The sequence below is a fragment of the Pelobates fuscus genome, chromosome 5 (assembly GCF_036172605.1).
Source record: "Pelobates fuscus isolate aPelFus1 chromosome 5, aPelFus1.pri, whole genome shotgun sequence".
Classification (NCBI taxonomy): domain Eukaryota; kingdom Metazoa; phylum Chordata; class Amphibia; order Anura; family Pelobatidae; genus Pelobates; species Pelobates fuscus.
The window spans coordinates 366,350,498-366,494,676 of record NC_086321.1 but is presented as its reverse complement, the minus strand read 5'-3'; the positions used below and the strand labels follow the sequence as shown (position 1 = coordinate 366,494,676).

The 144,179-nt window shown below is 41.1% G+C and overlaps 2 protein-coding genes across 2 annotated transcripts; one reads left to right on the top strand and one right to left on the bottom strand.

Annotated features, from left to right (window-relative positions):
• The first annotated feature begins 37,815 nt into the window (after window positions 1–37,815).
• On the top strand, window positions 37,816–123,077 carry ABCC3 (ATP binding cassette subfamily C member 3). Its single transcript, XM_063456079.1, has 31 exons — window positions 37,816–38,123; window positions 79,165–79,341; window positions 79,918–80,043; window positions 81,204–81,341; window positions 81,710–81,835; window positions 82,567–82,628; window positions 83,398–83,526; window positions 84,552–84,770; window positions 85,556–85,733; window positions 86,969–87,130; window positions 87,860–87,952; window positions 88,908–89,111; window positions 90,390–90,536; window positions 92,081–92,168; window positions 92,649–92,715; window positions 93,877–94,003; window positions 94,910–95,086; window positions 96,264–96,431; window positions 98,809–98,992; window positions 99,488–99,590; window positions 100,231–100,381; window positions 102,153–102,360; window positions 104,056–104,366; window positions 104,647–104,846; window positions 110,184–110,310; window positions 112,002–112,103; window positions 113,165–113,311; window positions 113,772–113,930; window positions 117,870–118,036; window positions 118,585–118,779; window positions 122,854–123,077. Exons 1-31 carry the CDS (start codon window positions 38,079–38,081, stop codon window positions 122,960–122,962), a joined length of 4,596 nt encoding a protein of 1,531 aa, XP_063312149.1. The 5' UTR covers window positions 37,816–38,078; the 3' UTR covers window positions 122,963–123,077.
• Window positions 123,078–123,563: 486 nt separating this feature from the next.
• Window positions 123,564–130,060, bottom strand: WFIKKN2 (WAP, follistatin/kazal, immunoglobulin, kunitz and netrin domain containing 2). Its single transcript, XM_063456078.1, has 2 exons — window positions 129,769–130,060; window positions 123,564–126,288 (listed from the first exon to the last, which is right to left on the bottom strand). Exons 1-2 carry the CDS (start codon window positions 129,964–129,966, stop codon window positions 124,783–124,785), a joined length of 1,704 nt encoding a protein of 567 aa, XP_063312148.1. The 5' UTR covers window positions 129,967–130,060; the 3' UTR covers window positions 123,564–124,782.
• Window positions 130,061–144,179: the final 14,119 nt, after the last annotated feature.

Sequence of the window (144,179 nt, the reverse complement as noted above, 5' to 3'; positions counted from 1 at the left end):
TTCTGACAACAGTACGAGTTGTTTTTTCTAAACTTAAACCTCAGTATTTGGGTTTAATTGCCGTGTTGGCACTTTAAGAAAAAAAAAGTTGGCATGTATTGCGGTTTGGGCACTCGGGCTCAAAAAGGTTCGCCATCACTGCTCTATGAGAAGACTTTGATTGGGCTGCTTGATGGCTGTTGTGATGTCAGACATTGGAGTGCTCTGCAGTGCCAGGATCTTTGCCCAACACTGGCATCAGGGCCAACGCTACCATTAGGCAAATAAGGCGTTTGCCTGAGGCAATGGCTTCTGGGGGGCACCCACCGGGAGGTTTCCTAGTGGGCTTCCCTGCTGCTGTCTGGGGATGCAGTGCTGGGCGAGCGGCTCTTTAGCCAGCCTTGGCGGAGCCATTCAGCTGCTGGGCTCCTCTCTGCAGCCCATTACCTGCTCGGGGAGTGAGGTATGCAGTAACCCCAGCACCCGAGCAGAGCACTGTGCTTCCTGCAGACAGGGGAAGCCGGGACATGACTTGGTATCTGGGCTGCCCCCTGCCTGTGAACATCGGAAGCATTCTGAGGGGAACAGGAAGCAGCCTGTACTCACAGTGCATGGCTCTCCGGCTTCCCTTACCAGGGACAACAGCAGCTACCTGCAGGCTGGACCTCTCTCATTCATTCACAGCACTTATGAATGGTCTATCTGAAGGTAAGTGGAACTGATTAGGAGAGAGACAGAGAGAGAGAGAGAGAGTCTCACCAAGTTTCCTCTTCCAAATTCCATGAAATCTGTGAACATCTCCAAGAAATGAGATTTTGACTTGCTGGCGTCGTCACATGCTATGTGCAATCATTCGTTTTACCGGCTACTATCATTATTTAAACATTGTGAAGCTTTGCTAAGATGTCCCACCTCTCACAGTGAAAGGCAACAAACAAACAATGGCTGCTAAATGTAAAAAAAAAAATGATGAAATTAATGTTACAATTATTTATGTAAAGTAACCTGGTAGCATTACCTTAAAAGTGCTCGCCCAAAAAAAACAGTGGTACTTTCCTCTATGGTCATCACAAGGAAACGCAGAACAACTTCCTATTAAATGGCTAAAAAGTACCTAACACTCCATAATGTCATTTACCTTGAACTGCTCATTCAAAAAGAATGTTCTCCCCAATACATACTATGAAACAGAATGAGAAGACACTGTGCAGCTATCCCACCCAGACAGGATATTGTGAGAAACGGGGTCAGCAGGTGACTCTTCCCAACAGTAATTCAATCCTGTATGGACTGACGCCACGCCATTACCCACAATCCTTTGTTGTAAATGACATCACATTCACCTGACAGACTGAATGCTTTACATCACATTGCCTCTACATTCTGAAGAATTGTAAGAATAACTGAAGTACTGAAGATTTTTTCTTACGAAAATGCATGGCTCTCTCTTCAATGTTAAATAGAACCCTAAAGCACCCTCTGGATAAATGGAATAGGAAAATGTGCTTTAAGGGATAATAATTAAGTTAGATTTTTTTTTACCTTTGGCCTGGGGGGGGCTATTGTCTTAATTCCTTGGAGGTGATAGGCCTGCTCCCTATTGGCTGTAACCCCTGCTCCTTTGTGGCCCAGTGTGGCTTTCTGCCTCTCTCCACACACAGCGAAAAAATACTGGCATTTGTATTGCCGGTATTGTTGCAATACTGGTACTGGCCAGGCATCCTCAAATACCAGCTGTGCCGGTAAAATAACGGGCAGATGGCAATCCTATGTGGCTGTAATCATGACCCTGCTCCCTGGTGGCCCAGCAACACCAGGGCAAGAAATACAGGGAGATAGGCAGGCTGAACAACCTGTCACTACAGCTGAGTTGGATCCCGTAAAACAAAAGTCACTTAATTCCTAAATGGCAGATAATTGAGCAGTGAGACTGCAGGGGCATGATATATATACACCAAAACTGCTTACGCTAAAGTTGTTTTAATGCCTGTAGTATCCCTTTAAAAAAGAAAAAAAACGATACAATACCGCTTTTTGTTATTTTGTATGTTTTTTTTCTTCCATAGTAATCAATGAAAACACAACAACCTAAATACATCTACCAACCATCCAGCATTTCAAGAAGCTTCCTGTGATATCACACATTATTTTCAAAAGTTGTAGTGATTTTAAAAGAAAAAAATAATCAGTGAGTCTACCTCCGCCTTGAACTCTTTAAAAAAACAACAACAAAAAACCACACACACACTGCATTTAAAAAAAAAAATAATCTCCAAATCTCACAAACACTGGGTAACCAATGGACGCCCTGAAGTGCAGAGGGTGTTTGTTGTCAAGATGTGCATGAATCGGCAAGTTATCTAATTCTACTTGGAGCATGCTACCACAGAATTTCTATTCAATCTCCGACTCCAGGTGCAGATTGTAAAGGAACATTCTTTTGTGGCATGTATTAACAAAGAATAGCTTGTGTTTATGTTTTGCATAAATACAGAGCGGTCGCCATCCAAACAAGAGAATTACCGCTTTTAATCAACATTTTAGGCAAATGTCTCATGTAGTACATAATCTGCTATGTTATTCGCAATTTGAATTTTGCTTTACATTTTTTGGGGGGGGGAGGTTTTGTCTGTGAGATTTCATGCAAATATGTAATAAATATTATATGAGAGGAAAAAAAGTTATTAAGTAAACCCAGTAAAAAATATGAGAATATGCCAGTGGAACTGCAGAGAAAAACATTTCTAACAATAATGTGGCGTTTGGTTGAAAACTGTGCTGTGTGGCTAACTCATTTAAAGGGACACTGTAGTCTATATAACCATTTCATCTTATTGAATTGGTTATTGTACCTGGAGTCCCCTGGCACTGTCCCTCAATTCAGAGTTAAACCATTTCAGAGCAGTTTAACACTAAACAATGCTCCTTGGACACCCACAGTCCGGCCCCTTTTGAAGGTGTGGCTAAGGTAGCGATTACACACTTCCTTGTAGCCATACCCTTCGTACCATCTATTTGATAGGCTAAAAGCAGTCAGCCGACACTCTGAGCCAATCACAGCTGCCTATTGCTGGTCAGGCTAATACTGTTGGGGACTCTCATTTAGAATCAAAACATCAAAACATTAAAAACGGTTTAATGTTAAATGAAATGACAGAACCAGGGAACCCCAGACAAATGAGATGAAGCAGGTACAGTCAGGGCCGGTGCAAGGATTTTTGGGTACATAGGCGAAGATGTATTTCCCCCCCCCCCCCCCCAAAAAAATAACATCTTCACCTGTGTGCCTCTTAACCAGCCCCTCTCCCCGTCCATTATTGGTCCCCTCCCTTCCCTGTCCCTTAGTGTTCTTCTAACCTCTCCCCTCTTTTCCCTGTCCCTTAGTGTTCTTCTAACCTCTCCCCTCTTTTCCCTGTCCCTTGGTGTTTCTCTCCCCTCCCCTCCTTGTCCCTTGGTGCACCCCGCACCCCCTTAGTGGTCACACTCCCCTTCCTGGCGTGACTCCTACCTCTCTTGTAGCGTTGCCGAGTGGAGGATATCCCCTACAGGAGCTTCAATTTTCTGTACCTGGCCGGACTGACAGGGAGTGCTCTCTCAGTGAGCACCTCCGGTCAGTCTGGCCGGGTACAGGAAACAGAAGCTCCTGTACTGCGCTCCGCCACGCTACACTCAGTGGTTTATACACACTGACAGTCACACAGACTCAGTGACAAACACACAGACTCACTGATCTGACACACACTCATTCATTGACACACACACACTGACACTTATTGACAGACACACTGATAGTCACTCACAGACACACAGACAGTCACCCACAGACACACAGTCACTCAGACACACAGTCAGTCAATCGCAGACAGTCACTCACAGACAAACAGTCACTCACAGACACACAGTCACTCACAGACACACAGTCACTCACAGACACACACACACACTCACACAGACACACATACACTCACACACAGTCACTCACACACAGTCACTCACACTCAGTCACTCACACACAGTCACTCACAGACAGTCACTCACACACACAGACACTCACACACACACTGACATACATACACTCACACACAATCACTCACAGACACACTCACACAGACACTTACTAATTATTTTATAAATAAACATTTTCCACCCAGCGTCCGTACCTGGAGAGCTGGTGTGGATGAGGAATCATTCCCTGGGGTCCAGTGGGGCTGCTGGGCGGCGTGCGGCAGTGCTGTGATCAGACGCGGCGAGGGAGCCCTAATCTCACCGCTCTGCTCCCTTGCGCGCTGTCTGCTGATGCCGCGGGAGCCGGAATATGACGTCATATTCCGGCTCCCGCGGCATCAGCAGACAGCGCGCGAGGGAGCAGAGCAGAGAGGTTAGAGCTCCCTAGCCGCGTCTGATCACACCACTGCCGCGCCGGGGGTCCAGAAGGTGGCCTGGCAGGAGGGAGAGCTTCCCTCCTGCCGGTCACTGAAATCTTGCGCCCCCGGAGCGGGTGCGCCCTAAGGCAGCCGCCTGTGCCGCCTTATGGATGCGCCAGCCCTGGGTACAGTGCCTACAGTGTCCCTTTAAGGGTAGCTCCAAGCACCGTAACCACTTCAGTAATTTGAAGTGGTCATGGTGCGTGGAGTCTGTTTGTGCAGCTCTTCATAGCAAAACCCTGCACGTGCAGAGTTAAACCCTTTGCTGCCGGAGGTGTAATCATTAGCCAGCTTGGAACAAGATTTGGGGGCTGGATAATGTGAACTCTGTGTGACAGGCATTTAATTGTGGCACTCACCCTCCATGCCACTCATGTCCTCTCCTCAGCCAAACCTTCTCCTACATCCCTTCTACTGCAGCAAGGGGACTGATGCCAACGGAGCAGAATTGGACTTGATCTCGACCAAGAGAATACTTGAACTCAACGCTGGAGAGGAGGTACGTTTTAGGTTTTAGTAGTTTTTTTGTTTTTTTTTAAGTTGGGATGGGGTAAGGGTCCAGGATAGGAGGGGTTACTCTAACCAAAAGCAGTGATTTATGAATATAAACACAAATATTAAAGGGATACTCTAAGTACTATAACCACTGCAGTGCACTGTAGTGGCTATGGTGCAAGGAGTTCCCTGGCTCTGTCCCATGGTAAGCTTCTGGTCGACACTGATTTGATAAAGTGGAAGTTTCTACTTTTAGCGTTCGCATACCAATATTGGACAATATTGTTTAGCTGAGGAGTGTCCAAACCTTTTCTAATGGTTATTTCCTACAAGAGGCAATACTACATATATGTGTATGTGTTCTGATAACATTCCCTTCTGTGTAAATATAGCACTGATCATACTAATATCATTATAGGGTGTTGATTTCATGTACAAAGGGAAAATAACAGTCTCAGAGGCAATGTAATAAGTGCAGTGGTTTTTCCAGGTGTCTGAAACTGCAGATCTCCTCGGGGGAGGGTTTAGAATCTGGAATGTAAGCTACTACTTCACCATTGGACAGTAAGATCCTACAGGTTTACAAAGTAACTGATCCTTTCTAGAAGTTGCATACTCTATTGTATTCAAATAAACTGTTGGAGCCTTGTTAGCTTTAAAATACAGAATTTAGATTCAGGGAGAATCATAACTCTGTAGTACATTCTAAAAAGCAAATCATGGGAATCTACAATTCCCTATGGGAATCTAAAATCATGGGCTATAATGTATTTAATTCATTTACATTAAATCGCCCGTGAACTCCAAATGAGGGTAAATGGGCAGATTGTCAGTGTCTCAGTGTGAGCCGATTCCGAGGGTCTAGGGCAGGCATAGGCAACCTTTGGCACTCCAGATGTTTTGGACTACAACTCCCATGATGCTTTGCTAGCATTATGGGTGTAAGAGCATTATGGGGTATGTAGTTCACAACATCTGGAGTGCCGGAAGTTGCCTATCCCTGGTCTAGGGTAAATAGGCAGGTTCTCGAACTTTCTGTGTGAAAAAATAGATTCTGACCGTGAAAGGGCAGATTTTCCATGTTTTTAAGTGAATGAACAGACTCTCAGGGTTTCAGGTTAAGAAAATCACAACTCTCTCAGCAGCAAATTTACCAATCTAACAATAGACGTGTACCTTTTATTCATTAAACCGTGATGTGCGGCTAGTTGAAAACGGAACTGCAAAATGGCGGTTCATGTAGCCCAGCAATGACTATAGCGAAATTGGGGGAAGCAAATTGCAGTTTGGCTTTGATGACCTAAATTTGCAATCTGGTTTTCAATTCCCTGTAATTCACAGTTTAGATAATAAACCCTGGCTGGAAATAAACACAATCAACACACGCAAATAATTGTATCTAATGTAAACTGTGTTAATGAACATCAGGAAAGAAAACAGGAATTTGGAAAAGACTCCTGACAGATTTTCAACTCTAAATAACCAGCACAATTCTGTGGGGAGTATTTGTTTTTCTAAAGTCTAAACTTTTTCTTTTCCTGTCTTCCATTACTGTGAAACGTGACGAGACTTACTGCGTCCCCTGATACTAGCCGGGACTCTGCGGTATTCCTTAATGGGGAGAGAGGGTTTAAATGCAAACAGGCCTTATTTACATGAAAAATAATCCAAAGTTATTTTTTAACCCTTACACTGTTCATGCCAATACACTGCTGATGGTTCATAGCACAATACTGAAAACCAGAGAGAAATAAACTAACTCTAATTTTACCCCAACTGCACGCACCGTTAGGGTAAACAAAAAACTACTTAACTTTGTTCCCGAGCAACAAAAACAACCAAACTGGGGTTTTTAGGCCCCTTGAAACCAGGAGGAATGTCTTGGGAAAATAGGGGGCCTTTGTTAGCGTCACAGACAACAGGCTCCATGTAATGCCTCATCCATTCACCTGCTGGTACTATGAGACTTGATTGTAGTTAAAATGATGTACAAGAATGGGTCATCAAGCCCTAGGCCCAGAAAAACGCCCCAATAAAATAAATACAATAGACTAAAAGCGTCAATACCCCATCTTTTACTAGTGTACGGCCAGGAGTCTCAAATCCCCCTGACCACCTACAGCAGGGTTCAAAATTTCAAGTCCTACACTACTAGCCAGGTCTAAAAGTTGTCACTAAGCCTGTAGAGTCATTATTATTATTATTATGTTATTTATATAGCGCCATCAAATTCCACAGCGCTTTACAATGGGTGGACAAACAGACATGTAGTTGTAACCAGACAAGTTGGACACACAGAAACAGAGGGGTTGAGGGCCCTGCTCAATGAGCTTACATGCTAGAGGGAGTGGGGTAAAATGACACAAAAAGGTAAGGATAGTATTAGACTAGCGACAGTTGCAGAAGAGGAATCAGTCGGGAGCTATTAACAGTTCAATTGATACGCTTTTATGAAGGAGTGGGTTTTTAATGATTTTTTGGAGGAGTGGAGGAACAGTACAGTGCAGCCCTCGAGAAATTTTGAAGACGAGCATCAGAGGTGGGAGTACGGACAGAAGATAGACGTAAGTCTTCAGCAGATTGTAAGGGCCTAGACGGGACATACTTGTGTATAAGGGAGGATAGATAGGTGGGAGGAGCATTATCTAGAGATTTGAAAGCAAGAACCAGAATTTTAAATTGAGCTCTATATCTTATAGGAAGCCAATGTAGGGACTGACAGAAGGGTGAGGCGTGGGAGGTGCGGGCGGACAGGAAGATGAGCCTCACCCCCGCATTCATTATGGACTGTAACGGCGCAAGTTGGGAGCACGTAAGACCACTGAGAAGCGGATTACAGTAGTCAAGGCGAGAAAGGACAGTGGAATGGACCAGCACCTTAGTTGCATCAGGCGTTAAGTAGGGGCAGATGCACGCAATGTTTTTGAGATGGAAATGGCAGGATTTCGCGATAGACTGAACTTGAGGCTTGAAGGAGAGGTTGGAGTCAAAGAGAACACCTAGGCAGCGAGCCTGCGTGGTGGAGCTAATGGTAGCACCGTTGACTTGGAGGGAGACCAGGAAAGGCCAGAATTTCAGTTTTTTTAAGTTTAGTTTAAGGAAGTCATTGGCTCACTCACCAGGTGTGAATTTTTACACAGCGATGGCTGGTGGGCAAATACAAATTTTGAGCAATGACCAGAAGGATAACACTGTCTGACCTGAGTGTCAGAGAATATAGCGATTACAGCTATTTGGAGTGCTAGCATTACGGGTTTTGTTCAAGGCTCTGTAACGTGTGAGTTACATAGCTCGGAGCAGAATGCTATTGTGTAAGAGTTTGTATTTATATGACCAGGAGATGAAGTGGTTTGGGTGACTATAGTGTCCCTTTAAATGGCTCTAACTGCAATTTACTATTAAATGAAAAACCCCAGTGACTTCTGGTCAAGTAGATAAGAAAATAAAAGTTAACTTGAAAATTGTTTAAAGAGAGAGTTTTCTGATATTATAAAAAAAATATTTTACATAATTTATTTTTGCATGTAAATGCAGAAATAGTAATAATCGAAATATACATTAGTGTACTTTTAAATATATAAAAAGCAGAACTCTCGTATATCATCATATTTTCCTTTTCTTTGCACAACCTGATGCCCAACTAAAGGCTATCTGTGGTTAGTGCAATTGTCTTTTAAATGTTGTAAATGTAAATGTCAGTCTGCATGTTTGTCCTTCTATTATATGCATTTAGATATTTCTATTTTGCCATCACACTCACACAGCATACAAATCATAAATCACTATTTTGCTGGAGAAAAACAACAAAATATTAAAATGGTATTAAGAGAAAAATAGATATTGTGATATGATATAGATTAAACAACCACCTCTACTGAAGTTCTGTTTTAAGACTATTTATAAAAATTGCCAACGCGTTTTGTAAATTGAAAACACACTCCTATAACAACAAAACAAGTTCAGATCGACCGTAACAGAAAAGATACATTTAAGCTGCAGTTTTATCAGAGAGGAAGCAGACACCAGCAATGAGTTTAGTTAGCTGGCAAGAATAAAAATGCAGTAAAAAAAAAACATAAAGAATTTAAGGCTGGCGTTCCCAGAATACTCCCAATCCGACAAATCATCCATGTATCAGATTTCAAGGTAAAGTACGAAATTCCAATCAGACAAGTGGAGATATTTAGGATATTTAAGATACCTAATCTTTACTGGAATTAACTTTGTCTGTGATATATTATGTTTTTCTTTTGGAATTAAAAAAAAGTGTTTAATGGGGCAGCGTTTATAAAATCTTATCAAAAGCATTTTACTTGTATCCTCAAATCTCTTTTGTTTTAGTTTAAAAAATATGTATAGGTATCTCCTTTCAGATTTTTTTACACATTTTCATTTTACCATTTGTTACATTCACAAAATGTAAAAATTAATTTAAAAAAATAAAAAGTTGATATTGTGTAAAATTATAATGTACTGCCAAGGGTACTGAATTGCATCCTTCAAATCACGTGCAATCCAAATGCCGTTGTTTTGCCTTATCCCTCTTTTTCCTTACTTATATATATATGTACTGACCATGGTCATATCACCTAAATGACCATTCTCAGTACATATATATAAGTAAGGAAAACGAAAAAACAGGGACACTTTGCCCAGTAAGGGACACTTATCTCCAGAGAGACTCCCTCTTCAAATCCATAAAGTATCCTGTTCTGTGGAAGTATGTTCAGATGATGGTTTATTTTAAGCCTGGATCATTCTAATAGTCTAGTGATAGGTTCTATGCGTTTCGCCTCTGTGTGACTTTCTCAAGAACTGTTGAGCTCTGTTGGTAGCAGTATGTATAGTATTGTGTGTGTGTACAGTATATGTAGCAGCATCCCCTCTCCTTCTAGAAGATTGGTGTGTTCATTCTGAGGGTGTGGGTTGTAACGGAGCTCCCTGTAACCCGGCTGGTTACCTTTTGCCAAAGGACCGCTTCCTAGCTAGAACAGGGGACAAACCTCAGCACTCCTGCCCCCAGTCTCCGTAACTTGACTGGGTCCTGGAACCACTCCGTCCTCGAGCCAAATGGGGAACTCTCTCTATCCACTCCCAGGTACTGGACGAAACTCAGTCCTGGAATCTCTAGTCCTTACAAGGACTTTCCCTGTTGAGTCCTCCACTCCCAGGAACAAGCTGGAGTAGTGATTAGCCTTTCCCCTCCCAGTAACCAGACGACACATAGTTCTGGGAGTACACGCTGGAATGCTTTTAATCTTGCCAGATGACCTGCTTTTATACATTTATGGACACAATCAAGCACACCCATGACACTCCCACACAAAACAGGATATTCCCTCCCCTGCGAGATAATTGAGTCAGGAACTGTACAAACTCAATTATCTCCAAGTACAGAAAAACATAGGATATGTTGATGTCCCACCGCCCCTTCTTCTGCCCACCCTGGTTCCTTCTAACTATATAGCATGCTCTTCCAGCTGTTTGGAACCACAGCCAATCAATAATAAAGCTGCAACGTTATGGTATTTATAGGAAATCTTCTTAAATCAGAATATTTTCACTCTTATGGTATATTGGTGAAGATCTGAGTCTCGTCTCTTTAGTGTAGTCTTCAGTCTCACCACTAAGACTTTGTATGAGTGACCCTTAGAGCAATGTATTTCTTCTTGCCGAATTCATGCTCACTCAGATATCACCATTCTAGGGCAGTAGCCTTACTTTAAACCTTACCCCCACCCTCTTTTGGCATCAAGTTAATATTAGTTACATTTCCATAGGGATGGGTGTGTTTCGCTTTCTCTAAATTAGTCCAATTAGCTGAGATTAGATGTGTCTATAGATTGTAGGGAATGGTAAATATCCCTAGTAAGACAAAACGAAAATATAGAGAAAAACAAGAAAAATATAGTAAACAGAATTCTATAAGTTTACATAGAAATGTTTGAACTAAAATGTCCTACTTTGCATGAAACCCAATGATTTGACCTCCGCATTCCATGTACTTCCTGTGATGGTCCGTTATTGACTGTCATTTGTAGTAAACATTTATATATATTCTTAGTTTGATGTGGTTTTTGAGTTCTGCGGTCTGTCATTATTGGCATGTGGTTTCTTGTCTCTCTATTCATTTGTTTTTGGGTGTTAGGCAGGCAACTGAGTGATTGTGACATTATCTAGTGTCTGCCTAATGTCATCTATCATTTTTGTTTCACACTTCTATTGCTTATATTATGCTATGTTACACAGTGTTTATTTTTATTTAAGTACAAGCAGCAGTACAGAGAGAAAAGATTACGAAATATAGTACCAAAGTTACATGTAACACGCGCTACCCCACTGTAGTTTAACTATTTTCAAGGAGGAAGGTATTATACCCCCGCCCCCCCTCCCCCCCCCCAAAAAAAAATACGATAAGAGATAAAGAGAAGAGATAGCTGTAGGGCAAAGGACTGGTAGGAGGTGAGAGAGCAGCTCTAGGGGAGAGAGTTATTGGGCAGACCAGATGGGCCGAATGGTTCTTATCTGCTGTCACATTCTATGTTTCTATGAGAGGCAACACAGTTAAATCAAAGCCTCTTAGAGGCACCCAGACCTGTAAACTCTTTCCATAATGTGCAGTTAATTTATCCATGAGTAAGTTATCTTATTTTATGAAGGACAACATTGAGTGGGGGAGCCTCATCTTTCAACCATTCATGGGAGCTAAAACCATAGAGAGGTTATTAGAGCACAAACACACAGGGATCGTCTCCACCCAAAATGGCAACACCTTAGGACATGTCCACCATATATGGTGGTAGGTTCCTCTGCACCCACACAGTCTCCAACAGACATCAGATTCCGTTTTTTCTTGTGTGAAATAATTTAACTGGCGTAGTGTAACAGTGGATGGTAAAAGTGTCTTAAAGGATTGCTCCTGCGCGGTAACACAAATGGGGTACTTGGAATTAGCCTCCCAGATTTCTTACCATCTTTTCAATGTATTAAAAAGCAAGGCATTTAAAAAAAAAAACCTCAAAGACCACTAAAGTAATTGAAGTGGTCTGCGTGCAGTGGTCCTGTCAATTTAACTATTCAAGGTAAAATATTGCCATTTTGCACGTAAGCCACCATAGGAAAGCATTGATTCGATGCTTTGCGATCGGGAAGCTTGGATGCGCATACGGCAAAAGGTAAGTAAAAACGTTTATCTTATTATTTTTATGGTACGCGGTGGTGGTGGGGGACGACGACAATTTAACTAGACACAAGGACAATAGAGTATTAGTAATACAGATTAGTATTCCTAACACTCTAGCCTTCCTTTAAAAAAAAGATACAGTTAGGTCTGGAAATATTTAGACACTGAGACAATTTTCATAATTTTGGCTCTGCACGCCACCAGCAAACGCTGGGTTTCCTTCTTTGTGATGCTTTGCCAGGCCTTTACTGCAGCTGTCTTCAGTTGTTGTTTGTTCGTGGGTCTTACTTCCTTAAGTTTTGTCTTCAGCAAGTGAAATGCATGCTTGATCGGGTTGAAATAAGGTGATTGACTCGGCCATTGCAGAATTTTCCACTTCCTGGGTTGTCATTGCCCATCTGTAAAGTGAAGCGCTGACCAATAAACTTTGCTGTCCACCCATTGTACAGAGCTACCAAACTATCTGGCGCTATATAAATAATAAAAAAAAAATCATAATTATGTGGTATCATGAGCCATTCCAAGCCTTCTCTATACTTTTTTCTTCCCATACATAATTCTGGTACGGATGATGTTGGTTTAATTTGTCCAAAGAATGCTGTTCCAGAACTGGGCTAGCTTTTTTTTTTTTTTGGCAAAGTCTAATCTGTCCTTTCTATCTTTGAGGCCTTTGTATGGTTTGCACCTTGTCTTCTCTTTAAGGTAGACTTGAATAGTGATATACCTATCTCCTGGAGAGTGTTCCTCCCTTGACTGGATGTTGTTAAGGGATTTTTCTTTACCATGTAAAGGATCCTACGATTATCCACCACTGGTGTCTTCAGTGGATGTCCAGGTCTTTTTGTGTTGCACTGTGTGACAGTGCTTTTTTTTTTTTTTTTTTTTTGAGTGCACAAAACTCTACTCCCAATGTCACTGCTTCCTGGATTTATTTTTGCGGCCTTAGGGTAGCCTGTTAGACTTGCATTGAGAGCTTGTTTTAACTCATGTTGTGGGTTCGCAGCAAAATCTTCCAAAGGCGAATGCCACCCCTTGAAGCAACTGCAGACCTTTTACCTGCTTAATTGATGAAGAAATAATTAAGGAATAGCCCGCAGCTGTCCATGAAACAGCTTTTGAGTCAATTGTCCAATTACTTTTGGCCCCTTGAAAAAGAGGGGGCTAAATATTAAAGAGCTGTAATTCCTAAACCCTCCCTCTAATTTGGACGTAAATACCCTCAAATTAAGGCTGAGAGGCTGCACTTTCAAACCCATATTCATTATTTTACTGTAACTTTAGAAAGTACTTAAGTTCATATCTTGTATTGTTTTAATATTCTAAATATTTTGAATTTTTTTGAGGGAGTTAGCTTCTTCAAAATGAATTGCCATGCCTGCTATTCGCCTGCTATTCGCATGCCTGCTATTCGCCTGCTATTCGCCCTGCAGTTAAAAAATAAAAAATGTAAAAATGAATTTTAAAAAAGCCTAGTACAGTCATACCGCATAATAAATCATAATACGCAGTTCGGCTTCAATGAAGACATGCAGATTGATGTTAGCCAAAAACCTTTACTGGAGAAAATCAAGACCTCCTCTTTGGCCATCCTTCGCAAATTATTTGAAATAAATTATAGCTTCTGAGAGCCCATCCATTGTTCTTTAACAAATGCACTTTATACGATATGCCAAAGCTGATATGTTCCAGAAGTATTTTACAAAGAAAAAAGGACTGTACGTTTTACTGCACGCTTTCCATACAATACCAGCCAAAATAATCATTACTGAAGAGACTGTAGACTCGGAGAGAGACAAAAATATCTAAATGCAAAGCATTCAGGCTGGGTAAAGTGAATATCCGAGGCTCGCCACAAAAACATGCACTTCCAACCTTAAAACCACATGGAAATGATTAGTGATAAAGTGGTTTTATATACAGACATTGGAAATTCTGAAAATCTGTGAGAATTGAACATCACTGCAGAATTTAATAGCGGCATATAATAATAAGAATTAAAAGTAATACACACACACACACACACACAGGCCTTAATACTGGCCAACTGGCAAAAAAAATATTCAATTAAAGGGACACTCCAAATACTAATAGTATTAAAGGAACATAGCAGGCACCAAAACAACTTAATCAAAATGACGTTTTTATGGTGTTAAAAAAAATCCAAGCACATTCTTACCATCAGGGGTTAAACCATTTTTGGACATTTTAACCCCAAAGTTTCCTCTAGTGCCGCTCTCAGCATAGCCCAGACAGCATCCAGCATCTGAAATGTCCGATTCAGGAAGCTCGGAGAGCTGCTGGGCAGGGGCGCTGCTGATTGGCTGAGAGCGGTAGGCTGAAGCTCTCACCCAATCCGTATCTCTCCATTCAAAACTTGAAAAGAAACTTACAATTTTCAACCAGTTTTGTGAATAGGGAGTTACGGATTGGCTGAGAGCATCAGCTGACCGTCTAAGCCAATCAGCGGCACCCCTGGCCCTACACTCAAAGTTTACCTCCATATCTTGCAACATTTTAATGAGTATGTTGAAGAAATGTCAGCACGGTTAGGTCGTTGTCCCTTTGGTACTAGTACCTGTGCTGACTCCTTGAAGCTGAAAGACTCGGCCGAATCCTCCTAGATGCCAGTGGTCACAGCCTCTCATCTCACAAAGTGAACATACCATACAAATACTTGTATGGATAATGAGGAAGTGAAACTTACTAATTAGAATGCCACAAACTGAGGGACTTGCCTTTGTGTACTGTAGTTTATTCCACCATTTATCCATTTATGTATCTAGTTTTATATCACACTGCTTGCTTTGAAACAATGTGACAAAATCCGCAGCGTCCATGAACATGATGAATACAATAAAATGCATTATTTATAAACCTTCAGTTTCTTTCAAATTTAAAATGTGAAAGATTTCAAACATATGTAGTTACACTTAACCGCATTCCTTGTGTCAGAAATTACGGTAATCTGATGTAGGCCCATTCTACTTGGATGAGATTCTGTAAGCCTATCCGATCCATGAAATAGCAATAATAAAAACAAAATATATTTTTTTATTAAAAGTGAATAAAGGAGACACTTAAAGTGAAATTGTCACTTCGGAGCTACATAGAGAGAGAATCTTTTTGAAAATCTCAAGTAGAATGAGTTAGAATCTCAATGACATTCCAAAGTATGTAAAGGCCTACTTTGCTCATGTAAGCTCTATTTATTTTTTTTTGGGGGGGGGGGGGGAGGGGGGGAAGGGGGCAAAATTTGGCCTTTGGCGGAACTTCCACTACCATATGCATTGTAAGCAAAGGCTAATAGGAAAAGGCATTACAGCGTACACACTAGAATGTTATATAAGTATTCCTCTTCTCCTAATCCTTCTCTAGCCTTCACCATGCAAGTGAAATTTCCCTTAGTAACAAATGCAAAGACCTCAACAAGTGAACATGCCACTTTAATAATACATGTAAAGCACCATAACTACTACAACACACATGTTATTTTCAAACTGTCAGTATTACATTTAACGCTTTGCAAAAATCATCCTAGACCAGCGGTTTGCAAACTAGTCTTCAAGGTCCATTTATATTCCATGATTTAGGCAATTCTCAAGTCTGTTTCAATTAGGATAGACAAGACCTAGATTGTTGGTGTCATGAAGACTGCATTGAGTCATAACCAAATATACTGTCACAGATGGAGGACTGAATATCTGAACACTGAGGTCTAAACTGTACATGAACTGCTAGAACGTGGCTTAAGACAGATAGAATGCACATGTGGATAGCTTCTTCTCAGTTTTAGCATGGGGGGGTGACACGGTAAGTTATGACATCAATACTCTGGATTACACTGTCATTAACTTGCCCGGACATGGGGACACAGACAATGGAAGACTAGGGGACACTGGGAGAGATGGGGACACTGAGACACTAGCTGGGAGGCATGGGGACACTGAGACACTTGGGGACACTGTGAGACATGGGGGCACGTGTGGACATAGACATGGGGACACTGAAAAATTTGGGGGCACTGGGAGACATGGGGATACTGAGACACTAGGAACACTGGCTGGGAGACATATGGACACTGCAAGACATGGGGACCCTGGGACACTAGGGACACTGGCTGTGAGACATGGGGACACAGAGACTAGGGATACTGAGAGACATGGGGACACATACACTGGGAGACTAGGGGACACTGGGAGCCGTGGGGACCCTTTGACACTAGGGACATTGGGACACTGGGAGACATGGGGACACTGAAAAATTTTGGGACACTGGGAGACATGGGGACACTGAGACACTGGCTGGGAGACATGTGGACACTGGGAGACATGGGGACAATGAGACTCAAGGGACACAGAGACATGAGGACACAGACACTGGGAGACTAGGGGACACTGGGAGCCGTGGGGACACTGAGACACTAGGGACATTGGCTGGGAGACATGGGGACACTGGGAGACATGGAGACACTGTGTCCCTAGTGTTTCCATGTCCTAAAGTGTCTCCCAATGTCCCTATGTCTCACAGTGTCCCCTAGTGCCTCAGTGTCCCCAAGTGTCTCAGTGTCCCCATGTTTCCCTGATGCCTTTCCACCCCATCAGTTCCCCCCCATCCTTCACTTCCCTGAGCTGTAGTCTGTCTGCAAACTGGGAGCTGCTGTCTGAACTCTCTGTGCTGTGTAGCTGCTCCCCGGCGGATCAGTGAGTAGAGAGAGGCAGGGAGGGATATGCTGTAACTTCCTATCCCTGCCTCTCTCCACACACAGTGACCCCTACTGGATGGTGCTGGTATTGCAGAGTAATCTCCATTTATACTGAGAAAAATATCTGCATTTGTATTGCCCGTAATACTGCAATACCGGCACGGCCAGGCAGCCCCAAATACTGGCTGTGCTTGTAAAATAACAGTCAGGTGCCAAACCCAAGAGTAGTTTTTTTAAATGGGCCTATTCCATGGGCCTGGGCCTGGGCCTGGGCCTGGAGCTGCAGCTCCATCAGCTCCTATGTTAATCCGGCCCTGCATGAGCAACTCACAAAGATGGTATCTAAATAAATGGTTTATAGTCACATTACTGAACACTGTATGAAGTGTGCCAACTCTAAAAACACTTACTCTATGGCATTTGGTATTAGTAATGCATGAGCGATAGATTATTTGAAGGAATTTAACATATTGTTATTATTTAGTTTAAACATAGAGACAGGAGAGGCAGTGTCTGGATAAAACATTTCCTCCGCGGGCATTTTATACAGAAATCTCAAGTAGCCCCGGAGCCTAAATCGCCACTCACTTAGGAGCAAAGCATACACACTAGCTGTTTATTAATACAACTCGAGAGTTCATTTCTAGACTAATGGAGCCTTGGAATTTGTTATTCATGTGTTCAGTTTGGTTTAGATTTGGATTCTGGACAAAAACAAAACATTTCTTTCCCTTTTTTGCTTACAAAACTGCTCAAATTATGAGTGACACTACTAATAGGGCAGATTTCAGCTTTATTTATTTTTTCCCTTTTGTAAAGTTGGGGGGAATAATATCTTACGCAATATTGATTGACATGTTAACGGCTGCCGGAGAACCATTAATGATGTCAGATTTTCTTGAGGAAATGTTCCTTATTCTTAAGTTACTCTGCCCTTCTATACCAGGTATATGAGCAGCAAGCCCTGATTGATAGCTGTAGCTGTCATGTTGTGGTGTCTAGCGTATGTGCTAAGTTGTCTTCTGGGTCCCTCCAAGGCTGCTGCAGACATCTGCCGGAGACTTTCACTGTTCTATTCTACAGTTCTTTGACCTCATGACAATTATTTCCCACAGGAGGTAAATACTATGCATAGGTTAGTGGCTAAATAACCCCAAAAAACAAAATAAAAAACATGAACTTGAACTCCAAAACCGACCTCTGCAAAGTTGAAGTTGCTGATTGAGTCAAGTATTCTACTCTACATTTGTAAATTTGTAGTTAGAGCTCTCTGTTGCTCGGTAATTTACAGACTATTCTACAAAGTACTAACAGATTCTTTGGTAATACATAACACACCTAATAAAAAACATGCACCTCCCTCGAATCCTTATAGAGTGTAAGCTCACATGAGCAGTGCTTTCGTCACCTCTAAATATCCTCTCTCTATAATTTTAAAGAGGAATTTGTTGCTATTTCCAATAAAATGTATGATCTCTATGACCACAACTACGAAACATTCCAGATGTTTGTGAACTACAATCCTTTTATTTTCAGACAGACTTTAGGCTACAGTTATCTGGCTGGGTTCATGGGAAGTCTACTTTACGAACATCTTAAGTACTATGGTTAAGTCTGACCTGTTTGAACTAGCCGGTCTTTTTAAAACTGTATTCCTAACACTATAGTGTCCTTCTGCATCGGCGGTTGCCTCCACCTTCCAAGCCATGAAAGTGTTAAATACCTTTTAAACACTTACCTGATGCGAGAGGTCAGGCTCCTCCTCCTCCGACATCAGCAAAATGGAAATTCGAATGCACATGTCTGGCGAGCCATTGGGTCTTTCCCTTAGGAAAGCATTCACTCAATGTTTTCCTATGAGGTTTGCAAGACACCGGTGTAGCGGAGCCCTAGTCCTAGCAGGGACATCCTCTTCGCTGGATCACCCAAGAGTAAAATCAGGAACAAGAAAACACCAAGTACAGGGCTTTTCTTCCCAATATCTTCTGTGCCTGAGATAATTGCGTGAGAAAAAAACTATAAATCAATTATCTCTCAGGTACAGAAGAATCTACAATATTTAAAAACATCCAAAAATACATTTTAATAACTTCAGTAAAGTTCGGGAAGTTGGATGAGCAGCGTTACCAGTTTTTCTGGCGTTTGCGGGGTCACATATCCAAAATTAGTTCCACACCATCGACGACCGTGTACCGCTGCCCTCGTTCGGGAGACAAAATGGTCACCAATTGTTTGAACACGTGCGTTCAGTTACATGAACGGCGGCCTCACAGGGAAAGCACTTGAACTAATAACCAACTTGTAGTTGACAGCCGGGGGTGGTCGGAGATTATGAAAGTGCGAACAAGGGGCAACACAGCTAGGGGGTTCGGTAAACTAACTGGGCATACGGACAGCCGAACAAAATGGGAAATAAAAGTATATTGGAGTTCTCCACTCTGCTACAACCATATTGCGTGAGGACATCCAGCATCGTTTTATGGAGTTAACCTCCATGAAAATGCAGGAAGCATCACTAGAGGCAGTCTTAACCCTGCAATATAAACAGTGCAGTTTCTCTGAAACTGCAGTATATAAGATTACAAAGCTAAGGAGACATGGACAGTGCACCCAGACTACTTCAATGAGATGAGGTGGTATGGGTGCCTATAGCATTCCCTAAACCAGGGTTTGGCAACCTTCGGCACTCCAGATGTTATGGACTACATCCCCCATAATGCTCTTACATCCATAATGCCGACAAAGCATCATGGGAGGTGTAGTCCAAAACATCTGGAGTGCCGAAGGTTGCCTAAGCCTGCCTAAACAATGGCTTTGAATATATATAAAACATGAGCATGATTGTGACTTATCATTCTCACGTTACAGTTCTGCGTGTAGAGCAGATAGCACTAGAACAATTCAGAATTGTACAGCGCTAATGCCATTTTCATATACTCGCTCTTTTGCAACTTGTTTTTCTATATCAAAAAAATAAGGCATGTCTTGTTCACAGGTGACCAGTACAAGTTATTCTTGGGTTGGATTTGTTTTTGTTTTTTTTAAATATTTCTGTCCCTTTTCTCATCATAAAATTGGTCGGTTTTAGCTTACTTTTTGCATTGAAACCCAACTGCAACCCAACAAAACATACAGTGTACTCTGATTGTTAAAGACCACCTCACAGTACCAGGACCACCCAAATAGGCCATTACAAGGCATAGCAGGCAGCTTAAACCTGGAATAATCACAGGAAAACATGTCACTTTTGGACCATTTTTAGAACTCTTTTATAAATATCACCGGATTACAGACCAAAAATAAGGGAGAGTTTTCAGGTCACTTGGATAAACCTCTCCCACTGTGTCAGACAAACATTGTAAACCTATGGATGTGAACAGATGCAAAGCCAGTTTGATTAATCCTGATTCATCCATCTGTTATTTAATTAAAAAAAATCCATTGTGATGAACTGAGCCTCGTCACATTTCTTGGAGGGGCCTGTTGGCCAGCCTCTTACGAAAATATACCTTGCCCAATGCACTTTAAAAGGCTCAATTCAGGTGATTTATGTACTTTTGTATTCCAGAAAGAGAGACCAACCGTCAGCCCTGATTCTCTGGTTTTGGGCATGGGACCACGCATTAGAGATCCCCAGTACTGCAGGCCTGGGACCAGATATCACCCGTCTGGTCGCTGTAGAATGGGAACTGGAGCAGGAGTATTAGTACCTAAGGGAAGCAGTTCAGCACCAGGCAGTGTTACCAGGAATTGAGACAGTCAGTTTGACTCCCCAGCGGCAGTATGGGTTAAAGGGAGAAGAGACATTTATGTACTTTTGTACTCCAGAACGAGAGACCGACCATCAGCCCTGATTCTCTAGAACTGTTTTGGGCATGGGAACATGCATGCGGTCGGTCAAATTATGACTTCCAGGAAATTCCTGAACCCCTGAACCGATCTGGGTTATTTTTGAATATGTTGTTCACCCAGATTGGGGCTATCAGGGGATGTAACTTTTTTTTAATTTTGTGTGTTTAGATGTATTTTGGGGGTTTTGTAAAAATATTTATTTTAGGTGCCTGGAGATAATTAAGTTTAATACAGTGCTGACTCAATTATCTCCTAGACACAGGGGAGGGATTTTCCTATTTTGTATGGGAGTGTCCTGGACCTGAGGGTCAATGTAATCGTGTGTATGTCTGCACTGTAGTCTACTCTCAGGTCCAGAGGGGAGTGCCCCTTGCATGGGGACCTGCATATAAGGCCAGTTGGCCTGAATAAAATCATTCCTGTTGTACCCTTCATCTAGTTAAGGCTAATGTGTGGGTATGTGTCTGCTTACTGGGAGAAATTACTGAATGCTGCATTGCCTTCTGGAGAACGGCTGCATCAACACCCGAACTGCGCGCTATAATCACTCAGCCCTTAGCAGTTCGGGAGAAACCGGAAACGAACGGGTATCTGACATACCGGCGTTCTTAACACCCATATTCCAGCTTTTTCATAAATCAAAAGTAGAATTATTTACATAATGGATATAAGGTCTGAAAGCAAGTCTAATAAACAGTAATATTAGGTATTTCAATCCAACAGCTTAAAAAACAACAGCATGTACTGCATATGTATATAATTAGCACTTGAACTGTAGATGGCGCTGTGCAGTTCAGAGTACTGTTTATATATGCTTATGAACTTGTTGGTACTCACAGGAAGGAAGTTCTTTGTTTCTTCTCTTGCTCTTTGTCTCTCTTCCTAAAGTAAAGTCTAATATGCTACTTCACAATCTGCCAGTGTCTCTTTTTGATGACCAACACTAAACACAGCCATGATCAAGAGCAAACACTGGGCGAGTTTTATTCCACAGCACAAAATGCTCCCTCTCCATTACTGCTGCCAATCAGCATGTAATTTCGGCCCAGTCCCCAACCCATAACTGCATGTTGGGAGGAGCGCTCTAAGCCACAGCATGGAGCAATGGTGGGGAATGTTGTTGAGTCTGAGTGACCAATCTTCTGTGGAGACAATAAAAGAGATGTGTCGGTGTCCGTCCCTATTTCCATTCCTTTTGTATTTCAATCCAACATTCACTTTTGATTTATCCTTGCCTATTATCCTTATTTCAGTTTGTCTTCATCTGCCCTCCTGCTTTCCATTCTACATTACAGTCTCCCCAATCATATCCACGTCCTACTTAAATGTTTTCTCTCCTCTATTATCAGCTAATTTTTTCCACCATCATTTTAGCTCTACGTACTACAATGAACTCCACACTCTGCAAATTCTAATTCACTCCCTCCTTATTTGCTTGGCTTCCATTTAATTCCCACCCCAAATATCAACTGCTATGTGTCTCCACTTGGCATCATTACCTTGTCACCCTATCAAGGTCCCTACCTCGATATCAGCTGTCATTACCTCCTCCACATCTGCTTCTTGTCCATTACAGAGCACCTCTCCTATCACCTACTATTTCAATTCTTCTTCATTTTTTCTCCCAGTACATAATTGTATCTTTCCATAGCATTGTTGTAAGGTTCCCCTTTTCCAGCTTCCATTAAGGGTTCCTCTAAATGCAAGAGATGGTATACATGAAATAGGTTTACCATCTCACTGTCAAACGATGTATTTGCAAACCACTGACTGTGATTTTTTTTTGACTGTATCATATTGTTGTGAGTTCCAATGAGCTACAACTGTAAGGTCACCAGTAGCCGCAGGCCATTCATGTTTCATACAATATCTAGATTACTCGGTATTGCTTTTGCTGACTCAGATGTAGTCTGTAACATACAATCTGCTCAGTTAACGCTGAGCAAGAGGTTTGTTTGGGCTTGTTCCACTCTGTTGCCTTTTGATTATTTAAAACGTCTTTTGTGAGAGATAAAAGTCACCTGTTTAACAGTACAAAAAGCGTCAGGAATGTTCTATTTATTTCTGTATAATGTGTGATTCTAATGCAAAACCGGTGCCAAAAAAATCTCCATGCTTAGCGTCATTTTCCTTTCCTAGCTATTATCCCACCCCAGCACAATTAAGGAGCTCCTTCCCTCTCAGGCGTTAGAGAAGGAATACACATAAGTAGTCCTCTTCAATATAGGGTTATTTACTAAACTCCAAATTAAACCAAATTAACTCCGATTGGCAACATTAAAGGGACACTATAGTCACCAGAACAACTACAGCTTATTGTAGTTGTTCTGGTAAATATATAATATGTCCCTGTAGGCTATTTAACGTAAACACTACCTTTTCAGAGACACTCGTGCGACATCGCTGAACACAAATATGAGTGTTATAGAGCTTTAAAACATAACTATGATGATATCATCAGTGAAAATGCAGTTTTTGTGTGAAAAATGCAAAAAACAAATATGAATGCCAACTTTGGCCTTGGGTTGTCTACTTTTGCAAATGGTATGCCGTGAAGGTGGTAATCCTCATTACTGGACTGCCATAAGGTCTCATAGGCAACATAGGGCCAACAAACCAACCTGGCAAATATCAATGTGTAAAAACTGGAATGGTCGAGTTCTTTATTTGACCCTGTAACTTTCCAATACCCCATAAAACCTGTACATGGGGGAATTGTACTTGTGAGATATCACAACATACAAATATGCGTATTTATTGCAGTAAAAGCTAACAGTATTATGATATTCGCAGTTAAAATTTCTGAATTTCTCACACATTTTTAGATTTTATTCATATTAAAATGTTTTCCATATATACATATTTGATGTGAAATTAAAGCCCTATTTATCTTTAACAAAATGATATATAATGAGTTTTGGTGCACTTAATATGAAAGAGGTAAATTATGGTTGAACAGTCATAGCTGAAATTCTAGGTTTTGTTTTGGTTCCAAACTTGGACAATTGCCTCCGTCCTTAAAGGGTTAAACTTATGTCAGCACTACGATATATATGTCCTGGCCTGATGTCCTTAATTCAGCCCCTCTACTTTTAGGTGAGAGAATAGTACTGTGGTCCAGGAGGATAGCCCCCACCAATCTAATACAGGCAGGAGTACATAGAATATAAATTATGTTAGACAGATTGTTAGCACATGTATAAATTAAGCTTGTTGTTAAATTAGGTTGTGGTGAAATGGGTACTCCCTTTGCACTGTCGGGCTGCCCAGGAGTGATAGAGATCTCAGCGTAGAGCCTGATGAAGACTTTAGATTAAGACGTAACTAGAAATCACTCGGCTTTGGTGCATAAATTGCCCTGGGGCTCTCCCATTTGTCTTATCCCCTCTCTCCCCCCACCCCATTCCAAGTGTCTCATACCCTCCCACCCCACACCCTTTCCATGTGTCTTATCCCGCCCACCAGACCCTCCTTGTGAATCATTACCACTCCACCCCGCCCCTCCATGTGACTCTCCCCCCCAGCCCCTCCATGTGACTCTCCCCCCAGCCCCTCCATTTGTCCGCTTGCCACGCAACATACAGTGGCAGGAGGGGAGCAGCACAGCGTTCCCCTCTTACCTGTCACCCAGCAACCGCAGGCTTCAGGCCGGTGTGGAAGTGCACTGGCCTTAAAGTTTTGACAGTCCACGCTGGGGTCACCAGGAGTGACGGGCCCGGTTGCAGCTGCGACCCCTGTGACAGGTTCTTCACTGCTTTAGGTAAGTATATATTTTAATCTACACATTCAGGGTAGTTCTTGAAAACACATACAGGGTTATTTACTAGTCAGAATTTCGAAGGGAACTCAATGTGAATTACAAATTCGCCAAATTGGCAAATTTCTCCTAGTCAGCTATGCACCCAGTTCAATTATGCTTCCAGTTGGCCTTAAATTTGAAATTGACCTTGAATTCACTTTGAATTCTCACATTAGTAAATAACCTTGAATGTGTAGATTAAACTGGGTGACAGGTTGAGCATGTTGAGAATAATCGCCAATGTAGTATTAGCCAGATCTGATCTATCCTGTGACATCGGACCACCTGTGTGTGTAAATATCCAGGTACAATGAGCAATGCTAATCTTTTCCTAGATCAGAAAACTGGCTTTTTACCACAAAAGGCTGTTTCATGCATCGCCTAATCAAACACTTATCTCACTCCACTGACTTTACAGTATGACTCATTTTTAGCATTCTGCTTTCTAAGAAGCCTGCAGAATATAGGTTAACTCTTTGCACCATTGTCTGGCTGTTCGGTTATCCTAGTCTTACTGGGTATTTATGCTAAAATACACACCCCATTATCTTCCGCCAATATTTAGCTGGGCAGAGGGTTGGCCACGGGCATGACAAATGCCGTAGAGCGTACGTAGTATGATGCTCAATTCTGACTCTCAGAAACCCTTAAGAACTCTGAGAGTTCCCCTCAAAATCCAATCTTTAAAGGTGGTCTTGTTAGATAAATAGGAAACTTGTCAACCCTGGAGACAGAGATTCCTCACGACTTAACCCCCTCTCAACACTCATATATGTGTCATAAGAATATTATGTAATATTCAAGCACAGTTTATTGGCAAAGCTTAGGGTCATCAATTTTTTTGCTCTGTGAATAAACTATTGGGTCTCTTCTCCGACCCTCACACTCCTTAAAAACTATATATTACATCAGTTTTGAATTTATGGGGGGGGGGAAGGGTGACGTAAACTCTTGGCCAAACACCCCACTATAAAAACGCTTGGATTCCTCAGCAGTTAAAAATCTATTTTTTAGCTACACTTGCCTTTAAAGCTTTGCTGGAAAAACTCTAGGAAAAATGTTAAAACTCCTTCAAATAGTCATGAGATAAATGAATTGAAGCATTTCCCCTTTTTCGCGTTGCTCAGCCAAGTTTGCATTGGCCTCATCTCCGACAGAGTTACTTTTTACCATGAAAAGTCAGTATGCGAACTAACAACTTTATTTTACTTGGAACCGACATGGTCAGTGAGGAGATCATTTGCTGGCACAGTACTTTATATATAAAGGAATATTATTGTAAGTAAAACTGAAAGTCTTACATGCACAGTATTTAAAATGTTCAATTTATACACACAAACGTATATATTTATACATACATGGGCATCGACCTCATGGACTAAAGAATAAAACAAAATTCAATTGATCTATGGCTGTTTTGTTTTTTTTCCATTATACCAGGAATTATGGAAGCTTAGCAAGATAAAGTGCAAATTTTGTAAAATATGCCCGCTTTATTCAGCCCTAAAATTCAAGTTAATTATCATGTTATGAATACATGCATCCCTCTGTGACTGTTACCATTATATGTTTGGAGGATTCTATTCGATGACACGATCTCACTTCTAACTAAATACTTTTTTTTTGTTCATTACTGTGTCTCAAAATGCCCTAGATTTTACTTCTAAAAGATATTTAGCCCAATAGTAAGCGATATACTTACCAGGTATATTAGTGCAAAAAAAAAATTAATAAATATATGAGTTTCCTTTCTGGTGAATTTTCACAATACAACTGATGACGTTTAAAATCTGAAACAGTACTGCTAAGGTGCTTTCCAATGGCTCATTAATAAAAAAAATTGTTGGAACAGCCATAATTTTAATTGTTAAAAAAAATTCCAGCCATATTAAGCACAACGGCACAATAAGAATTCTGGGTAGGGCCATAGTACAGTAGTTTTGTAGGTGAAAAGTCTCAAATTATCTCACAGTAATTGGATGCTTTTTTTGCAAGCACTAGACGGAAGAGTAAAGCACAATGTTCAAATATCACTTTCCACATTAGTTTGTAAAATTAAGGTACCTTCTCACTGTACCTTCTAAAGACCCGCGTTTAGTACTCTCGTTTACCTAGTAGATTCATCAATGGAGAGCCATTCAAGTAAGTGTATCTCTATAAAACCTTTCTTCCCAAACACCTGAAGAGCTCACAAGCGATAGTCCGCTTTAACCAGGGAACAAATGGCCAGGTCTGGTCTCTTCCACAGAAAAGGCTCTCAGAGGAAGGAACAAGCATTGCAAGCACGTTTCCTTTCCAACTTTCCGAGGAAAGGTCAGGGTTTTTTGTTTTGTTTTGTTTTTGTAAACTGTATTTCACTCACGAAAGAGGAAAAAAAACATATTGCACTAAAATGCCCTGGTTAATATGTGAGTTGGGAAAACACTAATGGCCTTCGTCAACCGGATTTAATAATGCGTGTTAAATGGTTTATTTGCTTAAAGTAAAACTTCAAGCAACAAAACCACTACAGCGGGATGTAGTGGTTATGGTGCCCGGAGTGCCCTATTACCCTTTGCGAATGGTTTCACAACTTACCTGGGTTCATTCAAGCATCACTCGCCGCCTCTTCTGCTACAGGAAGCTGCCACACTGAGTTAAGCCTGATATTGGAGGACTTTGCTCACTGGCTAAGAGTACTAACCAGACACTCTCAGCCCATGAGCCTGCCATGCCCTAGTTCAGTGGAGCTCACAGAAGCTCCTAGCAGGAGCTTAAGTCTTCAGAAGAGGCAGTAAATCATAGAGGTGTTGGGGCAATCCTGGCACCATAGTGACTATAGCGGCCTGTAATGATTGTGGTATTTTGAGTGTTTATGATCAATTTTGGCGAATGGATTGGCAAATTCAGAAACAAAACACAAAAGCGAAAAAAAAATTAAAGGAAGCCTTAACTGCTTGATTTGGCTTCACGTTGTCCACAATTCACTGCTTTGTGATTAACGCCACTTCCTCAAATTTAGAATAACTAAAAGTTAGCTAAAGTAATGCTATATTTATTTAAAAAGAAAGTCTTTATATTTAATTTTAATTTGCATTCTTTATTAGACAACGTGCATAAAAGTGTGTAAATGTGGTAACTCTTGCAGTGCTCTACATATGATACAAGCATGTACCACAGCATGTACCACACTCAGGGCTGCCATCAGAAATTTTGGGGCCCCTGACAAAGCACAAGGTCTGGGCCCCCCCCCCCTCCCTCCCGGGCTCGCCCACGCCCTACCTAGTTCGCTGACAATGATGCAGGACTGAATGTGGTGTGTATGGTGGAAGTAAATTAGAATGTGTGTAATGGATGTAGTGTTTGTGTGTATTAGATACTGTTTGTGCAGTGAATGCAGAGTGTGTGTTTGTGTAGCGGATGCAGTGTGTATAGTGAACATAGAGTGTGTTTGAGTAGTGGATGTAGTGTGTGTTTGTGTAGTGGATGTAGTGTTTGTATGTACTATATGAAATGTGTTTAGTGGATGCAGTGTCTGTAGTGGATGTAGTGTGTGTATTAGACGCAGCGTCTGTGTACAGTGAATGCAGAGTGTTTCAATTTATGGTGGATGTAGTGTGTGTACAGAGTGTGTGTTAGTGAATAATAAATGCAGAGTGTGTGTTAGGGTGTAATAAATGCAGAGTGTGTGTTAGGGTGTAGTGAATGCAGAGTGTGTCAGTGTAATGAATGTAGTGTGTGTAAATTTGTAGTGAATGCAGTGTGTGTTAATGTGTAGCGGATGCAGAGCGTGTGTTAATGTGTAGCGGATGCAGAGTGTGTGTTAGTGTAGTGAATGCAGAGTGTTAATGTGTAGTGAATGCAGAGAGTGTGTTAGTGTGTAGCGGATGCAGAGTGTGTGTTAGTGTAGTGAATGCAGAGTGTGTCAGTATAGTGGATGCAGTGAGTGTGTTAGTGTGTAGTGTATGCAGAGTGCATGTTGTATTAGTGAATGCAGTGTGTGTATTGTATTAGTGTATGCAGTGTGTGTTGTGTCAGTGTTTGCAGAGTGTGTCTTGTGTCAGTGTATGCAGAGTGTGTTGTGTCAGTGTATGCAGAGTGTGTTGTGTCAGTGTATGCAGAGTGTGTTGTGTTAGTGTATGCAGTGTGTGTGTGCAGGGCCGTCTTTAATAACGACTGGACCCGCTTGCTTGGGCCCCCTGGGCCCTGCCGCCGTCGCCCCTCACTCCCTGGTATGCAATCACGGCATCCATCCCAATGCAGTGGCGGCATTAAATAGAATTAATTTTATTGGGACACCCAATTGCAAGATTGGACTAAAGGTAGAACCCCATCTGTCGTGCAACTCTAACAATGCTTTGACAGGTGGGGCTCTACCAATTTCCCATGCTTGCAGGGTTGTATTTAGCACTGTTTTGTGTGTTTGAATGTAAGCATGTGTTTGTATGAAGTATGTTTGTGTTAATGTGTTTGTATGTGGTACTGGAGTTTGAATGAAAGTGTGCATTTATGTGTAGTGTTTGTTTTTGAATGTAGGAGTGTGCTTGTATGAAGAGTTGAAGTTTGAATGGAGGGGTGTATTTGTATATAAAGCTGCGGCTCAGATGCACAGGTACATACTCTGACACACAAGCAGATACACAGATACATACACTGACTACATACAGATAAGCAGGCACATACACTGACAGACATACTGACACACAGGTACATATATTGACACACACAGACACATACACTGGTAGACGTACTGACAGACACACACAGGCTTATATACAGACATACTGACACACACACTGATCAACATACTGACACACATACACTGACAGAAATACTGACACCCACACACAGGCACATACACTGACCGAGATACTGACACACACACACACACAGACACACTGACACCCATATACACTGAGAAATACTGACACACATCCAGGCACATATACTGACACACACACAGACACATACAGAGACTGACACATGCATGCACATGCACTGACAGACATACTGACACACACACACACACACACTGACAGACACACTGACACCCATATACACTGAGAAATACTGACACACACAGACACATACAGAGACTGACACATGCATGCACATGCACTGACAGACATACTGACACACACACACACACACACACACACACACTGACAGACACACTGACACCCATATACACTGAGAAATACTGACACACATCCAGGCACATATACTGACACACACAGACACATACAGAGACTGACACATGCATGCACATGCACTGACAGACATACTGACACACACACAGACATACTGACACACACACAGACATACTGACACACACACAAATATTTTGACACACAGACAGACCTACTGACACACACAGATATATTGACACACAGACACACAGACAAACAGACATACTGACACACAGACAAACAGACATACTGACACACAGACAAACAGACATATACAGACACACAGACAGATATATTGACACACAGACAAACACATGTAAAATGTACATTTTTAAACCCACCCTCCAGTTTCCTACCTTTTGCTGGAGGGTGGATTCTATGGGGTTCCAGTGTGGTGCCTGAGGATGATGGGAGTGAGGATCCCCCATCCTCACTCCCTCCCAGCCGGCTGCCGGAAAGCAAGGGGCCCGGTCGTGGGGGGAAAGAGCGCCCGACCGGGCCCCTGCTGATACAAGCCCTCCGGGTGGCCCTAAGTGCATGGGCCACCCGGTGGGACTCAGAGGACGGGGGGAAATTTTTTACATCATTTTAAAAAAAAAAAAAAAATCTAATTACATGTTTCTCCCCCCTCCCTGCTTACCTTGTCCAGGGAGGGGGAGATTCCATGATCCCTGGTGGTCCGGTGGGGGGGCCCCCGGCTCCCCTTTACCGCAGAGGGGGCCCAGGCAGCACATAGCTTCTCTTCTCTCCTCTGTTCCAATAACTCTCGCGAGACCCGCGGAGCGTTGCCATGGCAACCGGGTCTCGCGAGAGTTATTACAAGAGAGGAGAAGCTGTGTGCTGCCTGGGCCCCCTCTGCGGTAACAGGGAGCCGGGGGCCCGCGGCTGCACACATAGATAGCGATATTCGCTATCTATGTGTGCAGGGAGGGAAAGTGGGGCCCGTGACAACCGTCATGGTTGTCACCCCCTGATGGCGGCCCTGACCACACTTTTACAGCACATGTGCCTGTGAACAAAATTTCTGTTAGGTGCCTGAGGCATCATAGGATTGCGAAGACATTGCAATGCTGAGGTGACCTTTTTTTTTTTTTTACTTACCTCCGCTGTGTTATCAGCCAGTAAACAAAGCAATAGTGTTTAATGGGGTGAAGGAACAAGGAACGGTCCATGTGGCGGGACAGGTGCTTGTTCATGAACTGCTATGTGTTATTCCCCATGTTTCCCCTGTGTTGTGTTATATTTCCGTGTTCTACCTCCTCCCCGTTCAGGAGAGCCAATACGAATGAGTTCCGTTCACCACGAAACCTCATTTAGAATGTTGTCTTAGAACGTTCACACTTTGTAACGAGGTGTTAAAACCACAAACCGCAAGGGAGGCCTCGGTGCGTGCCGACCCAGGGTGGCGGCCTGTTTGTTAGATGAACGCCATCTAGGGGGCGCATTCATGGATTGGTACCCACCTCGTTCGTTTCCCAAACGAGGACCTCCCCAGTGCCCCTTGGAATGTTCACACCAATCAATTAGAACGTTGGCAACTTGCAACATAAGTGTGAAACCAGAAGGGAAGTAATTAATGAGCACGTCCCTGGGTGGCCGCCGTTTGTATAGACGAACGTCAGCCAGGGGGAGCATTCGTGTCCCGAAAGGAGACACACTTCCATTGCCTGGTTTCACCCAGGGACCCCAGGAGTGGAGGCGGTTACCATTCTGGGAGTCCCTGAGATTGGTGGGGACACTCTCTTGGGAACAATGGGAACAATTAACCCATTCCGGCAGTAAATCAAATCAGTGGAACATATAGAAAACGGGTGCAAAGTCCCATTATTTGGAAGAATGGTTCTAAATATAAGATATATATATATATATATATATATATATATATAGTCCAGCAAGTATTGTCACGATAAGGCAAATAGTTACTTCTTGTGAAATGATAGTTCCTCATGCTCTCACCCCAGGAAGAGATATTGAAGAATTTACTGGGGTTAGAAACACTAAGATAAGTAAAAACACACAAAACTCCACAAAGGTTGTGGAGGGTGTCATCATCTCTCTATTATGCTTTGGGCAAGCATTGAATGAGGCCGATCTGGCCGTGCCAAAACAAAGCAAGCAATGTAAAAAGTTTGATAAGAGATAAAGGGTAATATCTTTGATTGCATAAGGAGATACATCCATACAACTGGAGCACCCCGGCTAAAAGAGTAAGCATCAAATGTTATAGAGACTCTGGCATTCAATGCACTGCAACAGCTTCAAAAAAGGACTGTCATGGTTTAGCAAGCTAGCATGGGAAGGTAGAGGACACCGCACATGTGTATGTAGAATATAGATAAACACAGACACTTGCTTTGCCACCAGATGGCACCAAACACACTTTACCGAAGGGAAGCATTAAATTCAAACATGGTGACTCCATCGCTTAGGGCAACCCTACAAATCCCCAGGTGAATTTCAGAAGTAGAGCAATTATTTTGGCTAAACAAAAGCTTATACCCGGTACTGTGAATATTTACTGAGTGCAGGGAATAGATGATACTGCACTGACCTCTACTACTCATGGAGAAAACAGACCAGACCACTGGTATATGCCCCATGACAACAACCTAAAGAATGGTTACAATTCTTTTTCTTGTTCTTTTAAATGCCTTTTCTTCTGTTTCCTCATGTTCTACAAAATACTCCCAGGGATCCATTTCCACTACAAGCCTTCTTGGGTAGTGGCCTAGGTACTAGAGTGTGCTCCGACCTGGTCTGGAGTCCCAAGATGCCTCACCAGAAGGCCCTAATAGTAACAACCCCAGTATAATACGGTACCCACAGACATTCCAGACGTTATTGTAATTTGGGGACAATGCAGGCTGGACAGGCTCATTTGCTGTGCTCCTAAAAGGGCCTACATATCTTGGCCACCATGGTGAACAATGTGATACCACCTCCAGAACTGCTACAAGGGGACAGGGAGCATATCGCTAGTATCTTCAGAAGGTGCAGACCACAGTTATCAATCCCTCATGGTCCAGCAATCAGTAATGAGTCAGAGCACATCCGTCGGTATCCCAGACTGCACTCTGACTCACTGACTGCTCGGACTGGTAGGGAACAATTACTGTGGTCTGCACCCATCAGAGGTGCAGACCACATGTTCCCCCATTTAACCACCAGGGGCTTTAACCCCCAATGGACCACCAGGAACCATAGCCACCCCCTGCTAAACATCACAAAAATCAAACACATTACACACAGCCCGCAAACATAGCTGGCAAACATCACACACACTAAACACAGCCAGCAATCACACACCTTGCACATTTTACACACAGCTAGTGCACATCAAGCAATCATTACACCGAGCTGCCGAACAACACACACATGGGAGGATGGTAGAGAGCGAGACACTCATGGTTATTTGCTAAACTCTGAATTTTCACAAATTAGAATTAAATGGTAAAACTGATCCAAATGGTGGTCACTATAGCGGAGTTAAAGAATTTTACCAGATCAACTTTTTTTGTCTCGTTTTTTTCATTTTGATTTAATTTGCGAAAAAATTCTGAGTTAAGTGAATAAGCCTGTCAATGGTCAGGGCTCCAGGTAGGTTCCACAACCTAAAATTAACCAGTGTGTCAGGACAAATAGTTTTTCTTTAATTCAATACCCCTGAATATGCATGACAACAACTATGATCCTAACTGTGCACTGAACGTGATTATTAAAGTCAGTCAGATTGTAGGAGACCAAGTACTCATTCAAGCAGCTGTTACATTTTAAAAGCCAACTGATAATGCACTTTCCATCTGACACCCAACCAATACAGAGAAGCAGAATAGGTGTCTTGTGGTGAGAGTGTTTGATTGGTTATTGACCTGGCCACATCATTTCAAACCTTTTACAGACACTATCGTTCCTTTTTTGGAATCCCTGTAGAGACTGAATTGTTGTAGTCTAGACGGCATGAAATGTAAAAGTGTGCATGTATTATTACTGCACATTTTACATCATTCTTACTAACAAAACGCCAGAGCTTTCATTTTTCCAAGCAGAATTAGTCATTGTATTTAGCAAATAGTTTGATACTATATTATTCTAGAACTAACAAAAACAGATAAAGTTTGGGAAGGTAAAGGGACACTATAGTCACCAGAACCACTACAGCTTAATGTAGGGGTTCTAGTGTTTATATCCTGTCCCTGCAGTCTTAGCTGTCTCATTAGTCATTGCTGTCTAGTAACACCACTAGTGGCAGTCACACAGACAGCCACTAGAGATGCTTCTTGTGTCAGTGCTGCACTGCACAGTGTACAGCACCTACATTTAGTGTCTCCACGCTCTGCATGGAGACGCTGAACGCTCTCCGTAGAGATGCATTGACTCAATGCATCTCTACGAGGAGATGCTGATTGGGCAGCGCAGTGTTTTGCCGAGAGTGATCATCTCAGCCATGGAGGCGGGGTCAGCCGCAGTGGGACCAGCGTGGTGGTGAAGAAAAAGTAAGTACAATAATTCCTGACACTGTAGTGTTCCTTTAAATATTTCCCTGGAAGGTCTGACAATCAGTTAGTAGGCCACTATGATATTGCAAAAGAAGTAACTTGTATCACTAAGCCGAATGCAATATTATTTATATGCAACACTGTTTAGAAGCAATGTAGTAACATGTAACCATGTCAGTGTTTGCCATCGTAGCAGTTGTTTGGGTTTTGTTTTTTATTATTATTATTATTATTATTATTATTATTGCCATTTATATAGCGCCAACAGATTCCGTAGCGTTTTTTTTTTTTTTTAAATTCTTTATTTTATTTTGCTTGCGGAAAAACAAATAGGCATGCAATGCCACAACAGCAGTTGCCCGCCAGTCAATTCAACATTTATAAACATGTGTTAGGCATACAGTAGTGGTGCACATTTTATATTATAAGAAACAATGGGTTCAAGAGAAGTCTCTGTGTCAGCTATAAAGTAATATAGGGTTGGAATTGAGACATATTGACACTGCTGATTTAAGGATTATAAGCTTAAGTGGGACATTTCCTGTAGTATAGATTATACAGAGACTTTAATCAGGCTAGTAGTATGGATCGTGCTAGGTACATGCGTTAAGTATTCAAGGGAGAAAAACACAGTGCTAGTGCTGGCTCGTAGATGGAGGAGTTGTGTTCTAGGTCTTGGTTGTATAGACAGCATAATGTAAAAAAAAAAACCAACAAAAAAACAAAACAAAAAAACACTAGAGTAAAATTATATAGGCTTAATCAGGCAGCTGACACCATCTCTATGTGCCCGTGTAGACTATGGTTGGGGTCAGTTGGCAAAGTGATATCATATGTATGCATGACAAGTACATAAGCTGATAAACGTATGCTGAACAATTTACATGAGCTAGTGTCTGCTGAGTGAATATCACGGTAAAAAATGTGATGGCCAGTAGATAAGTTCATGAGCGTCAGGGCTCGTGCCACAAATAGAAAAAAGAGAACGCTTAGGACACTTAGAAAGTACATCATTCTGACATTAATTAGCGTTACTTTAGCGTCAATTATTGCCGGGTCGTCCCTTGGTGTAGCAGGTTGTCGGTATCCGGTAAGCAAGCTGTTCCTTGCTCGGGGATTTTTCACCCTACTCCCTGTTTGGGCATTGCATCAAAGCAGCTAATAAGTCCTCCAGGGGGAGGTCTGTATTGTCTCGTGTATGAGGTACCCCTTGGCTCACCAGTCGCTGCTCGATGTCCTGTAAGTGGTTGCTTCCATCCTCTTAGAGTTGTGGTCACCCGTGGAGGTATATTGTGCCCAGGTGCTGTTCCCAGTTGGGACAGTGATTTAGGGCGTTTGTTGGCTTAGTGTCTCATGTACTCTTGCTCGGCGCACGGTTGTTAGCCGGTCAGGCGTGCTGTGCTCTGGTATGCTGCTGGGGCTTTGGGTTTGTCCGGCGTTCTCCTTGCCGCTTGTGTGGGTGCAGGACCGTGCGCCAGGGTTGGCGCGGTCTGCCTCTCGCCTAGTCACTTGCCGGTGCTTGTGTGGACGGATGCCCGCCTGGAATACCTGTAGTGGGGTACCATAGTGGCGTCTGCGGGTCGTCGGTCGGATCCACCAGGCCACCGCCCGTGCCGCTTGAAGGTTGGGCATACCCCTGCTGCACTGCAGTTCGTAGAAGGCTGAACATAGCCGGTCGAGGGCCTCTAGGGAGGAAGGCTGTGTATGGTTGCTCGTGGCTCCCCTCTGTGAGCTGCGACGGGCGGCCATCTTGGACGCGCTCCACCTGACTCGTGTTTCTTTCGATTTTGTGTACCTGCTCGATCGTTGTCGTTTGTCCGCTTCCTTCCGTGCACGTCTGTTCGCCTCGGCGGTCAGACTCCGCCCCCCTGCACCAGTTTGATGTTATTTTTCCTTCCCCCAGCTTTCTCAAGCAGCACCTGGGGGCTGGGAGGGATCTGCTGGGCCAGGCTCCAGTCCTCACTATCCTTCCATGCTGTGAGAGCTCCATGTGAGAGGAGTCCGTAGCGCTTTTTAATATATACGGTATGTTTTTAATATTAGGCTGTACCACTCTGCCAGATGTTCTAATTATTTAAATTTGTGTTCTTTGTCTTTAATTACAGCATATTCTCTGTCAACCGCTAAGAAACCCTTATATCACTAATAATATGAAACCTGATGGTAATCAGCAATGCTTCCATAGAGAAATATTGGGGGAGATTTAACAAAGAGGAAAAAAAAATAAAAAATGGTTCTGAAAGTCAAGCACTCACCATGGAAACCAGCAGTGTCACCATGATATCCCTTTCGTTATTAATGCACCATGACAACTTTGCATCACTTTAAAAAAAAAAAAAATTATAAATGACATGATTCTTACAAGTTGTTTTTTTCTTTCATATTTCAAAGCCTTTTACATAAGAAATAGGAGCCGAGGCAACCTGGACAAGTGTCCCTTCCGACCAACAGATACTCAGGGCAAGCCCTGAAAGTGGTCTCTGGTCAGCAATAACCCAGGCATTCTGGGAATGTGACTCCTCACTTGCCGGTAACAGTCTAGGAACCCCTCAAACAAAATGTCTCCTGCTCACAAATAAGCAAACAGGAACCTCAGGAAGGTGAACCTTGTTTGCCAATAAAAGCCCCAGGAAAGTGGCCCCTGCTGGCTTATTAGTGGGGAAAGTGGCCCCTGCTCACCAATACACACCCAAGTATCCCAGTAAAGTGGCCCCCGTTCACCATTACTTTTCACTTTCTTTGAAGAGTTTCAAGGTATTTGGCAAGCAAAGGCTACTTTTGGGGTTGCCTAATTGGCTATTGGAGAGAAAGTGCTACTCTTCCAGTTTGCCTGAATATTAGTTGGAGAAATTTTGTTTTAAAGGTCAAATAACTATTTGCCTGGGCATTTGCCTGAAATAACTATTTGCCTATCAAAATGAAAAAAATATATCATTTAGTTTTTTTTTATATATATATATATATTTATCATAACTGCAAAATCAAAATCAAGGTAAACTAACTTTTCAAGAGCCCGGTGCTCTCAGTCGCAAGGCATTAGTTTGTTAGTACTTACTGAAACCTAAGAAAGCCTCCTGTTTGAGTCGAAACGTTGGCTGTTCAACTTCAATAAAGCCTGCAATTCGGGAGAGAGCCTGTGTGTGCTCGGATACTTTTCTTTTTTGTCTTCAGTTTAGCCTTTTGTGATTCTATTGAGTGAATGCAGTGCAAAAGGCCCCAGATTATATATTAAAAATTGATTCTCCCTAAAAGGTCATTAACCTAAAATAAGATGTATTCTTTTTTCCCCTATCTACCTACGGTGACAGATCCGGGCAGGAGAAAACGCAGCTGTGTTTGAATAATTACTTTCTAAGCACTGATGAATCAAGCAATCCATCTGCTGAACATTGTAAAATTCACGTTCCACCGACCATCTGCTCCACGGATGATCCGTGCTCTGCTTACGCCACTTTTATTTATTTTTTTTATTTGTTAACAGCACCATGTACTATGGAAAGAAACCTTGGATTCTGCAAAACAAGATATAGATACACCTTTAAAACAAGCCTTGCTTTCGCCGATACACAGTGTACAGTCCGTGCAGGACGCCGGGCTGTTGACATCTCAGCAAGAGGTTGGTGTCTTTAATACAAACCAGGAAATGGTGAAAAAAAATGACGTAGTCGTGAGATATACCACTCCTTTAAAAAAAAAATAATAAACACACACACACACACTTACACACACACACACGCATACAACTCTAGGGAGTCCTGCCTCTTAGGAAAAGGGTTTGCAAAAGTCATGACAAAAAAAAAAGAAACATAAACACACCCACTACAGCCACAGAATTCGATGTAATTTGCTGCAAGAAGTCTTTCATCAGAGCTGCCGGCTGAGGCAGGAAGGCTTGGAACACTGAAAGCCTGTTACAACTGAGGCTTGCCTGTCTCTTCACAGAGAGCTTTTAATACATTACCCCTGGAGCGCTGAGCGACATGGATACATTCTGTGGATCTGGAAGGCTGGGCTCTAAATTCTGGGTAAGTGCCGTTTAACTCTGTGTGCTAAGCCTAAGAGCTTGCACTCTGCTGTCATTCACAATCTCTGTTCCTGTGCGTCCAAGTCGTCTTGTTGCAAATACATGGCTGTCAGTCCACCTATTGTACAGCGCTACGGAATTTGTTGGCGCTTTATAAATAATAATAATTTAAGTTTGGAGAGGCTGGCATGAAAACTCGGAAAGAGAAAATAGCGATATGAAATTATCTAAGGACACCAGACAGGATACACAGCCAAGTACATCCTGATGTACAGATGTTTTTTTTTTTTTTTTTTTTACACAACTGGACGTTATATTACAGCTCTTTTAACAGTCTGACTGCCAGGGTACTGTGCGAACCCTTCACAGCATACTGAAGCACTCACACTAGTTCCCACGCTTCAATTCATTGGACACCTTAGCCTTAGTTAAGTTTCTTTTTGTTTTAATAATAATACGAAGACAATAGTGTAAGCAAGCAATCGAATTGCAATTTTATTCTCCTTTTGAGTCTGCAGCTTGTCCCAGAGCTTGCAATCTAATATGCATACTTATCAAAACATTGGTCGGCATATATATTTAATATAATATTTGCCCAAATATCAGAAGGTTTTCAGTAGAGCGATACTTCCTCTATACGTGACAATGCTTAGATAAACATGAATTATAAAGGCACACTACACTAAATTGAAGTAAATCCTAGCATGTAGCATTAAATGAGCTCTATGGAAAGGTATGTTTTATATATAAGCACACACACACTTATATACAAATATACCTGCAATAATTATATATATTATTGTGTACGTATACACACATAAACAATGCAGAAGTGGATACGAATACATGAGAGAGAGATTAGATTGATAGACAGACAGATAGACAGGCAGAAAATGGCAATAATACTAATATATTCACGCTGTGAGGTCAGACCCACCAGAGTAGGTTTACAATGCGGCAGTGGCAAGCTAACAGTTATATCAATTAATTATGTGAATTAAGTCGTCATTCAATTATTTTTATAAGAGTGGCATTTTTGGTCATTGAGCTTGCTATGTACAGTGTCCTGATTCTCATATATACATTACATATGATGTCAGGTAATTGTAGCATCACCAGCTGACAACGTTCCATTCTATGCTTGTACAATTGCTCATGCATGCACGCAAATATGAAATAAAAAATAAATTAAAAAACAGATTGGATAGATAAAATGTTACAGCGGTTTGGAACACGAGACACCCTGTGCTGCATGTTCAATAGCAATACAGGTTAACCTACTTTTAATTGTTGAAAGAACATGCCTTTTGCAGACACCCAAAGCTCTGCCCTAAACGTTCCCCTGCTTGCACGTGAAACCTGTTACCATCAGCTACAAGTCCATACAGGAAGCTGGAAGTGGCTGACATTGCCTAATGACAGATTGGGAATTTATGTGTAGGACTCACTTCCAAAAGCCGTATTTGTACAGATTGGCTTTGCTTTCTGTAGTTTTTTTTCTCCCTTACTGCGTACACAGATGGCAATTATAAATATTATTTTCAACCAGTAAGTGAACATTTGGCCATTTAGTCTTTTTGTATATTCTCCTACTTTCCGGCTCGTAGTGTTATGTGCATCACGTGATCATCTATGGAATTTATACGATAGGAGCCTCATCTGTCCATATGTTAAGATTAAATGGAATTTGGAAATAGCCCCCTATCATCCAGCTGTAATCATGTTTAACGCCTTCGGTTAACAAAAATACTTAAAAATATATATATATATATATATATATATATATATATATATATCTGCCATAGAGCCTATGATAATATCTCAGAATTCTACAATTACGGGTAGAATCTCTTGCCAAATAGTTTTAAAAAAAAACGGAAGATGGTGTAAGTTTTGAATCTCTGTAAATATCCGAACAACTAATTGTAGAATATTTTAGAAATGGCTGTATTAGATAATTATTATGGGCAGGGCCAGATTAAGAGCCCAGTGGGCCTGGTGCTGACAATTATGATGGGGCCTAATTACCGAATGTTATCGACCAAAAACACTAAAACAGTCATACCTCCCAAGCGTCATGTATCTGATGGAGATGGTGTTGGAGGGAAACTCAAAGGATGCAGCTATAAGAAAACACATACTCTATGCTAATCTCTCTCTAATTTATGCTTTCATCTTTCAAGTAAATCCATACCCCCTAACAGCAGTGTCCAGTAAAGCAGGCAGTCAATGGGCGGGGTAAAAGGGTGGGGCACTGACGCGAAGCACGTGACCAGAACTGCCAAAAGGGGTGATCATGCCCAAAAAGGGGGCATGTCTGTCCAAAGAATTGGAAGGCCAGCCTGGCATCTGTGTCCCTATGTATCACAGTGTCAGTGTCCCCATGTTGCCCAGTCCCCTAGTCTCCCAGTGTCTCAGTGTCCTAATTTCTCCCCGTGTCCCCATGTCTCAGTGTTTCCCTTTTCACTAGGATACTAGGGGACACTGAGAGACATGTGGACACAGTGAGACATGTGGACACTGAGACACCAGGGGACACTGAGACACTTGGAGGAACTGGTGGATAGAGACATGGGGACACTGGGAGACACTGGGAGACATGGGGACACAGACACTAGGGACACAGAGACATGGGGACACAGGCACTGGGAGACATGGGGACACAGACAATGGAAGACTAGGGGACACTGGGAGAGATGGGGACATTGAGACACTAGCTGGGAGGCATGGGGACACTGAGACACTTGGGGACACTGTGAGACATGGGGGCACTTGTGGACATAGACATGGGGACACTGGGAGACATAGGGACACTGAAAAATTTGGGGGCACTTGGAGACATGGGGATACTGAGACACTAGGAACACTGGCTGGGAGACATATGGACACTGCAAGACATGGGGACCCTGGGACACTAGGGACACTGGCTTTGAGACATGGGGACACAGAGACTAGGGACACTGAGAGACATGGGGACACATACACTGGGAGACTAGGGGACACTGGGAGCCGTGGGGACCCTTTGACACTAGGGACATTGGGACACTGGGAGACATGGGGACACTGACAAATTTTGGGACACTGGGAGACATGGGGACACTGAGACACTGGCTGGGAGACATGTGGACACTGGGAGACATGGGGACAATGAGACTCTAGGGACACAGAGACATGGGGACACAGACACTGGGAGACTAGGGGACACTGGGAGCCGTGGGGACACTGAGACACTAGGGACATTGGCTGGGAGACATGGGGACACTGGTAGACATGGAGACACTGTGTCCCTAGTGTTTCCATGTCCCAATGTGTCTCCCAATGCCCCTATGTCTCACAGTGTCCCCTAGTGTCTCAGTGTCCCCAAGTGTCTCAGTGTCCCCAAGTGTCTCAGTGTCCCCATGTTTCCCTGATGCCTTTCCACCCCATCAGTTCCCCCCCATCCTTCACTTCCCTGAGCTGTAGTCTGTCTGCAAACTGGGAGCTGCTGTCTGAACTCTCTGTGCTGTGTAGCTGCTCCCCGGCGGATCAGTGAGTAGAGAGAGGCAGGGAGGGATATGCTGTAACTTCCTAACCCCTGTTTTTTTGTTTTTTTTTTAAATGAGCCTATTCCATGGGCCTGGAGCTGCAGCTCCGTCAGCCCCTATGTTAATCCGGCCCTGATTATGGGAGAAATTTCTTTAGAGCAGGGGTCCCCAAAAGGTAGATCCCCAGATATTGTAAAACGACAACTTGATGCTTTGTCATTCTAAAGGCATGCAAAGCATCATGGGAGTTGTAGTTCTACATCCGGGGATCTGCCACTTGGGCAACTCTGCTTTAGAGTATGCAGCAATTTCATATTTTTCTTGTATCCTAATAAAGCATCAATATATTCAGCAATGACACACCAAAAACACTGAATATTTCACATAAATTACATACATTTCATTTGCCACGTACCCAAACGTACAAAGCGACATCATGACTATTACAAAAATATGTCATTAAAGGCAGATAGTGTATGATTAATATGGCTATACTGATGATTTTGGTAATTAATTAAAGTCACAATTAGTAGTTAATAATTTACAATTATTCATTTCACAGGATATGTCAAAGATTCTAGCATTGACTACTATGTAACCACTGCAAGGAACTCATTATGAACTCATTATGTAATTCTACGAAATCCCTGCATTGTGCCAGTTCTTATTTGTTAATTTATTTTGCTTTAAACTCTCCCTTTAAGCCCTGTGAGTACCATGTGTGTGCCAAATGAATAAATAGAACGCTTGGTACTCAAAAGTTTGGCAAGAATGTTTGCAAGCCCACCCACCTCCCATCAAATACTCTAACCAAAACACACAGAGTGGCGTATTCACAAAACAGGTAATTGTAACAAATTGAAAAATGAATAGAAAATTAGATGGTGTGGAGATATTCCACAACTCGTTGAAACAATACAGTTTTTTTAATTGACTAAAATATAGTAATTAGTTAGTAACCACCCCCCATCCCCCTCCAACTACCCCAGTGGGTGTTTTTTTTTTTTTACTAAATAATAGACCAGAAAGTGCTGATCATGGTTTAATAACATGACCAATGGCGTGATTCAGAAGGTGACCTATCTACTATACTTATGTGACCTTTAAACTATAGACCCACGTGATATGCGTTTACCATATTTTTATTTCTTTTTGCAATCAAAGATTTAAAGGGACTCACTATGCTGGAGACAACCCCTCTTTTTTTATTCTGGAGATGATGAACAAAAAAAAATACAAAAAATACAAAAAACACAAAGATATATTTTTGAAAGTCCCTCAGTTGCTGAAATAAATTACAGATTTTGCAGTGAGGTCTGCAGAGACCAGGAAGTGGCCAAGATCACTTAGCCAATCCTGGAAGCACTTTATTATCCCATCATCTACTTATACGCAGCACGTGTTTATAACGCCTTCCAGCAATATTTCAATATTTTGTCATGTCATGTTGTGCCAACTATCATCTTTTTTATAGACATGGTAAAAAATAAGCTGCATCAATTGCTGTAAATTCAGAAATTTCATTTCCAAAACATCTCCAATTTAAGAACACAAAACAAATCATTAAAATGTCTATTTACATATAAACATCAATGTGTTAGAAGTAAAGTGCGTAATGTCACGGACTCTAAGAACCTCTGCAATGGATATTCAGACACAGACTGGTGGCTCTGAGCTAACATAGGAAAGAAAAGCAGCTCTATGATTGGCTCGCTAGTGCCAGCTGCTTCCTGATTGCAGGAATCTATAGAGTAGGACAAGGGTAGTCAACGTTTGCACTCCGGATGGACTACATCTCCCATGTTCTTACAGCCATAATGCCGGCAACGCATTGGGGGACATTTAGTCAAACAACATCTCAGTAGAAGGAACAGAACATAGAGAAAACAGAGACACTTGTTTTATATGTATTTTTATTTTAAATATTTTTTTTTCTATTTTAGAAATAGATGCTTTTTGCTATTAATGAATGAGCTATAATAATGACATTCATTTCCTTGCATGCTAATACCACGATTCTCTAAACTTTTTTTATGCTAGGCATAGGCAACCTTCGGCACTCCAGATGTTTTGGACTACACCTCCCATGATGCTTTGCCAGCGTAATGAGTGTAAGAGCATTATGGGGAATGTGGACCACAACATCTGGAGTGCCGAAAGTTGCCTATCCCTGTACTATCCCAATGAAGACTAAAATAGGGTAATAAACATAATGAGCTTTGGTGTAGAATTGTGTTTAAATTTTCCCAGCAAGTAATGATACTGATACTGTAGCTTTAATTATCAGCGTAGTTAGGCAAAGCAAGTAGAACAGATTCAATTGAAGCAAGAGTTAATACTGATACTGTAGCTTTAAATGTCAGCGTGGTTAGATGAAGCAAGCAGAAGTAGTTTGCCATTTCAAGAAAGCAATTAGTTAGTCCATGAAAAATGACTGCTTCCTGGGAGTAACAATGAGGCAAGTTTGCAGGAAGGATTGTTAGTTGTAGCAATAGAAAGTAAGACAGACTTGCGTGTCGGTGAAATCCGAATTAGCACTGAAGATTCTACTTAGCTTTTGATGAGAGTAGTTCCAGCTTGCGTTTAGCTTGTCGCTAAGCTGGGGAGGTTCCTGAGCATGGAAGGGTGGTCCGTGATACAATCCAAGGTCGTGGTGAGAGGAGAGGGAGTCAGCGATATCCAGTCCGGGTCGGGTACACGTGTAAAGAGAGCGAAGAACTTCAGCCGGGTATGTGATTGCAATAACCAAAAGAGTGAGCGCTAGAGTCCCATACAGACAATATGGCAGCGTTTCAAAATACAGTGCACAACAAAATGTGTGAAAAGCACAATAATAGTTACCAAAAAAAAACGCGCTAAATCGATCTGTAAACATAAAAAACACACATAATAGTGCAGACCATCTAGTAATAATAATATGAGAAATGGGAGTGATAGGAGAAAAACTCACATGTCCCAGAGCCCTATCACCCCTGGCTCTGGGTTTGTAAGGCTCTTTGGAAGAGGGGATATCCCCACACTGCAGGATCTTCCACAGAATGTATCAGCTGGTAATTTCGTTTTGCTGTGTGTAGGAAAAAGAAGGGCAGGACCTCCAATTGAATAATATCACAATTCAATTTATTTGTACAAAAGAAGTTGAAAACCCTTACTTGGGATGTGGTGGGTATAAACTCGCAGAGTCACCCACATAAAAGCATAAGACAAATATCCGAAAAACGCTTCCTGGTTGCAGTCCGGTCACGTGATCGCTTCCGGGTCCGCCCTCCAATGACGTCCGTGTGACGCGTTTCGCCCGCCTCCACAGGCTTCTTCCGACGACGTCAGGGGGTTCCAGTCTTCCTTTTGAGTTCACAGTGCCGCCCTTCTCTTGCTCCTATTGGCTGGGGGGCGTGGTTCCACACGATCTGTTGCTATCACTGTTCACTCCATATTCAATTACACACATATGGAATTCATTCTATTAAGTTAAACTTAACCCCTTGCAACAGCCAATTGGCTGCATCCTAACACACATTAAAAACGAAAATCAAAAATCCCCAAACTACTTTATTTCACAATTCCTACTCTGAGCAGTGATATTTCAAATGCAAACATGGGACATATCCAGATTATTCAGATTAATAGTTCTAAAGAAGTTTTTTCCAAGAGACATCTTCTGATTGTATTATATTCTATACTTAAAGGTATATACAGTGAAAAGTTGGTACCAATTCCTAAAGATTAAAATTAATGAAGAGAGAAGACATAGACTTTTTACAATATTATCCATAGAGATTAATGAAGGGAGAGGACATGAACTTATACAATATCGTCTCTACCAGATAGAATCAATGTTCATATTTAAAGACACTCTATTCATATATTAAATCCAAAATTAAAAAATATAATTATGTACATAATAAAATAAAATAAAAAAAAAAAAAAAAAAAAAAAAAAAGGGATAGAGATGCCTGTCAAGTGAAGGACAAGAAAACATAGAGAATTATTTGCAAAAAATGACAAATTATTTACAAAAAATGACAAACTTCAAATTCTCCGTTTAGACCTCTAGGGAACAGCGATTTTAATTTAAACACCCACCTCATTTCTTGTTTTGACAATTTATTGCCTAGATTCTCACCCCTCCAATTTCTACTAACTCTTTCTATCCCAATAAATTGTAATTTAGTGACATCTCCCTGATGTTTGTGAATGAAGTGGGAGGACAGGGGATGTTCCTTGAAACCTCTTCTTATATTGCGCACATGCTCCTCAATGCGAATATGCACTTGTCGGGTAGTTTTACCGACATAGTGCATATTGCACGGGCAAGTGAGGACGTAGATACAGTTAGTGGTGTGGCAAGTGATCAATTGTTTTACACTGTACGTTTGTTGTGTGTTTCCTCCTACCAATTCTCTTTTGACACATTTAGGGGCTCCCGTGGTCCTGCACGCCAGGCAGTATCCACATTGGAAAAAACCAACCTCTTGATTTAAAAAATTCTTATTTTGGTTTTCTTGTTTAAAGCTGCTCTTCACTAGGTGGCTCTTAATACTGGGCACCCCCCTATAGATGATCCTTGGTTTTTTTGGGACTATATTTTCCAACAGGGGGTCTTCCTTTAAAATAAACCAGTATTTTTGGATTATGTTGTTCAAATCCCTATTCTTCCCTGAATAGTCGAAGATCAAAGGGACTTCGTCACTCTTGATATTCTTTTTATTTTTGATCCTCTTACTTGACTTATCCAGTAGCTTTTTCCTCTCTATTTTTCCCACCTCCTTATGGGCCTTATCCAATAAAGTCCTGGGGTACTGTTTAACTGCAAATTGTTCTACCAGCTTATTGATTTGGATCTCACAGGTTTCCTCATTGGTGCAATTCCTTTTTAGCCTTAACATCTGTCCTTTGGGAATGTTATCCAACCACGGACCATAGTGACAGCTGTCATAAAATATGAAGCTGTTCACGTCCACCTTCTTGAAGAAGGTTTCTGTCTGTATTTGGTGATTGGAAACAAAAATATGTAAGTCCAAGAAATTGACCTGGCTATCACTATGATCCATAGTAAGCTGGATTCCCCATGAATTGGAGTTTAGATGTACCAAGAATGCAGTTAATTCCTCCACAGAGCCTCTCCATATCCAAAACAGATCGTCGATGTAACGGCGATAGGTGACCAGGTTCTGCACCCAGCCATGGTCACTATAAATATAGGACTCCTCCCAAAACGACATAAAGAGGTTCGCATAGCTGGGTGCGAACCTAGTCCCCATCGCCGTCCCAAGGATCTGTAAATAAAAAGAGTCTAGAAAGTGGAAATAATTGTTAGTCAGTATAAGATGGATGCCTTCTAGAATGAATGCTTGTTGGTCCACAGATAAACTAGAGGTGGACAAGAAGAATTTAACAGCCTCCATGCCCCTAGAATGCGGAATGATCGAGTAGAGTGATGACACATCCGCCGTTACGAGGATGTCCCCATCCATCCACTCGACCCCTTCCAATATTTGGAGAACTTGACTAGTATCTCTCAGATAGGCCTTTGTTTCCTTAACTAAGGGTTGCAGACATAAGTCTATGTATTCCGACAGGGGTGCTGACACTGAACCAATCCCAGAGATGATGGGCCTCCCTGGTGGTCTAGTTTCGTGTTTATGAATCTTTGGTAGAAAATAGTATACAGGTATCTTGGGGTAGGTGACAACCAAATATTCATACTCTGTTTGAGAGATGACCTCTGATGATAAACCCTTATTCAAGAAGCTTAAAAACAGATCCTTCTTCTCATTAGTAGGGTCACCTTTTAGTTTCTCGTATGTGACGCCATCGTTCAATTGTCTCAATGATTCCTCTATATAATATTCCCTATCCATAAGGACAATGCCACCCCCCTTGTCGGCCGGTTTAATGATCACCTCTTTATTTTCTCTCAAGTCAGCCAGAGCCTGTTGTTCTTCCTTACTTAGATTCATTCTGTTCTTATTAATTCTTTTTATGCGTTCCACCTCCCGCATTACCAACTCCTCAAAAGCATCCATCGATTTCGTCTTACAACTTTTCGGAAAGAAGGTGGATTTCTTTTTAAGTGAGGTGAGATTATGCCCTTTAAATTCACCTACCCCAAGATACCTGTATACTATTTTCTACCAAAGATTCATAAACACGAAACTAGACCACCAGGGAGGCCCATCATCTCTGGGATTGGTTCAGTGTCAGCACCCCTGTCGGAATACATAGACTTATGTCTGCAACCCTTAGTTAAGGAAACAAAGGCCTATCTGAGAGATACTAGTCAAGTTCTCCAAATATTGGAAGGGGTCGAGTGGATGGATGGGGACATCCTCGTAACGGCGGATGTGTCATCACTCTACTCGATCATTCCGCATTCTAGGGGCATGGAGGCTGTTAAATTCTTCTTGTCCACCTCTAGTTTATCTGTGGACCAACAAGCATTCATTCTAGAAGGCATCCATCTTATACTGACTAACAATTATTTCCACTTTCTAGACTCTTTTTATTTACAGATCCTTGGGACGGCGATGGGGACTAGGTTCGCACCCAGCTATGCGAACCTCTTTATGTCGTTTTGGGAGGAGTCCTATATTTATAGTGACCATGGCTGGGTGCAGAACCTGGTCACCTATCGCCGTTACATCGACGATCTGTTTTGGATATGGAGAGGCTCTGTGGAGGAATTAACTGCATTCTTGGTACATCTAAACTCCAATTCATGGGGAATCCAGCTTACTATGGATCATAGTGATAGCCAGGTCAATTTCTTGGACTTACATATTTTTGTTTCCAATCACCAAATACAGACAGAAACCTTCTTCAAGAAGGTGGACGTGAACAGCTTCATATTTTATGACAGCTGTCACTATGGTCCGTGGTTGGATAACATTCCCAAAGGACAGATGTTAAGGCTAAAAAGGAATTGCACCAATGAGGAAACCTGTGAGATCCAAATCAATAAGCTGGTAGAACAATTTGCAGTTAAACAGTACCCCAGGACTTTATTGGATAAGGCCCATAAGGAGGTGGGAAAAATAGAGAGGAAAAAGCTACTGGATAAGTCAAGTAAGAGGATCAAAAATAAAAAGAATATCAAGAGTGACGAAGTCCCTTTGATCTTCGACTATTCAGGGAAGAATAGGGATTTGAACAACATAATCCAAAAATACTGGTTTATTTTAAAGGAAGACCCCCTGTTGGAAAATATAGTCCCAAAAAAACCAAGGATCATCTATAGGGGGGTGCCCAGTATTAAGAGCCACCTAGTGAAGAGCAGCTTTAAACAAGAAAACCAAAATAAGAATTTTTTAAATCAAGAGGTTGGTTTTTTCCAATGTGGATACTGCCTGGCGTGCAGGACCACGGGAGCCCCTAAATGTGTCAAAAGAGAATTGGTAGGAGGAAACACACAACAAACGTACAGTGTAAAACAATTGATCACTTGCCACACCACTAACTGTATCTACGTCCTCACTTGCCCGTGCAATATGCACTATGTCGGTAAAACTACCCGACAAGTGCATATTCGCATTGAGGAGCATGTGCGCAATATAAGAAGAGGTTTCAAGGAACATCCCCTGTCCTCCCACTTCATTCACAAACATCAGGGAGATGTCACTAAATTACAATTTATTGGGATAGAAAGAGTTAGTAGAAATTGGAGGGGTGAGAATCTAGACAATAAATTGTCAAAACAAGAAATGAGGTGGGTGTTTAAATTAAAATCGCTGTTCCCTAGAGGTCTAAACGGAGAATTTGAAGTTTGTCATTTTTTGTAAATAATTTGTCATTTTTTGCAAATAATTCTCTATGTTTTCTTGTCCTTCACTTGACAGGCATCTCTATCCCTTTTTTTTTTTTTTTTTTTTTTTTTTTATTTTATTTTATTATGTACATAATTATATTTTTTAATTTTGGATTTAATATATGAATAGAGTGTCTTTAAATATGAACATTGATTCTATCTGGTAGAGACGATATTGTATAAGTTCATGTCCTCTCCCTTCATTAATCTCTATGGATAATATTGTAAAAAGTCTATGTCTTCTCTCTTCATTAATTTTAATCTTTAGGAATTGGTACCAACTTTTCACTGTATATACCTTTAAGTATAGAATATAATACAATCAGAAGATGTCTCTTGGAAAAAACTTCTTTAGAACTATTAATCTGAATAATCTGGATATGTCCCATGTTTGCATTTGAAATATCACTGCTCAGAGTAGGAATTGTGAAATAAAGTAGTTTGGGGATTTTTGATTTTCGTTTTTAATGTGTGTTAGGATGCAGCCAATTGGCTGTTGCAAGGGGTTAAGTTTAACTTAATAGAATGAATTCCATATGTGTGTAATTGAATATGGAGTGAACAGTGATAGCAACAGATCGTGTGGAACCACGCCCCCCAGCCAATAGGAGCAAGAGAAGGGCGGCACTGTGAACTCAAAAGGAAGACTGGAACCCCCTGACGTCGTCGGAAGAAGCCTGTGGAGGCGGGCGAAACGCGTCACACGGACGTCATTGGAGGGCGGACCCGGAAGCGATCACGTGACCGGACTGCAACCAGGAAGCGTTTTTCGGATATTTGTCTTATGCTTTTATGTGGGTGACTCTGCGAGTTTATACCCACCACATCCCAAGTAAGGGTTTTCAACTTCTTTTGTACAAATAAATTGAATTGTGATATTATTCAATTGGAGGTCCTGCCCTTCTTTTTCCTACACACAGCAAAACGAAATTACCAGCTGATACATTCTGTGGAAGATCCTGCAGTGTGGGGATATCCCCTCTTCCAAAGAGCCTTACAAACCCAGAGCCAGGGGTGATAGGGCTCTGGGACATGTGAGTTTTTCTCCTATCACTCCCATTTCTCATATTATTATTACTAGATGGTCTGCACTATTATGTGTGTTTTTTATGTTTACAGATCGATTTAGCGCGTTTTTTTTGGTAACTATTACTGGGTATGTGATTGCAGTCGTAACCTTTTTCAATAATCCAGCAATTTAGATCTGGCGCGGTCTCCCTAAGTAGCGCGGGATGACCGCGTCAGAGAAAGTGGGCAAGGCTCCGGAAGTGTCAGGGTATCGGTGATACCATCAATTAAGCTATGACAGCTAGGAATACATGTTTGCATTTCCAACACCATGCATTTCCATCAAGCTGTTTGACAAGCTACACATATTAATAGTGTTCACTGGACAAAAAGAAACAAAAAAAATTCAAAAGTTAAAAAATTATAATTAGAAGATAAATGACCATTCATCTGTAAAACTGAAAATAAGTCCTTAGGAGGTTTTCTAAGAATTAAAAAAAAAAAAAGACCCTTTTAGGCCTGTTACTCAATCCTTCACTAGAATTTTAAGAAAACTCGGGGAGAAGTGAAAGTTGCCTTATCAGCGAAATCTTATTAAACAGAAATTTGAAAATGGACATTACAAAAAGGCCAGCTGCAGTCACAGCAAAATATTCGGGTGATTATTAAACACTAAACACAGATTTGTGGTGATAGCGAACTGATTTGAGCATTTAAATCAAGGCCCCCCCCCAAAATGAAAATAAAATGAACGTTAAAAAGAATCTGTAATTCCTCAAAAAAATTATCATTTTTATTTCTCTGCTATATTAGCTTTAAAGGGACATTCCAGACAGGTGTAACCATTTATTTTAATGCATTATATAGATATTATACTAAACAATACATTCAAATAATAATTAAAGTAACGGCTCACATTTGGAGCATCTCTAGCCGTGATCTCTTATCAAACCACAAAGAACCTCAGCCAAAACGATAACATGATTGAGTCTATGTCTGTGCCAAAAGCAGTGCTTTATCTACAGAAAGAGGGTTTCTTTGGGTTGAAAATAATGATAAAAAAACAGAAATACCATATGCATAATGCTCCCAAATTGTGCTAAAATAGATGTTTAATTGTATACATGGAAACACTGACAAATACAAGTCCAAGGGTGAAATATTCCTTTAATCATGCTCTAGAGTTGAGCATTCCTCTGGGGTCCCCAGAAAAAGTACAACGATGGAGGAACAAGATCCCTACAAAATCAGGACTGTCCCATCAGATTCAGGACTGTCGACGAGTATGTACTTAATTGACCTCACAAAGCTCGTCCTCGGGCTTGTGTTAAAGGTCACACAGGTCAATCTTTTTGACTGAATGATCTTATCTTATAAAAGGACTTGTCGTGGTTTTTTTTCTGCAACATTTTTACGAACTGTATATATGTTGCATTAAAAGTTACCCACGGAGTATTGTTAAATTTAAGTTATTTAAAGCCAAAGTTACAGTTCCTTCTTGAAGAGGAACTGTGACCTCAGATTGTTTCACAACCCGGCGGCTAATAATAACATGGCTGAAGGACATGTATATTCCCCCCCAAATAATGCCTTTTTCACACGCTAGCTTTTATTTTCCTCTTTTATTACACTACACATCATGTACCAGGCTGTCATGGCACAGCCTGGCATACAATGCAAATCTCCCAAGCACTTGCAACATTGTAGGAAGAATTCCAGGAGAGCATGGCATCACTCTGCTTGTAAGAAAGACACTACAAAATAATAAAAGACCCAAGGAATATATTCAAAATCCCCATGGGAAGATATCATTACGGTTGATCTATGTACAATGTACTTCTTGTTGCAAAGCTTTGGAACATAGCACAATCACTAGAACCTGCCATGTTTCTAATAGAGGGTTAACTGACTGCCCATGCAGTGTTATATTAGAAAATGACTGATTTGAAGAGGAACTGGCACTTCTATAAATCCTCTTACTAACACCTCTTGTCTGTAAACCATCCATCTGGGAAGATTTTCGGCCTCACCTGCTTTGTACTATAGTTCAAAGCGGAGTAAGTGCTATTGTCAACAAATCGTGGCAATTGTCGCGCATGCACTATGTAGCCCAAATCTCTCAAGTCAAAATTAAAGTTTATATATTTTACCTTTTATTTCTTTTTAATGGGAGTTTTTCTGTAGGGAAGACTTTAATCTAGGCCTTGTAATTCCAATTTACTTTCTCTACTGTAAGGAAAGCGGCACTTAAGAAGTTCCCTTCACTTACAACTTTGAAGATAGATAAGGCTCCTATCTTAAGAAAACTGGGGACTTCTGTTGGAAAAGCTAATTATTAACACTTCTTTACTGTTCCTACTCACTTACTGAGAAACGACAGCGCTAATAAAAGTTAAACAGCGAAATCAAAAGCAGGACTTTCTCGTCTGTACCAAATGCCACAATCTGTTTCTTCTACATGACTGTCCCAGGTGGCCGTCATTGCAGATGTCACTTCCTTTACCTTAGTAAATTAGCAGGTACATTGTCACAGTAGGCAGATAAACAATACATGGCTGGAGATTTCTACTGAGCCATAAAAAATAAATGTGATCTTTATTGCATGAGAGATACAATAGACAATGACATCATAGACAATGACATCATAGTCACGACATCACAGAACACAACAAGCAACAAACTGAGGCCATGCTTGCTCAGAGACAACCCAGCTGCTGTGACCTTGTACATGAAATATTAATAAAAAATTAGGGTTCACACATCATAGAGACGGCTCAGTGCAAATTAATAAAGAGCCCCGTTCCGTCACTCAAGCGGCTGTGGTGGCCAATTCTGCCTTCAATGTATTTGTTTGTAGCGTCGTAGTGTTCTTTTATACCACTGCAGTGTTCAATAGTTCATTTACCACTGCCACGTAGGTGAAATAATCTAAACATCATCTTTTTGACTTTATATGTTATACACCTTGTTTACTGATTTTGTTTTCTATTGCTACTGAGCTGTACCCCGTGGTGGTATTTTGATACTGTTTGGCATTCTCTCACCCCATTACCTGCAACTTTCTCTAGCGAGATTTATTGTTTTGTCTCTTGTTAAATATTAAAAAAAAAAACATCTGTGCAGTTTTATGACAGTTACCAATGACCTCACATCAGTGCATTGTCAAACATACTCTTGTAGACTGTCCCTATATATCTGTCTGTAACAGATAGCGCTACCAAAAATAAAGTATGTAAAAAAATGTTTTGTTTTTTTTTAAATAATAATCTAAACATATTGAGAAAGGTGCTAATTAACAAAATAAAATTAAGTCTAGTGATTACCAGGCATAGGCAACCTTCGGCACTCCAGATATTTTGGACTACACCTCCCATGATGCTTTGCCAGCATTATGGGTGTAAGAGCATTATAGGGGACAGTGGCGGATCCAGAACCTGATCTTGGGAGGGGCACTTGTAGAGTATTTAAAGAAATAATCTAGGCACAATAACCACTACAGCTCAGTGTAGTAGTTATGGCGCCAGTAGTGCCAGGATCCCATCCCAGAGTAAGTAGTCAAACGGTTTAAGAACAGTTTGACAACTTACCTGGGGTCTGCTGGGATATTGGGCATAGGAGCAGTGGTATGTGTTAGGGGTGAAGTGTGTGTGAAAGGTGCAGTGTGTGTGTGAGTGGTGAAGTGCGAGTGTGTGAGGGCGGCAGTGTATGTCAGGGTTGCAGTGTGTGTGTTAGGGGGCAGTGTATGTGTGGGGCAGTGTGTGTGTGTGAGGGTGGCAGTGTGTGTGAGAGTTGCAGTGTGTGTGTTTGGGGCGGTGTGTGTATGGGGGGCAGTGTTTGTGGGGCAGTGTGTGTAGTGTGTGTATGGGGGCAGTGTTTGTGGGGCAGTGTGTGCAGTGTGTGTATGGGGGAAGTGTTTGTGGGGCAGTGTGTGTAGTGTGTGTATGGGGGCAGTGTTTGTGGGGCAATGTGTGTAGTGTGTATATGGGGGGCAGTGTTTGTAGTGTGTGTATGGGGGCCAGTGTTTGTAGTGCAGCGTGTGTTTGGGGGCAGTGTTTGGGGGCCAGTGTGTGTAGTGTGTGTATGGGGACCAGTGTTTGTAGTGTGTGTATGGGGGCCAGTGTTTCTGGGGCAGTGTGTGTAGTGTGTGTATATGGGCAGTGTGTGTAGTGTGTATGGGGGTAGTGTGTGTATGGGGCAGTGTTTGTGGGGCAGTGTGTGTAGTGTGTGTATGGGGGCAGTGTGTGTAGTGTGTGTATGGGGGGAGTGTTTGTGGGGCAGTGTGTGTAGTGTGTATATGGGGGGCAGTGTTTGTGGGGCAGTGTGCGTATGGGGGCAGTGTTTGTGGGCCAGTGTGTGTAGTGTGTGTATGAGGGCAGTGTTTGTGGGGCAGTGTATGTTTGTGGGGCAGTGTGTGTAGTGTGTGTATGGAGGCCAGTGTTTGTGGGGCAGTGTGCGTATGGGGGCAGTGTTTGTGGGCCAGTGTGTGTAGTGTGTGTATGAGGGCAGTGTTTGTGGGGCAGTGTGTGTAGTGTATGTTTGTGGGGCAGTGTGTGTAGTGTGTGTATGGGGGGCAGTGATTGTAGTGTGTGTATGGGGGGCCAGTGTTTCTGGGGCAGTGTGTGGTAGTGTGTGTATGGGGAGCAGTGTGTGTATGGGGGGCAGTGTGTGTATGGGGGGCAGTGTGTGTAGTGTGTGTATGAGGGGCAGTGTGTGTATAGGGGGCAGTGTGTGTAGTGTGTGTATGGGGGGCAGTGTGTGTATGGGGGGCAGTGTGTGTATGGGGGGCAGTGTGTGTAGTGTGTGTATGAATTGCCCCGTTGCCCCCCCCCCCCCCCCCCTGGATCCGCCACTGATGGGGGATGTAGATCACAGCATCTGGAGTGCCGAAGGTTGCCTATCCCGGGACTAAACCCTTGATTACTTGCAGGGTTATTTACTAAAGAATTCAAAGTGAATTTCAATTTTAAGGCCAGAGTTGACAAATTTAAAGAATTGCTGGTTTTAGAGAAATGTCATTCCATTTGAACTATTATGACTTTAAAATTACAATTTACTTTGAATTCTCCCTTTAGTGATTAACCCAGTAGGAATGCAGGTGACAGTGCAGGTACATTTTAAAGCAACGTCTTCTTGTATTTCTGTTTTTGGCATTTTGCAGGACTTAGGTGTGGTGCAGCGTTAGATTACATTCGCTGTGTAAACACTTGTGCATTCCTCTTTCCAGGAGGAGGAGTCTTTCTTGCATTGCGCCTGGAATGAACTCATGTAATCTTAGCCTTCACAGACAAATCTCTACGCCCCCGCACGCCTTTTACCATGTTTACTATTTAAAGGAACAGTAAACCTTAAAAATGCTCCTAGACCATAAAATGCTAATTTAGCATGACACGCAGGTATGAAGCCTGATGGACCAGGATGTGATGTCAGCAAAAAAAAAAGCCATATAAGAGGTTAAAACTTGATTTTTAAATGGATGTGCATATGTAGACAACTTCGAGGGAGCTACAGTGCAATTATAGGTTATGTAAACTGGTTTAAAAGTCATCACGCCTAAACCATAAAAATGTATATTCCCTGTTTTAACAAAGAGACTGACTTCTCCCATTTAACCTGAGACGTGCCAAGGCAAAATGTATTTACGGTGTGTTTCAGTAACTTTTTTTTCTCTAAAAATTGCCTTGATTGCCAGGCTGGTATTAATGGTACTTTGGACGTTTCATGATAACGTCCCTAGGGGGTTCTGTTGATTTATGGAGTAATGGGGAACTTAACACATGAGACTTTCTGGTCACAATGCAACATCCTTCCTTTGTTTCTTTAAACAATCTTGATAAACTTTCTCTTAAAACAAGCTTATGTCACTGAGCTAATCTCACAATGACACAGCAATTCCCTAAAAGTTCACTGTGTGAATGAAACCTGTTCTCCGGTTAGCATGTAGGCCACAATTAACCTTTTTCAGGGCGGCAGTCATGTGCCGAGGTTTTGGCATTCAATTGGTTCTGCAAATTTGTGGGTTTAGTCGCTCGTTTTCAAATCGCAGTGAAACAAAATCTCAAAATAGTTCTTTCCTTGTTTCTAGCCCTAAAACCTTCTCACCAACATTATTTTCTGCCTGAAGGAGTCACGTCTAGCAATTGACGGAAAATGTAAAATAAATCATATTAAGCAATACCCTTAGGGGGCAAATAAGTGTTTCCTACTGATCGTTGTAAAATATCTGTCAAAAAGCCTGTATTTGGCTCATATCACTCTACTTACGATGAGTGTGGGAAAGATACTGATATTAGGAGACAGGCTATATTATAGATAGGTCAGTCAATGCCCACTTTATTATATAAGAAACTATTGATACATACCAATAACAACCCTGCCTACTACAAAAAAAGTCAACTAAAAGCCAAACCATGAACTAACCAAATTAAAGGAAAATATCTTTTTAAATTATTTTTTTTTAAATATTACATTATTATAGTGTGTATAATCTTGTAACAGACGCATGTAAGTGTTTCTCCTGGCTTGTCCGGTAAGGTCTTTAAGGCTACTTGACCATAACCACCACTTATCTGTCTAAGAGCATGCAATTAAAGGAGAGCTAATGCATGCTCGTTAAGTCTTGACAGCATGCGCGAGAGACAGACATCTCAAAAACACGCCCTGAGCCACTTTCATGAATTTAAACTGCACCTTATATTAGGACAGTTAAGAAGTTCTTGTAACCGATGAAGGGGTAAAGGAACATTTCACAGAACTAGTTAGTAGATAAAACCTCAAAGAAAACATGCGTGTATTTTTTTTATCCATGTTTTCTTTGGGGTTATATGGGAAAAAAAACAGTTGGCGATAGCACTTCAAACTCCCGAACATTCGAAGTGGCCGCCATTCGACATTCGAACACGTGGTGGTGGCCATCTTGTTCGCGTGGACCAAAACTGCAAATAGACTTCAGGGGGACTTAGCCGCGAATGCCCTGGAACTATTTTTGGCATGAAAACCTTGTAGTTCCCGGTCGGTCCTCCAGCGGCACTTAGCCGCGATTCTATGGAACTGTTTTGGGCATGGGACCATGCCTGCGCCTGGGCAAAACTATGACTTCCATAAAATTTCTGAACCCCTCATCCGATCTGGGTGATTTTTGGATATGTTGTTCACCCAGATCAGGGCTATCATTGATATGTTGTGTTTTGGGTTACTTATGAGAATTTTTGTAAAAATTTGTGTTTTTTTTGCCTGGAGATAATTGGGTTAATATGGTATCTGACTCAAGTATCTCACAGGCAGAGGGGAGGGATTGTATGCTTGTTATGAGAGTGTCGTACATTTAATTACTGTTTTTATTGGTTTGTTAACTTGTGTCCCTGTGCCCAACAAGGTCCACGTGGGTGTCACCCTTGTTGGGAAACTTGCATAAAAGGCCAGTGTGGCTCCATTAAAATTGAGTTCCTGCTTAACACTCAACACGTAGCTTGGTCTCGTGATTAAAGGGGAACTGCTATATTCACACTGGGGATTGCTATACTCCTTATACTCCCTTGGGTTCTAATCACTAGCTCTTCTAAGAGCTGTTCCTGCTACGCTCTCTGAAGTAGGAGAGGTCTTTCCCACACGGTCCTGGATATCCAAGGTTGGTCCAGGGTGGGAGAAAGACGGCAAGATCCCAACTAGGCTACGCCGGTTGTGGAGTCTGCGGTGCTTGTGGTGTTCGGTGTGGTGCTTATGGTCCTCAGCGTCATCTAGGAAGCGTCTGTTGGCGGAGGTGCCCAGTCTGGGTGCCAGGTGATCCGTCACAGTGCAAACTCATTACACAATTAGAATTAGACTTGCAAACAAATTATTTTGATTTGGCACGAACAAATCAAATTCCTTTTAGTCTTTGCCCAAACAAATCGATCTGTGAATAAGACTCCACAGATAAATCAGGATGTAAAATGTAAATAAAGGCTGGCACCACGGACCTATTGGCACAATAACAACTTTGTTTAAATTAAGTTGTTATGGTGGCCAGAATGCTCATGTAATACATTAAAGGGAAATAAAATTTAAAAAAATACATGAAAAAAACAAAACCTTTGATATTAAATCTAAAAGAACTTGAGAAATGTCGAACCATTTGACAAAGTGTGCATGCGCAAAAGTGCTGTATGAAGTCTTAGGATGGGGGGGTTCCATTTTTAAAAAAATGTTTATTTAACTATATAATTCATTTTATTAACCCAGCAAAGGAAAGACTTTTTTTAAAAAAGATATTTCAGCAAACTCCATAAAATATTGGAAATACAAAGTGAATGAAATTGAAATGGTAAAACAGATTAAAAAGTAATGATAGTTTTTACCTAAAATAGTCTCCTTTCCTCATTTCATATGATATTCTGCAGGTTTATTTAGAAATGTCTCTGTTATTTTGTATTACGGTTCTCTACAGAATTACCCGCTCTCACTTTATGAAGGCTCATATCTAGTCTGGCCAATTTCCTTCCGACTTTAATTTAATGTCACTCACAGAAATATTCAGCTGGGGGCCGGTGGGATTCCAGCCGCCAGAGTCTCTGTCAGGACTTGGCTTCAAGGCATCAAAGCTAAGTGTTGTGGAATGTGCTGGATGATGTAAATAAACCGTATTTCAATGAACCAATGTTCAAGCATATCCCATGTCATCTGGTTAGACTGCTTTACCCATGGAAGCTATGGGTAAGATAAGAAAAGCTACCAAGCGGGGGACAAAACGGCTTCCTCTTGGAATAATAGGGGAATAGACTTTCAGGGGATCCTATAATGGGAATCATCACACAAATTAATTAACTAAATTTTCATCAACACGTATGCCCTGTTTAACAAAAGGCTCTAAATACATTTTATTATTATTATTATTATTTTTTATTTATATAGCGCCATCAGATTCCATAGCGCTGTACACTCAGTCTAGACCTCCCTCTGTTCTTAAAGATGCCTTGTTATCGATAAATAACCACTAGACAGGATGCTTGCACACCCTATCACTGCATCTCTGCACTGTAGCTCCCAAATGTCCCACTTTTGGAGTGACAGTCCCTGTTTTGTACCAAATCTATCTTCTCTATCCATGAGCCCATTCTAATGAAACCTGGATAATTTGGTTAGCAATAAAACTCACTATAATGTATCTACCGGTAATCTAGTATAAACATTTTTTGTCAATTAGTCTGTGTAAATACCGTAAGATAGTCTCAGTTTGTTCTAAATTGCAATAATTTATGGAAAAAAAAAATTAAAATGGTCCAGAACAGCCCCCAAACCAGGCCACACACACCCTTAAATGAAAGTGTCCTGCTTTGTTCATATTAAATGTTGGTAAACTGCACAGTGAGTGAATAAAAGGCGCCTAACAGATTTTAAAAAAAATTGTAAATATCTTTTAAAAAAACTGCAGCAGCCACACACTCACAATACAAAAACTACTTGCATAAGGTGCGCTGTGCCTTTAAAAGACACACTCCCCAAAACCCAAAGCCCACGTACCCAAGGACAAAGGCTGAGTACCAAGAAATATCACCCAGAGCTTCTTACCGCCATGGGTATTAAAGGTACAGGACAGTCCAGACTGTGCTAAAATTTGTGTCTTCCGCAGACAAGGACCAGTTTCTAGCGGATATTTCAGCATGTTCTGATTGTAATATCCAATGTAACCTCTGTAAATGTTTGCCAGGTACATGTTAACTGGGCGGAAGTAACAGGTTATTTTTTAGTAAGCTATTCATTTTAACACAGGATGTATTTTATCAGGGAACGCACAGAAATGCAAAGGGCAGCTTTATCACCGGTGGCAATCCGTAAATTATTATATCACCGTACAACAAAACAGTTAAAGGGACACTATAGTCACCAGAACAACTACAGCTTATTGAATTTGTTCTGGTGAGTAGAATCATTCCCTTCAGGCTTTTTGCTGTAAACACTGTCTTTTCAGAGAAAATGCAGTGTTTACATTACAGCCTAGTGATAACTTCTCTGGCCACTCCTTAGATGGCTGTTAGAGATCCTTCCTGGGTCATGGCTGCCTAAAATGCATCCAAACATTCAGTGTCTCCTCCCTCTGCATGCAGACACTGAACTTTCCTCATAGAGATTCATTGATTCAATTCATCTCTATGAGGAGATGCTGATTGGCCAGGGCTGTGTTTGAATCATGCTGGCTCTGCCCCTGATCTACCTCCTTGTCAGTCCTAGCCAATCCTATGGGGAAGCATTGTGACTGGATCAGGCCACCACTTCTGATGATGTCAGCAGACTGCTTGCTTTTCTGAGACAAACAGCATGCAGAGTTACAGCTTCAGGCTTGAATACAATAAGATTTTGCTATATTTATGGAGGCATGAGGGGCCCAGGGGGGCTAGATGGTGGTTTTACATGTTTGTGTTGCTGACCCTATAGTGATCATTTAATAGGAAATATGTCTGGAAAAAATTAGTATGTTTTTAGTTTTATTCTAAATTATATATTCCGCTACATTAATAGCGATCGGTAGATCATTGAAAGCTCATTTCATAGGTTATGGTGGAAAAAGGTCCTATTGTCACCAGCAATTTGCAAAAATCACTGCAGAAATGAGGAGTAAGTTTCACATCCTCTTTGGCTGTCAAAAATCTGTCCAAGTTATAAATTCAGCATGTGTATACTATGTAAGCCCATGGAAAGGAAGTCCTCCCCACAGTCGAGGCCACAAGGGACCTTCTGCATTTCAGTTTTGTGAACAGGACGGTACACAAACTGATAGACAACTGGATTCAGGATTTGAACAGTTCCATCAGATAGAATGTAGTGAATTGCTGGCGGGGGAGAGGAAATAAATTAAATATCCTATAAACTGCTTCTAAATAGAAGTTTATGGGATAAGATCATCACCCACAGACCAGAATAAGAATGACTGGTGTCGTGTCTGTCTGGTCTGGAAGGGGATTGTCTTTTGCTGCAATTTCCTGGGCAAGTGCAGCAGCTGCAGGAATTTTAAAAAGTATCTTGTTTTCTATTTATGAAAGGTCACTTCAAGCGATATGACCAAGTCAGTGATTTGAAGTGGTCATAGTGTTTGAATTCTGTATGTGCAACGTTTCGCTATGAGTTTAAACGCACTGCTAATGGAGGTGTAACTTCAACTGAGGTAACGTCATTGGGGTGTCATCGGCCTGACTAATGTCAATTCTGTGCAATTTGTCAGCCATTGGCAGACAGGGGTTAGGTGACACTCTCAGCCAATGAATTTCGATGGTGCATCACCAGACCAACAGGGAGCCTTGCAAGTTGCAAGTACAACAGGCTTCAGTCGTTATGATGATTGGAGTAACCCTTTACATTTTAAGTTATTCATTTTTTTTTTTATAAATTCTCTGTATATTTCCTTTGTCAGGGAATAAGCCCCAACCCCGGGTAATATGTTGATGTGATAATGCCCACAGAGGTACACTGGCCAGGGCTTCTTTTGGTCCCATTTTAATGACATTCAATGATACAATGAGACTAAATTATGTATAAAAATCCAGCTGGTTTGGCAACTAGTGCTGAACCAATGACAGAATTATGCGCAACATACACAATAAATTATAATATGCAAGATTTCAGATCCCTGCCATTATAAAAAACAAACAAAAAAAAAAACGATGGGAAACTCTTTGCACCGTCACCCTAGTCTCCGTCACCCCGTCGTCACCATAATGCATCTTGGTGTTTCTCTTTAAATACATACAAGATTGCAATGTTCATTTCCATAGCTTGATATTTACAGCGGATCGATTTGGAGCTAAAAGCAAAAGCATTGACTATAATGAATTTTAAATCCCATCTTGCATTCCTCTATCCTGCATAAAATTGCTTAAGAAAGCAACATGTGGATAATTATGTCACTATTATTACAATTAGGTATTTTCCCTTTGGAGGGGGAGCAGCTGTTAAACACATTATCATGTCCGCAGACTGCTGATCCATAATTATGAATAAAAATAGATTTAATGGCCAGGAATTCCCCTTTTGTGGCTTAACAATGGATAAGTTACAGTGTTTCACTGCTGATCGTTCTTGCATTCCGTGGGATTGGTTTGAAGAATCAATCTTGCGAAAAAGTTACGCAAAACTGATATTCATGAATTGGTACTTGTGCTTTAGCGATATCGAGAAGACTGGGGGGAAAACCCAGGGCACCGTGGCACACAAGTAAGTATCACACCATCTGCATTGGGAAAAGAGCAAGGGGGCTCCTGGCACCATGACTGCAACAGTGGGCTGTAGTGGTTATAGTGATTACTGCAAGGCTGGGGAAAATGTAGGTCTCCATGTGGTGTAGAACAACAGCAGCCATGATGCTTTGCAAGTCTTTAGAATGTTGCAGTACTAGAACGTCTGGAAATCTACCATTTGTCCACCCCTGGTTTAGAGTGTCCCTTTAAACACAATTAATGGCTAGCTATGGTTGTGCTATTGATAGTCTTTAATTCCCCATAAGCTTTTCGTTTTTCCAGAGAAGTGACAGTCCCATCTTAAAAAATATGGCTTCCTAATCTGCTGGCGTCCCCAGTGGAACTCAGAAAGCTAGACCCATGAAAGCAATTTTTATTTTCCGTGCAACCCACCCCTGCCACCATCTTTTTTTAACAACATAGAGGTGGAGACGGATGTGGACAATGTCCCATAACCAAAATACCAGATATCATGTTCATGTATGAAACGAATGCAGAAGTGAGCTGTGCCACATGACATGACAATTATTCTGTTCACTAGTTGTTTCCCATGGTCTGTTTGCTTCCTCCCTCGATTTTCTGTATGTTTGCACTGTCTTCTCTTCTTCTTGTATTTCTAAAATTCTAATAATAATTTCAGTCAATAAATAATTCAAATATAACTGTGATTGTCAAGATGTCATCAGCACCCAAACCTTGCAACAGTGCTCTGTTCCTGAGAGGTCAGAAATCCCAGATAGCCTGGTACCCCATTGTTCCCCTCTGGATCCCCCATTTGAGCAGATCATGAGTCTAATCTGCTTTGGCCTCGAGGGCGCAAGCACAGATGGTACAACACTATTCTAGAGATACAGAGTGATCAGATGTGACACTGTATTTCTTCATTCATAGGGTGACATTAAGAGTATTGTGAGGTGCAGGGAGCTCATTCAAACCACTAACACTCAAGTACAAGCAGAGGTTAACAAAAAGCTCCAGTCTTTGGGACTCAGGACTAGACTGTGTGCTCCACAACCCCCATTCTTAAGAGAGTGACCATCAATTATTCTTTAACCCACCACTTTGCCAAGTTGGAACTGCAGGGATTGCTACAGGTTGTATGAAGGAAAGTCATGTTGGTTACAAGATCTGGGCTAAAGTCCAACATTCTACCAGCGGGAGACAATGCAAAGGATAATTTGATTCAATGTTTATTTTTGAGGAAGATAAAAAGAGAAATAGCAGCGCTCATAAGTAATAATTAAATTGTACCTGCCAAGCACTGCCTCATTATCCCACATAAAACTCCACGTGTTGAATCAACTCTATTAGTGATCTAGAGATGGCCTGGCTTGGCACGTTAGAGGCTTCTGAACTGCACCTGCCATGGCGCTCAGCCTGCTGAGACCTCAGCAATGTCAAGGTTGCACATTACTGTACGAGTTAGTGCAACACAAATAAATTCCATATGTATCAAGATATTATGAATGATACATGTGTGGCTCGGTGTCCCATACCTTGTACTGAGAAGACGTTTCCCAGCATGCATGGGGGTTGCTCATCATGAATGCTTGTTCATAGTGTATTGTTATATTCTTAATCTCACGCTATCAGCTTCATGTTTACAAAATGTTTTAGAGGTGTTCCAAATACTCAGAAAATGAGCAAACACAACTGCAAAACTAACTTTGAAAACCATGGCCTCGATTTAATATTTTTGGATATGCTTTCCAATTGATTTAATGTACGTTTGGATAAACTTTTTTTTTTTAAAGATTTTTACAAATTATGCAAATATAAAATATATCATATACATTAAAAAAAATCAATATCTCGAAAAAAAATTTTTTTCCAAAAGGTTTATCCAAAAATATAGAATTGAGGCCTATGTTCTTAGTGTGAGGACAGCTTGTCTGGTGTGTGATATCACAGGCACTTGTGACCACATGCCAATGAAAGACAGGGTGATATGAGAGAAGCGGACTGAGGGTACGAGAGAAAGTGATGATGATGGCAGCAAAAATTCTGAAGAAAAAGGAAGCTAAGGTTTCCGTGGTATTTATTTTAATTTTTTTAATGCGTGCTGGACAAATCAGGATGCAAACCTGGTTGGGGTGAGGCTTGCCTATCTCCAAATAAAGGAGCTATATTGGGCAAAAGCATATATTTGAGGAATAAGGTGCTGGATTATGACTTAATGATATTAACATATAATTAAAGGGACACTCCACTGCCCAAACCCCCCAAAAATAAAGAAAAATCACTAATTTTTTTTGTCACTTAGGATATAACTAAAAACATCTTTATGTTAAACATCATGTCTGCAGCCTTTGCAAGCCCTCCCTCTCTATCCCCGCCCAGACTTTCTGTAGCCATCCAATCACAGACTTCCCAATGCAGCTCAATGAGAAGTCTTTGCAAGGCAGGTGCTCTGGTCAATTCTTGCCTCTTGAGTTTATCTCCACCAAGCTAATCAAACCAGGATCTGATTGACAGCCAAAGGGTGTAACAATGTCAATTTAAATTTCCATTTTTATCAAAATATGCTCTTTTTGTTTACAAAGATAAAAAGGACACACTCTTCACATATAAAGCATTTCAGAGAACTGCTTAAGGGGTCCAGAGTGTCCCTTTAAGGATTGTGTCAAATGCCCATACTCAAGCTGAGAAAACTGTATTTAAAAGATACTGGACATTTTTTTCCCTTTTTGTTAATCTTCAATAACATTGTATCTATGCAGTTCCAAGCACCTTTATACATATACAGACAAACTGCTAACACCTCTAAACTGTCGCTATGTCATAAAATGCCAGACAGGTGTACCTTAACGGCTGCAATGATTTAACAATGGGGGAAGACAGGATTTCACCTTCTATTGATATATGAAAACGTTTTCCTTTTCTCAGATAACAAAGCTGCTTTAAAAGAAAGAAAGGTATTGTTCGAATTTTCACGTGCTCTAGCAGTTGAAATTCCTGCAAATATCAAACAGAATTCAATAAAGTTACCAGAAGGATGATAACCTCTCAAACTCAGTAATAGAACTGTGCAGCATTAAAACACATAGTTTGTGGTTAAAAGGGATTTACAGCAGAACTAGGCAACAGGACTACAACATTACTAGGCTCAGCTCAAGGTATTAAAAGAAAATTGTCATAACGTTTTATAACTTAAAATAAATGATGGCATTTAATATAACCTCTGTGTGTTATATTGTAATGCACAAATAAGACGACTTTTATTGAGTGCCTTTATTGACTTAAATTTGAAGGATCACTATAGGCACCCAGACAACTCCAGCTCAATGAAGTGGTCTGGGTGCCAGGTCCCTCTAGTTTTAACCCTGCAGCTAAAGGGTTAAAACCCTGCCATGTTTACACTGAGGGTTAATCCAGCCTCTAGTGGCTGTCTCACATGTCGCACATGCGCATTCGGCGCTGTAGTCGGCAGGAAGAGGAGAGGTCACCAGCTCTGGTGGAGCCCGGCGCTGGATTAAGGTAAGTGGCTGAAGGGGTTTTAACACCTTCAGCCCAGCGGGAGGGGGACCCTGAGGGTGGGGGACCTAATAACCCTACAGTGCCAGGAAAACGAGTTTATTTTCCTAGCACTATAGTGGTCCTTTAATATACTCTGCAGTGAGGGATACTAGACTGCAGTAACTGGATACTGTGTGTCTCGTTGAGTGACACAAATATTACATTGTCTCAGCTCACATTTTCTCTAATGGTTGAATTTTGATGACTCGAGAGAAATCAGATTAAATCAGAATTAATCACTTAACTTTTTATAGTGAGAGTTGATTACTCCCCCTCCTTGTGTCTTTCATGACTCGGGGCATTGGTCTCTGATCAATATAGCATTTTTTCAGTTTTTTTTTCCTTTTCTTTTTACTGTTTGAGAGGTCTTTTAAGAATTTAAATTTAAGTGATATTTTTATCAGGGAGTTAAGCCCTTTCCATGTTGAAGCTTGAATTTTTTGGTAGTCATTTTTGATCGCTGGTAACCCGCAAGAACAAACTGTACATCCGATATTTATTATTTAATTTTTTTTGTCCAAGGTTATGGTGAACTTTTTAATAGATTATACAATAAAAACTCTGCGATGAAAGGGTTACGTTCTCCATGTATCTGTTCGCTGAGAACATGTTGTACTCTATTAATGAGTTGAAAATTCACTCCGTTGCTTAAATTTCACTTTGTATACAGAAATCACCGAGGCTTCTTTGCTTCACATAAATCAGTAAATTATACGTGTGATTTAAAAGCATATTATATTCATTTTATTTTAGTACTGTATATACATGTGTGTATACATATACAATAATAAATAAATAGAATATATATATATATATATATATAGTGACTAGTAATGTATTAATAACCGGTAGGTAAGCTGTATAGCTGTTGGACATCTCCAAACCGTTATTAGTTTGTTTAAACAGCTGCTCATCCCCATTGCAGATCCTGCACAATATAATTTGTCCTTGTAGCCGTTGGTCTTTTTAGTGTTGACAGATGTCTCATCAATAAATTACTTCCCAACCGTGATCCCCAGGTGACTCTTTGAGGCGTATTCACTAAGCAGTGAGATAGGGAGAAATAGAGAGGACAGATTAAGGATAGGCCTGTCTCGTGTTATAAAAGCACCTGTCGCTAAGCAGTAGAAGAGACCTGCAAATTCAGAGAGTGCCAAGAGACTGGCTGAGCCCTATGGGAGTTGCATTAAGCAACCGATGAAGGATCTTTATAAACTAAATGAGTTTCACTGGGATACGTTTTCATTGCGTCACTAAAATAGCTGCCATTAGACTCATTCTAAGTGATGCTAGTCTTGATACATCGTATCAAACTGTGTTTTACCCAATAAGGGTCAGAATAGCTTGGAGAGTGGGGGGATTCACTGAAACTGGGGTGCCCAAAAGGTTTATGGGTAGGTGATGGTATGCCTAATTCATCCAGTTCCCACTATGCACTTACATGAGCTACAGAATAGTACTGACACCGATGACATCAGCAAAGGGAAGAGCTGAGTAATACTGCTGGTTGCAATGCAATCATCACAGGACATCATTTGCAGGATATTGCAGACAGCAATGACATCAGCAAAAAAAATAGAAGCAATAATACTGTGCAATAGGTTAGGACAGGAGTAGGCAACCATCAGCACTCCGAATGTTGTGGACTACATCTCCCTTGATGCTTTGCGAGCATTACTGCTGTTAGAGCGTTATGGGAGATGCAGTCCACAACTTCTGAAGTGCCAAAGGTTGCCGATCCCTGGTCTAGGAGCTGCAGGGTGCGGTCTTATGCAATGATATCATAACAGGTTAAGAGCATTACAACAGTGCTGACAGCAGTGATAGCACAAAAGATGGGATATCACTAACGGTAAGGAGCTGTAAGCTGTAATGCAGTACTGTCAGCAATGACCTTACAATAGGGATGTGCATGGGCAAAATATTCGGTTCAGTTCGGAAATTCGGGTAATTAGGTACATTCGGCACTTTGGAAATTCGGCACTTCGGAATACAAAAGATGTGACATCACCAAAGAGGAGGAGCTGTAGGTTGTAAGACAGTACTGACAGCAATGACATCACAAATGAGATGAGGAGTTGCCCAAGATTCAGCTGGCCACAATGACATGAGCAAAAAAAAATGAATTGCTGGACAATTTCTGATAATGTTCTGGGCAATGTAGCTGTAATTAAGTAATACAGTCTCAAACGATGTTGTGAGGGACATACCTTCTGTGGGTTTTACAGCAGTTACAGCTACCTCTGTTGTCCTGACCACGCCAAGGATCTTTGGGCACAATGCCGCTCGTTAGTTAATGTAGATGGTAGTTTGGTGGGAATGCTGATAAAACACTGCTATTTGGATAACCCGAACAGATGAGGATAGAACAAATATTGAGGAAGAGAGACATGTCACTTTGACAAAAAAATATTAGAATTCTGTTCTCTATATATTATTCTGACTTTTATTTATAAACAGTCAATGTATTCCGCATCACTGTAGCATGGGTATATTTTTTTTAGAAACACTCCCTTGACTGTAATTTTCACTGTTTACTGGATAGAGATAACATCTGTAGATATTCTGCCTGCAGCTCTCCCCTTATTCCCCAACGCTAAGTTTCAGTCTGCCCCCAATAAGAAAAATTTGACAATTGCTATTGAAATGAATACTTTTATAAACTGTAGAAAAACAACAGACTGCAGACTTTAGGACCACCTACCTGCAAGCTAAAGTCTATTTGTGTCTGGATGGTTCCGTCAACGGGTATCTGTCGTGGTATTTACAATGTGTGCTCTTTTAAAAGAGCATACAATTTCATCGACACATCGTGTTAGCAGATTTGCTAGCAAAAAAAAAAACAGTTTAAAAACAGTCCTGGCATTGTCAGGAATTCTACGCAAATTGCTAATTTTAGCCCAAAAAAGAATTTCTGTAATTTGGCTATTTTGGCCTAACATTTGAAACTCACTTTGAATTTCCAATTGTTAATATTCACTTTTTACGGGGAAAAAAAACACAATAAAAAAAAAAAACTAATAATGGCTGGGGTATGATGTATTTTACTTTAGTTTTCTGTGCAGCTCATTATAAAAGTATCGTAAATTTAAAAGTAAAGTATTTTTTTATTTCAATAAGCAGTGGGGAAAAATTTTACTATTTGACAAATCTACTACATTCCCAGTCCGAGATATAAAGATTAAGGAGTTTGGAAATAACCAAGATAACAGAGTCAATCATCTTTACTCCTTAATAAAGAGACTTTGTAAAACATACAAACAAACAACTTCATACAATTGAGGTAAGAGGACAGGACATGTCTTCTGTCATTTCAAATGGCCAAAGGGGACACTTATAGCACTTTGGGAGGTGTGGTCGGGAGGGTGTGGTGGGGTAAAGCAGTCTTCCCAAATACTTCAAAGACTTTATGATAATTTAGGCAAATTAAAAGGTAATTGAGCACAGCCAGGGGTAAGGTATTTTATAATTATGTCTAGGTGGTTTCGGTACATTGCCATACATTTTATCGTATTAAGCTCTGTGATACAGACATTACTGGGAGTTTAACTGATGTGGAGCTCTGTGATATACCGCGCACTGCACATTACTGTTAGTGTTATTTTTGTGGAGCTCTGTAATAGACCACGCACTGCACATTACTGTTAGTGTTATTTTTGTGGAGCTCTGTAATAGACCACACACTGCACATTACTGTTAGTGTTATTTTTGTGGAGCTCTGTAATAGACCACACACTGCACATTACTGTTAGTGTTATTTTTGTAGAGATCTGTAATAAACCACACACTGCACATTACTGTTAGTTTTCTTTTTGTGGAGCTCTGTGATATACCACGCACTGCACATTACTGTCACTTTTACTGCTGTGGAGCTCTGTGATACACTCGCACACACTGCGTATTGCTGTGAGATGTATTGATCACGGATATACGCAAACAATTATTTCTTGTAACTCTCTTTTGTATTTTATTCCTAAAAATAAATAAATGAATAAAGTTCATAATAAGGCAACACAACCCTATTCGCAAAAAAAAAAAAAAAAGCCAACCAATTAGAGCACTGTAATAATAATAATAACAGCAATAATTTAAATCATGGAAAGCCTTTATAAAGCTCTTTTTGCACCTTAAAACTCATTTTGCATGGGTCCTATAACATTGGGGCAAAGATTGATGTTTTATGTTCTATCGGATTTTTGTTATTGTAAATTGGGTGCGTTTTTTATTTCTTATTTCAATAGTTGCGTTGCATTGTTTAGGAATTTATTTTGGCTTTTTTTTTGTGGCCGAAGAAAAGATTTACAAGAAAAAAGACTTCTGATAGTAAATATAATGTTATTTTTTTTTTACAGATAATAGTTTAAGGGGGGGGGGGGGAGGGGGAAGGGGGAAACTGCACAAAATATGGGGCCAATGGAGGCAGGTGGGAGCCCTGTTGAGGTCACTATACCCCCTTTTGTATATTTTAGCACAGCACCTATGCATATGAGTGTCATGTTAAACCCCCCAATCGGCTTATGGCCATCTGCAACATAGTTAACCCTCACAGCAATGAGGGTTAGTTAACTATTTGTTTGCTCATTCTGGCATTGCCAGAGGGCAAAGAGATCAGATTTTTAATTCTGGCCCAGATGTGAGCGTTTGGGTGCAGATTTCAGTCATCCGTCAGCTTTCAGTTCGACTGAAATCCAGACTTGTTTGGTGCCTTAAATTCTGACATTATTAAATAGCCCGATCAACGTCCGGATTTTGCAGTCCGATTTTGCAGGCTCCATAAGCAGCCGAATGGTTTTGCCCCATTCGGACTTTCCTGAATAACCCTGTATATATCTTGTCGGTGTAATTATTTCTGATCTCCACGTTTCCTTCTCGAACAGTATTTGTGCAGTTACTAGAACACTCGTGGGGATTCACGATTAATTCCGCAGCTCTGACCTTGCGTCATGGTCATGTGACCTTCGTAACCTTAATATTAGGACATGGTGTGCCTGAAACCTCTTGGATGGATTCTATTTTCATACCAAGCATGTTGTGATAAAGCATCTGATAGGACAAAAGTCATTACTTGTGATGACTCCACTGAAGGATGATCACGATGTAGCAAAAAGTCTCTCCAGCAACGAAATATAAATATGTTTTAGAAACTTTCTCAGTACGGAGCACATCGGAGCACATCTAATTAAAAGAAGTGTTCCTTTAATGTGATATGCCTTCAGGATATCCTGTGCTTTGCAAGCTCATGACAAGAGATATATAGAACAGACTACAAAATCTATTTAAAAAGAAACAGGATCATTTTCATTTTACTGCCTACAACATAATTAAAGAACAGATATTAAGAATAATTGACTTTACGTTTCTCATAACTTCCTAGATTTTGCAGTTCGGTTCCCGAAACGTTGCAACTTGCTGTTTAGTGAATAAGCCCCGTAGAATCAAAATACATCTTGCTAGCTTTATATATATAACATTGGGGCAAAGATTGATGTTTTATGTTCTATCGGATTTTTGTTATTGTAAATTGGGTGAATTGGATGGGTTTTTTATTTCTTATTTCAATAGTTGCGTTGCATTGTTTAGGAATTTATTTTGGCTTTTTTTTTGTGGCCGAAGAAAAGATTTACAAGAAAAAAGACTTCTGATAGTAAATATAATGTTATTTTTTTTTTACAGATAATAGTTTAATGGTGGGGGGGGGGGGGGGGGGGGTAAATGCACAAAATATGGGGCCAATGGAGGCAGGTGGGAGCCTCCATTGGCCCCATATTATATAGATATATGGTGTAAGGCAAGACACCAATATTTTTTTTGTTTCTGGAACAAGGAAGAGAAATAGGTTATTCACTTGTTTTTTTTTTAAATATTTGCAAATTATTATTCCAAATGGAAAAAGATGAGGTAAAAAAAAAAAAAGTTAGGACTATTTTTCCAGATCAACAATTCTTGCTTGGATTTCATTAACAAAAACTGTTCACAGCTTTTTAATATAATAAAATATAAATGTTAATACGAAAAGCCAAAAACCCTGTGACAGAGTATATAAATAACCCCCATATGCCCTTATATCACATCACTATGACAATGACCCAAAAAATTAACAACATAAATAACATCATAAAACATGATGAAGTGCAAACAAGTTACCCTAAGGCAGTGTTTCCCAACCCAGTCCTCAAGGCACACCTACCAGTCCAGGATTTAGGGGTGACCCAGTTGTGTCTAAGGTGTTTTTTCTTTTTTTTTTCTAAAAACACCTTAGCCACTGCTATGTAATCCCTAAATCCTGGACTGGTAGGTGTGCCTTGAGGACTGGGTTGGGAAACACTGCCCTAAGGATCTAATGTTGCAGAATGCTGAGATACCCTACTCCCTCAGGCTCTGAGCCACAGGCCAGCTTCAAACCTACCATTCCAACTTTCAATACACATAATTAATTCAATCCCTAAAAACAACCGATTCCACCCCCCCAATAAAGAGTTAATAATCTATTAGCCTTGATACACATTATCCCTTTACAATGGGTCATCCTAAACAGCACTCTGTATAAAAGTGATAGATTCAAATGATAGATATAGGCCCAGGAGAAGGGTTCTCTCAGGGTTGACAGATGCATCATGTTTTACTGGACACATAAACATCTTGAAGGGATGGACGTGAAAAGCGCTGCCCTGTAACATGTAGACTTCAGGGGGCGCAAAGAGGAAACCACGTTAGCGGGGTTCGTTATCTAAATTCCATATTGTACCCTAAATTAGGCGATTCATATTTTAATTTGCTACAATGTGAAGGTCAGAATTTAAACTCCATTTATATTGGACGAATCCTGCAGCATAGTATTCCTTCATACAGCAATGCAGCACTTTTAATGCAATGCCCATCATCGTGACGTATTGCGTCTCTACTGGTGTATCTGACAAGTCGATTTCCAGCAGTTTTTGTACCAGCATGTCAAACTAAGCTTCCCTCTGTCTCTATATATTGGCTGTCACTTTTCGTAACTCGCTCTAAATTGCCGAACTGAACTGTTCATTAAGTAAATAAATGATGATAGCTGTAGAAGAACTAATACATGAATGATGGGTCATTAAAGGGTTAATAAGATGACGCTTCTCGGATACGTTATTTCACAATAACCTCCTTGCCAAATATTTTTCTACTTCCAAGTCTAGTGTAAATATTCAGACGTTACATATGAGAATACATTATAAACTCTTTCATAACAGTGAAGTATATTATGTATATCCGGTTATAGTTGGGTTACCGGATCCTGAGGACTGGGCTGATTCACGGACAACAGCAGCAAACTGGCTTCCTTCCAATGCTACAATGAAAAAATATTTGCATTGGTTTATTGTCATTTTATCAGAAAACTTACAGCGATTGTAACTGTTGTCATGCTAAATGCTGTGGACTTCAATTCATACAATCCTCATCCAGCCAGAGCACTACATTTCAGTTACAATGGTATTATAAGATGAATGCCTCGATCACAGCTGAGATTTGAGGCATCCACAATGCATATTTGTGTTGATATGTAGATAATAAGTGCTACACTGTACCATATAGCATTGATATTCCACATGTCCTGCCCAACAGCATAAATCTACTGCCCAAATTAAAATAATTATAATAATAATAATAATCACTGTTTGGTAGATATAAGTCCAATTAAACTTGCATGCATTTAATCACGCATTTTTTTCATTAGGGATATATCTAAAAACGGCTTACAAAAGCTGTAGATCTCTTGTCAGCAGCCTTTGCAAGCCCTCCCTTTCTAACCCCGCCCAGACTTTCTGTGGCCGTCCAATCACAGACTTCCCAATGCAGCTCAATGAGAAGTCTTTGCAAGGCAGTTGCTCTGAGCAATTGCTGCCTCTTGAGTTTAGTTCTTCTGAGCTAACCAAACCAGGAAGTAACAGGACCGGTTGTCTGATTGACAGCCGGAGGGTTGTGGGGTGTAACAAGCTTAATTTAAAAAAAGTTTTGATTTAGATTGAGATCTGCACTTTTTGTAAAATGAAAAAAGAGGACACACACTCTTCACACATAAAGAACTTCAGCTAGCTAAAGTACTTTAGTGATCTGGAGTGTCCCTTTAAGTGTGTTCATTACAGCATAGTGAAGCTGGCATGGACTTGAACTATTTCTTTATAACCTGAGACTAAATGCATTGGCAAACATTTTTAGATATATATTTACACAAGATTCTTAAAGGAACAGTCCAAGCACCATAACCACTACAGTGTGTTGCAGAGGATTTTGTGCCAGTAGTACCTTGTGTCCTCCCATGTAAGTATTCAAGCCATTTGCAAACTATTTGCTAACTTAGCAGGGGTCTGCCAGTCATTGGTCACAGCTTTCAGAGGAACCAGAATCTCCATGCATCGCCGGGATAGCTCAGTGCAAGAGCATCTGGCTCTTCTGGAGTACGTGAGTGACAGACCCCCCCGTGTACAATAAAAAAGCAGATTTAGGCAGATTTTAGACGTTGTTGCACCAGTCTCCATCTGGCCAGCTCCCTGGCTGAGATCATCAACATTGATCATCCCAGCCAATCCAATGTTTCCCCATAAGTAAGCTTTGAGAAAGTAGTGCGTTTGTGTGCCAAGTCGCCACTCTGCAGCAACCTGCATCTCCTCAGTGAGTCAATACATCTTAACGGGGAGTATTCAGTATCTCCACCCAGAGCTTAGAGGCACTGAACGTCGGTCCTGCAATCGTTGCAGGATCTAATCAAGGAAGTTTGTCTAGTGGCTCATCCTCAGCTCCTGACATATGAAGATACATGAAGCTGCGTCACCGGTGTACTCTCAAACATTGAAGAGTGCAAAGTGAAGGTCTGCGGAGGATCCCACAAGAACATGGAATCCTCCATAAATTTTCACACTTGGTCAATAAGATGGACAGGTTTTGTACTTGGGTCTTAAATGCCCCTTTAAGAGATACACCAAAGCAAAAGAATAATCTGTCCATTCTCGAAACTGTCTGTAGACAGTTGCCAATTGACAATAAAAATTCCAAACACTAGACTAAATCTGTAACGACGGAAAAAAAGATCTCAAATGGAGAGATATTTTTACCCAAATGTTTTTTGTTTTTTTTTACTTACCACAATTCAGTATTTAGTGAATAAACTCTTGAAATGTACTCCAGTGACCAGAACCCCATGTACACATTCCTTCTTCATGTGCCAGCCTTGTATACCCGAGAAATAGCCAATTTGTTCAGTTCCAGGGCCCGTTGATTGTAGGTGACAGGTTTGCTTTAAGCTATATACTGACGAGGAGGAACTAATAATTTGATATCAGTCCATGGAGTTTGCATGTCAGGGCTCTCTTGCTAAGAGATTAATTTTCTGATTAAGATCCATATGTTCCCAAATGAATGATAAATAGTGTCTGCTTTGCATTAGAACACAATCCCCCCATTGATGGGATATGTTCATTGTGATGCCATTTGCCTTAATGACTCCAGCACATGTTAAAGAGAGATTCTTTAGATGATGGAAAAGGCTATTAAGGATGGATCAGATTAGCATAATATGTATGCATGCTAAAATAGTTTAGTGTCAAAATTAAAAGTGATTTTTTTTCCAACAGGCCACTATTAACTGTTTCTTTACTGAGATAACAAAGGAAAAAACAATACAATGAAATTGAAATGTGTTCTGGTGATTTCCACTGCGTCAAAGTTGAAACAGAATTGGTGGTAGGGGACGTCGGTAGGGGACGTTGGTTGGTATTAACGTGCACGGGACCAACGAAAAAGGACTGGGGTTTCAAAACCAACAAATTAGCCGCTCACCTACAACACTGCTTTTACTTTTTACTGGGAAGGCATAAGAGGCGTGGTTTAGCGTTAGTCCCGCAAACGTTTGTATAAAGTCCGGTCTGCAGTGCAGTCCAAACAATGTTTGCATTAAAAACAAAAAACTCATTGGAATAAAAAAAACAAAAAATCACATATTTAAAATTGCACAAGGTACCATTACAGTTCAGCTCATTGGTGCTACATTGTAAAGCGCTGTGGAATACGTTGCGGCTATATAAATGCAAAAAATAATAATAAAATAGGTCTATATATATATATATATATATAGTGAGTATGACAAATTTCTCAAAAAAAGTGTGATGGTTAACAGGAAGACAACGCCTAAGTTCCATAACCCCTAAAATGAGCTGTAGTGATTGTGGTGCACAGCGTGCCCAGACATACATTCCAACAGTCCTAGATCTGGTGGGACAATCTTGATTTGAGCAATTCTATTTTCCTCTGGTGTCACACTAAAGAATGAAGAAGAAAATAAAATGCTTTGAGAGGTTAGAGCATTTCAGAACCTCTCACAAATGTTTATTTAAGAAAGTGAGAATAGAAAGTGAATTTTAAATTAAAGGCAAGAACATAAAGCATAGCTGGTTTAGAGAATTTTTCCCGGTTGGCTATTTTGATCTTAAAAATGAAATTCACTTTGAATTCTAACTTTTTAAGAAATACTTTGCCAGTGATGGTTTCATGTTTGCCTGGGCCTTTGGGACAGCCAAAGAGAGGGACAGGCTGAGCACAAAATTTCATTTCAAGTGACAGGTCTTCCAATGTCACTACATCCGAACAGATATTACAACAACTTATAACAACAAATTAAAATTATAAATAGATTAAATGGCGAAACTAGCTCTATACTGTTACTGCTAAGAGGATAACCTAATAATTAAAAATGGCTAGACATGTTCTCTGTGAATACAGTTTAAAACAAAGGCAGATCATTATTAAAAGTGGATCATTGTAATTTATCTCATTTACATAATTGTCAAATTCAGAATTTTATTAGAAATTATAATTCCATTTATTTCATTTTGGCGCCATCTAGTGACCATGGTCTCCATGTAAAATCTGAACTATCCCTAAATGTGCTAATAGTAAAGGCAAGACCTGTGTTGGGTTTATTTTATCGATGGCGCAACAAATTGTTTGGCTATAATTTCACGTGACATCTGCGCCCGGCTGCTTTTTATTTATTTTTTTATACCATTGCTATAAGCTTTTTTTGTACTTTTTGACCAGATGTAATATTCAAGCCACATTTTTACTTTATTTCTTTACACTCAGCCAAGGCCTACTGTTATCCAAACAACAAAAGGTGCAGATTTCATAGTAATATCAGCCAACACGTACGTGGGTTGTTTTATGGGGGTTTATCTGCTAAGCTGAGATTCGCAGGGAATTGTGAATGGAATTGGAAATTTTATTCCAAAATAGTCCAGATAAAAAAATAATCAAACTGGTGATTTTTTTTTTCTCTGATTTGCCTAGTCTGGCTTGAATTTGACATCCTCCAGTACTGATAGGATGCGTGGTGAGATGTATTCACTACAAAGGTGCCAAACGAAGAACAAAGTAGTAGAAGAAACGTTTCTGTCTCCCCAACTTGGCTTTATTGGCTGAATCTTGTGAGCTCTTTGTCAGTAAACGTTAACTCGTACATTTAGTGAATTATCTTCTTTGTTGTTAAGGAGAGGTGACACAGAATGATAGGAACCACTCCTTGAACTTATTTTCAGATGTATATATTATGGTAAATGAATTACTAGTATGTACTTGCTTATAGCTACCCGACAGAATAAGAGGTGAGAGAAGTAAACTTAGAATATCAGTATAAATCCCGGAGTCTTTTAATAATTATTTGGTTACAAAATGTGTAAAAGCAGATGCTGACAACTATAGCTGGTGGAGTACGACTGCTTTTTGCATCAATGGACTTACACAAGCAGGCGTGACGATGTAGATTAAATTTGGGGTTTCCCCTTTTAATAGAATTACAAAAATACAACAGAAAAATGCAAACTGTGATTCTTTAGCTTGGTGTGAGTCACATTCTAGGACGGGAGTCGTGATTCATTGTGGTCATTGATTACATTTTCCTTCTGTCACATGCCGGGGAGAAATACGGATTTACAACGTTCGCACTTCAGCTCCGAGCAAACCAATAACAGATGAGGGACATAATTAAAGAGGAACTTCAACCACCAAAACCACTACAGTTCACTGTTGAGTAAATGTGCAAAGGTTCTCATGTGGTTAAGCTAACACGGATGGAAACTGACCCAGTAGTTGGGGCCTGTAGCCTTCCACGTTTAGATAGCTGGTGTGATAGCTCAGTTCTACATTAGCCAAGGCATTAGGTGACGGAAAACCTAAACGGGTGATTGTGATAAGCCACTCAAAGTTGCTAAACTCTGGTATAAAGAGAAAAAAAAGTATTAAATTAAATTAAAAAAAGAAGAACTCCAATAAGGTATGTCAATAAACACCTTGCCTTCGAGGGCCCCTAACCTTGGAAGCAAAGTAATGCTGGATTAACTTACTGTAACAAAGATACCTGGTAATATCAAAGTGCTCCCATTACTAAATTGGACATCAAATCCTAAACTATCATATAAGCCATGATCCCTGCATAATCTTTACATCAAAATAGTAAATGAATCCGAGCCCCAACGCGCGTTTCGCAAGTCAGCCAACCATTCAAGTAATTCAGCATTACTTTGTTTCCAAGCCCAGGTGCCCTAGTATTGGAGATCCTTTTTGTTTATTTTTATTTTTTAAATTTAATAATTTTTTTCCTATAATTTTCTAGAGTTTAGTAACAATCACCCTTTCAGTCAAGTCTATTAATATGATTATTTTGTACATAACGTGTGTCTTTACGTGTCCACCTTAATTGTTTGTTTGTTTCTAATTTAAATAGTAAGAGTTACATTTGAACTAGCTTTTCTGTTCCACAACTGTCTTTGTATCTTTGTTGTCTGTTTGAAGTTTCCCTTTAGGAGTTACCCCTGTTGTCCTGTAACTCTTATCATAAACTCTAGTTAAGTTTGTTTGTCATTGTTAACATTATTGTGTGTGTGTGTGTGTGTGTGCGTGTGTGTGTGCGTGTGTGTATATATATATATATATATATATAACTCATAGTTTAATTTCTTTCTACAGGATGCCAACCTCTCACTGTATACGGATAATCCAGATTTGACACCATGCTTTCAGAATACTGTAGTCGCTTGGATCCCTTGCATCTACCTCTGGACTGCTTTGCCATTCTATCTAATTTATTTAAAATATAATAAGAGAGGTTACATTGTGCTGTCCTTCTTAAGCAAGTTCAAGTCGGTAAGTTTTAAGGCGTTGATGGTGTGCTAAATGTTTACATTCATATAAATTAGTTTATGTAACAAGGTGGGTGTGAATTAGGCTACCACTGCGTGACCTCTTGTTCCTGGCCATCTCCTGGTTGTGAGAAGGGGGATTTTATCTGACAGCCAAATGGTGAGGAAGGAGTAAGGGGCCACGCAGGCCTCTCTGTTCTAATGTTAAAGAATGGAAATTTCACCAGGTCCATCCACCTCCCAAATTTAAGCAAACTTTTATCCTACAGCCTACTTGGTGAGAAATATGAAATGTGTTTTAGTAACAAAAGGTGTTGTGTCCAAAACAGTTTTTAATTTTTACCAAATTGGATAAACATATATATTTTTTTCCACATTCACAATCTAGTTAATAGCTTGTTTCTTTTAGATGGTATAATTCTTCCATTGCTAGTTGGTACTTAAAAAATAATTAATAATTTGCTTACTAACTCGGTGGTTAGATGTCTTCTTTCGTTTGTTTGTTTGTTTGTTTGTTTGTTTGTTTGTACCAGACGTTATGGTTTAGTGTATTTTTATTGCTTTATTTTTTTTCTTTCAGTTTATTGGCTTTCTCCTCTGGATAATATGTTGGGCGGACATGTTTTACTCGTTTCATGAACTTGTTCAAAATGATAGTCCACCGCCAGTCTACTTTGTAACACCTCTTTTAGTTGGTATCACTATGGTGAGTGTCTATCTTCTGTTCTTACCGTACAAGGGTCATTTCGTAACTGATGGTCCTCTGCAGTTTCAGTCTGGCTCAGGGCTCTATAGGACAAATAAAAAGTGAGCCCCACTTATCTAGCTCAATGGTCCATATTGTCAGAACTTGAGACCTTCTCACAGGTCCAATCATACACATCCCTTCCTGACTAGAGCCAAATATTGACCTTTTACATTCACAGCTCCTGACTATTTCTCCTGAGTCGTCTTCTCAAGGGAAGTGATATCAAAACTAGAGAGTTGTTTGAAAGGGTATCAAGCTTCTAGTGGCCCACTCTGCTCTTTTTTGTTCCTCCAGCTCAGGAACTTTGCCAAGGTTTACAGAACCCCAAATCTATTTTGGTTCCAAATATGGATCCCAATGTGTCAGATTCCCCTTGCACATGCTGTATATGAAAAGTCACATAAACAAACCCTTGTGCCCTTTTTCACCTTTTTGACAGAGCTCAGCACTCAGCTTGAGTGTCTCCGCCAAGGGTCCCTCTTTTTATTACCCAAACACTAGCCAAGACTTAGAGAAGGGTGAATAAGAGCTTGTTTATTGAGAACAAGGCACACTTTTATACACATAAACCAAACAGGGGGTCAATGGCTTGAACAATGTAAATCCTACCCCAGCGCCTGAGTCTTGACGATAACTAGATCAGTAACTGCTAAATTCGTTATTGCCAGTCATCAGGGCACCATTACACCCCAAAACACCCCAAAACAGACTAAATTACACATATAACCTCCACATGTCTTATATCTCGGGTTAGCTCTCAACCTCTGCCACCTAGGCTATTGTCACACTCATGATGTTGATCCACTACCTGGTAAAAGTCTTTGCCAATAGGAGACTTGTGGCTTTTCCTTTGAGGCTCGGTCACTGGGTGGGTTCGAGTGAGGGCGCTCTTTGGGGATGTGCCAGGTGAAGGACAGCGGGAAAACCAGGAAGTGTGACTTCAGCTCTTAACTAAGAAATTGGTGTGAATGCATCTGCACAGTGGCAGAGCTGCGGTTTTGTCACAACCTCCTTTTTTTTAGAATGCGTTGCACGTTTGTGAATAACATGCACAAAGTTACCTTCTAATAGGTATCCATGTTTTAAATCTATCCCAGAATAACACATTATCTTTGTAGATCATGGCAGCGATTCTTATGCAATACGAAAGGCTTCGAGGCGTTCAATCCTCGGGTGTTCTGATCATCTTCTGGTTTTTATCAATAATATGTGCAATAATCCCTTTCCGCTCCAAGATAATAGTTACTGTAAAAGAGGTAAATATAATTTTTTTTTTTTATTACATTTCTGTTACATTTGGTCACAAGCAATCAAATAAAAATCATGATCAGACAGGCCATCATTTCACTTCAATTTACTTGAGTTCCATTATTATTATTATTATTATTATTATCACTATTACTATTATTATAGATATTTAATCGTATACAATTTACTAAGCTTTCATGCTGATCTATCCTTTGATTAACTGTGATGTATAATCTTATCTCTTGTAACTGAATGGCATGTTCCATAGAAGTCTGATCAGGTTTATGAAGATTTGTAGACCAATAATTCATAGGTTACTTACTTGATCTCTAGTAATTGATATACCATATGACCAAAAATGTCTGTTTCTCCCCAGGGACATATCAGTGATAAATTCAGATTTACTACGTTTTATATTTATTTTTCACTTCTTGTTGTGGAATTTTTTCTGTCGTGTTTCAAAGAGGCTCGACCATTCTTCTCCCCTGTTAGCAGTGAATCAGTAAGTACACGTTTGAGTTTGGGAATTAGGTAGCTTAATGTTGTGATTTTTTTTTTTTTAAATTGAACTGTTTTTCTTTTGTGAGGGGGGGTAGTTTATGTAGCTATACATTGTTAGCAAAGCTGTAAAGGCACTACCTGGCATATGATGTAAATCACCATAATCCCAAGATGATCTTTAGACCTATGACATGCATGCATGTGCACCGCATCACTAGAGGGGCAACATTCAGCATGTAAATGCTTGGTGGGGGTTTGTGGGAGAGAGAAAGAATGAAGATACCAACAACACTTTTCTTAATTAGTATGAGAGGACGGTCATTGATGGCTAACAGCTGATTGGCCAGTTATCACAGTGGACACCATACAATTCATGGTCCATGCAGTCGATTGATTGGATAGTTATAATAATGGATACAGTATAACTCGCAGCCTGTGCAATAGATTGATTGGATAGTTTTTACACACAGTACAGCTGACAATTTCTCCAAAAAGAATATAAAAGGAATTGTATATACTGAGCGCATACAATAACAAAGGTGCAAATTGTGTGATGGTTCTTTGATGGGTCATTAAATTACCCTTCTGTCTGGTAAACCAGATATACAGTTGGCCAGCTAGAACTTTCTAAGAACTATGGTGCAAAAGGATACAGGGTATTCACAGGAAATGAATAAGTATAAGTTTGCAGCGTTTAATATTTCACCAATATTGTGCATTTGGTTCTTCCAGAATCCATGTCCGGAATCCGAAGCTAGTTTTTTGTCAAGACTAACTTTCTGGTGGTTTACCAAGTAAGTATGAGTTCTAGTTATCCCAGGACTACTGAATAATGGTCACTACTGATATAGAATTTTCACTGGGAGTGATACATACGGAGGACAACAAGATGTATGAGGTTGCAAGTTTGAACATGTTGTAAAGTTGGACTGGCCACAGACCTTCAGTTTTCACTTTGTGTTTTCCCCCAAATTCCCAGTTTTTTTTTGTCTACTTGTATGGTGGCACTTGGGGGAGAGTCCTTTCTTAACATTGCCATATTATCAGCACAGTATTTCTTGGCACCGGGACTTTACACATACCAAGAGTTGTGCCAGCCATACACTCTTGCTCATTCAGGATAACACAAAACTGGGTTCTACAGCAGTTCCAACAACAGCACGAGACCTTCCATAGCTATTCTTGCACAAGCGTTGTAAGATTTTATAGGCATCTTGCACATGCATGAAGATACATGTAGCCATCACAAGCCAGCTGATGGTAAATGTAAGGATGTGTCATGGAAGGTCAACTAACAAAATCAGGTCCTACATGAGAAGAAGTAGTTTTTATTATGTTGAGATTGACTGCTGGCAATGTAAGCTGAGGCCAGTCCTTATCATAGATTACGTCTGTGGTCACAAGTGAGGAAAAGGGGGAAAAAAAGACAAAAACCGCAGGGTAACCACCTTATTGATTACAGCCTTGAAAGATGCACTTCCATGGCTTTACCAATGCAACCCCTACCCCTATGGTTACTGTTTTAGGTCTTAAAATAACACCTTTCATTTTGTTTCCTTTCAGAATGGCTTCTCTAGGCTACAAAAGACCTCTTGAAGATAAAGATCTCTGGGCTTTAAATGAACAAGACACATCTGCCGTGGTTGTGGATAAACTAATTAAAGAATGGGAAATCGAGAAAACCAAGTTACGGTATGTTATGGCTCACATTACACCTGCGCTGACCCTCCTAGAGTTTGGGGGACTGCAAGTCCCATCATTTCCTGGCAGAGGATCAACACCTGTGATTTTAGACCAAATTTACAGTTTCCATTTTTCCAAAGGTGTATTTTGTTTTTTGTTTTTTATGATTTTGTAAACCAATAAGTCATAGATAATGGAGAACTAAGGGAAGCAATGAATAGTGAAAGGAGGTTTAAACTGATTATAGAGATAATCAAATCTTCATTCAATATAAAATATTTTAAGCGATCTCTGGCAATATACATCATTACAGAATGCACCTGCCATGGTTAAATATACCCAATACATAACTGAAAATGAGAGAAATCTCAATGTATCCTTCCTGGTAAAATATTTTATAAATAAATAAATAAATAATCTTTGGACACTACCCCAATAGCTATGAAGGTGGGGGATGGGGGGTAATATAACATTGTGGATACCCCGCAAATTTAAGATATTTTATAGGGGGTACCATGACTGTGCGCTGCCACCCACCAGGATTTTCCAAATTAGCCATGGGCAATTTAAGGTTTGGCAGCATATCTAATGGGATGAAATGCTAGCATAAAAAGGGGGGGGGTTGGATCCAAGAAGGACATCGTTGACAGATGTTCAAGTGGACAATAGGTGGCCTTTTCCACCATGTGTTCTGTCCGAATGCAACAAGGAAGGAAAGAGATAGGAGGAGTAGGTTTGGGGCAGGTTTGATATGTGATATATAGGATTCTTGCAGGACAGGAATCAACAATGTGTTTTGTATTAACACATACTCAAGAAAGTACAAAGTACACGTGAGTCCATCAGGCTGCACTTTATCCTACATCCCCATGTGGTCACAACTGGAAATGCATGTCATAAAAATAGGAAATGCCCTACCAGTCCAGACCAATGAGGCCTCCCTCACCTTGATATTGAATTATAACATTTTCATATTTGGATATGTTTATACAGTGTGTAATATAGTGCGTTTTTTTTTTTTTTTTTAATTTCAGCGAAATGCCGGTGACGTACAGCAAAAATCAGGACGCCGTACTTAATCACACAGATGACAAGGCACACGAATCTGAAGTTTTAATAGTCAACAACAAGAAGTCGAAAGGGCCATCATTTATAAAAGTACTGCTCAAGTCATTCGGACCTTACTTTTTAATTGGCTCAGTTTTTAAGCTTTTCCAGGATCTTCTGTCTTTTGTTAACCCCCAGTTACTAAGGTAAATCACACACGCACTATTTTACTATGTAATGCTTCTGCTACAGCCTGTCTTGGGTACACTTGCAAATAGTCCGCTGTTTATATATTGATCGGTTGCTTAGTTGAAGTTCAAATCATATCCTTTCTCTGGCATACCAGTTCCAGAAATATAACAAAATATTTAAAGAAACACTATAGGGTCAGGAATACAAACATGTTAAATATAGTGTTAAAACACCATCTAGCCCCGCTGGCTCCTACTAAATATAGTAAAATCTTACTTTTGAACAAGTCTGCTATTGCTGGCTCTGCCCTGATCTGCCTGCTTATCTGACATCATCAGAAGTGTTATTCAAAGCCAATCACAATACTTTCCCATAAGATTGACTGCCAAGGAGAAAGATCAGGGGCAGAGCCAGCGCAAGCCAAACACAGCTCTGGCCAATCGACGTCTCCTCAAAGAGATTCATTGAATCAATGCATTTCTAAGAGGAAAGTTCAGTGTCTCCATGCTGAGGGTGGAGACACTAAATGTCAGTCACACTGTGCAGCACTGCCCCAGGAAGCACCTCTAGCAGCCATCTGAGGAGTGGCCAGTGGAGGTATACCTAGGATGTAATGTAAGCACTTCATTTTCTCTGGAAAAAAAACTGTGTTTACTGCCAAAATCCTGAAGGGAATGATTATGCTCCCCAGAACAAATACAATAAGCTGTAGTTGTTTGGGTGACACACAATATAAACCACTTTCAATTTTGTCATTTCATGTATATTGTGACATCTTCGCCATTTTTTTTTTCCCCAGCATCCTGATAACGTTTATAAAGGACAGGAATTCGCCCCCATGGTGGGGTTTCTGTATAGCTGTATTGATGTTCCTCTCGTCTTTGGCTCAAACTTTAATTCTTCATCAACATTTCCAATACTGCTTTGTAACTGGCATGAGGCTGAGGAGTTCCATCACTGGTATAATCTACAGAAAGGTATCTTCTCCCATTACTTTCACTCTCCAATCAAGTTAAAGGGGCACTATAGTCACCAAAACTACTTTAGCTTAATTAAGCAGTATTGATGTATAGATCATGCATCTGAATTTTCACTGTTCAATTCACTGTCCTTCTGTTTCTGTTTATGCAGCCCTAGCCCTATCACCTCACCTCACCTCACCTATGACTCACACAGCCTGCATTAAAACACAATAGTTTCATTTTCAATCAGATGTAACTTACTTTAGAAATTTTTATCTCCTGCATTATAAATTGAACTTTAATCACTTACAGAAGGCCCCTGCAAGGTCTAGCAAGCTATTAACACTGCAGGAGACAAAAAAAATCTAAATTAAGCAGACTTTGTAATAACAGAAGTGTAAACCTTAGAGCTCTCTATACAGGAAGTGTTTAGGAAGGCTGTGTAAGTCACATGCAGGGAGGTGTGACTAGAGCTGTATAAACAAAGTGATTTAACTCCTAAATGGCAGAGAATTGAGCAGTGAGACTGCAGGGGCAGGATCTATAAACCAAAACTTGCTAAAGTTGTTTTGGTGACTATAATATCCCTTTAACGTCAGGACGAAGAATGTCTATTGAGTGTAATCAAAACAAACTCAATGATTTCTGCTTGATGTTTTTGTTTTAAAGGAAATACACTTAATTACCAGAAAAAAAAAATATGTTTTTTAATCAAAATGAAGTTGTTATGGTGCTAGGAAGTTTCTGGAAATGGCTTATCTTATTGGCTTTTCCAGGCTTACTTTTAAGGGTTAAACCATTCACAAACAGTTTATCCCCCAAATCTCCTCTCCAGTGCCAGATCTCTTCCCCATCCAACATCCGTTTGCGAAATAGGAGTGCCGTGGGCAAGGGCACCACCGATTGGCTTAACCCCTTAAGGACACATGACATGTGTGACATGTCATGGTCCCCTTTTTATTCCAGAAGTTTGGTCCTTAAGGGGTTAAAGTGGTCAGTTGAGGCTCTCCATTGATTGGCTGAGAGCATCAGCAGAGCCCCTGCCTGTGGAGAGGATAGAATGATCCGGCGCTGAAGATGAGACTTTAGGGTTGAACCGTTCGTGTATGGTTTCACCCCTAAAGTAAAGCCAGGGACTTCCTGGCACCATAACAACTTAATTTACTTGTAAGTGCTCCACCTGGATAATATCTAAAAAGCGCCTTTCACACTAAGCTAATTTGGTTACTTTTTAATTATTCTTTTTTCAGTCTTTGGTAATCACAAATGCAGCGAAAAAAACGTCTACTGTCGGAGAAGTAGTCAATTTGATGTCTGTAGATGCCCAGCGGTTCCAAGATTTGACCACTTTCTTGAATATGCTGTGGTCCGCTCCTCTGCAAATCTTCTTGGCGTTGTTCTTCTTGTGGCAGGTAACATTCAGGTGTTAGCAATGCTTTGATTTTATAAGATTTTTATTGTTTCTCCAAGCAAAGAAGGTCGTGGTACAGAAAGGAAGAGGAAAGAGATCCCTATACCACCATGCACACAGTTGTTAGAGAACATCGAAATGTCATATGACTTTTAACATAGAGTCAGCAAAGAGCTATGCCGACAGTTGAGTGTCAAGGGGAAGCAGAACAGTCCTGCAGTCAGTTCTGGTGCTCTCTGGCACAGCAACTACAGCATGTGCACTGTTGTTGCTGTGATTACTCTTCTAGCAAGCACATCTCATAGCTGGTAGAAGAGAATAAGAACTGGGTAACATTTTCCACTCCTTTATGCGCTGACATTAAAACCAGCATGCTGATGTCTTGAGGAAGGATTGTTCTGTGTAGAGACTTATTCCGTAGCAGGGCCAATTGTACTCGAGGTAAGGGGCAGGAAGTAGAAAGACCACTTAGCATTCCACCAAAGTGTCCCTATTTAGAAGATCTAAAAATGGCAGACAGCTCAAGACGGAAAGTGAGAAATACCGTAACGTCTCAAATCAACTAATATTATATATCAATGTTACCCACAGTATCCACCACTGCAGAATGTATGAGTGCTCTATATACAATACAATTATAAATTATTTTGTATTATTTCTTTAAGACTTGGGCATTGAATAAATATGACTAGTTTATATGACATTATTCCATTGTGTTTATTTTACACAGGCACTTGGTCCTTCTGTATTAGCCGGAGTAGCTGTAATGGTTCTGCTCATCCCCATCAATGCATTCATAGCTATGAAAACAAGAGCATTTCAAGTAAGTATTTGCAACTCTTCAACGCTATAAAATAGTGGCTCTTAACCTTTTTCAGTAGAGACCCATTATATGTACACGCCATTCGGTCAGTGACCCATTCTTTGTTGGGAAAATTAGTTTGGAGAATTTTTCTTCCATTTTATTATGATGCGTTCTAAAATGAATTAGACACAATCTTCCAATTGTGAAATTGGTTTTATTCACACTAAGGAAAGAACTGAGTCTCCAGTAACTCACTGTAGTTAGTCGCCTGGGTTCACATCAGTATAACGTGCCGGTTCCATCCAAAAGAGATCCACTAAAATAGCATGAAGGTTAAATTTTTTTGACTAGACACAGAAATGAAGAACCGCTTCTATAAAATATACATTACCCACTTCCCCATCGATTTTTACAATCAATTTGATATAAAACCAGAAAAACATATATCGAAGCAAAAACTCGTTATCGATTCTTAAATTACATTCCAATTTCTCCCCTGTTGAACAGTTTGTAGCATATGTCAATTATTAAAAGTCTATGTATTCTGCTTTGGCAAAAAGACATCGGGTCCTTCCTTGAATGCATCTATTGCATTTGCAAACCAAGTTCTCTAGGCAGTGAAATACTTATCTTTACTGCCCTTGCTGTAATTATATAGCAATAATCTCTATCTCATAAGACTCAAACAGAGGGTTGTAGTTGTGAGATGGATGTAGCCATTAGGTAATTGGCTGATTATGGAATAATTACTTGTTGTGTAGAAGATACTAGGCTGGCGGACAGGAAACATTAAACAGTAACTCAACCAGTCTCTTTCCAGCCATCAATAAAGTTTATATCCATGTTGCATTGTGGTAAAACATAATTTACGTAGCTTTTCTGTGATCACTTTGCTCTGTGATCAGCGGTAAAAATATGTAAGTTTTCAAAAAGTTACTATTTCTTGGTTTGTTTGTTTTTATGATTATTGTAGGTGGAGCAAATGCAATACAAGGATTCCAGAATTAAACTGATGAATGAAATCTTAAATGGAATTAAAGTTCTAAAACTGTACGCCTGGGAGCCGTCTTTTGCACAAAAAGTTCTGGAAATCCGAAGTAAAGAACTCAGCGTACTAAAAAAGTCTGCCTACCTTAACGCCTTATCCACCTTTGCCTGGACCAGCGCACCCTTTTTGGTAATGTATACGTCTTAAACATATTGAAATATAAGACGGAACGTTACTGTCATGATCTTGTGCAGGTCAGATAGGAGACTAATGCCAGGGTTGACTTCAGGTACTTTATTAGTGTTTTTAGACATATTATGAAACTTGAGGGAAAACAGGCTTTAGGCAATATGCCACAGAATAGGTTACTTGCAAATAATAAAGACAGTCTGTAATTTACAGGTAGGGTTGTAACAAAGGCATGTTGATATCAAAGGCAGGCTGGTAACAGTGTAAGGCTGGTAACAGAGGAAGGCTGGTAACAGAGGAAGGTTGGTAACATAGGAAGGTTGGTAACAGTGGAAGGCTGGTAATAGTGGCAGGCTGGTTTGAAGTATACATAAGGGTGGGGCAGGTTATTGTTAGGAGCAGGTTTGAAGGTAAGTCTGGAGCAGGTTGGTATGGAGCAGGTTTGAAGGTAAGTCTGAAGCAGGTTCACAGGAGCCAGGAAATGAAGTGTTTTAGTAAAAACATTAACTTTAATGTAAAGGCCATGAGGTTAGTTGGGTCTAGCCTTTTGTAGCTGAAGTAATTAGTCCTAGGCAGGTAAGGACTGAGGTGACTAGTGGCTAGGGAGGCCACTAGTGGTGGAGAGCTGTAACTTCTTTTAAAGGAACATAAATAAATGAAGATAAACATAGTTGTCAGGATACAATCCTGACAGTCACCTACAAAGAATAAATAAAAAACAACCCATGAACCTATAATCTATATGGCCACCACCTTTTCTAGGAAGTCTGAATTTGCTTGTGTTACAGCATGCTCTGCATTTATATTAATCCTAGGATAACAGTCTTAACCCCTTAAGGACAGACGACGGATATATTCCGTCATGATTCCCTTTTATTCCAGAAGTTGTGTCATTAATGGGTTAAAGGAGCACGAACAAACTCATTTTCCTGGCACTATAGGGTCATTAGGTCCTGTCCCAACCCCCCCCCCCCCCCTCATAGCCCCCCTCCCGCTGGGCTGAAGAGGTTAAAACCCCTATAGTGGTCCTTTAAAGGCATTTCTAAACATGACTAAGTTACAGCTATAGCTCACAATACAGTTTGTTAGTAAAAAACAAAAAAAAAATATTTAGTGATACCCATGTTTAATTAAAAACCATAAAGTAAAGACTCTATTGTACGATATATCTGATATTTTCTAATAAAGCACACCGTCTTTGTAAATAGACCATATTCTGTTACATTTCTGTATTTAAAGTATCTTGTGATTCATTTCTCCTATCTCAAACTATTTTAGGTCGCTCTGACAACGTTTGCGGTGTTTGTGACTTCGGATGACAAGAATATCCTCGACGCGGAGAAGGCGTTCGTGTCTCTCTCTCTATTTAATATCTTACGATTTCCTCTGAACATGCTGCCGCAAGTTATCAGTAACCTTGCACAGGTAAGAGGAAAGAAACATTCTTCCGTTCCGTATTGACGTGACACGGTGTGATTATAGATACAGAGTTTTACATTCTTGGTTTTGTAAATTTTGCATTTATATAATACTGCAGGTGTACCTAGCACTTTACATGTTACATTACAATGGAGTAGAGGTCTCACATTACTAGTATACAGTGTATGTATATTTTATCTATACAGGTGTACTTAGGTGTAACAGGTGTACTCAGCACTTTACAGCTTACATTACGGTAGAGGGAGGTACAGTAGGTATACAGTGTATGTATATTATATTTATATAGCACTAACAGGTGTACTCAGCACTTTAGAGATTACATTACAACAGAGGGAGGTACAGTAAGTGCAGTAGGTATACAGTGTATGTATATTATATTTATATAGCACTAACAGGTGTACTCAGCACTTTACAGGTTACATTACAGTAGAGGGAGGTACAGTAAGTGCAGTAGGTATACAGTGTATGTATATTATATTTATATAGCACTAACAGGTGTACTCAGCACTTTACAGGTTACATTACAGTAGAGGGAGGTACAGTAAGTGCAGTATGTATACAGTGTATGTATATTTTATTTATATAGTGCTAACAGGTGTACTCAGCACTTTACAGGTTACATTACAGTAGAGGGAGGTACAGTAAGTGCAGTAGGTATACAGTGTATGTATATTTCATTTATATAGCACTAACAGGTGTACTCAGCACTTTACAGGTTACATTACAGTAGAGGGAGGTACAGTAAGTGCAGTATGTATACAGTGTATGTATATTATATTTATATAGCGCTAACAGGTGTACTCAGCACTTTACAGGTTACATTACAGTAGAGGGAGGTACAGTAAGTGCAGTAGGTATACAGTATATGCATATTTTATTTATATAGAGCTAACAGGTGTACTCAGCACTTTACAAGTTACATTACAGTAGAGGGAGGTACAGTAAGTGCAGTAGGTATACAGTGTATGTATATTTTATTTATATAGCACTAACAGGTGTACTCAGCACTTTACAGGTTACATTACAGTATAGGGAGGTACAGTAAGTGCAGTAGGTATACAGTGTATGTATATTTTATTTATATAGCACTAACAGATGTACTCAGCACTTTACAGCTTACATTACAGTAGAGTACAGTAAGTGCAGTAGGTATACAGTGTATGTATATTTTATTTATATAGCGCTAACAGGTGTACTCAGCACTTTACAAGTTACATTACAGTAGAGGGAGGTACAGTAAGTGCAGTAGGTATACAGTGTATGTATATTTTATTTATATAGTGCTAACAGGTGTACTCAGCACTTTACAGGTTACATTACAGTAGAGGGAGGTACAGTAAGTGCAGTAAGTATACAGTGTATGCATATTTTATTTATATAGCGCCAACAGGTGTACTCAGCACTTTACAGGTTACATTACAGTAGAGGGAGGTATAAGTATATCCACTAGGTATACAGTGTATATTAAGAAATAAAAGTTAATCTCAAATGACATTTTGCTACTTCCATAATTCATTTTTTTTCTTTAGGCAAGTGTGTCAGTTAAAAGAATCCAGAATTTCTTGGCCAGTGATGAACTGGACGAAAATGCGGTGAATAGAGAGAAAACTGTACCTGGTATGAAATAACAGAACTATTAATGTGAATTATGAATTAACTCCTTAGTGAATGCGTGTTTTTCAGAAATTCTGAGGCCTTCTCTGCACCTTTGGTATATTTTTGTTTCACTGTACATTCCATTGCTGCTATTTTTATGACCAACCTTTGCTAAATGTGCTGGTTATATTTCCTTTTTTGCATTTTTCACACATATATTTCATTTTTATGGGGAATTTCACAGACTGTGTGTGTCACACTGCTGTAAAGATTCCATATTTGTTTTGAACATAATCAACAGGAAGCCGCCATTTTGTAGCAAAAGGTTCCATTGAATTTTCTGTTGGTTGGAGAATAACAATGCCTGATTTTCCAAAAACAGAATATTATCTTATTTTAACTACCTCATAATAGTTCTTGATGATTTAAAAAAAAAAAAAAAAGACTGTGAGGTATAGACTGGCCTAACTCGACTCATACGTATCAACTTATTATTGACAGGTATCTCTATAACCATACGGGACGGAACATTCAGCTGGGCCAAGGACAGCGAACCAGTTCTACAAGAGTAAGGATACATTCTAAGTTAGATTCTGAAACAACACATGGCACTGTCAATACATTCACTCACATATAGGTTATTTAAGTTGGCACTGCATTTGCTTTTATAACAGGTTGGCCGATTTGACTTTCGTACTAATTAAGTTAGATGAATAGTTTATTATGGGATGTTTAGGACACTATGAATCCATCAAAAGCATCTTAGAGAAAGGTTGCCCTAATCGGGGAAGTGGGTCGAGAGCCTAGTGGGGAGCAGAGAAAGGAGAAACATGGAATTGGTTTTATAATGGTGTAACACCCATGAAACTCCAATCATGGAGGCAGAACTCGATATGAGTTGAATATTGCCTTAACATGAGCTTAAAAAATAAACGCAACCACTGTTATAACTAGCATGTGTTAGATCCCTTTTCCTGTTCCACCCTATAACTTAAATATACCATGCTTTTTGCAATGCATATTATACTGTATTACAGGGGTAGGCAACCTATGGCACGTGTGCCATGTACGGCACTCGAGGTATCTTTGCACGGCACTCAAGGCTGCTACAGCCAAACAGGCTCTGGCTATCAGGAGCCCCAGTGAAACTTCAGATATCTGCTAATACGAAAAGGTGGTAAAGGGCCATCCTTAATTCATGTATTGCAGCACGTAGAGGAAGTGATCTCGGATCACTTCCTTCCAGCACTTGTGAATGGGAATCTGGCCGGCCTGGTCCCCACTGGAACCCAGGGAAGCCAGCCACATTGCTAGATATACACAGAAATCCAGAATAACGCTCCCCTCATACAAATAATATGAACAGACTACTTCTCTTGATTTCTGATTTTATCATATACGTTATCTGTCATGTCATATGTCGTTACTGACTTGTGTATTTGACACTGCACTGCAAAAATAAAGATTAACAAGAAAAAGAACCGCAACAACAAACGAAATAGCGAAACAATGTGTTTAGGCCCTTGATTTGAACCAATGCTGTAATGGCTTTCACTATCCCTCTAGCCCCTGTATTGCTTCAATGTTCTAGCCATTGTATCTGAAAATCCAGTGTTATCCCATAGATTGTTTATACGTTGTTACACTGAGAGAGGAATACACAGTGTGTAATGTGTTTAAATTTAGACTGAGAGCCTGTTTTTAATGAGTCTGTTTTCTTTCACTTTAGTATTAATTTATTAGTCCCATCCGGCTCTCTGGTTGCCATCGTTGGCCATGTAGGATGTGGAAAATCTTCTCTTGTGTCAGCACTTCTGGGCGAAATGGAAAGAGTTGACGGGGACGTCTCCGTGAGGGTTGGTATGATGCCATGATACATTATATACAAATACAGATATTTGTGAATACACATTTGGGGATACTTACAATAACTCGGTCTTATTTAATGTGGCACTGTTATTTAAAAAAACTAATTATAATAAAAACCAGATTTGTATTTTTTTTTTTTTTCTTTGAACCAAGTATTAAAATTAGCAGTAAATATCAGGGAACATCTAACAGTTTTTCTATGTGGAGGCAACCGTCTTGAGAATTGTAATAATTTTCAAACCCACAGTAACACTAACTGATCAAAAAATGCAAGGCTTCGGAGAACATATGATGCCAATAGACAATCCGATTCTGATTGCAGAGTAACTCATAGATCTCCACTGTGAAGGAAACAGGAAATTCGTCTTCTGCAGAATCTGTGTGCCAAACTTGCCAAAGAAAAATAAAAAGTTAAATAAAAATCTTTTATCATGTTTATAAAAATAAATAAATAAATACCAGATTAAAAACATAAAGTAGAGGCATTTTTTTTACAGTGTTTTGTATTGAAGCATAGACTTTGCCATTTTAGTATCAAGGTATTGTTCACAGTTGTTAAAAAATTGTCTTAAAGCTGTCAAAAAAAATGTCCGAAGAGGAACATTCTCAGACTCGCAGCAAAATTCTCTTTTCTATTTTTCTTTCCATTTGTAAAAAAAAATATTTGGGAAGTGCAATCATTGAAGAACATTGAGGGTGAGACAATTCAAAATGAGTACGATATTTGAATCTGTCTTTAAATTATTTTTTTACAATTTTATTCCAGGGAGGGCAATCTCATTGCTTACCATTCATACAGTTAACGCCATTAAATAATTACGTTAATTCAATTAAAAGTGTACTTTTCCTGTATTCTCGTTTGTTTAACTCGCAAATGTTCTCCTATATCTAAGGGTTCCGTTGCATATGTGTCTCAACAAGCTTGGATACAGAATTCAACATTAAAGGAAAATATAATATTTGGGCGAACCAATAACGACAAGAACTATAAAAAGGTTTTGGAAGCATGTGCTTTGTTGACCGACCTTGAAGTCCTTCCTGGTGGTGATCAAACCGAAATTGGCGAAAAGGTAATTTATATTTTTTTCCACATGGTTTTGTCAGACCGCAAGCACAAATATATATTTAAAGTCTACTCTCAGCCAGCTTAACTGCCTCATAGGCATCAACATATTGAATAGTCTATATTTCAATTTCCCCTCCCTTAATTTTTATAAACCTGCTTGACTTCCCATGAACCTTCCTGTTCTAGAAATAGAATTTCGGCGAATGTTGCGTGATTGGGACTGATTTGGGGTAATAATTAATATGAAGAGGCTTCCACTCTTTACCTAGCTGCTTATGTTCTCACGGTCCATCCTGTTCCTGAAACCTACGTTAACTTCGGACTTTGAATTCGTATTGATTGACGGAGAACGATGAGGGATTTGTTCAGGAAATTTGCATTGGTTTTCCAAGGATTAACTTTATATGTATATATCGTGAGATGGAAAATTGTGAAGTCAGAGTGAAACTATGTGAGAATGATCAAATGGGAGATCAAAACGTTGGCTCATACAGTAAAGGAAGAATAAGTTGCTTTAAAAATGCCATGAGTTCTGTTTTATTTGTTTCCATTTGATTCTCAACTGTGCATTTTAGAGTCAGTGGCTTGCATGTGAATTTCAGCTGGAATTCGATCGGCTGAAAACCAAAAACGCTTAATTAGAACACAGTGTTCGGGGGTCGAAGACTGGACACTGACGAGTTTGGACACATTCTAAAGTAGTTCCGTAGTTCGAGACACTGGAGGCATAATACACTTACTGATAAACCAATATTATTCTGTCTCTTCTTTATCATGTCTTGCTGTAGACATAGAAGGGAATCTCAAAATCCCTTGCAGTTTTTACGACTGTTAACCAAACAGACACTCATGGATCTGTGAGGACATATAAGAGGGGCTAGAGTTGTTCAGTGCTTTATAGGTGTGAGTTAGTACCTTGAATTGACTCCTATAGCTCAGTTCCAAGGCTCTCTCATAACATATGAGACAGCCCGTACATGTGGTGTCACAGTGTGTCAATATGTGCAAATAATTTTAAGAGGCCTTAAGACAGGGTCAGGGGACCTCCTTGTACCATAACCTCTCCAAGGTTATTGTGCTTATGGAACCTGAAGTGTACCTTTAAGACAGCAAACAGCCTGTACCTATCTATCTGGTATTAAACCCACTTCACATTGTTTTATCTTCTGTTTGGCTCACAGGGTATCAATCTGTCTGGAGGTCAGAAGCAGAGAGTGAGTCTTGCCCGAGCCGTCTTTAGTAATTCAGATGTTTACCTTCTGGACGATCCTCTTTCCGCGGTGGACGCACATGTGGCGAAACACATATTTGACAACGTGATTGGACCTGATGGTTTACTTAGAGGAAAAGTGAGTCACTAATACATTTTATTACAACATGTACTTAGTAATGAGACTACAGTGATGAAAACATTCTTATAGTTTAGTTTTTTTTTTCTAATTATAGTTTTTGTTAAGTTGATAACTTAGTACAAACAGCAGGAAAGTACCAGAATGCAATTTCAACAGAGTTAGGATCATACATAGGGAAAGCAATCCTGGCACCTATAGTGTTCTCTCATTTTATACATTAAACAAATTGACAATAGCATTGTTATGTAGAAAATATTTATACTTAACTATGACTAATTAACAGCTGAACTTTAAGTAACTAAAACTTTGCTGGGATAAAGCACGTTGCTGCTAGGTTCAATTCAATTTTCTTTTATCCAACTAAAAACATTCTGAATTTACTAGGGGAGGTATGAGTCCCATAGTCCCCAAAAGGTCCCACCACCGACCCCAGACTCTATTTCGATCCACCACACTATTCTCATAGTTCCAGCTGCATGGTGTCTTCTTCTGTTTCTGCCCTAACGATGTCGTGTTAGGCCCATTCAGCACAGGCTGTGCTTTGTAGCGTCGCCGAGGAGGTGAAGGCCGGGTCAGTATAAGCCACTTTACTTGTTGGCTTAGTGTGTCACAAAATTGCGACCACAGGCAATCAAAGGACCGTGTGAGCTGCTCCTCGTGGAAGATTAGTGACGTAGTGATGTAGGCCTATGAGCGGCGGCAATATTAATGAGTATGCTTCAGACAATCGGCCCCACAAGGTCAGAAACATCTCTCAGCAGAGATCAGGTCAGCACACCAGCAGGAACCGGGATATCCACACCAGTCCAAATGGCGGTGGAACAGGGCCCAAAGACAGGCAAAAACCACTTGGGGCAGAGGATTGGCCACTTCGCCGCTGATACAATCGACCCTGGCAACGTTTAGCATGGCTAACCAAAGTGTATCAAACTTCAGGCTTGTTATTCCCCGATAGGTATAGCAGGATTCCAGTGGAAAATAAATAATTTCACTGGTTTAAAATGTTTAAGTTTAAGCTTTCTATGAGGACCACCAGCTACATGCATCTGCATCGGTTGGCAGTCAGGCCCAATCCCCTCAGTAAAAACATTCTTTCTTTGATATGTGTGATCGTATAATTGACATGTTTAAAGACAAATTTGATACTACAATCTGAACTGTCACACACGTTTTTATTATAGAGCTCTTTCCATATTCCCACCATTACCAAACGCATTCTCTCCCGGAAGCTTATAGCTTATCTTTTGGTCTGATTCACTCAATGATGGGTTTACAATCAAGTTTCAGAATTAAGATCAAGCCTACATTTTGCTACTGTTTTGAAAACCTACGTTTTGGTTTGGTCCTCAGTTTGGTTTGGTTTGGTCCGCAGTTTGTGGATAAAAAAAACAAACAATATTGTAAGGTCGGGACCTATAAAAAAAACAGTCACTTTTGCAACCTGTTAATTCTAAGGTACGCATCTACTGATTATATCCTCACACAACTACTGATTGTAGCCTCGATTTAATATTTTTGGATAAACTTTTATTTATCTATTTATATTTATTTTTCAAGATATCAAAAAATATATCATATACAAAGAAATATATAAAAAAATATTAAAGTACTTTTCAAAATATAACATAATTGTAAAAGTTTATCCAAAAATATTAAATCATTTGAAACGCTTATCGAGAAATGTTAAATCGGGGCTGATTTTAGCGTGGTTAGTTGGCAATCTCCATGATTCTGCTTTCATGGACGTGAACCTGAAGTTGACCTATAAAATTGCAAGCCAGTTCCCCGGAGAAGAAAAACAGATGCTCAAATTAATGCAAGAAAATGTTACGTGCAAATTGCATTACATCTCAAATATGTATAGATTCATATTTACAATAAACCACAATTCACTGAATAATTCTGCCGGTATTCAGCATAGAACCCACCATTACGGGGTTCTATATAGAATAGAACACGAATATGGTTGGTGTTTAATAGATGTAAAATATAGATTACAAAATGTGTGTGCAAATCATGAAAATCAAAAATAATATTAAATAATAATAAAAACACTTCCACGGGTGTTCCATATTTTGTTCACATAGAGCCAGTCGTTGCTATTCAGAAAAGTCTCCTAAACTATCCCACTAAGGAGAATTTAAGAGACTCAACAAGGGCTGCATGTCAGGGGGGTGGGGAAGATAATTCACTCTGAATGTCCCCAGATGTTTCCATTATTCTAATTCTGTGCTTGAATCCACATATTAAACCAGGTAAGATATTCCACTTAGGGTTTGATGAAACTTCTACGTTGTCCAAGTACCAGAGGTGTGAATTTCCTAGATACCCGATACATTATATTAATTATTACTAACTTATCTCTCTTTTTTAGACGAGACTGCTTGTTACTCATGGAGTGAGCTTCCTCCCCCAAGTTGATCATATTGTTGTTATAGTGGACGGCAAAGTCTCAGAAACCGGATCTTACCAAGACCTTTTGAAGCAAAACGGAGCATTCGCAGAATTCTTACGAAATTACGCTTTTGAGGATTCTGTGGAAGAAGACGACATAACAAGTAAATAATTTTCCTTTATTAGAAATGTAGACACCTGTAATATTCAGTAATTCCTGATTGAATTTCATCTTAATATAATTTTTTTTAACCTCCTGTGTACCAAATATAAAATTTTACCATCATTACAATCTGGACCCTTTTTAAAGATTTTCTTTCGTATTTAGCCATTACGATACTAAAGTGCATTTTTTTTTACATTAAAAAAGATTAAATTGTCTGTTCTTTTCCTTTAATGTATATTATGTTCTTTGTATGTTCTTCATACACCTTATCACCTTGAGACGTGTTATAACAACTACTATACTTGCTTGTGCAAAAAGTATCTTAAATAAAGAATATTAAAAAAAAAGATAAAATTTTCTATGATATGACCGAATAAAACGAATGTAAACTGCAAACGTCGAATACCATAATATTTTGTTAAAAGATTTATTCATATTTAATAAGAGATGTGTAGATATAATTATATGTGTTATATTCCTTGTCTTCCTCTAGTAGATGAAGAACAAGTCTTGCTGGCAGAGGAGTCACTCAGTAACCACACTGATTTACCAGATAACGAGCCTGTTGCTAACGAAGCACGCAAGAAATTCATTAGGTGACCATTGACTGCTAACTGTTCCCTGCCTGCTTAGAGTTTTCCGTATTCTTTAATACCAGTTGATACTAATGCAGTATATGGTTGTATTTAACGCAAGCAGACATTGATTTAAAATCTACTCTCAGACATCTTACCTGCATAATAGGCATCAGAATTTTGAATATTAAAGGGACATGCACCACTTTGAGATAACTGTCTCATTCAAAAGCTTTACCTTTGAATGAGATTGCTGCCTCACTCTGCAGGCTGAGAAAGCAGGTAAATAAGATATCTTGTTTTTCGTGCTTACCTGCTTCTTTTTTCTTTCCACATCTACTTCGGGGGGAACCCTGATCTAACCAATCAGTGTCCTATCCCTAGGAATGCAGGAAAAGTGCAGTGAGCATGCCTGACAGATTTACACATGTGAGGTTGGAAGATCTCTTAACCTTGCGCATGAAGGACTAATTAATTGATCGACATATAAATAAATATAAATGGAACAACGTTATATTTCATACCAACATGCCTTCCCAAACATGGAGAACACTACTGATCCTAAACTGGGGAAAAAACACTTTATTTCACTATTATGCAAAGTACAACGAGACCGGTCTGAACATGAACTCTTTTAGAATAAATCTTATTTTATTCCCAGGCAAATTAGTGTCCTATCCTCAGATGGGGAATCTGGTCACAAGGCATCAACAAGGAGGAAAATCTGTGAAAGAAAAATTTCAGACTCGGTTTCCGTCATAAAACCTCCAGTAGACAAGTTAATCCAGACAGAGACAGCGGAGACTGGAAGGGTAAGATGCATTTCTGAATGGTTTATTATAGATCTAAGATCATCTTGATTAAAATCAAAATAATCAAAACAGGGTTGTTCACTAAAGTGAGAAATGAAAGTGACTTTCAAATTTAAAGGAACACTATAGGGTCAGGAACACAAACATGCATCCCCAGACCATATAGTGTTAAAACCACTATCTAGCCCCCTTGACCTCCTCAAAATATAGTAAAATCTTACTTTTGTTCCAGTCTGCTGCTGCTGGCTCTGCCCCTGATCTGCCTGTTTGGCTGACATCATCAGAAGTGGTTATCCCAGCCAATCACAATGCTTTCAAATAGGAAAGCATTGGATTGGCTAAGCTTGTCAAGGAGGCAGATTAGGGGCAACGACAGCACAAGCCGAACACAGCCCTGTCCAATCAGCATGTCCTCATATAAATGCATTGAATCAATGCATCTCTATGAGGAAAGTTCAGTGTCTGCATGCAGAGGGCGGAGAAACTGAATGTCAGTCACACTGTGCAGCACTTCCCCAGGAAGCACCTATAGCAACCATCTGAGGAGTGACCAGTGGAGTTCTCACTAGGCTGTAATGTAAACACTACATTTTCTCTGAAAAGACAGTGTTTACTGCAAAAAGCCTGAAGGGAATGATTCTACTCACCAGAACAAATTCAATAAGCTGTAGTTGTTCAGGTGACTATAGAGTCCCTTTAAGTACAATATAGCCAAACTGTAAAACTTCTGCTATGCTTGCAGCCCATCCGTATTTTGTGCCTTCTTTAAATCTTCCCATTGTGGCCAGCTGGTTGCCCTCGAGAAAGATCTGGCAATATGTTTTTTTATTAAATTAGTTATTGTGTAATGCCTGTGTATGATTTATTTATTTTTTAATTCCCTCCCCCTACAGTACTCTGGTTTCTGTAATTCTAAAGTATATTTACTTAATACGCATTCCTTCTCCAGTCTATATCTTTTAATATGAACAATTTATTTATTTTTTATAAGGGAGAATAAACAGTCTCTCCCACAGTCAAAACCACTCAAAATTGAGAGTATCCTGATAATGATACCATTAGTAAAGATGGATGAGAAAATTAAATTGTGAATAACTAAAGCAAGCTGATGAAAAATGTACTGTTTCTATTTTACCACGGTCCCAAAAAATCTATTAAAGAGGGTTAGGAGGTGTTCATTGGAAGTAGAAACACAGACATTCCTTGTACCGTGTGTGGTTCAGCAATCTTCCCATAATGCATTGAGTAAGCAGGTGCACAAGCCATCTTCTTCCCACTATGCCTATTGGCACACAGGGGCTCATGGGACAGTTCTAATTTTCATTGCGTGCCAGGCTGCATGCCAGGATGAGATAAAACAGCCTTGCTTTGGATACAAGTGCAATTATTTTTTCCTTTTAAGAATAGCTTAGCGCTTACTCATAGGTAGCTATTAGGAGTTCTTCATTCCCAGGGGAAAGTTAATTTTCAAAGCTCAATTGGAGTCAGCTGGGTTTATTTACTAAAACTAAAATGTAGTACATTCAAAAAGAAGAAATATTTTTTCGAAATGTAGGCACAAATATAATTTTTAAGTTTTGCTATTTGTTTTTCAGTTCAATAAAGTTTGGTATTTAATGAGTAAAACCCACAAATACTGACATTTATGTGCTAAGAGGAAATGTAAAATAAATGTGTTATATTATTTTTGTCCGCCTCATTTGACAACAGCAGCGTTTTATAATGTGTTTGTATATTTCAATTAAAAAAATTAATTTCTTTGCCTTTTTAGGTAAAAATGACCGTGTTTTGGCAATATATTAAGGCAGTTGGTCTAGCGGTTTCATTTTTCATATGTTTCTTATACTGTTGCCAAAATGCATCTGCTATTGGTGCCAACGTGTGGCTCAGCGACTGGACCAACGAACCAGTTATCAATGGAACGCAACAAAACACACAATGGCGAGTTGGAGTATATGCTGCCTTGGGATTACTGCAAGGTAAGGAGGGAGAATATTAGCAGTATGGGTCAGTGTTATCATCTGGTACATTAGACACAAATAAACATCCTCTCCCCTGATGCTTTTTGGGTTGGGTGATGGTTGGCTGATGAGAAGCAGATATTTACACTTTTAGGAGAGGTTTAAACTGGTATTTGAATGATGGGAAGTAGAGTAAAATACAGGAGGGATTAAAGTCTGAGGGAGTATATCTTTTCCAAAAGCTGCCACTGCACGATCTCCTGGTGTTAAAGGGACATTTTGAGCACCGCAACAACTTTAGCTTAGTGAAGCAGTGTTGGTGTATAGACCATGCAGTTTTTTCTATTCTCTGCCATTTAGGAATTAAAGAATAAGAAATTCTAAATTAAACACACTGTGCTATAGAAAAGCTTAAAAAAAAAACGACTCTTTTTCAGGTTGTGTGTAGGGAGGTTGGGTGAGCAACAGCCAAGGGAGGTGAAGCGAGGGCTGCTTAAATAAAGTGCTTTAACTCCTTAATATCAGAAAATCAAGCAGTGAGACTGCAGGGGCACGAACTATACATCAGAACCACGTCATTAAGCTTAAGTTGTTTGGTACTTAGAATGTTCCTCATGCTATTGTCAGATATCTGCAGAACTGCTCAATGGCATTATTTTGCATTGATGAGTTCTGCAGATACCTGCTGATAGCACCAAATGTGTAGGTTAGGGCTAGTATTACTGTTACTGTAGTGGAGGGGTTAATGTTCAGTGATTGTCTAGTGTGTTAAGGTAATGTAGCGGTTACGTTTAATAAGAATGTGGTGTGTTAGGGTAGTGTAAGAGTTAATGTTACAGTGTGATGAGTCAGGGCAGTTCAGGGGTTAACGTTTAAGTGATAATGTAGCGTGTTAGGGTAGTGTAGGGGATAATGTTTAATTGACAGTGTGCTGAGTTAGGGCAATTTAGGGGTTAATGTTTACGTGCTAATGTAGCATGTTAGGTTAGTGTAGGGGTTAATATTTAATTGACAGTGTGCTGAGTTAGGGCAGTTTAGGGGTTAATGTCTAAGTGATAATGTAGTGTGTTAGGGTAGTGTAAGAGTTAATGTTACAGTGTGATGAGTCAGGGCAATTTAGTGGTTAATGTTTAAGTGGTAATATAGCGTGTTAGGGTAGTATAGGGGTTAATGCTTTAGTGATAGTGTAGTTTTTTAGGGTAGTCTAGGAATAATGTTTACGTAATTGTGTAGTGTATTAAGTTAATATAGAGGTAACATTTTGTGATAATATAGTGTGTATATATATATCTATATACCTGCGCTGCCTGAGATTAGTGGGAGTTACAGTCCAAGGTGCCAGCTATTTTAGCTGTGATTACTGGTGGCCTTTCGAAGTGTATCTCCCACTAATTTTGGGCAGACCAGAACATGCATGTTCCATTTCTGCCTGAGATTAGGCCCCCTACATTGCACAGAGGTGATCTGTACATTACAGTCCGTTCATTACAGGAAATAGTTGCACAGGTGATGTCACCATCTGTGTTGTACGGGATCCAGAATTGTGATCTGCATTATTGGAAATAACAGGAAGGTTATGTCATGTATATATCTAATAATGTTTGTATGATTTTCAAGTAGATGCAAGCATAGACATTTAAATTAATGTCACTCTGAAATACGCAATGTTCACCTCCCAAGCTTGACCACTCTGCCTGGTTTTCCTTCCAACAGGGTTTTTCGTAATGGTTTCTTCTTTTACACTTGCTATGGCCGGGATTGGAGCCGCCAGAAAGCTTCACGCCGGGCTACTGGATAATAAAATGCACACGCCACAAGCTTTCTATGACACTACGCCAATCGGTCGAATCATCAACCGATTCTCCAAAGATATCTATGTCATTGACGAAGTGATCCCACCGACCATCTTAATGTTCCTGGCCACTTTCTTTACATCTCTGTCAACCACGATTGTCATCATCTCCAGCACGCCACTGTTTGCTGTGGTCATAATACCACTTGCATTTGTATATTTCTTTGTGCAAGTACGTTTGTTTAACTTTGGGTTTTTAATGGTAATGAAGATGTTAGAAGTCATAGTTATGCTGTTTTTTTGGGGGGTGGGTGGGGGGAGGGGGGATGTATTGTAGTTTAGCTTTACTACAATTGAACTTCAATTCCCAGAAACCTTTGCTGTACCCCAAAAAGTACAGGAAAAGGGAAGCTCAACAAAGCTATGTAAAGATAAATGATCATGATTTTCATGTAGATATTTTGTCACTTTATCACATTGATAACTCTTCTTGTTTGTCTTTATTATATCAGAGATTTTACGTTGCTACCTCTCGACAACTGAAACGTCTCGAGTCGGTCAGCAGGTCCCCCATCTATTCCCATTTTTCTGAAACCATCACTGGTACAAGCATTATCCGAGCGTACGGAAGGCAAAACAGCTTTGTGCTATTAAGCGATAGCAAGGTGGATGAAAACCAAAAAAGTTACTACCCTGGAATTGTATCAAACAGGTATGGCAACGAGCATTTCTGTGGCTATAGAACGGAAAGGGGAGGGTGAAAATTCTTATATTCCGCTGATTAGGTTTGATTTTTACTTTCTGGTTTATACCTCCCTTTCATCTCAAGAGAAAACCATTCACCTATTGACACAATTTGTGATACATTGTCAAGCATTTCACTAGCATATCCTTCCCCTCCCCAATCTAAACACCCCACCAGCTATACACACAAAAACACATTTACATACCAGTAATAGTAGAATACACATATGTCCCAACGTAGGAGATACAGTACATATTTTGGGTCCAAATTCTTTTTTTATCCTAATTTACCTCTTTTCTAGGAGCTCCATACCGCTGGTGTATCTGAGTATATAACAGAGCTCTCAGCAATGTTTTTAGAAATACGTCTGAGTAAATGAGATATTTTCCTTGATCTTAATTACATTTTAGTTGGATAACAGCCCCGCCGCTGCATGGTCACACACAGGAGACTCCTGCATGGTCAAGAAGGCTTTAAGACGTGCAGGAGATAAGAAATTCTAAATTAAACAGAATGTGCAATACAGGAAGTTTAAACATTAGCTCTCTCTTTACAGGAAGTGTCTAGGAAGGCTGTGCAAATCACATGCAGGGAGGTGTGACAAGAGCTGCATAAACAAAGTGATTTAACTCCTAAATGGCAGAGAATTGAGCAGTGACACTGTAGGTGCATGATCTATACACCAAAACTGCTTTATTAAGTAGTTTTAGTGCCTATAGTGTCCCCTTAAATGTTACATTGAAGGAGTGTTTAAAGGTGAATTATCACTTCCCACGATATTTATAATCATCCTCTATATTCAACAAACATGTGGTTGTGAAGTCTAAAAAATTAAATTAAATGTGCAAATCCAATCGGATATTTGCCCTTCTAGAACTGATCGCCTTAATCTTGTCTCCTTGCCAATCACTGTTATAAGCTCTGCCCCTTTCTGCAAATGAAAATACAATGTGGAGGTGGAGAATTAGACACACTGTTGTACATTATTTTCAATATCTTATTTCGTGATTTTATTGCTAAAGAAGCAATGGTTCCCCTTTAATGGCACAAGTCGTGCAGTCCAGTTTTTTCATGTGCTACTTTTCCGCATATCTAGAAGTTGGCATTCAATGACCCCGGGGATAATTAATACGTGCAATTTTACCCTACAGGAGAAAAAAGGTAATGTTCGACACCGAACCTCTTTTGAAATTATCCTCTCTAATTATTCTCATCGAACTTTACAGCAGTTTCCCGGCAGCAGGTGGACAAGAGAATTGCTTTCTTTCACTCACAATGAAAGGCCTGTGGAATTTCCAGTACCTTAAGTTCTGTGGGAGAACAGAAATTTTCTGATATATTGATTTAAAAGCAACAAAAAGCTCTTTTCTGTTGGAGAAATTTGTAATTAGCTATAATCTTACTTTAAACTACAAATATAGAGAATCGTGACAAACTAATAATTACATTGATGAGATAGCTCAGTTGTTTAGTACACCAACTGTTGAACTTGTTCAAACCTCATGGTCACAAGGTATTTTTCTGGGATAACTCAGTTATTTATCCTTTTAACCCCGTAAGGACCAAACTTCTGGAATGAAAGGGAATCATGACGTGTCACACATGTCATGTGTCCTTAAGGGGTTAAAGTCACTAAAGAGAATACCGTTGAGTTGCATAACAGTAACATCTTAGTGCTTTGACGTTTGTTGGAAAAAAAAACACATCTTTAATAATAATTAAACACTGCAGTTTTATTTAAAATATGTAGCAAAAGCACATTATAGATAAGGTGTGTGGCAACTTTTAACTCCCCTTTTTCCATCTTCCAAAAGCCTCAAGATATCAGCTTATAACAAAACAGGCGTGTATATATATATTTATGTTAAGGGCTCATGATAGTACAGAGGAAACAAAACACTGATAAGTGTAGGATGGTATTGAAAGAGCAAGTCGGTTGTGGTGTGCCAGAACCGACGGTGAGGTAGGTTTGTAAATAAAGAGGGCCCACCCAGAAGAAATGTAAAAGAAAAGGGAGGTAATAATGAGGAGTGGTGGGAGGGTGATGCAGCGCTGACCTCGAACGGTATGGAGCCAGGTAAGAGGTGTCCCTTAAGTAGGGAAGGTGGGGTGTCATACGCCCCTCCCACAATTACAGGCCAAAAGGCCTTAATACATATGTTCAGTGCAGTCAGAAATTATTCAGACTCAAAAAAATATTAAATTACACCTTTATTCTACAATAGTTTGAAAATAAATTGTGTGTCACATCAATCAATATTCAATACCCATAATGACAAAGCAACAACCAGATTTTCTTATACAATTGCAAATATATTAAACAGAAAAAGATCTGAAACAGCACGTTGATATGACCCGTAAGGCAGTACTTGGTTGAAGGACCTTTGGCAGCGATTACAGTCTCTTTGGGTATTATGTCACACCCAAAACTCGGATTTGGATAGTTTCTGCCATTCATCTCTACAGATACTCTCTATCATGTTGGGTGGGGAGCGTGGATGGACAGCCATTTCCAGGGCTCTCCAGGAATGTTCGATTGAGTTGAGGATATTTACAGAGTTGTCCCTAAGCCACACATGCGTTGTCATAGCTGTGAGCTTACGGTCATTGTACTGTTGGAAAGGGAACCTTTGGCCCAGTCTGAGGTCCTGAGCGCACTGGACCAGGTTTTCATTAAAGGAAATACAAAACTGTATTTTTAACGTTGTACTACCGTGTCTACTCCCCCGCCCCTCCTTGCCCTCTCCATTGGCAAATAAAGGGTTAAAAAAAAAAACATGTATACTCTTACCCAATTCCAGCACTGATGTCCCTCGACTCTGGGCCGCTCTCCTCTTCCATCAAAGTCAGCCAATGGGGTAGGCTAATGCGCATGTACGGCACATGACGTGCATGCATTAGGCATTTTTCCATAGGAAAGCATTGTCTCAATGCTTTCGTACGGGGATTTTTAATACACTCTGCTGGACAGCCACTAGAGACAGTCTTAACGCTTTGATGTAAATTTTACAGTTTCTCAAACATGACAATGTTTTACATTGCAGAGTTAAGAGAACAGGGCCACTGCACCCAGACCACAGACACTTTAAACAGAGGCCAGACAGTTCAATCTTCATTTCATCAGACCAGAGAATCTTGTTTCTCACAGTCTGAGAGTCCTTTATATTGTAGATTCCAAGATGGATTTCTTGTGTTTTGCAGTGAGTGAAGGTTTCCATTTCCCAGAAAAAAAACCAATTGGTTAAGCATTGCATTGCTTGTTGACCTTCCACAAGTTTTTTCCATCTACATACATGATTTCTGGAGCATAACCAGGGTGACCATTTGGTTTTTGGTCACTTCTTGTACCATGGTCATTCTCCGCCAATTGTTTGGCTCTAGGAGTCCTGGTTGTTCCATCCTTCTTCCATTTAAGAATTCTGGAGACCACTTTGCTCTTGGGAACCTTCAATGCAGCCAGTCTCTGAGCTCTGTGAACAGTTCCTTTGACCTCGTGGATTGGTTTTTGCTCTGATATGTATTTACAGGTGTGATACTTTATATAGACAGGTTTGTGCATTTTCCAATTAAGCCCAATCAATTGAAATTGCCACCGTTGGGCTCCTAGTGTAGAAACATCTCAAAATTGATCCAGAGAAACGGGCTGCATCTGAGCTAAATTCCAAATATCATAGCAAAGGGTCTGAATGCCTATCCAATTTTTCATTTTTTTTTTTTCAATTTGCACATTTATTAAAGTCATGAAAAAATTAATGTGGAAAAAAAAAAGAATTAAATAAATTGGAGCGAAAGACTGTAACATAAAAAATGGGAGAGGTATATTTATCTATCTTGAACTGGCTTTGTGGGATTGCACCCCTTCCTAAATAGCTAGAATATCTTTTCATATTATTATCCATATATTGCACATTATTAATTAAAGCTAGTATACTTCAGTTTTCTCTCTCCCCCCCTCTTGCTGACTTTATACTCTTTTCTGTTTCTCGCTGTTTAGATTTTTTCTTATCTCTCGCTCTCTGGATTAAAGAAATATTTCATCTTCTTTATTTCTACAACTGTCCCTTTATCTGAACGGCAATTATATTCTTTCTGGGAATTTCATTGTTTGAAGTTCTTTAAAAGGTAAAGAATTGTTTCTTCTGGTTTTGGTGCAATCCTGTTTTTTTGGTTTTGTTTTGTTAATAAGCCATAATCTTTAATACCATTTTATTTTCATATTCCTAAGCATTTTGGGAAACGTAGTGCCACGTTTAGTCATCATTATCCCATAATATACCTGTGTTCCTGACTCTGCTGTTAATGTTAAACTACAGGAAAAACACAATTTACATGCCATGAATGAGCATTTTATAATCTGAGATCTATGTGTAAAAGTTTCTATTTCCTAACAGAACTTAATGTATATAAACTGAACATGTTACGTTCCCAGCTGAGGGAATTATTTCGTTTTACTGTCAATTTCTCTCCTTGTTTACAATGCAGAAACAAACTATATAAATCTATACAACCGTCCTCAACGTGTTAAAAAAAGCAACGTGACTTACTTTATCTTAGGTTCCCCTGGGGTATACAAAATTATGCATATTTCTAACAAGCATAATCTGTCTGTGATTCCATGCACCAAAGGAACTAGAATTGGATAGAAATTTTCTAACATGCTGAGGTCACAGTTTTGCTTAAATTTGTCTTAAAGGGATTCTATAGTGTAAAAATACAACGCTGTTTAGAAACCACCACCCCAGCGCTGCAAGGGTTAAAAAAAAACCTAGTAGCACTTACCCGATTCTAGCACCGATGCTGGGTCGGTGCTCCGCCTCCTCCGACATCACCCGACGGGAGGGGGCTAATGACCATGCGCGGCAAACACATTAGGAAAGTGTTGCTTCAATGCTTTCCTGTGGGAATTTAACTGATGCTGGATGTCCTCACGCAGAGCGTAAGGACGTCGAGTGTCAGTTAGACAGGAAGTGTCTCTAGTGGCTCTCTGCTTAACATCCACTAGAGGCAGTCTTAACCTTGCAATGTAATGATTGTAGTTTCTCAAAAACTGCAATGATTTACATTACAGGATTAAGTGAGACAGGGACACTGCACCCAGAAAAGAATGAACTGAAGTGGTCTGGGTGCCTATAGTGTCTCTTTAAAAAGATACTTTAAGAGCCATAACCACATCTGCTGCCTCTATAGATAAAAGGTGAACGTGTTCCTTTGTTCCATTTATTGTATAAAAGTTTCACTTGGAAACATTAGATGTGATTTGTGCACCAGGAGTAAATTCATTTAATTATTCTGCCCCCCCTACAGATGGCTGGGAATCCGCGTGGAGTTCGTTGGGAACTGTGTAGTCCTTTTCGCTGCCTTGTTTGCTGTGATTGGCCGCGATACTCTTAGTCCTGGGCTGGTGGGACTCTCCGTGTCCTACGCATTACAGGTATTTTTAATCACCACAATAATTTTTACTTTTCTTCCAAGCTGATGTAAACGAATTCTTCCTTGTGATCATTTGTGAGCCAATACTTAGAATCAATCATCTCTCATGAATAGACTTTTTAGGCCCCTTCTAGAGAGGTCAATGGCAAGGTATTTCTTCGAGCATGTCGAAAGTTACTTCACCAATGATAGCAAAACGGGGAGCTAAACTATTTTTTTTTTTAGCAAATCAGAGAATGTAGTGTTACAATAATTAATATAAATATTAATAATTAGGATACCTTGTTGATACAAAGTGTATTTTTTCCTTTATTGCTGGATATCACTTCTATATGGGAAATGTGTTTGTTTTTTCTTTTGGTTTAACTAGGGATATATTAAAGATGTAACATTGAGAAATATTTGTTTAATGCATCGATTACTAAATCACTGGATATCCAGTTATACAGAGGTCGGCCGCAACATTAGAACCACTGCCTGATTAAGTGAATAACATTGATTATATCGTTATAATGGCACCTGTCATGGAGGGAGTTTTATTAGATGGCAAGTGAACAGTCAGTTCTTGAATTTTTGCAATTGAACTTCACGTGTTGGAAAATGGGCAAGTGAAAAGAACTGAGTGACTTTGACAAGGGCCAAATAGAGATGGCTAAACGACTGGGTCTGAGCATCGCCAGAACGGCAAGTCTTGTGGGGTGCTCCAGGTATGCTGAGGAAAACTGCCATCAGGGTTATGGTTGTCCAAGGTTTAATTGATGATCGTGGCGAGCGTAGGTTAGCCTGTTTGGTCTGATCCCACAGAAGAGCTACTGTAGCTCAAATTACCTTAATGCTGCCTACTGTAGCTTTAAGAAAGATAGAAAGGTGTAAGAACACACAGTACATCACAGTTTGCTGAGTATATGGCTGCGTAGGTGCAGACAAGTCAGAGTGACCGTGATGACCACTGGCTATCAGCGAAACTTCCTTCAATGGGGCCGTGAGCATCAGAATAAGGCCATGGAGCAATGGAAGAAGGCTGCCTGGTCTGATGAATCACGTTTTCCTTTAGATAAGGTGGATGGCCTTGTGTGTTGTTTACCTAGCAAGAGATGAAAGCAGGATTCAGAAGAAGGCAGGCCGGCAGAGGCAGTGTTATGCTCTGTGAAACCATGGGTCCGGGCATTCATGTGGATGTTACTTTGACACGTGCCACCTACCTGGAGATTGTTGAAGATGACATACACCTTTTCATGGCAATGGTGTTCCCTGATGGCAGTAGCTTCTTTCAGAATGATAATGCACCCTGCCACACTGCAAAGTATCTTCAGGAATTGTTTGAGGCACATAACAAAGATGTTTGCCATGCCTCCAAATTCCCAAGATCTCAAGCCGATTGAGCATCTGTGGGATGTGCTGGAACTACAAATCTGATCCAAGGAGGTCCCACCCCGCAACTTGCAGGACTTGGAGGATATTCTGCTAATGTCTTGGTGCCAGATACCACAGGATATGTTCAGAGGTATTGTGGAGTCCATGCCATGAAGCATCAGAGCTGTTTTGACAGCACACGGTGGACCTACATGATATTAGGCAGTTGGTTTTAATTTTGTGCCTGATCCGTTTTTAAATGCTAGTTTTGGGTGTTCTTTATATATAAATCAAAATATGTTGGTGTTTGGTAAATAAAAATAACCAATTTATTTCCAGGTAACAATGTCCTTAAACTGGATGGTGCGAATGACTTCTGATCTGGAGACAAATATTGTGGCTGTTGAAAGAGTGAAGGAATACTCAGAAACCGAGACAGAGGTTCGTTTTCAAACATCTGCATGATCCACCTTAAAGGAGCACTTAACCTATTTCTAAATAAATTGAATTAATTAATAAAAACATAAATTAAATTCCCGATTATGATTTTCAATATATTATATGGGAATGTTGCGCCTAGTCTTGTTTAGAAAGATTTCAGCCCATTAACATAGAAGGATGTGTCCACATATATTCAGTGCTGAGCTTAGTTTGCACTACTAATCATTACCCTTATTTGCCAAATTATCATTTGAACCTGTGAGGTCAGACAAAACAATATGAGGAGTACCCAGGCAGAAAGGGTTCCATAGTTACATAGCTGAAAAGAGACTTGCGTCCATCACGTTCAGCCTTCCTCACATATGTTTTTGCTGTTGATCCAAAAGAAGGCAAAAAACCTAGTCTGAGCGCTTCCAATTTTGCAACAAACTAGGAAAAAATTCCTTCTTGACCCCAAAATGGCAGTCAGATGTCTCCTTGGATCAAGCAGCTATTACCCCACTAATTAGAAATTATATCCCTGTATGTTATGCTTTTGGAAGTATTTATTCAATTGCAGTTTAAACAAAAAACACCTCTTCAGGCAGAGAATTCCATATCATTATTGCTCTTACTGTAAAAAAAACTTTTCTTTGCCTTAGATGAAATCTCCTTTCTTCCAGCCTAAATGCGTGACCTTGTGTCCTATGTATAGCCCTGTTTATAAATAGATTTACAGATAATGGTTTGTGGGTGTGCAAGCCTAGATCAGGGGTAGGTAACCTTCAGCACTCCAGATGGTGTGGACTACATCTACTCTAAAGCACTATGGATGTGAGAGCATTATTAGAAATGTAGTCCACAACATCTGGAGTGCCAAAGGTTGCCTACCCCTGGCCTAGATTGCACAAACATCCTAACATCTGAGTCAGTGTTGTGACTGCACAGCGAGGAGTAAGCCCCCAAGATTCTGGAGTTGGAGGCCCACTAGAGCCACCTAAAGGGCAGACCTGATGCTATTGTATAATATTTACGATTACAAAACATTATTTAACAAAGGAAGTATTACTTATATTCCACAGGCACCATGGATAATCGAGGAGAAACGACCTCCAGAGGACTGGCCAAGTAAAGGAGAAGTAACGTTATCAAACTATTCTGTTCGTTATCGATCTGGCTTAGATTTAGTGTTGAGAAGCCTAAATCTCCAAGTGAAGGGGGGAGAAAAGGTAAATTCTTGCGGAATCTTTCACAGAGGTCCTTGTATTCTTGTATGTGCACAAAATTGCAGCAGGGACAAAGTGAGGATTAGATTCTGGGAATACATCTATTTGGCAACATAGTCTTCATGGCATTGAGGTTTATTTAAACCTGGTTGGAATAGGGAAACCGACAAAGGAACTGAACACATCAGGCCAAAATAACAGGAGATTCAGCTAAATAGTAGAGTTTTCCACTCAGCTGTTTAGGACCTTCAAATGTGTTTCCTTTGACAATTCCACAAAATTCCTCTTTTACTGAATAAACCTCATTATATGCTTTAGCTGTTGATAATGTATAGTGTACAGGCAAAATAAATATATACAAACCAGACCCTGCATTAAAAAAAAAAAAACAATAAAAAAAAATTACAATTATTAAACAAATATAAAAGATAATGATTTTTGTGGTTTCATTTTAATTGCACAGGTTGGCATTGTTGGAAGAACTGGAGCGGGGAAATCATCGATGACCCTTTGCCTTTTTAGAATTTTGGAAGCCGCAGAAGGAATCATCACGATAGATGGTGTAAATATCTCAGAAATAGGTCTTCACGATCTAAGGTCCATGCTGACTATCATTCCTCAGGTAAATCATTTGTTTCATTGCTGCTGTTTTCTCGTAATAGCAGCCTAGGCCAGAGTAACTGCAGAGATCCGAAATTTAGAGAACCATATTCCATTTACCTCTATATTGTCCGCAGGGCCGGATTAACATAGGGGCTGATGGAGCTGCAGCTCCAGGCCCAGGCCCATGGAATAGGCCCATTGGTTTAAAAAAAAAAAAAAAAAAAAATTTTTTTTTTTTACATTTTTTTTTTTTTTTTTTACACACTACTCTTAGGGTTGCCAGGTATTTCTCATGTATTTCTTAGGGTTGCCAGGTATTTCTCATGTATTTCTTAGGGTTGCCAGGTATTTCTCAGAAGTATTTCTCAGGTATTTGAGGCTGCCTAGCCGGTGCCGGTATTGCAGTAATACCGGCAATACAAATGTCTGTCTCAGTATAAACATAGTTTATTCTGCAATACCAGCGCCGGTATTTTTTTGTTTGTGTGGAGAGAGGCAGTGATAAGAAGTTACGGCATCTCCCTCCCTGCATCTCTCTACTCACTGATCCGCGGGGACCAGTTCTGCACAGAGAGTCCAGACAGCAGCTCCGAGACATGGGGACGCTGAGACATTGGGACACTGGGTAACATGGGGACCCTGAGCATGGACGTCCGCAGGAATTTTTCCGGGGGGGAGGGGGGACATAATTGTAATGACATCCATGCTTGGCCCCTTTTTGACAGTGTCATGAAAGGGAAGGAGCATAGTCATTTTCACATAAAGCCAGGGTGAATAGCGTTTTCACAACTATGGTGTCAGGAATATATGTTTGTATTCCTTACACTATAGTGTTCCTTTCATCAAATTACAGGAACATTCTGGTCACCATAACAACTTTATCTAAATGAAAATGATGTGATGCAAGGAGGCCCCTGGGTGCTCTTTCTTTGAAGGGGTTAAACCGCTCTCAAATGGTTTACCCCCAAAGGCTTCCTTCAGCTCCAGATCTCCAGGTCGCTCAGTGGTATTCAACTTCTGAAACAGAGTGTCAGGAAGTGCAGATTGACGTCAGGCATGGGTGCTGCAGATTGGCTAGAGTGGTCAGCTGCTGCTGACCCTCTAAGCCAATCGCTAGGTCCCGATTCATAAAAATGTTTTACGTTTTTATGAATGGGGAGCTACTGATTGGCTTAGAGTGCTAGCTGACCCATCTAGCCAATCAGCGGCACCCCTACCCAGCGGCCCTCTGTGTTTCCTGACACTCAGTAAATAAAAGTGAACACATTAACACTGATATTGTTTGTTTTTACCTGGGGAGATGAGAAGGTCCAAAGTTTCCCTGCCAGACCCAGGTACCAACGCCTAATGATGTGGTGTCCAGAATGAAGTGCTCCAATCTCATTTTCTTCTCCTTCATTTGACACAGTCTTCTTTGCCTTCTGAGGCTCCTTCTGCTCCTTTACCTTTCTGCTACTTTCTGCTTATTTTGCGCCCTTCTGCTCTCTTTCTGATCCCTTTCTGCTCCTTGATGGCCCTTCCTGCTTCTTGATGGCCCTTCCTGCTTCTTGCATACCCTTCCTGCTTCTTACTGCCCTTCCTGCTTCTTTCTGCCCCTTCCAGCTTCTTGCAGCCCCTTGCTGATCCTTTCTGTTCCTTCTGATTCTTCCTGCCCCTTCCTGTTCCTTGCTGCCCCTTCCTGCTCCTTGCAGACCCTCCCTGCTCCCTCTTCCTACTCCTTGCTGCCTCTTCCTACTCCTTGCTGCCCCTTCCTGCTCCTTGCTGCCCCTTCCTGCTCCTTGCTGCCCCTTCCTGCTCCTTGCTGTCCCTTCCTGCTCCTTGCTGCCCCTTCCTGCTCCTTGCTGCCCCTTCCTGCTCCTTGCTGCCCCTTCCTGCTCCTTGCTGCCTCTTCCTACTCCTTGCTGCCTCTTCCTACTCCTTGCTGACCCCTCTTGCTCCTTGCAGACCCTTCCTACTCCTTGCAGACCGTCCCTACCCCTTCCTGCTGCCCCTTCCTATTCCTTGCTGACCCCTCCTGCCTCTTGCAGACCCTTTCTGCTCCTTGCTGACCCCTCCTGCTCCTTGCTGCTCCTTCTACTTTACCCTCCTGTTCCTTGAAAACCTTTCGACCCCTTCCTGCTTCTTGCTGCCCCTTTCTATTCCTTGCTGGCCCCTCCTGCCCCTTGCAGAACCTTTCTGCTCCTTCTACTTTACCTTCCTCTATGCGGTCTCCCCCACCCCCCATCCCTCACTTACCTGCTCTGTAGGCTGCCTCTGTGCTGCTCCCCTGCGGTTTCAGTCATGAGAGAGAGGCAGGGATAAGCTGTAGCTTCCTGCCTTTCTCCAGCGCTGGTATTGCACTGTATTCTCACACTAAAACGAAAAATAGCAGCACAAGCTGAAAAATCCGGGGGGGCCAAGTACCCCCTTTACCCCCCCATTCGGATGCCCATGACCCTGAGACACTAGGGACACAGTGGCCCCATGTCTCCCAGTGGCCCCTAGTCTGTGTCCCCATGTCTCCCAGCCACTGTCCCTAGTGTCTCAGTGTCCCCATGTCTCCCAGTGTCCCCATGTCTCTAAGTGTCCCCTAGTGTCCTAGTGACATCAGGACACATGGAGACATGAGGACACAGACTCAAAGGGACACTGGGAGACATGGGGATACAAACACTAGGGGACACTGGGCGACATGGGGACACTGAGAGGCATGGAGACACAGGGAGACATGGGGACACTGGGCGACTGAGACATAGGAGACATGGCAGTGTTCCCATGTCTCCCAGCCAGTGTCCCTAGTATCTCAGTATCGCCATGTGTCCCTGGTGTCTCTCAGTGTCTGTAGTGTGCCAGTGTCCCTAGTGTCTCAGTGTTCCCTAGACTCCCAAAGTCCCCTAGTCTCCCAATGTCTCTGTGTCCCCATGTCTCCTAGTGTCTCAGTGTCCCCTAGTATAAAAGAAAAAATCTCAGGCACTCAATGTGATAGATTTAGGCAGGTTTATTGGACACCGCAACGTTTCGACCTGTACCCAGGTCTTTATCAAGTCTCCAATGTCCCCTATGTATCAGTGTCCCCTATGTATCAGTGTCTCAGTGCCCCATGTCTCTCAGTGCCCATAGTGTCTCTGTGCCCGTAGTGTCTCTGTGCCCGTAGTGTCTCTGTGCCCGTAGTGTCTCAGTGTCCCCTAGTATAAAAGAAAAAAATCTCAGGCACTCACTGTGATAGCTTTAAGCAGGTTTATTGGACACCACAACATTTTGACCTGTACCCAGGTTTTTATCAAGTCTCCAGTGTCCCCTATATATCACAGTATTTCAGTGCCCCATGTCTCCCTGTGTCCCCTCGTGTCTGTCACCCAGTGTCCCCAAGAGACTCAGATTTCCCAGGTCTCCCAGTGTTCCCTAGTATCTGTGTCCCCATGTCTCCCAGTGTCCCAATGTCTCTCAATGTCCCCTAGTGACATGGGGACACTGGGAGACATGAGGACACAAACACTAAGGGACTGGGAGACATAGGGACACAGACATTCCCCCTTTTTGTGTATGTACGCCCTTTCGGACGTTCTGGTTATGTGATTTGTGTCAGTAGCCCACCCTTTTACCGCATCCATAGACTTCCTGCTTTACTGGACACTGCTGTTAGGGGGTATGGGTTTACTTGAAAGATGAAAGCATGAGATTAGCAAAGGGTATGTGTTTTCTCATAGTTGCATCCTATGAGTTTCCCTACAGCATCATCTCCATCAGATACATGACGCTTAGGAGGTAGGACTGTTTTAGTGTTTTTGGTCAATAAGATTTTGTAATTAGGCCCATCATAATTATCAGCACCAGGCCCACTGGGCTCTTAATCCGGCCCTGATTGTCCGGTAGCTCTGGATTTACAAACAGATTTTGAATACCTATTGACTGTTATTAGGTATGCAGTTTGTTCTCCACTAAAGAACCTTATTTCGATACATTTTATCTCCTTTACCAGGACCCAGTACTTTTTTCTGGCACTTTAAGAATGAACCTTGATCCTTTTGATAAATACTCAGAAGAAGAAATATGGAAAGCACTGGAACTGTCCAATTTGAAGAAATTTGTTACCAGTCAGTCAAATAAACTGGAATATGAATGTTCTGAAGGAGGCGAAAACCTAAGGTATAGTACACCATTAATAGAAGTATATTGTAGGAAAATTACCTGTGCTTTGCTGGACATTATAAGTATGCATCACCATGACATATCAGCAGTGCCAAGGATAGCCAACAATACTCTCAAGCAATGGAAAACCAGCATTATCCTTATTGCCTGCTGGAAGGCACTAGGCAACGGCTTATAATCTCTTAACTGGCCATAATGCCAGTACGGTATGTGCATAGGTGTTCTTACAGGGATTTCGCTACTCATCCCAATATGGAAAATCTCCGTTATCATTTGTAATTACTGAACCTTCCGAAACCAGCACACTGGTTCCTAATCCAAATCTGTTCAATTCTGCTCACCGCGAAGAGTTCAAAACGAAGTAGTCTGCCTTTAAATGAGCTTTGTTAAGAAGCATTGTATGATACACCTTTTACAAATCTTGAAAAAAAATATTTTTGTGATGTTTTGTGTTGTATAGTTTTTATGCTACAAACATAAATTTTGTTGGATTTTTGTTATGTTTGTTTTTTTTTTATTTGTTTTTTTTATTTTAACCCACCCAGTGTTGGACAAAGGCAACTTGTCTGTCTGGCCAGAGCACTACTCCGCAAAACTCGAATTCTCGTTCTGGATGAAGCTACTGCCGCGATTGACTTGGAAACAGATGATCTTATCCAAACGACCATAAGGACTCAGTTTGAAGACTGCACGGTGCTAACAATTGCTCACAGGCTAAATACCATAATGGATTATACCAGGTGAATGAATAATGTCTTACACTGGGCCAAACCAAGTAATGATAAAAAAGGGTGGTGGTAGTCGTGGAGAACAGAAAATTAGCTAACTCACAAGTGAACACGGTTATACTGCTAGCAATAAGTACATACTTCTCAATATTTTAAATGGCCAAAGTGGCACGTGTCCTTTTTAGGGATGTGTAGATGTTCCAGGACATTTAATGAGAAATTGTGGCTTACTGATTTCGAACGGCGAACGTGAACTTCCGCAAACGTTCGCGAACCGGCGAACCGCCATAGACTTCAATGGGCAGGTGAATTTTAAAACCCACAGGGACTCTTTCTGGCCACAATAGTGATGGAAAAGTTGTTTCAAGGGGACTAACACCTGGACTGTGGCATGCCGGAGGGGGATCCATGACAAAACTCCCATGGAAAATTACACAGTTGATGCAGAGTCTGGTTTTAATCCATAAAGGGCATAAATCACCTAACATTCCTAAATCACAATGGATATTGATTGACACCTGACATATGACATATTGACACATTGACATATGGATTGACACCTGTCCTCAGAGACCCTGATACACACTGACACAGAGCAGAATAGGGACTGTTCCCCCTACATAGGGTCACTTGGCAGATATGGATTGACACCTGTCCTCAGAGACCCTGATACACACTGACACAGAGCAGAATAGGGACTGTTCCCCCTACATAGGGTCACTTGGCAGATATGGATTGACACCTATCCTAAGGATCCCTGATACACACTGACACAGAGCAGAATAGGGACTGTTCCCCCTACATAGGGTCACTTGGCAGATATGGATTGACACCTATCCTAAGGATCCCTGATACACACTGACACAGAGCAGAATAGGGATTGTTCCCCCTACATAGGGTCACTTGGCAGATATAGATTGACACCTATCCTAAGGATCCCTGATACACACCGACACAGAGCAGAATAGGGACTGTTCCCCCTACATAGGGTCACTTGGCAGATATGGATTGACACCTATCCTAAGGATCCCTGATACACACTGACACAGAGCAGAATAGGGACTGTTCCCCCTACATAGGATCACTTGGCAGATATGGATTGACACCTATCCTAAGGATCCCTGATACACACCGACACAGAGCAGAATAGGGACTGTTCCCCCTACATAAGGTCACTTGGCAGATATGGATTGACACCTATCCTAAGGATCCCTGATACACACCGACACAGAGCAGAATAGGGACTGTTCCCCCTACATAGGGTCACTTGGCAGATATGGATTGACACCTGTCCTCAGGGACGCTGATACACACTGGGGGGGGCTACTGTCCTCCCCCTGCCCCCACCCCTGCGCGGAGGGTGGGGGCCATAAAAATAATGAGGGGGGACCTACTATCCTCCCCCCCGGTCCCCACCCCTGCGCGGTGGGTGGGGGCCATAAATCACAATGGGGGGGGACCTACTGTCCTCCCCCTGCCCCCACCCCTGCGCCGTGGGTGGAGGCCATAAAAATAATGAGGGGGGGACCTACTGTCCTCCCCCCGGCCCCCACCCCTGCGCGGTGGGTGGGGGCCATAAAAATAATGAGGGGGGGACCTACTGTCCTCCCCCCAGTTCCCACCCCTGCGTGGTGGGTGGGGGCCATAAAAATAATGAGGGGGGGACCTACTGTCCTCCCCCCGGCCCCCACCCCTACGCGGTGGGTGGGGGCCATAAATCACAATGGGGGGGACCGTAAGTCATAAGTCAGTCCCAAAATCTGCACATGAACATAAAAGGCTTTAATCTCTGCTCAAACACTACAAAGTGCATTTAGTGATCATATTTTACTTTAAGGAGAACTTACAAATAATGCAGACATACAGTAAAGCATGAACTGACGTGATGCATTTTAGCACAAGAATGCCCTAGTAGAATGATTGCTATTTTTTTAACTCTGGTAGTTGTAGAATGCTGTCATTTTACACAGCGTGGGAAGTTCTTTTGAATTTTCCCACGCTGTGTAAAATGACAAAGAGCACTCTGATTGGTGGGCTTGGAATCTAACCAATCAGAGTGCTCTTTGTCATTTTACACAGCGTGGGAAAATTCCAAAGAACTTTCCCACGCTGTGTAAAATGACACAGAGCACTGTGATTGGTGGGCTTGGAATCTAACCAATCAGAGTGCTCTGTGTCATTTTACACAGCGTGGGAAAGTTCTTTGGAATTTTCCCACGCTGTGTAAAATGACAAAGAGCACTCTGATTGGTGGGCTTGGAATCTAACCAATCAGAGTGCTCTGTGTCATTTTACACAGCGTGGGAAAGTTCTTTCGAATTTTCCCACGCTGTGTAAAATGACAAAGAGCACTCTGATTGGCTTAAACCAGCCAATCAGAGTGTTCTTAGCCTAATTGCAGGGCGTGGCAAGGCTTTATAAGCCTTCCCCCGCCCTGCAGAGCTCAGTCTGCGCGGAGCCCTCCATGGGTGAAGATGGATTATATTTTTTTAAATTGCGTCGGTTCTTATGGCTTTTTATTCAGCCTTTTTTGGGGCTGGAAAAAGAAGATTTTAGAAAAAAGAAGACGTCAAATGGTCAGTTGATTTTTTCTTTACAGGTTAGTTATTTTATTCCCCCCTCACTATTTTTTAGGGTGAGGGGGGTAGGTAGGGGGTAGCCTCTTTTGGGGTGGGGGCGTGGGTGACTAGGGGCTTGGGGACCCCTAGTCACCTTTGATTGGGGGGGATTTTTATTTAGGGTCCCCAGGGGTGCGGGCCGGGGTGGGAGGACACTAGGTCCCCCCCATTGTGATTTATGGCCCCCACCCACCGCGCACGGGTGGGGGCCGGGGGGGAAGGACAGTAGGTCCCCCCCCTCATTATTTTTATGGCTGGAATGTGTCTGCTGACTGTGAGGCACAGGGTCAAAGTTTACTCAATGATGACGAATAGGGGGCGGACCGAACATCGCATATGTTCGCCCGCCGCCGCGAACGCGAACACGCTATGTTCGCCGGGACTTATTCGCCAGCGAACCGTCCGGGACATCACTAGTTATAATGATGTGTTAAGGTCTGTTGATGACTTACACACAGCAAACATTTGGGCCTCCTTGAAATTATGGAGTTTGCAAAACATTTTTAAATGGCTAATTAACTAAAGGGACACCCCATTTACCTAAGGTGCAAAACTGCACTGGCAAAGCAGCAAACAGGAAATCATGAACTATCCGAGATTCATGGTTTACGGGAAAAAAAAGAATACAACAAATTCCACCTTAGCTCCACACTCGTCACCGACATCCAGTAGGAAGGGAACGAGAAGGTAGATAACATACAGCCGTTTCTGTATGGTTCATATGGATGCTGTACACAACCAGGCACATTTTCAAAAGAGCCAGTGGCAGGATCCAATTTATTAAAAATTATTTAAATGTATCCTTTAATTATTCATATTTCATTGCCTTTAGTAAGATTCAGGTTAAGTTGGTCTTGATAGACTATTGACTCTTAAATTTTGCAGTTGAAGTATTAACCACTCAGCTATCTCAGTGGTCAATATACTGGGTATAAAAAAAATTATGAAAAAAAAAAGCAACTTATTTTTTACTACTTATGCATTGATAGAATAATGTCTACCGAATATCGAATGCAGACTGTCAAAGGTTATTAGACACTGAAATAAATGTATTTCTCTGTTGTGAGTCCTGCTCCAGTTGCAAAATATAAACTCATGGTGACTGAGCAGACAGTCAGGACGAGAAGTTCAGATACGCACTGGAAATGAATGATTTAATAGCGTGAGCCTGAAAATTAAGACGCAAATTAGTTAATAAACACGTTAATCTGTTAAAGAGCTAAAAATATTTTAACGCCTGTTCCAGTGTTTTATATACCTAAACTGAATTTAGTTTACTATGAGGTTAAATTTTATATTAAACATTTCCAATAAGCAAATATCTACATTAAACTATATAAATGTAACATTGTTTTAGTTGTAAATACGCAGTACATTAATTCCATAACATGTATATATATTTTCAGTTGACATTGTACAATACTGTAGGTTTTATAATTATTATTTTTTTTTTGTTATTCGGTTGCAGAGTCCTTGTTTTAGACAAAGGGAAAATTGCAGAATTTGATACGCCGGCAAATCTTATAGCTTCAAAAGGAATTTTTTATGGAATGGTGAAGGACGCTGGATTAGCTTGAATTTTATAATTGGATTATGTTACAAGTTCTTTTATTTGAAATTTTTTTTAATTTTATTTTTATTTTTTTGTCGATGTAAATAAAATTTCCAAAACAAATTTATTTTTTACATTTACATTATTCTGTATTGAAATCATAATCATTTATATTTAAAAAAATTGTCATATTTTTTTTTCTTTCTTAAAAAAAAAAAAGCTAAATATGTGCATTACTGGTAAGAAAGTCTGTTTATTGTCTTTTTTTTGTGCAAGTTTTTTGTGAATGGATTTGAAAGAGAGAAATGTTGGCAAATAAATTATATACTTTTTTTTTATATTTATTGTTACTTTACCTCCACTGTTATTGACTTGGCCATCCGTTCTATATAAATATACATTGATTTTATAATTGATTTAACCTCTGTAGTGCTGGTCCTCTGTTATCCTTGACTGTACGTTAAACATCTGTTTTAGAAAGTAATCAGTCACATTTGTATTTTTTTTTTTGAGTCTCAATTTAAATGTAAAAAAAAAAAAGCACTTTTTACAGATTATTATAAAACAATGTGAACATGTTTTGTGTTTTAAAGTGACAGGAAAACATGGGATTTGTTAGATTCTTTTAATTAAATTGGATTCCTGGATGACAAACTGTAACAAAGTAATACTGGCAGAAAAATAGTTGATTACAGGTAAGAAACATATCCATTGAAATATACGAGAACCACAATCATGCAGCAACTGATTGGATGTGTGGATCAATTCTCAAAGAAAAAACTGTTTACTTGCAGGAATCAGATTGTAAAAAAAACAACAACCAAAAAACGCAAAATTCCACTATTGGACTTCTGATTTGTAATCCAAACAGATCTATAACTACTAGGAGCTAATTATTACAGACGTTGTGGTTTAGAGACTGACGAGGGGCTACAATATGGCAAACTACACTGTGATTTTAAGATGTTTAGATTGTTTGTAGGTAAACTGGTTGTGTTTTAATTAATTATCAAGCTTATGTTATGTAAACTATTTTGACCTCCGCATTTGCCTATTTTTACACAGTGAGGCCCAGATGCTACGATGAGATATAAAAATATACAAATAAGTGCTCCAGAGTTATAGCCATCTGACTATGACCAGATAGCATAGTTAGTATTAACAATCAAACGTTTGTGAAATTTTTGATAGTTGTAATCTGTAAAACAATATCTGCATAGTTTCCACACTTTGCATTTCTGTTTCAGCAGACTCGTGAATGGTATTGGCAAATAATTTTTACGGTCATGTTAATAAACATGTGCAGAATAATTACATTTTGCATGTTGAATTGTGCACAAATCAATTTCACCTGTGATGAATTAATCAAATTCCTGTTAATCTATGCCCAAAATAATCGATCTTTACGGGATTTACGTGAAAAATCAATCATTTCAGGTGGAGGTTAACAGAATTTTGATTAGTTCATCGTAGGTGAAGAGCATTTGTGCACAAGTCTAGTTGCATGCTACCCTATGAAATGATAGGGCGCACTTTGAAGTAGACTGTGAAATCAGATACAAATTTAAAGCTTTGTTGTACTTTTTTAAACTTGCCCCAGGAGCTGATGATCTTTTGGTTACTTGAATGTTCTGTTGCCTCTGTCATTCCTCTCCACTTCTCTCGGATGGACAGCGGGCAAAAATGTATGGCTCTTGACCAGTGCAGAAGTAAAAAAAAAAAATACAAAAAACGTTCCTCTGTGTCATAGGTATATGTATGTATTAGCAGTTAAATGTATACTCTACAAGTACTGTTTAATTTAATTTTAGTATTTTGCGTATGATGATTTGTTAATGCAAAATGCTATGGTTGCCCTAAAATCTCTTTGAGAAGATCACATGTCTTATTGTGAATGACTTCACGTAGCTTTCTGATACGTCGGGCACTGCTTGCCCCAATGTAGCTATGAGGTTGCAACACAGCCATGCCATTGTGAACATCGCCCATAATGATGAGTTGACTGTTAATTGACGTGATGTTGGGACAAGGACAGCTCCAGTCCATATTGAGTAAGGTGAGCTCCAGTGGTTGCTTTCCTAGAAACTTAAGTCCCATTTTTTCATCTTTCAGAATTTCCTCAATAGAGACCAAAGCTTGTCCTGAGTCCTGATCTTCTGTCAACTCTGTTACTCGCCCCAAGATCACAAAGTGGCTTTTACAGAAACTAGTCACCAGCTTCTGGCGAGTCTTGCATACTTTGCACTTATGGTTCTTTGGAAAGGGGCACATGTCCTCGCAAACATCTTTGCTTTCAAAATTGTTTTCATTCCCACCGCATCCTCCATAAATGAAAGATTGGCACTGGTTAATGAGTTTGTTATAAGCCCACCTGGGTTCATATGCTTTACATGGTCCTTGCAAAGCTGGTAAGCTACAGATGCTGACTGGGCCGTTCATACATGTTAACATGCACGCCTCGTAGGTTTCAAAGTGGTTTAAGTTGCTATTGCAATTACCGTAGATGAATATAAAGCAGTTATTTTTCTTTGCATCAAAATACCATCTTGATTGTTCTTCTCCGCAATCCTTGCTGTCCGGTGGTTTAAGACACTCATCGGTTGGGTAGAAGGTTTTGCTGTGACCCTTTTCTTTACTATGTTGTTCCTTCACAGTCAAGGGAAAGTTGATCTTGATAAGACCACCCACGTTTGTGGCTGTGCAGGTGTATGTCCCTGCATCCTGAAGTTGAGTATTGTAGATAACAAGTTGGCCGATGTTGGTGATCACAATGTTGGCTATGACATGGTTTGGTTTCATAATCAGTGTTTCCTTGCCTTCAGCCTGTTTTTCCCATGCTATGTCTGGTTTAGGTTTGCCAGTTACATCGCAGTGAAAGCTCACCGTGTCGCCCACATGAACAGTTTTATGAGTGGGGTTGCTTACGATTGTTGGAGGAATGATATTTGTGATTACAGCTTCCAAATATGAAATTGTTGGGTTTGGGGTGGTCTCAGAAGGAATGGGACTGGTGTTGGGCCAACTGAGATGATATTTACATGTGACAACAGCTAATGAAATACCTTTAGTGCAAGCCTCAGCATACATAAAACATTTGTTGTAATAGGTAAGTCCATCTGAAGCACACGTAAAACTGGGCTCCTTCTCACATCGGTCTTTGCATTTACAGATGGGATTCCCGTCCCAAATCTCACATTCAGAACCCTGCTGGGTACACATGTAGTAGTCACACGTAGCCTCCTTTGGCATGCCAACAGGACCTTTTTTTCCTTTAATATCCATGTATCTTGCAGCCACACAGCTCCTCGTTCCACAAACATTGGGGCAACACTTTTCATAGCTTTCACATTCCTAACAAAAAATTAAAAATAAACAATGTATTATTTAGACAAATGTATTAAATTACAAATCAAACTATCGTCAGGCTTACTGTACCAAAATCCATTTTAGTTTACCTCTTACAATACAAAAACACTCACTCCACTGCTCACCGGGGTGCATAAAAGAAGACCCATCCTGATTTAAATTCTACAAAAATAAATTGCGATGTTGCTTGGTTACGATCAATTTGACTAAAATGTGAATTGTGGGCAGATGATAAAACACTTCATTTTAGCCCAAAACAGCAGGGATACACACACACAGACACACACACACATCGAAACACAAGACCAACTATTGACTACCAAAGAATTTTTTCAATTTGTTTAACATAATTTTACTTGCAATTTGTCTTTGATATGAAACTGAATAATGGAACTGTCATGTTGTAAAAAGTCACACACAAAACATGCAATGTACCTTGCGGCCCAAAAATATATATTTCATATGTAATGAATGACCTGTGTAATTGAAAAACAGAGAATTGCATGAGGGGTATCATAGGAGAGACATCTAATTAAAATAACAGGGGAATGTCATACCTGTATTCATAAAAGATCAGCCTTATTAGATCTTGCCAGCAACCCCTGTGCAATGGAATATTTTTCAGATTTCACATCATGACCAGTTATAAATTTAGAAACTATCAGGCAGTGAGTCATTTATAAAACATGTGTCCTTCTTGTTGAGCCAGAAAAATCTCTCGGATTAGTTTAACATGTCAAAAAAAAAGGACATTTAAAAAACATTTTTTAAATTCAATGGAAAGCTATGTAGAACGGTTAAGAGATCAAAGTTTGAACCAAGTTTGCCGAAGATTCTGAATCTGGAATGTTTGCTAGCAGAATAGTTTAAATAGTAAAAAAAAAAAAAGAATTCAAATATAATGACATTGGGGGCAGGGCCTGGATTCCATGGCGGCTGGACGTGCCTTGTGTGAGCTCCGAGCTCAATTTACCCAAATCGCCTGACAAATTGCACGCCAGCCAGCCAGGACCCACACACGCACCTAAACGAGGACTTACCCACCTTGGGAGCCAGCCGAAGTGCCCCGGGTCTGCCGCCCGCGGATACGAGGAGCGTTCATCGAGGGTGTTGGGAGTGCGGCCTAGCAGTATCGCCGGACGGGTGAGGCGGCTGATCCCCCGCTCTGTGCGACCTAGTGCCCTCCCAAGCTTGCAACACAGCCCTGTTCCCCCCCCTCTGGACCGGCGGGGGTTATCCCGGTCCTCCTTAAACTATACCCTGGCACCAACCAGCAAAGAAACGCAAAAGACTCACGAGTCAGGCGGAGAGTGTCCAAGATGGCCGCCCGTCGCAGCACACAGAGGGGAGCCACGAGAAGCCACATGCAGCCTTTCTCCCTAGAGGCCCTCGACCGGCTATGCTCAGCCATGTACGAACTGCAGTGCAGCAGGGGTATGCAGCACGGGCAGTGGCCAGGTGGATCCGACCGACGACCCGCAGACGCCACTATAGTACCCCACTACAGGTATTCCAGGCGGGCACCCACCCACGCAAGCACCGGCGAGTGACTGAGCGGGACGCTGACCGCGCCAACCCAGACGCACAGTCCTGCACCCACACAAGCAGCAAGGAGAACGCCGGCCAACCCCAAAGCCCCAGCAGCATCCCAGAGCACAGCAAGCCTGACCGGCTAACCGCCGAGCGCCGTGCAACAGCATACGGGATTACCAGGCTGCACCAAACCAGCAACAGCCCTAACTCACTAACCCAACTGGGAACAGCACCTGGGCACAATATACCTCCACGGGTGACCACAACTCTAAGAGGATGGAAGCAACCGCTTACAGGACATCGAGCGGCGACTGGTGAGCCAAGGGGCACCTCATGCACGAGACAATACAGATCTCCCCATGGAGGACTTATTAGCCGCTTTGACGCAATGCCCAAACAGGGAGTAGGGTGAACAATCCCCGAGTGGGGAACAGCATGCCTACTGGATACCGACAACCTGCCGCATCAAGGGACGACCCGACAATAATTGACACTAAAACAATGCCCAAAGCTATAGCAGGAACTCACGACCTTGGGGGCATACACTCATACCTGCCGACTTAATGAGAGCGGGACTATCTTGGCCTGGGGGACGTGCTATTATTCAGCATCGCCTCCCTGTACGAAGCGTAATTGACAACTTTGGCCGAGCGAGCTCACACTCTAGCCTATATCCATGTTGAAATGCCATGTTGAATTTCATACCCACTATGAATACACCTGTTAGCAATGTTGTGTAACACCTGTAAGCCTAGCATAACTCGCACTACAGATAGCTCAGGAACTCACACAGACACTTCACCAGCATAAAACTCCTTCGTTAAGGTTACACGCCTGCATAGTCTACTGTTTTTTACAAACGTGGAAGTATAAGCCAGATCACCAGCGAAGAAATGCGTAAGCGCCTCACTTCATGATACTGATATAGACATCCACAGCATCAGCCTGTCTATCAGCCTAACACTGTAAATCCTTATAAAACGTGTGATACTAACATAACCCACACTCTGACCAAGCATGTATACAGCATAGTTGTACACGTACAGATGAAGCTATAATGTTAAAGCTATAATGTTAAAACAGCTTATCACACTATAATCTGCTTTTTGAACCTAAACAACGTAAACCAATACTGTATATTTCCTTACCAAAAAAATGTGCAAGTTCTACTGTTTACCCTTATGTTTTAAATGTGTAAATTACGCTAGAGGAATGCCTTTGGGGTACCTCTTAAGCATTTGTTAAAAACGTACGCACTAAAAAAATAAAGAATTAAAAAAAAAAAAAAAATATATATATATATAATGACATTGTAATACAGAGTAATACATCATATATATTATAATAGTATTATTATCTGCTCGGGTCCATGGAAGTGGTCTATTGGCTAACACTGAACAAATGAAATATTTTGATTAGCTTTCTATGATTCTATGATGTACCTCGCAAACACAGGCTATTTGCAATTTTTAAGAGACAATTTCCTCTTGATATAGACATTTTAGAATCCATCTGGGATGCTCTCAAGACATAACGGAAAATAAAGGAAGAAGGGTGTCTGGGAGCATAAAGAGCTGTTAGCAGTCTTTGTTAACGTAAAGAAATGTCTTGGCTCTCTGCTGGAGCCTTTACTAACAGCTCTTTATATGTTTAGACATCTTTCTTTCTCTATACTGAAGCTTAGCGTTTAGATCTCGCCAACCTGATCTGGTTGCACCTTAGGTGATTGTATTTTTTAACATCTCAGATTTGATAAAGGTTCAGAAAGGAGCCGAAACGTTGTCTCCACTTCCTTGTTTCAAATGAAAAGACTGCCTTTTTGAAGAAACCTTGAGTGTGCCTGCATATTTATTTTCTTCAATTTGTATTTTTGAGCATGTCTCCCCCCCTCTTGGATTTGGATACCATAACGAGAAATAAAGTGGCACTCACCTGGTCAGATTCACATTCCCTCTTACAGGTGCTCTGTGCGTCCACCCAAAGGTTTGGATTCATATCGTTCGGGCAAATGCCTGCATGAGAGTAGCGTATCTGGGGCACGGCGTGACTTTGTAAAGGTATCCCAGACAGGAGGAGAACGGTGGTTACTTTGGCCAAGGTCCACATCCCTGTATAGAAAAAGGTCAACATTTCAGAATGTCTTAGAATAAAGCACAGTAGATCAAACCCAACGTTTTGATAGACTTTAACCAGAAACCACTCTGTAGACTGTCAATTATACGGTCTGGGCCGAACTGAATGGATTAATGGACTTATAAAAGAAAAAAAAAAAAAGAAAGAATAAATAGCCCTCTAATTCAGACTGTACGATTTGTACAAATTATTCCATTGCTTCATTAATTAAATCAGAAAATCTTGATTTCTTTAACAAATACTTTTTTGTACTGGGTTTAGTGTGTGTTTGAAAGAAAAAAAAATGGTCAGAAATTGTTGAACAAGTTCAAAGTGCCATCTTAGGAATTAGTGAATGTAATTCACATAAAATAGATGCTTGTAACGTGTTGGTATTTATTTTTGTAACGATTTAACATACTTTAATGGAAAATTGAATATGATCTATATAGTATGTATGCATTTAGCATTAGAAAAAAAAACTGAAAATCCACTAAAGCTTAATACATTCCTGGACTATTTTACGTAACATTAGACAATTGTTCTTTGTTTAAATGTACAGCCAGAATTCAGGGAAGGAGGCAAGCAAAAACATTAACCTGCATCAAGACAAAATGTGTTTTTACTGTCTGAAGTGATATTAAAAAAAAACTGAAATATAAAAAAAACAATAGAAAGCTATTTCAGTGAAATTGTTTAAAAAGCTGGAAAGGACACACACACACACACACACACACACACACACACACACACACACACACACACACACACACACACACACACACACACACACACACACACACACACACACACACACACACACACACACACACACACACACACACACACACACACACACACACACACACACACACACACACACACACACACACACACACACACACACACACACACACTCTCTCTCTCTCTCTCTCTCTCTCTTCTATGTTTTTACATATCAGGACATTATAACAACCATCTGTTCATTAGCAGGTCTTAAAATGAGGTAAATACAACCTCAGATGAACAACAACACATGGCATGTTACACCACACCATGATTTATTTAACAAAAATACATCCAAAATGGAGAAGCCATGTGTGAAACTCTTAGTACATCTTATGATTCAATAGCTTGTAGAACCACCTTTAGCATCAATAACTCAAAATAGTTTTCTGTATGACCTTATCAGTGTCTCACATCGCTGTGGAAGAATTTTGGACCACTCCTGTTTACAAAGTTGCTTCAGTTCATTGAGGTTTGCTGGCATTTGTTTATGGACACGGCTTTCTTAAGGTACCGTCACAGTATTTCAGTTGGGTTGTGGTCTGGACTTTGGCTTGCAACACCTTGATTCCTTTCTTTTTCAGCCATTCTGTTGTAGATTGGCCGGTGTGTTTGGTATCATTGTCCTGTTGCATGACACAGTTTCAGACAAGTTTAATCTGACAGATGACTTCATATTTTACCCTAGAATACTTTGCTATACAGAGGAGTTCATGGTCGACTCAATGACTGCAAGGTACCCAGGCCCTGTGGCTGCAATACAAGCTCAAATCATCACGCCTCCACCACCATGCTTAACAGTTGGTATTAGGTGTTCTGCTGGTATATTCTTTGGTTTTCACCAAACATGCCACTGTGCATTATTGCCAGACACCTGCATGCTCTTGTCTATCCAAAGGACATTGTTCCAGAAGTCTTGTGGTTTGCTCAGATGCAACTTTGCAAATCTAAGACATGCTGTCATATTATCTTTAGAGAGAAGAGGCTTTCTCCTGGGAACCCTTCCACACAAAAACACGTGTTCAGACTTTTTCTAATTGTACTTTCATGAATTTTAACGTTTAACACGCTAACTGAGGTCTGTAGAATTTCTCTCAGCATTGCACGGTCTGACCTTAGGGTGAATTTGTTTGGACGTACACTTCTGGGAAGCTTGGCAACTGTCTTGCATTTCTACTTTTGAATAATCTTTATCACAAAAAAAAAAATGGACTTTAAACTTTTTTGAAATGGCCTTATTATCTTTCCCATTTTGATGGGCAGCAACAATTGCTTCTCTAAGATCATTGCTGATGTCTTTCCTCCTTGGCATTGAGTTAACACACATCTGAATGTTCCAGACCAGCCAACAGATAAAACGTCAGGTTTTTTAGAGATGGTCACACTTGTTGACAATCAATTCATTCATTTGATTAGTAGCACCTGTCTGCTACTTAGCCTCTTAATTCCTATGGAAGCAGTAAGGGTGTAATTCGTTTTTAACAAATGGCTTCTCCATTTTGGCTTTATTTCATTTTTGTTGAATAAATCATGGAGTGGTTTAATATGCCATGTTTTGCTGTTCATCTGAGGTCGTGTTTACCGAATTTTAACCACTTCCCGCCGTTACGGCGTTCTATGCCGGCCCGCTTTAAGTGGGCTTTAAAGCCGTTGCGGCGGCATAGAACGCCGTAACGGCTTTGAGCCCTGGAGCGCCTGGTATACTTACCTTACCGGCGCTCCGCTTCGGGAGGACTGCCTCACAGCCCAGGCAGCCCTCCCACGGCAAATCAGGCCCCGGGGGCCATGTGATCGCTCTCAAAGAGCGATCACATGGCCCCCTATAGCTGGCTGTGGATCTGCCAGCAGGGGGACTGTCTAAAATATCAGACAGTCCCCCTGTTGGTGGGATCTGTAAAAAAAAAAAAAATTAAACATATGTATATATATAATATATATACATATTATATATATTTAACGTCATACATAGTGTATTTTAATACTAATATAAGTACATATATTAGTATTAAAATACACTTAGAATGACGTTACATATATATAATATTCATATATTATATATATAATAGATATATACACATATATTATATATATATATATAAATACGTATAATTACAATAATAAATAAATAAAATAATAAAATTAATAAATAAAATATTTAAACAAAATTTAATATAAAATATATATTCATATGTAATTTCATTCTAACTGTATTTTGTTATTAATATATATATATATTGGTAACAAAATACACTTAGAATGACATTCTATATATATCTATCTATATATAAAATGCAAATAACCGCAAATATATATATATATATATAGATAAATACATATAATTACATAAAAGATTACATTAGTATACATTAGTATACACGTAGAATTTAAATACCTATAAATGCATATATATTAAAATTCTACATGTATATTTAAGTAATCTTTTAACATAATTAGGTGATTTGATTAATTAAAATTCGATTGACATGCCTGACAACACAGGGAGAAAGTGCAGAGAATTTAATTTGCAAGCACTATATTTGACCCTGTAACTCTCCAAGACACCATAAAACCTGTACATGTGGGGTACTGTTTTACTCGGGAGACTTCGCTGAACTCAAATATTAGTGTTTCAAACTGGTAAATTGTATTACAACGATGATATTTTAAGTAAAAGTTAAGTTTTTTGCATTTTTTACAAACGAACTGCACTTTTATGGACTATATTATTGTTGTAATATGTTTTAGTGTTTTAAAACACTAATATTTGTGTTTAGTGAAGTCTCTATTTGTGTTTAGTGAAGTCTCCCGAGAATAACTGTACCCCCCCCCCCCCATGTACAGGTTTGTGTTTGTGACTAAGTGGCTACTAAAAAAGACTAAACATACCCCACTTTCAATACCTTTGGTTGTCTACTTTTTCAAATGGTATGCCATTATGGGGGTAATTTTCATTCCTGGGCTACCACACCGTCTCAAAGGTAACATTACCAATCTGGCAAATTTCTATTTGAAAATGGAACGTTCTGGGGGCGTGGCTTGGCGCCGAACAGGAATGGCCGCCTAATCCCCGAGCTCCGCTCCAAGCTGCAACCACGCACGATAAACAAGCACAATCCGGCACCCATGGGACGCACTAAAAGAGCCCAAATGACCCCCTCCACGCCGAGAACACAAGGGAACAGCTCGCACCCATCCATCCACAGCTACCTGAACACGCCGGGAGACTTTCTTTCCCAAGAGGAGGCTTCCAACATGGCGCCCTCCTCCCCGAGCTCCACGCTGTCAGGGGAACACCCGAACACGGAAAATGGCCGACCGGCCCCACAGTCTCCAGACTGGTACGCACTATTTGCCTCCCTGCCAAAAAAAGAGGACTTCCAGGCACTGCTAGAAGAGGTAAAGACCACCCTGCGCACAGAGATCTCGGCCCTGGGCACCTCACTCACAGCACTAGAGACAAGGGTACAGGCCCTAGAAACACAAGGCCCCAATCCACACTGCCCTGCAATACAAGCCACAGAGGCCCACACCAGACACATACAAGACCTGCGCCTCCACATAGAGGATCTTGACAACCGCAGCCGCAGGCATAATGTCAGGGTAAGGGGCTGCAGAGAATCTGAGGCTCCAGAGGACGCCAGGGCCACACTGACCCCGATTTTCAACCGCATACTGGGCAGGCCAAGGGACGCCCGCATCCAAATGGATAGGGCACATAGGGCACTGAGACCCAAGCCCCCCCCAGGCGCACCCCCCAGGGATCTAATCTGCCACATACAAGACTTCCAATTAAGGAAGAAATTATAAGAAAAGCCCGCACGGAGAGAACATGGAGGATTGAGGGGCAGGCAATAGAGATCTACAATGACCTCTCCCACCTCACCCTGCAGGCCCGGAGAGCCCTGCGGCCCCTCACCGCCGCTATGCAAGATGCCCAGATAAGATACAGGTGGCAGTTCCCTTTTGCCCTTTCAGCTAGACAGGGCACCACGGAAGCCATAATAAGAACGCCGCAAGATGTCTTGGCCTTCCAGGAAGCCCTAGGCCTCCCCCGCATTCCTATCCCGGACTGGACTACATGCCCGCTTAACGAACGCCTCACAGGGCGGCCAACACGCCGTACCCACCAGGGATCCGACAGAGATGCCCTACACACTCATCACCGACTAATCGACCCCGAAGAATAGAGAGATGGAGAATTAGACCCCCCCCCCGCCACCTACCCAGTGACTCCAGCCTGAATCCAAAGAGCTCCACTACCCATATCCAAACGAGGAGGTGCGGGAGGGGTAGGGCGACCCCGGAGCCAAAGGCCCGACTAACCTGCATCTTACTTGACCCCCCCCCCTCATACCTCCCTAACAACCAGAGATAAGAAACTGAAACCCATCCCAAAGGCAAACCGTCAGAAGCGGACATCCCCATGGCACTATAACTGCCCTCACGTTGGAGCTACATCCACACCTCACCGGCCTATAGACTTATCACTACCCACAAACTACCTGGCCCCACCAACTCACGGAGTCGACCCCCACAACCCCGGAGCCCACAATCCGCTCAGGACCACCGCTACCTCAACGGGGACAACTCAGCAGAGCCCACCAGCACGCCTACTACCGGACTGGAGCCATGCAAGCTCCTGTTACCACACAGCACGAGACAAGGAGTCTCACCTGTAACACCCCAATCCCTGCACAGGGACACCCGCTGACGCGATACCTGGCACCTCGGTATTGCACTGGACTGCTTGTAAAGGACTTGAATGCCGAAGACTGACTCGAAAGAGCAAGTATTACGCTGGGGTTCACACCACTTATACACCTGTACACCATCCTATACACACACACACACGCTCAATACAATCGAAAGAAGAACTCATACACAGACCCAAAACAACCATAGACACCCACACCACCTAACCAATCTGGATACACACACCCAGAACATATCCGCAACACACACCCCTACGAGGCCCACACAAACGAATACACCACGCATACACTAGAGGGCAGGGATTCACCACCCACCTACTATTGCACACCACAGATCAAATGCTGCTCTTTGTCTACTCGGAATAGAGGGCGAGGGAATCCAAACCTCACGCTTTGTCTCCCTCTTGGGATGTGTTTGAATGGCCCGCAGAGGGTACTGGTAGCACCTCCACTTGCTGGCTCTAACAAATGTATTGTTTACTACTAAGTGATTGTTTGCTGACTTCGCAACCCCTCTCCTATTCACCCCCCCGCATCTCTCCTCCAAACTGAATTACCCCCTCCTCCCACCTTTTCTCCCCCCCTCACCCCCGTCTTCCCCCCCACCCCCTCTCTCTTAGCCCTCTGTACTTCCCCTACCCTGCTCACTACAACTTGTAGGGTAGAAGCGCACCGCGGGGCGCACACCTCGAGCTATCTCGGGATGGGCCCCCCGTGAAGCGCGGGTATGGTCAGAATGTTTCTAAATGTTTATGAAAAGTACTACTATTCTCCCGGACGACGGAGACATAACCTATGTAACCATGTTAAATATGTAGTTCTTATGTTGTTCTCATGTTATTCTTCTGTTGTTCTCATGATGTTCTCACGAATGTTATTCATACGTACGCTCTTAACGCACTTACAGACTGAACGCTGCACGGCACGCACCGTATGGCTACTAAGGTGGCCACTCACCTCACCACACACTGGACCGCTAGAACAGCCCTGACCCCTCTGGGTGCCAGATACCACAGCTACTGGGCAGCAGGAGACGGGCGCGGATAGATAGTGATACATCACCGGACAACAACTTACAGTAGGTGACCTACCGAACTATCGACGCCACCTGCCCCACGGGTTCAATGCCAACAGACTGCGAGGTGGCTACGACGGACACTGTCCCCGGACACCCACCTATCAGTGGCACATTACCCCTAATACCAGTCGCCCACGCGACTCAACAACACCGACGCACATTACACCACACCGACTACCTTTCCAAACCTACCTAACCTCTCCCTAACCCCCACCCCCTCTCTTTCTGGGTACCATCACCCTCCCTCCTCTTGCCTCCAACACCCCGCCCCCTCGCCCACTAACTCCGTACCGGAGCCGTCTCCGTGTGATGGGCCCCCCGCCCCCTGCCCCCCACGCCTCCGGGCATGCGGGAGAGGGCATTAAGCTCTACACAATCAACGCAAAGGGATTGAACTCTCCACAAAAACGAGCAAGAGCACTAAGAGAAATCCGAGCACTCAAGATATCAATAGCTTTCTTTCAGGAGACACACTTCCTAGCAACACAGGCCCCCAAATTCTCAGATAAATACTTCCCAACTGGCTATTACGCGCATAACCCCTCCACCAAATCCAAGGGAGTGGCCATACTGTTCTCGGCGGACACCCAGTTCCGCGTGGAAGCGGAGCAGAAGGACCGGGAAGGAAGATACCTCTTTCTCAGAGGGCATATAGGAGACACCAAAGTCACACTCGCGAACCTCTACCTCCCAAACAAAGGCCAAAAACCATTTCTAGCCTCGGCTCTGCGAAGTCTGGACGCGTTCAGCGCGGGAACAGTAATAATAGGAGGAGACCTCAACGCCCCCTTGGACCCCAAGATGGACACATCTAAAGGGTACTCCACAATCCCGGAACACGTCACCAGAGGACTGAGGACCCTCCTTACAAACCACCAACTCGTAGACTGCTGGCACATCCTACAGAGAAGGACTACACTTACTACTCATCACCACACAAATCCTATTCGAGGATAGATTACTTCCTAACCCAGCACAGAGCCTTAGATATACTGCGTTCAGCCCGTATCGCCCCCATGACCTGGTCGGATCACGCACCTGTGATACTCACCATAGAAAACCCAAGACCCTTCCAATCACAATGGACATGGAAACTCAACGAATCACTCTTAGAAGACCCGCTGATACAAACGGAAATCAAAAACACCCTAGACCACTTCTTTCTCACCACCAACTGCGTTATTCGAGGGATACTCATTAAACACGGCACCTGCCTGAAAAGACAGCGCACACAAGAAATTGCGCACCTCTCCACTCAACTGGCGCAACTCGAAACGCTCCACAAACATGACCTCCGGGACGAAACTTATAAACAACTCCTAGAGACCAGAGCGAAACTCAACTCCTGTTTAACGTCAAAAATGCAATTCCAATTCCAACTCATGAAAAAGACATTCTATGAATACGGAAACAAAAGCGGCAAATTGCTCGCTAGGGCACTGAGGGCCCGGAGGCAGAAGAGCTATGTCCCAAAGATATCCATGGCAGGGACCACGCTACAGACCCCGAAGGCCATAGCAGAGGGCTTCAGGCAATACTACGCCTCACTATACTGTCTACCCTCGAACAATGTACATGCACAAGAAGGAGAGGAGGCATTCAGAACACAGCAAAAATCGTACATTGAACAGAATATCACTAACACAATGACACCCCAGGACATATCTGCACTTGAAGATGATATAACGGAAGCGGAGATACATAGAGCCATCAAACTAGCCAAACAAGGAAAGAGCCCCGGACCAGACGGATACACGGCAAAGTACTACAAAATGTTTGCAGATAGTCTCGCCCCACACCTACTTACTCTCTTTAACACAACACAATGCGGAGGCTCGCTGGACCCCAACATGCTCCTAGCACATGTTGTGGAACTCCCAAAAGAAGGAAAAGACCCCTCCTCATGCGCCAACTACAGACCGATCTCCCTGTTGAACGCCGACCTCAAACTGTTTGCCAAAATACTGTCCCTGCGCCTGCAGCCCCTACTGCCGAATCTCATCCACCCTGATCAGGTGGGCTTTGTGGAGGGCCGGGAGGCCAGGGACAACACAACCAAGGCACTCAACCTTCTCCACGCGGCCCGGAGAGGAACCTCCCCCGCCCTGCTGGTCTCGACCGACGCGGAGAAGGCGTTCAACAGGGTCGATTGGTCCTTCCTAAGATACACCCTAGAACGCCTGGGAATGGGACCCCATATGATGGCACGAATCCTGGCCCTATACGCCGGCCCGAGTACAAGTCAACGGGATTCTCTCTGACCCGTTTGAAATCAGGAACGGCACCAGACAGGGATGCCCCCTATCGCCCCTACTGTTTGTCATAAGCTTGGAACCGTTCCTCAATGCAATACGAGCCCAACCCCACATAACAGGAATTGGGGGCAGCTGGGGAGACAGCAACGTCTCCGCCTACGCAGACGACCTCCTGCTCACAATCTCCAACCCAGCAACCTCCCTCAGGGAGCTCACACACCAATTCGACGTATATGGCACCCTGTCCAACCTAAAAATAAATTACACAAAATCTGAAATTCTCAACGTTAACTGCCCCCCAGCACTGGCAACCGTGCTGCAAACAGAGTTCCCCTTCCACTGGTGCAAGGAAATGATCAAATACCTAGGGATCTGGCTGTCGGCAGACCTATCGAATATCTACCGTATCAACTTTCCGCCCCTCCTGGAACGGATACAGAAGGACCTCGACTCCTGGCAGCTCCCACACATTACGTGGCTAGGGAGGATCAGTGTCCTTAAAATGAATATACTCCCGCGACTCCTGTACCTCCTACAAACCCTACCAATCCAGATCCCCAAAACCTTCCTTTTTACAAACCCGTAAAACTCTGACGGAATACGTATGGGCCCGCAAAAAGGCAAGACTAAACTTCGCCACCCTTACCAAACCCAAACTGCAAGGCGGCCTGGGATTACCCGACATAACAAAATACAGGCATGCTGTACACCTCCAGCGACTGATCGAATGAACACATGGCCTGAAAGACAAACTAGAGGCCAGCTTCTCACAAATACCCCTAACACTGCTCCCCTGGCTGCCGAAAACCATGGCTGGAGAGCTACCAAGGATACACCCAACCATAAAAGCCACAATGGCAGTCTGGAGGAGACTGGCGCACCGGGCGGACTTAGCCCCGGAACTATCACCACTGTGCCCCATATCACATAACCCGAAATTTACCCCAGCATTGGACCCCCTCTACATGCCTGCCCTGGGCCTGCCGACCCCCTGCAGACTGAAAGACGTCTACAACCAAGGCACAATAACGCCCCTGGATACCCTGGTCCCGAATACCCCACACACCACGCTACTACGCTTCAGATACCACCAACTCACGAGGTTCCTGAGAAGCATACTGACTCTAGATTCGGCATCGCGAACACCCTCCGTATTTGAGACCATCTGCACAAATCCTCCCTCCCCCCCACACGCAATCTCGATCCTATATCGCATGCAAACCAACACCCCCACCAACGCACCCCCCCCTTACTTCACTAAGTACTGGGAAAGGGACCTGGGACACACGCTCTCAGCGGAACAATGGTCAACGGTGTTCACACTCACACACAAAGCCTCCATCTCCACCAAATTCCAAGAAACAGGATATAAGATGCTCTTGCACTGGTACAGGACGCCAGAAAAGCTAACCACGATGAAAGTCACAAACGAACCGGAATGCTGGAGATGCGGGAGGGAACTAGGGTCCCTCTTCCATATACGGTGGTCCTGCCCCCTCATCCAGCCCTTCTGGACAGAGGTCCACAAAATACTCATAACTATAACAGATGCAAACCTGCAACCTACGCCCGAAACATACCTACTCCAACTAACCACGATCCCCATCAACAGCTTTAAAAAGACGGCGATCCCACACTTACTGAATGCAGCCCGTAGTCTCATCCCGGGACACTGGAAACAACGCACGGCTCCGACAATCAGAGAGTGGATGACCAGAGTGGAGGACATCAGGCGCATAGAAGAGCTAATCCACTCTGCAACGGGACGCATACAACGATACCACGAAGCGTGGTACCACTGGCTCCAATGGCTCGCCTCCACTGCAACAAATGCGGGGGCTGCACAACACCTGACAATAGAGGAAGATGCTGACGCCCTGGCGGACCCAGCTGGCGACAATGCAGGAGCCGGGCCGTCCGCCCAACCAAACCAAACCAAACCAAGATGATCACGAGGAGCAGGAGCTGCCCCGCGTCCCGGGGACGGCTGGGATGGGGGCCCGGGACCGGACACCGCTCCCCCCTGCGGATCCTCCGCACCCTCTCCCTCCTCTATGCCTACGCCTACCCTCCTCTACACCTGCAATACCCTTACCCCACTAACTTGCAACCACACCTCCTTCACAGCACACCCCAAAACAAAGGACCCACCGCCAACATGCTGGCCCACTCAGATAGAGGCCCCCCCCCCTTACTGATAAGACCAACTACACGACACAACACTCACGACAAACCCCCCAGGACCTACAAATGTCGATTATGAGACGGACCGCCTCAACAAGACTACCCAAACGCCCAATACCCAGGACCACTATTCCACAATTTCAGACACCACCCAATCCTGACAACCCGGAGCAGTGCCAGCCCGACTGAGACACCCCCGATACTAACCAGAGCACCAAACCGGTCTAGACAGACTCCAAACAAACAAGTAACACTCCCAAGGGACATCACATTGATGCGCAACACCCAAACGGTCAAAACCCAGAGACATCCCAAGGAAGCGATTATCAAGGACGAGACCCCAGTGTAACTCGCACACACAGGACAAGACTACCTGATATACCCCTCGACCACTTTACGCACCTACTACTTGAAAACGGCCCCCTACCCCCCCACCCCTTAGACCTCGAACAGACCTACCTACCAGGGACCCCAAGACTGTGCCTCCCTGCTGCCCGCAAATCCCCCAACCACAGGGTTCGGCTTGCCAAGACTTAACTTGACCAATACAACGCAAACAAATTCAGAAACCGCTGAAACCGAGACAAGAGGCGGCTTTCTAACACATGCCCCACCCAGCAGGCTACCTGTACTACAGGAATGCTACACACAGCGAGAAATGCCTTCAATACATACTGTATGCACCCGTAGATCACAGCAAAAATGTATACTTCAATTGAATTGCCCAATGCTGCCATGAGACCTGCTATATACACTATTATGCCGCTGTTTAAGGCCTATTATATGATAAATTACCACCTCATGCCTATACGATGAAAGTTGTATGATAAACGTTGATCCCCCACTTCTCTTCTGTACCCCTCCCCCCTACAACAAAATCTTACAAAATAAAGAATGATAAAAAAAAAAGAAAATGGAACGTTCTATATTTGACCCTGTAACTTTCCAAAACACCATAAAACCTGTTAATGGGGGTACTGCTGTACTCGTGAGACATCGCTGATTACAAATATGTGCATTTTTTTGCAGTAAAACCTAACAGTATTATGACATTCACAGCTAAAATGTCAGACGGAAATACAAATTTGAAAAAAAATCTTATTTTCTCACATTTTTTTACATTTTATTCATAATGAATTAAATTCCATATATAAATAGTTAATGATAAATGAAAGCCCTGTTTCTCCTGAACAAAATGATATATAAGTGTGGGTGCATATAATATGAAAGAGGGGAACTACGGGTGAACAGACATATAGCGCAAATTCCAGTTTTTGTTTACGTTTTGTTTTGATCAGAACGTGCACTATTGACTCCGTCCTGAAGGGGTTAAGACCTGCTAATGAACAGATGATTGTTATTATGTCCTGATATGTAAAAACATAGAATTCACAGAGGGTGTACTTTCTTTTTCCCATTACTGTGCACACATTAAGCATGTTTCACAAAATCTGGCTTAAGACAAAATAACTATACACTACAGCATCTTTCAGTGGTTATGGTGCTTGAAAACTACTGGCGCAGTCTTTTATTTTTTGTTTATTTATTCACGTTTAGTGAATTTTTACTCAATATCACTTTTTAATCCATTAACATTCTTACACTGCGTGTACACTCTCGGCTTGCAGGAGTTTAGGACGACTTGGAGTCAGTTTGGTAATAATATACAGAACCCATGATGTACTTACTTGTATGCTATCTGACTTATCTCTCTCTTCCATATAAAGAAAAGCATAAGTGGATGGCACCAAGGATCCATTACCTTGCACCTTCAAAAGAGAGAGAGAGAGTGTGTGTACACACACACGTGCTATAAAGTCTTTTGGGAGAACTTTAATAACTAAATGGTTATGAATCCATGACCTGCACCAATCTGTAGCTTTGTACAATGGCTGGACGTGATAAACTAGTATATGTAATAGGTAAAACTGGTCTTTTAGGAACATGAGGTGGGAAGGGCTGTCAAATATGCTTACTTCTGTCTATAATGTGGCCATAGCACTCAACTATCTATTACTTATTATCTTTGTATTACCTCCTCCCTTGGGCTATGACAGTTGACTATTTCTCCCACGCATATAGCTGGCAATACCCTTGATCTTATTTATTCTAATGCATGCACGGTCTCTAATCAGTCACTATAACACTCCATTTCCTCTCTCAGATCACCAGCTTTTATCATTTGTTCTTGATTGCCCCTACACCCAACAGTGGCACACTAAGTTGACCCGTTGCCTGTAGATATGCTCCCGTTCAGCCAAACACTGCTGGAGGAAGTCTTGCACGTTGTCAGACTTTCTCCATTATACCTAAATCTTGCATTCATACAGCGCAGCCCTCAACCTTGTCTTTCTTATTAGTTCATGCTCCCATTCATTCAACTTATGAGTAAAGCTCGGATTGAATACAGCTGCTTTCCGGGAATCCGGATTGGCTGAAGGTGTTCTGGCCACGAGATCCCGCAGGTATTTGAACCACAGAAGATGGTGAAGAGAGCTACATTACTTTTCTTGGTGCTTACAGAACGTGTTTCCCCGAATAAAGTCTGGCCCACAGACGAAACGCGTTGTGCTTAGTGTCCTATTTGTTATAGATTTGTATTTATTGCATACATTTTATTTTTTATTTTTTTTAGTTATTTGAGAGCACCTTTTTAGTTTTAGTTCTGAGAAAGCCTTCCACTTTTTTCTGTTTTATAAGAACATTACATCTGGAGCTACGAACTAACGGCTTCCAGGACTTTACTGATGAGCTTTACCAAATTGTCCTTCTTGTGAGATTGAAATCATTAAAACGGTGTGTTTTGAAATATTGCACTGTCTTTGATACGGTGTAATACCCCAACACGCAGAGGTTAGGATAGCAGGGACAAGACTAGGAAATACCGTATTATCGGGCCTTAGAATGGCCAGACTAAACGTTAGACAGAGAAAAAGCGTAATCAGAGATGAGCCGAGGTCAAAGTAACAGAGAGAGAGAGCGAAAACGAGAACTAGCCAGAGTCAGGTACACGGTAATCAATCTGACAGGCAAACAAGACAGGAAAGGGTTAAAGATAAATTTAGAGTCAGAGACAAAGCCAAGATAAATATCAGAATAAACACTCAAAAGGACTTTTTCGGTGATTTTAATGTGGTAAAAAAAGGTTTACAACCAAGTGTAACAGATATATAGATATATAGATATATAGATATATAGATATATAGATATATAGAT

Bases quoted from the DNA above. Each gene is read 5' to 3' on its own strand.
- ABCC3 (XM_063456079.1), top strand. From the start codon at position 38,079: ATGGATACATTCTGTGGATCTGGAAGGCTGGGCTCTAAATTCTGG. The intron at 84,771-85,555 runs GTAAATCACACA...TTTTTTCCCCAG, and splicing joins GTTAACCCCCAGTTACTAAG to CATCCTGATAACGTTTATAA. The intron at 113,931-117,869 runs GTAAATCATTTG...CTCCTTTACCAG, and splicing joins TGCTGACTATCATTCCTCAG to GACCCAGTACTTTTTTCTGG.
- WFIKKN2 (XM_063456078.1), bottom strand. From the start codon at position 129,966: ATGTTGACCTTTTTCTATACAGGGATGTGGACCTTGGCCAAAGTAACC. The intron at 126,289-129,768 runs GTGAGTGCCACT...ATTTTTTGTTAG, and splicing joins GGGAATGTGAATCTGACCAG to GAATGTGAAAGCTATGAAAA.